This window comes from Mugil cephalus, chromosome 1 (assembly GCF_022458985.1).
Source record: "Mugil cephalus isolate CIBA_MC_2020 chromosome 1, CIBA_Mcephalus_1.1, whole genome shotgun sequence".
Classification (NCBI taxonomy): domain Eukaryota; kingdom Metazoa; phylum Chordata; class Actinopteri; order Mugiliformes; family Mugilidae; genus Mugil; species Mugil cephalus.
This window is the reverse complement of record NC_061770.1, coordinates 754,252-882,280: the sequence shown is the minus strand read 5'-3', so window position 1 is coordinate 882,280 and position 128,029 is coordinate 754,252. Positions and strand designations below refer to the sequence as shown.

General features: G+C 40.4%; 2 protein-coding genes across 4 annotated transcripts; both read left to right on the top strand.

Moving 5' to 3' along the window:
• The first annotated feature begins 24,723 nt into the window (after nucleotides 1-24,723).
• LOC124997232 (E3 ubiquitin/ISG15 ligase TRIM25-like) lies at nucleotides 24,724-29,384 on the top strand. Its single transcript, XM_047570799.1, has 4 exons — nucleotides 24,724-25,505; nucleotides 26,326-26,465; nucleotides 27,774-27,941; nucleotides 28,174-29,384. Exons 1-4 carry the CDS (start codon nucleotides 24,879-24,881, stop codon nucleotides 28,880-28,882), a joined length of 1,644 nt encoding a protein of 547 aa, XP_047426755.1. The 5' UTR covers nucleotides 24,724-24,878; the 3' UTR covers nucleotides 28,883-29,384.
• A 488-nt stretch (nucleotides 29,385-29,872) lies between these two features.
• On the top strand, nucleotides 29,873-119,773 carry chchd6a (coiled-coil-helix-coiled-coil-helix domain containing 6a). 3 transcript variants are annotated; one of them, XM_047593613.1, is made up of 9 exons: nucleotides 29,875-30,094; nucleotides 31,492-31,585; nucleotides 32,890-33,004; nucleotides 34,004-34,148; nucleotides 58,034-58,057; nucleotides 59,902-59,985; nucleotides 89,635-89,705; nucleotides 99,940-100,075; nucleotides 119,171-119,773. In XM_047593613.1, the coding sequence occupies exons 1-9, from the start codon at nucleotides 30,011-30,013 to the stop codon at nucleotides 119,192-119,194; spliced, it is 777 nt and encodes a 258-aa protein (XP_047449569.1). In that variant the 5' UTR covers nucleotides 29,875-30,010; the 3' UTR covers nucleotides 119,195-119,773. The 3 variants fall into 3 exon arrangements, with proteins under 3 accessions (XP_047449587.1, XP_047449569.1, XP_047449577.1); XM_047593631.1 differs by lacking the exon at nucleotides 99,940-100,075 and having other exon boundaries at nucleotides 29,873-30,094; XM_047593621.1 differs by lacking the exon at nucleotides 58,034-58,057 and having other exon boundaries at nucleotides 29,876-30,094.
• Nucleotides 119,774-128,029: the final 8,256 nt, after the last annotated feature.

Below are 128,029 nucleotides of genomic sequence, written 5' to 3'. Positions count from 1 at the left end.
AGAATCTTCAGATCTGTTTCTGGTTTGAAAAGATGAGGATCATCTAAATTTTTCTGTCATGTAAAAGCTGTTCCTGCTTAGAAAATGGCTAAATATGATGGCTGATGTTTAGAGACCCAGATAATAATACAACAACTGGTATGTATGTGTGTATGTATGTATGTATGTGTGTGTTTATATATATATATATATATATATATGTGGCTTGGCTTGGCTTGGCTTGGAAGAAGGAGCTGGAAGAAGGAGCTGGCATTCAGTCAGCACTGCAGAACTGAGGTCCAATCACAGCATTAAGGACAGAATGAGTACTGTGAATCACAGGGTGGCCTGTGGGACATTTTCTTACATTTATCCACCGAGCTACATCTAGAACACTCCTCGGCCCAGATCCAAAGTGGGCCTTGTTCTCCAAATTTCTGGATAATCCTCCAGCGTGACGCACAAGAAAAGAGGCTATTGTTAGCAATTTGTGAGCCAGAATGGCTTTTGACAGGTGCAGTCAGGACACAGAGCTGGGAAATCTCAAAATCTTTTGTTTGAGTCAGATAACAATGGCTCGTGTCCACAAAAAGAAACCACTATGGTTTGACCAAAGATGATATCAATTTCTTGATACAATACATGGAATGAATACAGTCATGTGTCTAAAGGTGTTGCAGTCTTTAAGAGACTCTTGAGCTCTTAGTAAAAATTATTGTTTTTGTCAATGGAGTTTGGGGCCTTTGAAAAGAATTATTAGAACTGCTTCTCCCATTGTCTGAAAAGACTGTCTGACAGCAATAATAAATCTGTAAATATATCATACACTTAAACTGACTGATTTTTTGCACAGTCACTTGCACTGGGGATTTGCTGACCACCATCTACTATACACACAATATGGATAAAAACCTCATATAACCCCATTTTAAAGAACCTTAACTATCTACTCCAATGAGCCCTGTGGAATCGCAATGAGTATGTCCACTCCCGCCCACACCCACAAAACTTTGAGTATTTATGTCCGCACAATAATAGAAATGCATTGATTTTGTGTCTTCTGTCGTCCCGCAGGAGAAAACACGTCATTTTATAGGCTATCAATAAAGAGATTCATGAGGTTGTTTGTTCCGTTTTCCTGGAGAACAGAGCAGGTGTGTCGCCTTAACCTAGAGGTGCCGGATTTGTGTCCGTTGTAAACTAGTATTTTTGGACATTCGTTACAACTAACAAAGTCCAGTTCGTTTCCATCTTTGTCACAGACAAATGATAAGTTTCTCCAAATGTCAGACTTGCCTTTCTTTGTCTTAGTGCTGTAAATACCTTCTTTGAGCTTCCTCTCGACATCATTTGTTGACATCCTGTCGCTAGGCTACGTCCCGATCCCGCAGTGTTTTTTTTAGCCGCCCACTCCCGCCCATTGCAAAGTTTATACCGCCCGCTCCCGCGAGATTTGAGTTGGGTCCTGTGGGACCCAGCAGGACCCAATCCCAATGCAGCCCTCTCAGCCACATCTCTGCGTTTCTGTGGAACTTTGCAGTCCCTGCTATTCCGCTCCTGAACACAAGATGTCCTCAAACTGTCTCACTTGCAACCACTTAACTCACCTCTTTTGCGTATCTAAGGAGGACCAATTCTGCCACAATAAAAAATACATAAATAAATAAATACCTACAGATATATGCATAAATAATTAAACAGCAGACAGTAGGCTTAACAGTAACAGAATATTTTCAGTTTGTGTCCAGGTACATGATGTTTGTAGTGTATCACATTACCCACACACATATACAGAAACAGTACTATTCAGCTCTTTTACTTGATTAAAAATAAAAGAAATCATATCTGATTCTCTATCACTATAATACACACACACACACACACACACACACACACACACACACACATATATACACCAAAAACACAGATATTTGAACTACGTAAATACATTTGTAACGTTAAGTTATTCACACCAATATACAACATATACACACATGTACAATAATATATAATACATATATAAACTGAAAAATTATACAGTGAGTAAAATAAGTATTGAAGCCATCACAATATTTCATAGTTTAAATATTTCTAAAGGTGCTATTGACATGAAATTTTCACCAGGTGTTGGTAACAACTCAAGTAGCCCATATGCTGGACGATATATCGGATATACGCGATGTATCTCGGCTAGTCCCCTGTGGGATATAGAAAATGACTATATCGTGAATATTCGAGTATACTGTACTCAATTGTCACGCAGCGCTTTTAGTCACCGGCAGGGTTTTCTCATTCTTGCTTGTCTCTGCACAGAGAGATAAAACAATAGCACCTAGTTACGTACATCACATTCTGTCACATTTACACATTCTGAGTAACATCTACTCTGTGTAGTTAAGTTGATCATAGTGTAGTGAGAGCATAAGCATTGAGGGAGAGGCGATTGTAAACAAACAAGGACATGTTAGCGTGTGGTAAACTTATAGGCTATAATCACCTCGGGTGTTGTTTATTGATAAACCAGGAGTCGCCCCACGGACTGAGATACGTTAGGAGATTAATTATTCCCACAAAGTTATGACAACCGTAAGGGTCTATATTATTATTGTGCTTCTGGCCACAGCTCTAAAGTGGTTGCGGCAAAAATAATGTAGCGGTGGGCCATCATGAAATAGCCTACACCGTGTTTCATCTTCAGAGCCAAACAGCAGGTTTTCCTCCCTTGTACTTGCTACACCCTACCTATGTCATTAGGTCTACTTTTTTCTTTTTTCTTTTTTTTTTTTTTAAATTAAGCAAGGAGCTTCATGTCATGTTCAATTGGCTACATCTTTATTTATTTATTTATTTATTCTGTTGTGCGTGATGCTATTTATCTTGCAAAGTTGTATGCTTGAAGTGATGAGACAAGTAGGTAGGTGAAATGTCGACTCTGGGCCTGCATGTTATAAGTGAAATTGATCATAAGGTTGCGGTATTTTTTAAAAACTTCATCCTAGAGGGTTTTGAAACCTCGACTGATGCTGCCTTACCTTCTCTGCTGACTCACCGGAGCAGTCGTCAGCTTCTCCTCCTTGTCTGTGTCACTCAGTGCGTTTACATGCACGTGAAAAAGGATCACAACGGTTCCCTTGGAAATAACATTTCTAACAAAGCCGGACTTCTACACTCCAAAAATGCAGGAGATATTCAGCAAAAAAAGGCGGAGTAGCTGGGACCAAAATGCAACCACTTCTGGGGTCACTCAGCCAGATCAAGCAGGGGTTCCCAAACTTTTTCGGTTTAAGAACGATAATAGAAATTTGATGTCTTGAGGGTACCCCAGCCTGATATTTCTTTTGTCACACACACAAACACACAAACACACACACACACACACACACACACACACACAGTACGTTTACATGCACATGAAAAAAACGAATTATTGCCTTAATCGGACTATAACAGGAGAACTTAAGTGCATGTAAACACGTTACTCCGATTAAAATCGGAGTTCTCATTATCTGATTGAGACACCCAGATAACGCGATTGGAGTTTTCATCAGACAATGCGTGTGCGCATGCTCCACCGCCGCTGCGCTGGTGTGACCCCGGAACAAAAACGTCCATGAAAGCCGATCGCAGAAGAAGAGGAAGAGAAACGAAACAGTCTGAGGGATAGCGCGGATCTTACTTGCATCAGAAGTGGCGTGAACATTACGTATAAGATTAAAAAATGTACTATTATCCATCTGGTTGTTGTTTGAAAAACCGGTCTGCCGCATGAAGGACTCTTGTTTATTATATCGCGTAATAGGTCACCCGGAAATCGGGCCACATTAACGTGGTATTATCCTGCTGAAAAGATACATATCGTCACCTAGTGTAGAAGAGGAGAACAGTTATTCGATTTTCTTGCGCTGCATGTAAACTGGGACAAGGACTGTAGTGAGAAAGTCGAATTTTGAGCATAGCTCGATTAAGTCCTGCATGTAAACACACTGACTGACTCGAGTCAGTTCGCAAACGGATCACTTACTGATTCGTTCGCCAGTACGTGAACGGATCACTTACCGATTCGTTCGTCAAGCGAACCAGTACACTGCAGGGTGCACCATTGGTGCCGACACAGAGGCTGAGATGCCGGAAGCCCCGCCAGTTGAAAGAGCTTTCTGGACCAAACGACTTTGGGGAATGGAACACACATTGTTTTACGTTTATAATTTATTTAATTTACACAATTAAAACGCACATTGGTTTACATTTATAATTTGCATTGCGTTTTACTTTTAATCACTGTTACGATTTTAATGGTGGGGGGTGTGGGTGGGGTACACATTATTTTTATTTTATTAATTATTTTTTTATTAAACTACTTACTGACTGACCCGATGAACGAATCAATTTATTGAACAGATTCGAATGATTCAGTACAGTAAAAAGAACGATGATTCCCATCACTAACTCACACCCTAACATACCGGTGGGCGGGGCTAAACTGTGTTTACAACTCTCTAATCGGCCGATCTGACCTGATGCATTCAGAGGACATAAAAACATGGGAAACATTGATACTAGACGAAACCGTACATACAATTTTCCTATTAAACTAAACAGTTAATAAAACATTAATTTCGTTTCCTTTTCTTTTTCTTATTTATTTATGTAGCCCAATATATTAAAGGAGTTACATCTACATTCATTGTTATTCATATATTATTAAAGTGTAACATACACTATTTTTTGCACTACTTTACAGTTGATGAAACATGAATTACTGTTGTGTGGGATCAATAAAGTTATTGTACTAAACTAAGAAGTTTTAATGCATTGTTTTTGGTACCTGTTTCCCATTAACTTTAGTGTGTGTGTGTGTGTGTGTGTGTGTGTGTGTGTGTGTGTGTGTGTGTGTGTGTGTGTGTGTGAACATAAGCTGAGGCATAAACATAAAATTCGCCGTGAAAATGTTCTTTAAAATCCTATTTGAATCACTTCACAGCGCAGCTTGGCCTCCTCCAATATGGCGGACATGCAGTTATGTCACATCAACGGGCCAGCCCAGTCAATGAGGCATCTACATATTAATGTCTATGCACCCATCCACCCACCCATCCCACTCTACAATATCCAGTGCATCCCAATCTAAGAAAATAAAATATATAAGAAGATATACAGAGCGAACTCAGGAAACACAAATCTCAATTAAGTGATATAATAAATAAGAAAACCAAATTCCTTATACACAGACCCCAACAAGAACTATTTTACTACAACAACAAATCTGGAAAATACTTGGCAAACCTTATCAAAGCAAACAAAGAAAAAACATCCATCCCCGTCATCAAGGACTCAGCAGGGAAGACAACACAAGCACCACTGGAAATCAATAAAATCTTTAAAGACTTTTATACAAAACTATATTCATCAGAAATAAACCCAACTCAAGACCGTATCAACTCCTTTTTTAATAATATCACTATACCACAACTTTGTCACGATCAAACTGCCACACTTGAAGAACCATTGAAGAAGAAGAATTATTCCATGCTCTCCAACTCATGCCCAGCAACAAATCACCTGGACCTGATGGCTTCCCTGCTGACTTCTCTTCTGGCCCATTCTAGCCCCATCCTTTATAAGACTTATTTTTCAAATAAAACAAACCGCAAAATTTCCACCAACAACGACAGGTAAAGCAGACATAATACAGCCATAATTTCACTAATTCTCAAACCCGACAAAGACCCGTCACTACCGTCAAGCTACCGTCCAATTTCTCTCATTAAAACGCCGACATCAAAATTATCACCAAAGCACTTGCCTACAGACTAAAAAAAGTAATGCCATCCATAATCCATCCAGACCAGACCAGTTTCATTAATGGCAGACACTCCTCCAATAACACACGCACTAGATGCAGAAAAAGGCATTTGACAGGGTTAATTGGTCATTTCTCATATCCACTGTATAAATGTGACTTTGGGGAATCATTTATTAACTGGATAAAAATTCTACACACAGCACCTTCCACCACTGTTACCACTAACTTCACAACCTTTCACACTTCACAGGGAGACTAGGCAAGGATGCCCACTCTCTCCCTTCTTGTTTACAATATTCATTGAACCCCTAGCAGCAGCCATACGCCAAAACACCAACATCAAGGGAATCCAATCACAGAACACACACCACAAAATCAGTCTTTACGTGGATAATATCCTACTTTTCCTACAAAACCCCCACACATCCCTTCATGAGACAATTAAAACCATTGAATCATTTTCCAACATGTCTGCTTACTTGGTGACACCTCTGCAACAAACCTGACAAACCGAAACTATAAACTTCCTCTACTGGCCCTAACCCATCTGTGTCCGCTCATCCTGTCTTGATGTTTGTGCAACTGAATAAGCCAGGGCACTCTTGTTTCTGATTCGTTGAGCCCAGGCTTAGTCACTTATCCCGAATATCTGAATCCTACTTTTGTGCAACGGGCCCCTGGAGTGCTCTCGTGTGGCACACTGCATATCAATGCTATTCTTCTTGTATTTAACATCAAAAGGGAAGAAAGAAAAAAATATGGAGCAGGAATGGACAATGCAAGGCAGATAGGCAACCCAATGAAATGCACATACAATCAGAATCTAATGCTCACATCATGTCACAAAACCAAACAAACAAACAAAAACAAAAAATAAATTAAAAAAATAAATGCCACACGTGCCCCGCAGTTGGGGGAGGGAAGTGGGTAGCGGGGGCTGGAGGCTGCGGGGAGCCTTAGGCTGGTCCCCAGTGGGCTGGCAGGGGCCTGAGACACCTCATAAAAATGAATAAAAATAAAATAAAATAAATAAATCAGTCTCATAAGACATTTGTCTTCCTCCTCCCCCTCCACTATCCTTCACTATCCTCCATTATACACTGAAAAACAGTTGGAGTGTTATTTACTTGGGAAAACCTAGGAAAGTTAGAGTTGTAAGTAAATTCTATGGACGATTATCTAGTAAACCTTACTTGCAGGACAACATTTACACAACATTTTACATAATTGAAGTTAAATTGCCTAAATGTGTTTTTAATGTTTTTGTGTATTGAAACAATGACTTTAAAAAATGATTCAACTGTTTAATTTTCCAGAAGGTTTGCAAACAACAAAAGAACACTCAAATCTGTGACCCTTTGAAAATGGCCTTACAACCCACCAGTTGAGAACCTCTTGACTTGAGAATACTGATCTAACTTCCCTTCCTTCCTTCTTTTCTCCTTCATTCCTTCCTTTCTCGACCCGAAGACAGCACGCGTTAATACAGTGCAACAAGTTGAAATAAAAATAACGTCATTAAAAGGAGAACATAGACAAATAGCCACATAAAAACATGTGCCGTTTTTTTTTTTTTTCTTTTAATACCCTCTTTGAAAGGACAACTCTTGGGTCAAACATGTGCACTCAAGCTAGAAGCTTGTTTCGCACAGACAGGATCTTTGGGGACAGCTTAAGGAAATCAAGCTCTAGAAGCTTTTGGAACACTTCAAAAGTGAACTTCATTTTTGGTGGGCAACTCAAGTTCATGGCATAAATGAGACAGGCCTTTACAACGCGTCGGATGCACCTTCATCTTTTTCACTTGTGTGGTAGACACAGACCCTCAGGACTTACTCAGCCTGGTCCTCTTGAGCTGCCTCTCTGCTGATACCCTGTAAAATATATGTGAGTCCATGTTCAGGTGCATAGTACAGCTAATTCTTTTTTATTCTAGTTAAAAACTAGTGTCAAATATATCAATATTTCGATAACAGCTGAAGTGTGCAATCACTTTTACACAAACAACCTGAGACAATCATTACCCCAAATTTCATGTCAGGAATATGATATTATTCATTGACATTTTCAGCCTTAGGTATCCAATATTCACTTAATTTTTCATTTTTTGCTTTTCATGCATTAAACAAAATTTCATCAAGCAATATACAATTTTTAACATTCAAGTAAACATATTTTGGTAAATTTAGATTAAAATTTTAGTTCTGTGATATCTTTTTTTTTTTTTTAATCATATTGATACATCACACAAGAACGCTCAGCATTTGTTTGTTTTTGCCTGAACAAGGACAGAAACTGTTTTCAGGCCAACCAGCATGCAAAATAAAAAGTTTTTAATCTCATTATCGTGACTTGCCAGGGGGATTTCTTTTCATCTTGGGCTTCCAGGCATATTACATTTTGTTTGTTAAAAACTAACAGAAATATGAAGCATTTTTGAAATTTAAATTTGGACAATATTTGAAAATAAATTGTTCAAAGGGACCAATAAAGGCTCAAAAATGGTAATTCTCTGACAATTATTTGATGGTTCAATAAGTTGTATTTAAAGGGGAAGTGAATAAGAATATAATATAATGTACTCAAGTGAACATTGTGTTTGAATTTACCTTGTAGTCCTTGATAAGTTCCACTGAAGACTCCCCCAGGAATTTCACCAGGGCTCGAATAATGGCCTCCCGTCTCACTTCAATGTGTCGGTGCTTTAACAGACAGAACACGCTTGTGTAGGAAGTACCATATGAATTCACTTATTTATACATGTTGTCAAACGAAGCAACATCAAAATTCATACAAAACTATGATATCCTGATTGCTATCCCCTCTCTCTCTCTCTCTCTCTTTCTCTCTGCGTTTACATGCAGAGCTTAATCAAGCTACACTCAAAATTTGACTTTCTTACTACAGTCCTTATCCCAATTTACATGCAGCGCAAGAAAATCAAATAACTGCTCTCCTCCTCAACACTAGGTGGTAATACGTGTCTTTTCAGCGGGATAATATCACGTTAATACAGCCCGATTTCCGGTTGACCTATTACGTGATATAATAAACAAGAGTTGTTCATGCGACAGACCAGCATTTAAAACAACAACCAGTCGGATAATACTACATTTTTTATCTTGTACACAATGTTCACGCTACTTCTGGTGCAGGTAAGATCTGCACTATCCCTCAGATGTCCCTTGGATGTTTCTGTTCCGGGGTCACACGCCAGCAGTGGTTGTGGAACATGCGCACACGCATTATTCGATGAAATCTCCGATCCACTGTATACATGCCAGAGAAAATCGAATTCCAATCGCATTATCTGTGTGTCTCATTCAGATAATGAGAACTCCAATTTTAATTGAAGTAACATGTTTACATGCACTTAAGTTCTCCTGTTATAGTCCGATTAAGGCAATAATTAGTTTTTTTTATGTGCATGTAAACAAACTGAGTGTGTGTGCGTGTGTGTGTGTGTGTGTGTGTGTGTGTGTGTGTGTGTGTGGGTGTGTGTGTGAGTGTGTATGACAAAGATATATCAAGCTGGGGTCCCATCAAGACATCAAATTTCTATTATCGTTCTCGAGATGAAAAAGTTTGGAAACCCCTGCTTTATCTGGCTGAGTGACCCCACAAGTGGTCGCATACCCTCTCCTTCTCTAAAGTGGCTTCTGTGTCCCCAATTGGCAGTGGAGGCAGGTAGTCTGCAGATCCATTAGCAATGGCTCACACTTTCTGGTATCCAAATGTCTTGGTGTCAATGGACGTTAATGCTTTGTTGGGCTTTTTGATGACTTTGCTAGAACCATTCTCATTTGACCTCTGTCTTTTGTGAGTTCACTTCTAGGTCTGGACAGGAAAGCTGACGGCCTCTCAGTTTTGCATGGCAAATCCCCATTTTCCATTTCATCCTCTGCTGCCACGCGTAAAGGCCATTAAAAGACCCCGGTTCCCTGAGACACAGGAACTTTTCAATTAAGGCTTCAACCACTGTCAAAATTTGAATCCCTGTGGAGTATGCTTTGTAACCAAAAACCACTTCTGCATGCTTCTCCAGTATGCTGCTTGTCACATTTGGGTGGTTGAGCAGGGCACCATTCAGTCAAGCCCTGACTGGCACAATGTTTAATGTTGCTTTATCCTCCTGTTACGACTCTAGTCGTAGTTTGTTTCAGGTGTGTGCTGCGCAGAGGAGATGATTGGTGTGGGAGGCTCCGGTCCTGGATTCTGATTGGCCGCGGCTGACGGAAGACGCCTATAAAACGATCCAAGATGGCGACCGGGGCTGGTGGCAGGTGTACTCTTATCTCCCTCTGCTCCCAACCAGCCACATTGTTTGATCCTTTGTTAAGCTGTAGGGGTGGACTGCCATTTTTGTTCCCAGCTTTTCTCCTGTTTATTTAGTTAGGGAGGTAAGTGTTGTCATTTGTTTGATTTTGTTAGGTCAGTGAATTAATTTCAAGATAGGGTTATTTGGTTTGTTATGTTGGCCTTGGTCCACCCTGAAGTCAGAATTTCATTTGTTTCTCTGTTGTAAATAAATAACTTCCTTTACATTATAAATCGTTTGTCTTGGTGGCTACTTGGGACAAGGGGAAGATGGGAGCCTAATCATGTTGTGTCCTAGACACCCCTAGATGGGGCATAACACCTACACATCAATGCTGCTCAGAGTGAAAAACTGACCAGTGAAATCCATGTCCTGGTAAAGCACAGGAAAATCAGGAAACTCCCCAGGAATATTAAAAGAGCCTCTGATAGCACAATTAAGGCCTGTGAGGCTGCTTTGTATGCCTTCAGGTAGAATCAGTTTGTGAGTATGCTAATGTTAGCCTAACTCATTAGAATATGATCATTATCTGCAGTTTGTCATTTAAGTCCAGAAAAAAAGTCTTCATTTGTGACCAGAAATAAATACTGGTTTTTACAAATACAAAGATGTGATTGTAGCATGTTTGTTGCCACCAGGTGTTCTCCAGTTCACAGACCACACAAAGACCGTTTAGTCGGTTATGGGCTCTTTATTCATGACACAAGAAACTGCCAACACTCAGCTGATCGCAGGCTACTGGTTCCGTTTGTTGCCGTCAGGGTGTCAGCTTTTTCGTCTCTCGTCTGACCGCTCCTGAGGTCCAGCACACTACTGTCTTAAAAAGGGGAGAGTGATTAGACAGCTAGATGCAGGTGTGCCAATCACCTCTCCTGGTGCTGCTCTCCTGAGCCCTCTCCACACCTCTCCCCTTCAGCTGATTCACCACGCCCCCTCCACAGTGATGAATAATCTGTGCAGCACCTAAGGCTGTCGACTTGCAAACCCCTGTAAATGCATCTGTGGATGGAGACAGGATAGGGGTGTTTAATGTCCAGACAAAAATAATGCTCAAACTCGAATTTCAACATACATCCCGCATTTGTAACCACTAATAAGGGAAGCAAATGTGGTGCTTTAAGGTTACCAGATGTCTTCCTGCCAGAGTGTATGCTGCCAATGGATAAAAATCTGGAAAATCCTTTTGCTCAATTACTTTCTCATTGGTTGTGTTCTCCAACTTATAACTTCTAAGGTGCTCATTGTATTCGCTCAGCAAGACAAAAATGGCAAGCATAAGAAGCAGAAAAGCTTTCAACAAAGCCTGCAACTGAGGGAGCTCCTAGGTTGTCTGCTACCACACACATAACAGTTCCTTTGACAACTTTTCCCAAACTTGGAACGAATAAAGCATTTCTCTCTAAAGTCCGCAGATCCATTAGCAATGGCTCACACTTTCTGGTATCCAAATGTCTTGGTGTAAATGGACGTTAATGCTGATTGAGACTGTGCTGGAATGTTTCCCAGAATCCAATATACAGCTGTGACTTTGTGTTTTTTCCTTGAAGTTCCCAAGAGATAGCACACCTCAAAGTCATCAATGTACAGGATAAGGTTAAGTCTGTCCTCTTCAGAAAAAAATAACATTTATCTGGAAATTGGATCCATCATGAAAAGATTGGTACTATAAGGCTGTTGCCGAATTTCTATCAGTATCCATTAGTTTTTCTTGATTGCTCTTGTTGTTCAGAACCTGTGATAGAGATTGCAATATTGGCACATACTGTGTTATATACTGTTAATATTTTGCACTCCTTTTCATCAAGTATGTAGTGTGAAAAGGGAACATCGCTTGCCAAAGCTGAACTTATTGGGTGTGCTTCGCTGAGAATTTTAACCATCTCAGCAATCACAGCTGTGTCAAACTCACAGGTATGGGTCCTTAGAGTAGACTTGATCAACTCTCTTATAACAGGAACTGATGCTGTGCATGTGGAGAATGTTTCCTATGTCTGTGCAAGGCGAAGGTTGGATATATATTTGAGGTGAAGGTGCAGTTTTTGAATACACATGCAGCTACTTCCAATCAATTTATTTCCATGCAAACAGGAAGCACACTTGTGTTTCTTTAAAGCACACCCTCTCTGGCAATATTGCTTAAATTAACGTACTAATAACTGACCTAATATTTATTTATTTCGTAAGTGACCATGTTAGAAGCGGGTTAATGCCCTTTGAGGTGTCCATTATCTGAAATTAATGGACTTTGCGGAATGATCTGCTTTCAACAGCATTAGTGATCTTACACGGTTTGTTTGGAAAAAATGTCTAATGTATTTTGCCTCTCCGCTAGTTTGCTGAACATGTTTACAGAAGCAGATCTGAATCAAACCAAAGATCCTCATATTTAAACCAAAGATTTAAATATTTTTTAAACCGGCTCTGATTACAGCGATGTTTGTTTGCCGCCTTCTGCCGTTTGAACGCGCGCTTAGCTCCGCCTGCTCATGATGCGTTTAGAGGCGATTCCGAAAAACGTGTTTCCACATTTTTAAAATGAATTGAGTGGTTGTAATGGCTGTAAAAAAAAAAGTGCGCGGGACAGAGGGCACAGATATGGGAAGAGCGGGGGACATGTCCCCCACATACCCCGCATCCGCTACGCCCATGGAGGAAACTTACAGTATTAGATGTTCCCATAATTGTTTGTGAAGCAGCTCAAGACACTGGTCTTTTAAATTTTATGATTTTACGTTGTAGATTCAGTGCAGATTTTTACCCTATAAGTACACTGGGAAACAAGCTTCATACTGTGGCATGGTTTTAGAGTCCTGTACAAAACGGGTACTTCAGCATTCCTTAGATCCAAGAAACCTCACCTCACCTCACCTCACCTCACCTCACACTGCAGTTTCTTAGTATTCAGCTGTACAAAAAAATCAGTGTCTAACACACTGTTAAATTAGCTTTCCCAACTAAAACAGCTCATTGAGGATATTTTGGTAAATATAACAAAAAATGTTCCCTTTCACTTTAACTTTCACTGTCCTAAATGTCTCCCGTGTGACTTGCAGCCTTGGCCATGGCAATCACTTGAACCCTAAGCCAGAAAAATTCCACAAAACATCTTATCTCATCTTTTACTATCGCTTATCCTCACTAGGTTCGCAAGGGTTGCTGGAGCCTATCCTAGTCATCTGGCCAAAGGCAGGGTACATCCTGGATAGGTTGCCGGCCAACGCAGAGACAAACAACCATTCGCACTCACACCTTGGGGCAATTTAGAATCACCAATTAACCTAACGAGCATGTCTTTTGGAGATGGGAGTACCCGGAGAGAACCCACACAGACACAGGGAGAACATGCAAACTCCACCCAGACTCAAACCTTCTCACTGCGAGGCATCAGTGCTAACCACTGAGCCACTGTACTGCCCCACAAAACATCTAAAAATACTTATGTGACATGCAGTGAATTCCCTTAGTTCAAGTATTACATGCAGTTAACATTGTGAAAGGGTCTGTTTTAAACCATTGTCCTTACCCGAAGAAGTTCCCAGCTACCATTGGATGAAAGTGTGTTACACCCTGAACAGGTCATCAATCATGTATTAGAAAACTTTATTTATCCCCAGGGGGCAATTTAAGGCACATGTGAGCACAAGACAGTACAAGACACCATTAAGGAACAAACAACAAAAAATAGATAAAAAGGTAAACAAAAAACTATGCTATAAATATTTTTAACTTTCAAAACTGTCCATGGAGGATGTAAACATGACTGTAAAGTGAATAAAGTGAAAATATAAATAGGAATTGCATTGTGAGTATCTAGTTGTTAACTGACACTAGTCGTGCGAGTACCTGGTCGTTAACAGACACTTGTCAAGCAGGTTTCTGATCGGCTCCACCCACAGATGTTCCTGACCTTTATTAGTCATTACTTTATTAGAGTCAACTGAAGGAAAGTCACACAACAGTACTTTTACTACTTGGAATTAATGGTAATTGAAATAAAGAGTCAGGACTGCATATGCATTGTCAAGAAAACCTCTTACCAAAATGATACAGATTAAAAATATTTTTGCACAGTTTTGTGTTCTGATAACTTCTTTTCATGAATGTTAATCAACTTTGTGGACCGGTGCAAACATGTTAGGAGCAGTAGTGTTTGGTCAGTTTTGTTTACTTAAAAGTTAAGTTTGTGTGTGGAGAAAGACTAAATGCTTTAAAAACATTTTTAAAAAGTATGTGAAGACGAAGCACAAAGAAGTGCATGTCTCTGTATCCACTTTGGGATGGAACTGGAGCTTTCGGGGAAAATACATTGACACATCGGGACAACAAGCAAAGAACACACGAGAATGTGCTCTCAGGTCCTGCTATAAAGAAACCTTCGCAGACTTGTTCACTCCTCTATAAGTGGCTCAAGATCCTTTTCATCCAGGAGAAGAAGCATTTAAAGCAGGTGTTGGCTGCTTAGGAGTGGGAACTAAACACACAAATTCACTGAGTTAGTGTCTCAGACCTGTTTTTGCTTCTCTTCTCTGACATGTCACAAACAAGTATGTTGGAGGGTTGTTCTCCTCTGATAAATGTCCCTAAAAGAAAACATTTAACCTCAGATCATGTTAACAATGTTAATCTCTGGCTCTACAACCAGGTCTCTAGAGCTGGGGGCATCAGCTATTTTTGTGGTACAAGGAATAATGCTGATAATCATGGAGTGGGATCAGTGGGATCTTTCCCAGCTGTGCCGATAAAAGACAAATTCAGTGTATAAAGCTGATAAACACAGATTGCAAACATCAGTCAACTGATATCTAATAACCAGTGTACAAATTAGGTTCGATCACATATACAGTCAGGCCTACATTGTTGACATTACTGCATCTTTAACATGTTCTGGTATACAGTTAATATAACAAAACTTGAGCCTGTGTCCAAATAGATGTGAACCTAACACTAGCTCCATTGGGGATGCTGCTGAGATAGCTCTTGGCAATAAGAAGGATTTACTTCTGTGTTACAGCAGCACTGGTTTTCAAACTGGACCCATCTGCCAGGCCGGCCAGATAGACACAGAAAAGAGAGACAAAAGAACAGCAGGAGACAAGTTCAACATTGTATGATACGGTCAGGCCGGGCTCAAGGCAGGACTCAGATGCAGAGGGGTGGCGGCAAAGGAGACTTTATTTCACAGAATAAACAGGCAGAGGAAACTCGAACAGAGTGAAAATAAAAGGGCTGTGAAACCAGCTCCTGATGTGGCTATGAAACCTTATCAAAATAAAATCACTCCAAAGGAGGAAAACAAAGATACTCACTGCTATGAAAGATACCAAACAAAAGGCGCTCCAAAAGGGAGGAAAAGCAAGAAGGACTAAAGACAAAACACTCCAAAGGAAGGAAACAAAAACAGCAAAATCTAAACAGAAACCTAATCTCTAGATCTAAGCTAGGAAGTTACAAAAAAAAAAAAAAAATCACTCTTTTGAGGAAGCTCAAGGCAGCAAGGAAAGGGAGACTGTGGCATGAATCGCAGGCACGGGTAGAAACGACAAACACACTGGCACAAGACAAGGGAGATGCAGACTATTTAAACACATGGAGGGAAGGGAGCACCAGGTGGACACAATCAGGAATCAGGGAAGACAATCAGACTGGTGACACATGAGGAAGGGCAAGTGACCTGAAACAATTGGAGAGTTACTTTCCAAAATAAAGCAGGAAATGACAAGACAAACACACCAAACTAAGACATGACCACACCGTGGTGTGACAGATACTTTGTCCATCAAAGAGTACCTAGTTCACTAAAAGCTTTGGGTTTGTTTTACAGGTGGATCTCTTCAGCTCTCTTTGACTCTCATTGTTTTTAGTTTCTTTAGTTGCCTCTCATCTTGATTCTTGCTTATTAGTGGTCCAGTGGAACTCAGTGAAATGAGCCAATCCCTCCTCTGGATCTCAGGAGTTGAGTGAATTCTAGAGTTCTACATATGTGATGTCACATGTTCATTATGCACATCAACAATACATTTTAACATAAAACAATGAAGCAATCATGGAACATATGTATCAGAGAAGCAATTTTATTGTTTATTGTTTTTTATTTGTTTGACCAAAACAAAGAGAGGTTGGGTTTTGGCTGCAGTGTCTCACTGCAGCACTGGTGTGTTCACTGTATACTTGCAAGACCTAGCAGAGTATTTCAAAACTGACATTAAGTAACACTTTAATGGATGCGCTGCATTAAGCTGCGTTAAGCTGACACCATGGTGCAGTGGTTAGCACTGTTGCTTAGCTGGCTGGGGACTTTGCATATGGAGTTTGCATGTTCTTCCTGTGCCTGTGTATTTATTGATTGGAGCCCCAACTTTGTCCCACAGTTCAGAAGATACATGGTGAATCTAAATTGTTGGGCATACAAGCACATGCATGGCATACAAACTACTGAATACGACTTTGAGTTGCTGCAATAAAATGTCATCAAAATGGACTAGACTGCTACATAATGCTATAACATTTTGCAGCATACAGTAAGTTGTTATGGTGATGTACACCTGTACCCTCTCTTGTTGTCGGAAGAGATGACTCAAAAATCTCTCTATATGGCAGATAAACAAATGTGGAAATGAAATTTTATATCATCTTCTTTACTGTGTTCTGGTGTATGTACGCTTATGTAACGGGCGTGCGTGTTTGGATGCACGTCCATTAACCCTTGTAAATTCTGCGTTGTGTTCTATGTTGTGTCGGATGAAGAAAGGACTCGGACCACGACCAGCTTCTGGTTGCACTTTTACTGAAGGCAGGGCGGTGGATTTGTCTGTACAAATCAACAGAAAAACACATAAGACACTGCAACATGCAATCTCCTCCACACAGCACACAGGTCTCAAGCTCCTCCTCTCAGCTAGCCTGGCTGTATATACATACATGACTGACACAACCTTTTAGTATCAACAACAAAAATACTTTTAAATAAAAATATGTAAATGAATGAAATAATTATAAAATGCTCAATGTATTTGATAACATGAATTTCTTTTACAAGCCTAATGCAACCAGTGTAAACTCATGTAAACACTATGCCCAATGAATTATAATAAACGTAACGCACTGTACAAATCAACAGAAAAACACATAAGACGCTGCAACATGCAGTCTGCTCCACACAGCACACAGGTCTCAAGCTCCTGTTAGTAGATAAGAAAACCCTATAGACTAGCATGTGGAAACATGTCTACTTGTAAAAAGTCTGTTTACAAAGTTCATATTCGACGGACACATTAACTGCATGTTTACAGCCTAAAACCTAACATTTATACATGCATTAAACAAGTTTACATTGTCCAAAAACTGAAATAAATGTTCTAAAATGAGGAGCAAAATAATACATTACCTCCTCTCAGCTAGTCTGGCGCGAACCGAGAGAAGCACCGTAATGACGGCCCAAGGCCTGCGACCTCTTAAAGTGACAGTACAGGTATTAACATTTTGGTCTGAATACAACATTCAGGCATAGATATGGGCAATAAAACACATCTAAAACATATAGAAAATAATACTGATCAGGATTTGGTGACATTTTAAATGTTAACGTAAATATATAATTTCAACCTGGCCACATTCTGACAGGTTGTAGGGATAGCCTCTCCCAAAGGAGATATACCTGGCGTCACAACCAGGTTTTGAAATACTTAGCAACTGCAATTAAGGAAAAACAGATTGAAGCAAATTCCTCATCTGCTAGAAAGGAGAAGAGGCACATATGTTTGTTCAGGAGGGAGATAAGGCCAGACTGGCGAGGATGGCCGGCTGAGTGTTCCACAACAGATAGCCGTGACCCTCAAAAGACCGGATTTGCTGTTGTGTTCTTGTGTGTTACTCCTGAAACCACCTCTCATTACCTCCAGCTGTGGACTAGGCTATGCAGCTGGTGTCTGGTTGTTTCTTATTTCTGTTATAGGCAGAACAAGAGATGTTTGGTTGGAGAGTGGTCATATTCCCATCATCTCTTACCTACTGCTAGTGGCTAGGCTATTTAGCTGGTGTTCTCTAGTGGTTTACATCCATGACTAGGCTTATTAGCTGGTGTCTGACAGTGTTTTATTTGTGATATAGGCAGAAGGGAGCGCCGTTGGTTGAAGGGTAGTCATATGTCCCACCACCTCTCATTACCTCATGCTGTGGACTAGGCTACGTAGCTGGTGTCTGGTTGTATAATATTTCTGATATAGGCAGAAGGAAGGATTGTTTGGTAGAAGTGTGGGCACATTTCCATCTTTTCTTACCTACTGCTGGTGGCTAGGCTAGTTAGTAGCTGACCACTGTTCTGCTGGTTGGTTCTCCAGTTGGACTGGGCTTCTAAAGGAGTTTTGTCTCAGATCATGGCACAAGGGATCATAACATCTCGTCCTGTGTATTAATGTATGTTAACTCTGAACAACCCTCTGACCTATGTGGTTGACATTTTTCATCTTCTCCTGAAGGTTATTGGCATCGTTGAGTTGTTGTTTTGAGAAATGTGATGTTGAATATCCAAAATTCTCTCTCATGTTCCTTAATTCAATCAGTTTTTCATAAAGTCATACTGCAAAATTCTTCACGAATCTCTTTGATAACTTTGAAAACTGGATGAATGGCTGAATAAGAGTGAGTTAGACAGTGTTCTAACTAAATCCTTTATTCCTGTAGAGCTGGAATGATGTTAGTGTGTTCAATCAATGGTTACCTGCTAGCCAGATCAATACCAGAGGCAGTTGTGATGAGAAAAATCAATCCAGCATTCTTGGAAACTGTTTGGAAAAGGCACTTTCAAAAAATAATTGGTTGATATCAAATAGTACGATCTTATTATCATTGTTTTTCACAGGCCAAACACAACAATCTGCATGCTGATGCTAGCAAGCAATCCGTCTAGCTTGGTGTAGTCAGCATGACAGGAGACAATCTTTGCAATTGTTGAAAGGATAATTTACAAACAAAAGGCACATCTGTCACAGCCAAAAACATGCACATAGCTGCCAGCCATTTCTCATAGGATGCTGATGTTGATCAGCCACCTACTTGACTTCTGCCATGACTTGTGCCTGATCTCACAAATCCAAGGTATACTCTGTATGTATGTAAAAACATGTAAACCTTAAAAGAACAATTTAACATTTTCCTGTAGGTTCACATACACACATGCACACACTACACATACACACACGTCCACACCATCATCATCTGAAAGTGAGATGAGAAGAAATATAATAAATACTGATCTTTCATGAGTCAGGTTGTTGGGTATGTGTGGATAATCTAAAGACATTACAGTCAACAATAGTGGTTGTGTAGCACCATTTTGCTAACGAACCACAGTTTTATCAACTAATGGACAAGAGACATTCAATAAGACAGACAGACAGACAGACAGACAGACACACGACAGACAGATGGCCATTTATTTACTTTTATAACCTATCTTTATTGGGTCAAGGGTGTTTCAACTTATTTATTTTTTTATTACCTATTTATTTTATTTTGTTCCCAAAGGTAGCGTCCTCCTTGCTTCAAGCCTCAGTGTCCTGCCACGTCTCATTGACATCTCTTAGTGTGCATATTGGTGTGGACGTGTGTATGTGTAGTGTGTGCATGTGTGTATGTATGCGTGCACATGTGTGTGTGAGTGTGTTTATATGTGTCTGTATGTGTATATATGGGATGACGGGTCCTGATTTTGTTTCTTGTTGTAATGTTTTATGTTTTTATTTGTGTGAAGCAAAGTGCTATATAAATAAAGTTTGAATTGATTTGATTTGATCTTCAGCGTGAAGAGCCCTGATCTCAACATCATGGGCAGACAGGAGGATTTGAGGAAGTCTACAGCCACAGAAGGTCTGTGGTTAGTTCTCCAAGATATTTGGAACAATCTCCAACCGAGTTCCTTCAAAAACTGTGTACAAGTGTACCTAGAAGAACTGATTATGTCTTGAAGGCAAAGGGTGGTCACACTAAATATTGATGTGATTTAGATTTCTCCTCTGTTCATTCACTGCATTTTGTTGATTGATGAAAATAAACTTTTAACACTTCCATTTTTGTGATTTGTTTATTTTATGGTTTTGTTAATGAAATTTATAGAAAATCAGGATGCCATTTGGATATTCCAGAGAGTATGGCTCTGCCAGGTAATTCCAAAAAGCAGAGACTTGAATTTCCTCAACTCCTAAACACAGAAGTATACCATAGGTTCATTGTTTGGATGTCAGTTCGATTGTCGGACAACAAGCAAACCTAGTGAAGCAGTGCTTTTATTAGCAAGAAATATCCGAATTAGGCTTGAAAGATTAATTCACAGATACATTCATAAAGCATACTATTAGTAGCTCCAGTTTTTGTTGTGCAGTTGTGTGTGAATAGTTCGTTGTTCCTGATGCTGCTCTATTTGTGCTTGGTGGGGCACAGAGATGGGCCTGGCCTGTAGTGTTGTAGACTAGCGAACTGCTGCATGCGCATGCTTATGCACACTTCAGTTTGGGTAGTGGGGCCTGAAGTTCAGGGCCCCAGAGCGCTTTTTATTGGCTCTTTTGAATCAAGGGGCGGGGATTGAATAGGTTTCACTAGCTTGGCTAGTGTAGTAATGTAGCATACCGGTAGCTAATTCACGTTTCATTCATTCATTGCATGGTGGATGGTGTTGACTACCTGCCTAGTTTGGAATTTAGGACTTTACCACCTGAGCAGATTTTGGAGATCAAAGGTTTGGGAACAGGATTTAATAATTTCTCAAGAGGAAAAAGACAAAACTTGGTCATTTAACCAGGAGTGGTTTAAGCAGAGCACTTGGATAAGCAGGAGGTCATAAGAAGGCGCTTGGTGAATCCAATTTATTTTTAAACTAAATGGAGCTGATTATGTAGTTTACATATTGTTTGAATTGTATTGGAATATGTGGAATATGTAACTGGCGATACGTGTGTGGGGAAACAACCGCACTTGTCTGTGGAGCTGAAATGGCTCTGACTGTGGTATATTGTGTGTGGTGGCTTTACATATTGATTGCTATGTACTAATGTTGCGCCGCTCATGCCACGAGTCATGCATTGTGTTTTTTTTGTTGTTGTTATATTATAGTTTCAATCTTAAGTATTTGACCTAGTGAGGTCTTGAACGCTCTGTGGTTAGTACTGATGCCTCTCAGTGAGAAAGTCTGACGGCAAGACTTTCTGGGCAGTTTTTGCATGTTGCCTTGGTTTTCTCCAGGTACTGTCTTCTATGTTTTTGTTGTGAGGGTATTGATTAAGATATTTCTGGATTTTCCAGGGCCCCACATTTTCAATCCAAAATCGCCACTGCATACTATACATACTGGGCTTACTATGATAGATTCACTGAAGCTGAGATAAACCACCCTGCTGTCAGCGACGAATACTCAAAGTTAAAAATCCTTGGCAGCGTCAGACAGACTGGTGGGTTGTTATCCCACAAGTAAAGTGGTGAATGAGACTGGGGAGAATCGTCCTGGCTCAAGTGAGACCCCTGGTGGCCCCTGTCTTGGACCCTCTTAAGTTTGCGTATCAGCCTCATGTTGGTGTGGATGATGCTGTAATCTACCTGCTGCAGCGAGCTCACTCTCACCTGGATGGTGGGAGGGGCACTGTGAGATCGTGTCTGCAGTGGTAGGGTGTATCAGAGATGGAGTATAGGACTCTGATCCACCTACTCCTGAAGGTGGACAAAACCATCACCATCCAGGGCCTGGAGGTTGAAGTAGTGGACCGCTGCAAGTACCTAAGAGTCCACATGAACAACAGACTGGACTGGAGGGACAAAAGTGATGCTGTGTACAAATAGGGCCTGAGTAGACTCTACTTTCTCAGGAAGCTCAGGTCCTTCAATGTGTGTGGTGAGTTACTACAGTCTTTCTACCAGTCTGTTGTAGCGAGTGCCCTGTACTTTGCTATGGTGACTGGCTGTGAAGACTGATTCAGCTCCACATTGTGAATGCCACAGAACTTCATTTATCCTTACTCTATCCAGCTGTACAACAGCTTGTCTTTTTGTAACAATTAGCTACTATGAACAAGTAATTTCCCTTGTGTATCTGAAGTCTGTTTAAGTCTAAGACTAATAAAGTAATTCTTGGTATTTTCCATCTCCAGTACCGCTTAATCTTGCACTAGGGTTGCAGGAATTGCAGGATAGGAGTTGCTGGAGCCTATCCCAGCTGGCATCGGGCAAGAGGTGGGGTACACCCTGGACAAGTCGCAAGCCTATCGCAGGGCTAACACTGAGACATACAACCATTCGCACTCACATGCAAGGGTCAATTTAGTCACCAATTAGCCTAAAGAGCATGTCTTTGGAGTTGGGAGGAAGCCGGAGTACCCAAAGAGAACCCACGCAAACACAGGGAGAACATGCAAACTCCACCCAGAAAGGCCGAAGCTGGACTCGGAATGGACTCGAACTTGGACCTTGTTGCTGGGAGGCATCAGCGCTAGCCACCGAGTCACTGTGCCGCCCCCTTGGTGTTTCTATAGAGAAAAATTAAAAAAGGATGTTAAAATGCCAATGACAAATCCACACAATGCTTATTTAGCTACTAAATTAAATGTATGTTGGTCATCTGTGGCAACATTCTCACACTGGTGCACCTGTAATGATATGTTTAATGTCAGTCAGCAATGATCTGTTTGCCAGAGCTGCAGAGGGGTGCACAAGAAGTATTGGTAGGGCCTATTGAGCATGAAGATTCTGACATTCCAGATAAAAAAAGAAAGCCATTGACAAACATCTGACATTTGCCCAGAAAGATGATGGTATGAGCTGTGTAGACTGTGTAGACTGAATACTGCACTAGAAGTATGACAGAGCCTATTATGGACAAAGATTCAGATGCTCTAAATAATAAAGAAAGCCAGTGACAAACACAGATTGTATTTGGGAACTTTTCCTCAGAGGAGAGCACTGAGAACAGTGAAGGGACAGGGGGGACTATAGGCTGTAGACATACTTCATAAGACTCAGTAATGCTTGTGTTATTATTCTCACAGCCAGAAGGGGGGGCCAAAGCAATATTCTTTTTATGATTTAATGTTCAGAATGACTGCAGCTGAGATAAAGTTGTACCATACAGCTTTACATATGAATTTCAAATTTGTTTTTAAGTCATCTTTTCTATTTAGTAATACTTAAATATGTGCAGTTCAAATACTTGTTTCATGTTCTTTCTTAGAATCAGTTTTTGATTTATTGAATTCTTACCTGATTATATTTTTCATTTGACGGTTCTAATCTTGATTACTTGCATTTTCTTGCAATTTCAGTACCGGTAGTACCAGCAAAGAGCTTTCCATAATTTAAGCATCGGGAGATTCAAAGTGCTCAAAGTCATGGAAACTTTGCACAAATTTGGTCTGGTGATGAGAGCTCTGAGAGAAAAACGTGAGAAGGAAGGGCCAGTGGGAGCACACTGAGTGTGGATTTCGAAAGTTTCAAAGTGAACTTGCAGGCTTGATGTTAAAATTCGATAATGGATCTGTTTTGTTACGTGCTGTTTCACGTACCGTCATGCTCTGTGTTTCTTATTTTGCCAGGGGTTTCTAATAGCTCACTCACCATCCTCCTGACAATTAAATATCACTGATGAGAAACAATATTTCATTCCTCTCTGTGTATGCAGGAACACAGAGAAAAATGACAATAAATAATCTTGAATCTTGGAATCGTGTTCATTGTCACTTCCACAATATTTCAATATAAGCATGAAGAAGTCACTACTTAACTACTCTAACACTACAATCTATCACGACAAAACATACACAAAGGAATATATAAAGAGAAGATATGCCAGTGGAATTTATAAGTGGAAAATTCACCTGTTTAGTGGTTGCTGTCAGAGGAAGCATCAGCAATGACTCATCGCAGCTGTGTTAACCTATGTATTACTTGACAAGCAGGATACACAACCATAACAAGCATTTGTATTCTAACACAGTAATACTGTATTTACATGTTCAACAATGGGCTTTTTTGTTTCTGTTTAATCAAACTGTAAATTATTTCTGTGCTGTTACCTGCAGTTCTCAGATATTTTGGAAACAGAGCTACCACTGGCTAATTTTGCTATTGGTATTGTTCGTTTGTTTTTCTTTTTCTTTTTACCACACTCAGTAGGTGACCTTGTGTGAAAAGTATTGAGAATGAACTAGTTCCCTTAATAAACCACAACACAACACGTAATGTGCTGGTAGATCTGAGTGTCTCTTCTTGCTGTGTTTACGGTCAACAACAGATTTCAGTAGATGTGAGTTTACTACCAGCTTCCCCCATTTACTCCTAAATGCTGCGCATGCTGCAATACACAGAGTGTATGTACACTTTCATAATATGTCCAGTATGGACAAAACAATGTTGTTGGCATATAGAGCATCGACTTTTAATCATCATTCATTGCTTTATAAAGTTTATGGGTTGTCAAACTAAAGACAGTTAAAAAAAACCAAAAATGTATTACTGGAATAACCTGTGCACTGTGGGTTCCAGTCAAGCATGGGGACAACACGGCCTCTTGGAAAGGAATGCTGTCCTGCACACATTTGTGGATCCACCTCCTGCCATTCTGATAAATATCGCCTGACTTCCGTGTGCGCTCTGTATTACCTGCTGGTTTACTGGGTGAGAAGAGGAGAAAAAAGACGGGAGATAAAGTAGGACGAGTGTAAGGCTTTGACAAGGAAAGTGACGAGACAAGAGAAACAACTTAAGAAATATCAAAGAACTATATTGATCCAGTTACCCTGAGTTATGTCTTCTTTAAAGCCAGAGGAGCAGCTTGTCCATGAGTTGAGCTGTCCTATTTGCCTCCAGCTCTACTGTGATCCAGTCGTCCTCCCTTGTGGGCACAACTACTGCCGAGGTTGTATCTGCAAGACTGTTGACACCATAGAAAAGAGTAGCAAAATACTTCCACGATGCCCAGAGTGCCGCGAGGAGTATCAAGGAGTGGAAACCTTGCAGAGAAACTTCAAACTCTCTGGCATCATAGAGGGTTACCGAGCCACAGCACCACAGCTTGAGCTGGAGACCGAGACTGAGTCAGAGAGGGAGAAGGTTTTCTGTGACCACTGCATAGACGAACAGTCACCGGCTGTGAAGACCTGCCTGAAGTGTGAGGTGTCACTGTGCTCTAGACACTTTGAAAAACACCAAGAGAAGGAGTCATTCAGGACACATACCATGGTGGAGCCCCAAACTAAGCTGTGGATGAAGGCCTGTGTTGTTCATCATCGTCCCCTTGAGTTCTTCTGCTCCAGCGACATGGCCACTTTGTGCACCACTTGCTTAATCGAAGGCCAGCACCAGAATCACGATGTCATTACCTTCAGTGTAGCTGAAGAGGAAATGAGAAGAGCGCTGCAGAGCCGCAGCAAGGTAGTTTTGATGGTGCCATTGATATCTCTCTAACTTTTTATATCTATTTACAGTCTAGCTTTTTATTTAACAAAACACATTTTACTTCTTTCGTTTCTGAGGTAAAAATCACAGGTAAGAACAGTTTCCAAGCCTTTTCTTGGAAATATGTTACTTGGTTGAAGTAAATTATTAAAATGTCTGTGCACAGCAGAATTTCCAAAAAAAAATACTGGTAAAGCAGGTAAAGCATAACATTTGACGTATAGAACATAGCAGCAATATCATTGATAAATAAATTAAATTGTAAAATCATAAATCTGACTTTTTCAACTCAGGAAATATTCTGAAAATTCAGGTCTGTAAAAACAAGCTTTTACCAAGCAGACTGTAGAACATGAATAGCATGGTCATATTTTATTCTAGTGTAAAATGACAATAGAAACATGACACATGTGGATTTGAATAAAATGACTTACTACTTGGCTTAGTGCCATTATTTATGAAATCTGACAGGAATGCAGAAAATAAAAACAATTACTGATAAGAACAGTGTAATGATACTAAGAAGGGTTCAAATCCAGGTGACACATTAAAATGCTAAAATTACCCCCATACAGAGTGAAGTTGTAAAGAATTTGACATTTAGCCCCGGCAAGTAACCATAGGTGCTTTAAATTTCTTCTCCTCAATGAAGTGGAAGGGCCTCTGAGAGTGTACGATGGAAAGAGTATGTTTTTTTTTTCTGAATGCATGTCACTAGAAAGGTACATCCAGTTGTACAGGTCTCCTTCCATTGAGTCAAACACAAATGATTGACTTCTTAAATACACGTTTGCAGGTGGTTTCTACCAGACTGCAGATGACTGAGAGTCTCCTGCAGAAGACAGCTGAGGAGCAGGGAGCCTCTGAAGCCATCGGAGACAAACTAGTCAACAAGGCGGTCACACTCATGGACGACATGGCTGCACTAGTGGACAGGTAGCATCCTGCACATGTACCTGAAGTAATGGTAGATATGGTGTTTTACAGTAGGTACCTCAGGTATTTCACTGCAGTTCCCGCTAGAGCTTGAAGAGAAGGATCAGCGAGTGAGTGATGCAGATAAAATTACAAGCAGTTTGGCTGCATTTTTAGTCTACTCGTGAACTTTATGTTTTACAGTGCCACACACTGTTCTCTTATTATTCATATATATACAGCATGCTGAATTTGATTTTATGTTAGAAATTTGACAAAGTTATGTTTGTAAATAAAAGAAGTAACAGCTGAAAAAGGCAATGTTAACCAGATTAAATGGGGAAGGAGATCACCAGTGGGGTTATAGTTTATCTTGAGGGCCCAGATGTGCCAGATTTGATGACAATTGTAATAGACTAATTGTATAGACATTTCACTTAAAACTCAAATGTGATCCTCATGACGGCTTTGATGAGGACAGAAAAGCGTGCACCAAGGAGAGATGGCCTGAGTTAAGCAGAAATGTCCGCAACCAAACTTATGCAATAGAAATCATATAATATTGAAAGAAAACCTGTTGAACTCAGATGCCTCACTCTTTTTAATGCTACAAGGTGTGGCTCTTACCATAAATAAGCAGACAGGACAGACAAGGGATAATCTCGTTATTTAGTAACCACACCTTGTATACAAGCAATGCTACTTGGGGACGAGGCAAAAAATGTATCTAGGTTAGCCTAGCAGCATTCAGAAAGCTATTTAGTAAAATTATTAATCGAAATTATTAAGATCTGATCTGGGCTATCCGATTGCAAGTGACTAGCTTTAAGTACATGTGTTTAGGTCTGACACTAAACATGCATCTCCAAATGCGTCTCAAGATCTGATCTCGGTTCTGTATGTAAATAGGCCCCGACATCATCTAGGCCACAGTTAAATCTTTTATAATGCCCACATCAATAATTAACGCAGAATCCCACTTGTGTCCTCATATTAGATACTTTCATCCATATATTCTTATGCAGATTTATTCATTTATAGTTAGTTAACAGAATGCGGACACGTGCAACCCAGGCCACCACCAAATGTGACTAGAGATCTCAGGGAGTCCTGGAGGTGTTCTCACATGTCTTTTATGTGACTGGATCAACAGGATCAGATCTTAATGCAAGGTCTGAAAAGGACCTTAGTTTGCCAAGTTAGTGTCAGCTGGGGGGCCCTTAGGGAGGTCTTCTACTGTGACAGTGAGTGCTCTTTACTTGAGCTGCCAATTGACAAGCTGTACCTCTGAACTTTGAGTTCACCCTCATATTGCTGAGCTGTGTTCAGGTACAGGGAACGTTTGCATGTGCTGCTGGAGGAGGAGCGAGGGCAACGCAGAAAAAGCTGGCAACTTGGAGTGAATACACTGGAAGAGCAACAGCAGCAACTACTGGAGGCCCAGAAGAGTGTCACACTGGCCCTCAGTGAGACAGACACATGCTTATTCATCCACAGGTACAACAGAAGAGTCTTTAACATTTAGTTAAATAAATAACACTAAAACACAGTGGCGATAATTCAGTGTCAGTGTGCAAACAGTGCAATTAACTTTTTTCATTATACAATAGCATATAGACAGGAGAAACTATTTGTAATCAACAGATTAATGTATGCTATATATAGAGATGTGTCTCTGGATTCATGCAGCTTTATAATTCAAGACAGAGAAAACTGGTCTGTTCTTCAGGTTCTTGGGGATTGAACAGAAATTGAGAGAAGCCCTCACAGCCACCATTCCCTCCATGATCCCCTCCAAGGATGCGCTCAATACCAAGTGTCTCCAGACTGGCCTCAAAACCCAAGACTTCCGCTTAGAAATGACCCGCCTTGTGGATTCTCTTCATGTCCTCCTCAATCCCCTGGAGCTCACCTTCAACCTCTCAACTGCCCACCCCAGCCTGCTGGTGTCCAATGATCTGCGCACAGTCAAGTACAGCTCCACCAAGCAGCCATATGTGGAGCACCCAGAGCGTTTTTCAAGTGCACCCCAGATCCTGTGCAGCCAGAGTTTCTCGGGTGGTGAGCACGTGTGGGTGGTAGAGGTAGGGTCCAACTGCATGTGGTCACTGGGAGTTTGCTATAAGAGCATCCCTCGCCGTGGTGACCACAGTCGTCTAGGGCACAACACTGTGTCCTGGAGACTGCAGTGGAAGAACAGCAAGTTGACAGTTTGCCAGTCCTCCTGTAATGTGGCTCTGGGGGAAATGACCTATCATCCATTCAGGATTGAGGTTGCACTGGACTATGAGGGGGGGACTTTAAAGTTCCACAGCATTAAAGGGCGCAGGGAGCACCTTCACACCTTCAGGACTGTGTTTAAGGAGCCGGTTTACCCGGCATTTAGTATTCATTCAAATACACCAGAGTCCTGGATCACACTGCATAATGGGATGTGAGCAATTTCTACAGTTTATATTTCCCATTATTAATCAAAATGTGTTTACAAATGCTTTATTTTTGGTTGATGATTACTGTGGGAGAGTTAATCTATGCCATCTCACCTAAAGAGAGGCAAATCTCTCCTTGTTAAAATATTATGTTTAAACCAGATACTTTCTACTATCGTGCTGATTTCTTTTTGTTATTGTATCACAGAGAAACCTTTAAAAAAAACAACCAAACAACCATTTTATGGGTACTCAAGCATGCCTGTGAATACAGGTAATCCGTAAATTAACTCTAAATTTTATAATTTGTTATTTGTCTGTTTTAGATGCCAGCATTAAGTGTTTTGAGAATCCTGTTTATGAAATGTACCTTAAATGTCTTGAATGCTGTGCCCATGCCTCTTATTTTCTTTATATACAATAAACATGGATGTGCGTGAACGCTGACATTTAGGCTGAACATGAAGCACGCTTCACGTTTGTGCTACAAATAAACTCTGATGGCAATGTTGTTGCGTGTCTTCTGATGAAATGTCTGTGTGCGTCTGTGGTTGTATGGCTGTATGACTGTATTGTACTCTCATTTGTCAAAACATTACGTGCACTAGTGAAAACTAATATATTAGAAAATAACAGTCTTGACTTAAAACTTAGCTTCATGACAGCACATGAAGGTGGCAATTCAGCTGTATGATCATTTTAGAGGATGCAGTTAAAAAATGGACTACATTAACGCTAAAAGGTTTCTGTTATTTAGCCTAGCCCTCAGACTGAGGCTGTCAAAATAATAGGAACATGTGTATTTACAACATAATACATTTCCGACCTATTCAGTGCTTCAGTGTATGACAGTGGAGTTGCCAGGTTTGAACGCACATTTAAATTATACGCAGTTAACTTTTAATAAATAGCCTCAATTACTGACAACATTATATAGATACATTTATTGGAAACCACAGGGTTTCACAATTCATGTACTTTATGTGTGAGAGGAGGATAGTTTTAGAAGAATCTGGCAACCCGTGCCCCATCTGTCAGACACATTCTGTCATTGGGCAGGACACAAAGATTATTTCATGTTAAGTAGATTATTCTGCGTCCCGCCATTAGTAAAGCTGCTATTTAACGCCAGAAGGTATGGGGTCTGGAGAGAGCACGACCAGAAAGGTGTCTTTCGGTGTTGACGATGAGGACAGAGTCAGGATTCTCCGTGGAGTCAAGGTAATGCTAATTTAGCTATGGTCTGATAAACCATGCTAACGTTTAGGTCACGATTTAAGGCTCACTACTAGCCGTTAGCGTGTCGCCACACAGCAAATTAATTCACAACTTTATTCTGAGCTAAATCTACGACCCTTGCAGTGACTGCTGAAGTGAGGAACGGATGCAGGAGATTCGTGCAAAGCTCTGGAAATGAGCTGAAACGTGACATCTTTTTCGCTACGCCAAACTTCAGTCGCTATATGGCGAATATAAAGTTTCGTTTTGCTTATCAGAAAATAAATACATGTAACGGAGCAACAAAGAAGTGCAGAGCCCGCTGAGGTATTCTGATAGTTACGGCCTATACATTATCCCTCTATAGTTCTTAATTTATTAGAAATGGCGTATTTTCACAATTCACCTGCTGCGGTTCTGGCGCTTGTTAGCTAGCAATATTCGCGTTAATCCTAGCAGTTAAGAGGCCAACAAGCGTTAAATTTCCCTGCTACTTTATTCTTATATGTCAGCGGCAATATGGGCGAATTGCTAAATCAAGGCGACATTTCTCTTAAAAGCGTAACGACCTGACACCTTGTTGCAGCTGAGGTCAGGTTGAGTTTCCAAGGTGGCTTTAATTGAACAGAATTTGAATGAGGTTTGGTGTGCTCTGTTTGTAGCTTTTTGACACTGCTGCCTTCCCGTACGTGTTGCAGTTTTGTATGCGGTTAATGAAACGTGTGCATATCTATGTAGCCTCCATGCGAAACTAATATGAAAGCATACTGAATTTGTATAATACTATGAATGAAAAGTAATTTAAAAATGTAAGAGGTTTCTAAAACTGAACAGCAATTTAAAAAGTGGACTCAATGCTTAACTATGCCGGTCCTGGTCACAACCACGCCTTCCAACAATCCCAAAACAAAAGGGTTTCTAAAAGGGGCTATTTTAATTAAGACGTTGTCTGTCATTTTCTTAGTAGGCTATGGCATACTTATACACACACTTGAACGTGAATCTGTTTTCACAAGGCAACACAAGACCTCCGAATGCAAGTTAGTCAAGTACAACAGCCTCTGAAATATGAAGGATAAGAAAAGAAGCAAATTAAGAATCCATAGCTGTGGGCTTTGTGGCAATGACTGTGACTAACTTTGTGAAAGTGTCTTTAAAAGCAAATAGGAAGAGTCTTGCAGATAATCATTGCTTACAGATAGACTCCGTTGTACATTCAAATGTTGTGAGTCATAGAAACAATGAGTCAGTGAATGGTAGTGGCTCCTGTGGTTTTTGGTGTAGCTATGTTTAACCATTTCCCTGGAGTCACACATGCACACAAATCAAATAGAATTGCAGTGAGTTTGTGTTGTCCTTAAGTCAAATGTCTTTAAATAAATCTCCATCCCTCTGTCCAGCTGTCAGAAGATGTTCTTCAGAGAATGAGAGGAGTAGCCAACATTGCTCCGGAACGCAAATCTTCATCAACCTCAAGCCCTCAGACAGACACAGGTATCATTATATTGTTTCCCTCACCTCAATAGATTTTCTTTAAGAGAAAACTTAAGCATAAAAGCTGCTGATGGTCACTGTACTTTTTAAATATTATTAAGAGCACACTGGGGTTACTAAAATTGTGCAAACAGGAATTTTTACATAATACAAATACAAGGTATTGTGGTGTCTAACCAGGGGCGTAGCGATCATTTTAGAAGCGAGGGGGACAAATTGTTCTGAGGTCTATTGAGTGATTTACTGTATCATCCTCTCGCATTCAATTGCACCTCTCCTTAGCAGCTAAAGACCCACATAACCACAAACAGCACAGCACCACAGAAACGGCTTTAGTTCTTTAAAATGATATACTATCCAAACCTAAAGCTGCCAAACTCTGGTTGTTTCTTTAGAACAATATTACTTACGTAGACGTAAAAAGTACTCATCCAAATAATCTCCGTGTATCTCAGAGAAATGGAGATCAGAACAGAAACGGCGAGCAAATAAATGTTAATTTTGAGAGGAAATTGGCCCAAAAGATGAAAATCTTTTGATTCTATGTTTTATTTAAGTTGGTTTATGGTGTATAATCGCAATATTAGACTTGAGGATGCGCATAAACATATTATTGGTGACACTTACCAGACCGAGGCGCTTGCCAGTAATGATGTTAAAGCACACCCTCTCATGTAGTATTGCTTAAGTAAAAAATATTTTGCAATAAAACAACTCTAAAGAGTACAATTTTCCAAAAAGTTACTCAAGTAAATTTTTTATTTATCTATTTTATTTAGAAATCCCACCTCTTTAAAAAAAAAAATGCAATACCAAACTGCACCAGTTTGCACACGTCCTAATTAGTAGTAAAAGTGCAGTTAAATGTAATATCTTTTGTCTCGATTCAACCGTAAAAGTTAGTTAGTCACAAGTCCACTCTACTGAGAAGATATTGTTTTTATTATGTTTCACTGAATGAATTTCCTCCTATTTCCTAATACATGTAACACAAACTGTATAACTGCAATAGATATGCAATGGTCAAACAGCTGTCTTCACAATTCATGAAACTAAATGATTAGTCAATGAACTGTATATTACTTAAATTTATTTTAGTAGTAATTCTCATCAAGCTCACATATTTTGTCTTATTATTTATCTTTTACACAATCCATTCTTTCTTCTTGTTACTTTTCTGCCCCTATGTATGCTGTTACAAACTACAATTTGCAACTGTGGGACAAATAAAGGTTTTTCTATTCTATTCTATTCTATTCTATTGTACTTACGTTATAATCCTGTGATTTTCATTCTTTATTAAGGTGTCTCTCACAGTTCCAGTTCAGGCTCTCAACCTGAACAGAGCCCACAGCCCCAGCCTCAATCCCACACGCAGTCCAGCAAACCAGCCTCCTACACGAAAGATGAACATAACAGGTGGGTCAAAGAAAAGTAATTTTGACTGAACATTCAACTGAATACGTAGATTTTTGTGCTTGGTAAACGTTTCAGCCATTGACTGTATGGTTTCAACACATCTGATATAGGGCCGTAGTCAGCCATCTTGGTCCTCTGAAACTGGACATACTTCCTAATCCAGGCGACTGGCTACAGGAAAATCTGCCTGTCATCTCTAGAATAACCTACCTGTTAATAGGTACAATTATTAAAAAGCTGCCTGCTGCATATTAAATCACTGTAATTATTTAGCATCGAAGTGACAACAACAGACCCCAATTAACGGAGCAAGTTAGTGGACGGATTTTGGATGATAAGCAGTGTTGGTTGTTTAGTGTGACATTTCCTTTGCTGTCTACAAAAATTATATTCAGCTCTTTGGTTAAATTCAATCTATTTTAACAGCAGCTCCTTTCATATGGTGCTAATCAATTGAGGGCCAGTAAACATTAAATTAGTTAAACTCAAGTTCAAGTTGTGATGATAAAAATAGCTCTTTATGTCCTGATAGACGCATCACACCCAGTATGTTGCTAAGCATTTACTTTCCATACAGACTAGCAGCGTGTCTTTTTCTGGACATCATTAGAAATCAGCATCTTTATTCTGTCTGTCTGATTTAAAAGAGACAAAAACTTAAATGTACAACTTCTCTTTAAAGGCTCAGTCAAGCAAACTAAAGTCAGCACAGTAGGGTAAGATGCCTCTACTGCTGACTCATGTTCTTTCAAACAACATTTATACCCAGACTTGGACAACACATTGCGTGAAACTAGCCATCGAAAAAATAAAAACAAGGACACGAGAGCAACAAAAAAAATGTCCCTTTGATACTGAGGCTGATTCTATTTTCAAAGGTCTAAAATGTGGTGTAGGTCTCCCCCTTGTGGACTTTTGTATTCAAAGCATTTGACCATAAGGTTGAAATTGATGACAGTATGCAATAAATGGTAGCATTATATTGTGTTGTGTTTTAAGGTCTGAACAACAGCAGACAATACTAAAGGACAAACTGGCCAAGGTGGCACAAAGAGAGAGGGAGGAAGCAAGGCAGGAGATAACTAAAGCCATGATCCGGGAAAGACAACGTGCACGGCAAGACGCTGAGAAAACCAAACAACTGGTACTTACACACACACACACGATCGAAAATGCACCAAACATTCTTTTCGGTTTTGTTGTGTTTATTGTCACTTTAGTGCTTACCTGCTGTTTTGCAAAATAATTGCACTGGCAATGTCATTAGCAACACCACCTGTTTAATCCACAAAAAAAGAACTAACTAAATAATAATAATAATAATAATAATGTTCATTAATATGAATACATTTTGTGTGATTCTGTCCTTTAGAAACAAATATATTGGCATGTTGTCAATTATTGTGACCATCATATTGGTATAAAAGGAGCTGCGTGGAGTTTTCCTCTATGATCACCAGTATCTTTACCTTTATCATTGATAAAGTGGGAAAGACGTCACAGCTTGTTTCGAAATATGTATACATTTCCCATGACATGATGCACACAAAACTAGCAGCAAATGGAAAGAAACTGCTTTTGTGACGTGAGGTTCTGGTACTGATAGAGTGTAGTGTCTCAAAAAGGTAGCATCTAGGGTGTGAGGGGTTGACTGCCATCCTTCGTGCCCTTGTCTGTGTCTGGGAGGTGTACAGGTCTTGAAGAGAGGGTTGCAGTTGCAGCCAATCACCCTCTCAGTAGACTGAATAAAATGCTGTAATCTGCCTTTGTCCTTAGCAGTGACAGCAACGTACCAGACTGTGATGGAGGAGGTGAGGGTGGACTCGATGATGGAGATGTACAAATGCACCGTCAACATCTTGGGCAGGTTGTACTGCCATAGGAACTGCATCTTCTGTTGTGCTCTTTTGATAAGAGAGCGACGTTCAGCTAATTCTTGAGGTTCTGTGTAATGATGGTTCTCAGGAACGAAAAGGACTCTATAACATCAACCTGGGAGTCACCCAGAGTGATGGGGTGGGTCTGTGTTCCTCTTAAAATTTCCGACCATCTCTACTGTCTTTGCAGTGTTCATCTGTAGGTTATTAGTGCCACACCAGAACACGAGACAGTCAATCTCCCACCAGTTGGTGGGCTCATCCCCATCAGATATTAATCCAATGAGGATTGTTTCATCAGTAAACTTCAGGAGTTTGACAGACTGGCAACTGGAGGTTCAGCTGTTGGTGTAAAACGAGAAGAGCAGAGGAGATGGAATGCAGCCTTGCGGGGAACCGGTGCTATATAAAGCATGTCCTCTAAAAAGAGGTGACCTATTGTCAAAATGTCAGACATGTATTTATTGTGCCCCGTGGAGGACATACAGTATTTTGTGTATGTTGGTGGCGGTGAATTGCAGTTGCGTCTTTACAAAATAGTTGCAAAGACAAATCTTTATTACTTCTTTCTTCATGTAGGATGTTTAAACTTCACTGTGCAATGATGTATGGCCAGGCTTTATGTTGCTAAAAGACTGTTTTTAAATGGTTCTGCTGAAAGTTTATCTTAGTTTGAGAAATTATAACTAGTTTGGTAGCTAAACTTGGTATGATAGCCGATACAATCACAATGCAGGTAAGACATACATCAGATGCAAAGTGTTATTTAGGAGTGTTTGTCACTTCACACTTGCATCTACATTGCCCTTGACTCCTCAGAGAACTATTGCTACTGCAATAGTGAAAAACCATCATCAATAAAGTATAATGTGTCACCAGCTTGTACTCCTAATCTACATCCTTTTTGAAATGGGGACATAAGGAGAATCTCTGCATTACTGCCAGGTCCCTGTTCATAGCTGATGTTATTATCTCTCCAAAGTAATTGGATCTCAAGTGATCAGTTTAAAGTACAGGTGTGAACACAACCATAGCGGATGCGAGAATGAATTTGAGATCTGGTCTGTTTTAGATGTCTGGTGAGCTTATGACCACAATCTTTAAGTAGTGTGAACACAGGACCACCTAGAACACCTACTCTTTTGCCGAGTTTTGCCTCAGTCATTCAGAAAACAGTGGATGACAGAGAAGCACCTTATGTTCCGTTAGACTGTTACATTATTATGTCATGGTACCTTTTCAGTATCGGTCAGCAGTCATCCAAACAATTTTAACTGAAGACTTTAGGTTTTACATGAGGTCTGTGATAAAGCTGTGGATTAATTTGTGTGGGAGGAGATAAGTTTGTGTGGGTTTAAGTCATGATTGAGTCCGGTGAGTTTTTTTTCCTAGTGAAATCGCATGTTGGAGCATTTTGCAATGCCACAAATTGGTTCCTGGGATTGAGTTTGTAATTTCCATGGTGATACTCCTCCTGCTTTTTATCTCCTCACCTACCCTTTTCTATCGCTTCCTCCATGTTTTCGCTCCTTCATTTCCTCACTGGTCTTTCTTTTTTTTCTCCTACCCCCAGTCACTATCTCCCTCTGTCTGTCTGTCTTTTCTGTCCTAACCAATCACTCTCTCCTCGGTGCCCTGGAGACAGTATTATCAGTGCAGTGCAAGTGGTGAATTGCACCCTGAGAGTTTCCTGGAGATGGAGATATGAATGGTGTGGCCTTGGTAGTGTAGTCATGGGAAGGGGAATGCTTGTATATACACCACCCGGTGCCTGTTTCACGTGACTCTTCCTTCTCTTTCACTCCTCTTTCCCCCGCTTTGAGACGTGCTGTAGCGCCTGTCTTATCTCCACTCCAACATATTCCTACCTTTTAATAGAAAGATCCTGGAGGGAGGTCGTGATCAGAATGAATGGTTGAGCACGAGCGGACCTCCTGATGCTGAGGGCTCCCTGTAATTACAGTTTTCTGTGCTATAGATACATATACTGTACATGTGTGTGTGGGTAAATTTGCTCACATTATTAATTTGGTTATAACTAGGTGCTATAAGCTGAATAAAATAGAGATTTTATTTTTGAAAGGTCCTATTCGATCCAGCACTGGTTAAAAGATGGCATCTCATATCAAGTATAAATTTAAATAATTGATGGGAATATGCAATGACTGTAATCATTGTTTTTTCATTGTGAGTGCCAACAGACACTACTGAAGGTGGACTGTGAACCATGTTTTTCATCAACTGCTTTTGGTGAAATTGCTTTGCGGCCCATTGAATATCCTTTATAACTCAACGGACAGTCAGTATTGCTTGTTTGTTTTGCTCACCATGGAAGCTGAGACTTTCTTGCAGGTAACGATAATTGAAATGTGTGTTTTGCTTTTGAGTGTTGGCACAGGTGTTTACACATACTCACCAGAACTCTGTTTAAGAGGCAGAAACCACTTTAAGATTGTCATTTTGTTTGTGATATTGCATTCATAGGAAACACAGAGTAATCCGTTTTTTCATGTAATTTCCAGGTTATTGATCATCTTGTGCTGTTTGTTATCCTTACGACACAAACGGACAATGAGTGAATGAAAAAAAAGGACTGGCATTCCTGTGCAGGGATGGGTATTGTTGAGGTTTTATCACATACCGATACCAAATCTGTACTTTAGAAACGGTTCTTAAAGAATGTAAAACATACAAAACATATAAAATGGTGCCTTTGAAGTTTTTGGGCATTTTGTGACATGCAAGTTGAACAGAATATTAATTTAAATAATATAAATACAACTAAGAATTGAATTAACCAATCTAAAATAAAATTCACAACAAATGGTCGTAATTATCATAATAAAAACAGTGATGTGGGGTCTCACAGGCTATCAAAGACAGCACATTTCTTGGCTTTTTAAAAAAAAAAATGCTATCTCATCTTTTGAGGTGAAGTACTGCCAAACTTTTGACTGTGTTGCCTTACCCTGGATTTGCACTGGATGCGTCTGTGGCACGTACTTCAGTGGTGTCCATGCAGTTGAAAAAGTGATGTAACGTCATGTGTAGCGACGGCACAGCAATAGAGCTCGGGGGCGGTAATTAAATATTCAGTGGCACCGAAATTCAGCACCAAAGTCTGTGTTGCTTTTTGGTCTGGTTACTACTGTTTGCATCAGCATTGGTGCCATTATGGTACCGCGTATCGGCACTTATCCCTATTCCTGTGCAAGTTTGGCATCCGTTTCATTTAGAAACCCAATGTCAGCACCTAGTGGCTCAGGCATTTTTTGGGGTTTGATGTTTGACCAGGACTTTCCTCCCTGTTCGTGTTGGGAAATGACAAATTTGTCTGCTACAGCTGTTTGTGTTCATGTCATGTCTATGTGCTGGAGCCACACCTGTGCAGGTAGTCAGAAACTGCTGGAATCTGGGACAATATGTGTGGTGGTTTTGCATTTTTTTTTTTAAAAGCCTGATTCATTGGTAATATATTGATAATCATAGTTAATGAAATTGTGAGTGTTTCCAGGTAATCAATATTAAGGCTTTTGTAAGAGGGACATTGTTTTATTTATCATTAATGTAGTTTTACTTTGAAGCTTGAAATGTCTTGCAGTGTTGAACACAACACTAATGTGTTGAACACATGCCTATGAGCAGACACACCGCAACATTAGCAGTCTTTCAGAATCATGTTGCTGTCCAGAGAATATTTGCTCTTGATTTGTCTCTAAATATGGAGAGAAATATCTTTAACTGCACTTTCACAAGATGGTTATTTACTCTGTAAACAAGCACACTGAGAGTCACAATGACTTCAAGCTAAATTTTTATATGCATGTAGAACTAATGATTCTTTGTAGTTTCATGATCCAGTGACTCCGTTTCAGTAAAAATTATGATTAGCAGCTGTAAAAGGAACCTGAACCCAAGGTCCTGACTAAACACATATAACTGTTCATGTCATTGAATACGAATATATCTAAAATATTGTTTGACGGTAACTTGCAGCATTGTAGTTCAGCCATGAGCTATGCTTTATCTAAAGATGTGTCGCAGAGAAGTTCAGTGGATTTGCATAGTGGATCCTCCAAATTGGGCTACCTGCTAGCATGGCGGTAAGCCAGCTGCCATGATCAGAACCAGCTGACATTTTGCAAATGGGCCATGTTAATTACACAGAAAAAAGCTTAGAGATGCAAGAGATGACAGTGATGGTATATTGCCAACAAAAGGACGAGGAAGACTGAACATATGAGAAGTAGAGAAATAGGAGCTGACACCTTTTTAAGCATTTACTAAGTGATTGGGAGCAAGAAGGATGTGAGGATGAAAAAAACGTGCGTAAACATTTTGTGAAGGGTTAGGATGAAGAATGAAGAGGAGTCGAGTATGAGTGGGAATGAAGGAGATGATGACATGTATTTCCTGTGGAACTGCACTGAGAAGACAGTGTTACAGATCCCCATGTCACAAAGGCAATCAACCATGGGGTGGAAAAAAAAGTCTTCACAGGTGATTAAACATTTCCTAAAAGAACAAGAGGATATGGAACAGCAGAGCAACAATGGGAGGATGGGAGGGAGTGACTGTTTTTAATGTTTTATTATTGCTTTAGATTTACATTTCAAAAGAAAGAGGGTAGAACAGTATGACCAAAAGAGCATTACAAAATGACTAACATTTTACATAGAGATGACAGAGGGATGAAATATAAGACGCATTATTGGTATTTCCTAAAGACTAGAGCAGGGCTGGGCAATTATTTTCTACAGGGGGCCACATGAAAAATCTGGGCCAAACCAAACAATGTTTTTAACTTAATTCTGCTCAATATTAATTTTCTCCCATTGTAAAAAGCAGTAAATTATATATGTTGATAAGCTGCTACTGGTTATCAGAAGTATAAGAATATTATGTAAATATTTAAATTTATGAGTTTTGGTGCAGGTCGAAGAGGAAAATAAAACACAAATCGATCTGTAGTTTTGGATATAATGCATTGGAATGTTAGACCATATAGCTGTGACATGAATTATTTTCTGTACCTTAATAAATCTCAAAAAAATGTTTAACCCTTTAAGACCTGAATGTCTGTCTGCCCACAAAGAGAAGCTTTCGATATTTGAATTACCGTAACTACCCGATGGACATCATTCAAGTTGCGCTTTCTGGATAAAATAATGCCATTACGGTAATGATGACACACCGCTGCTGGAGGTTGGGGAACAACGATCGCGAAGCCCCAGCAAGAGAGAAATGTTTGGAGAAATTTGTTGGTAAAAACAAAGTTAGTTATACCCTTGAGATGTCAAGAAGGTCTTCCAGGCAAAAGCACAACTAACCAGTGTTCACTCACAATGAATACTGTCAATAGCGCAAACCTCTGTGACTTACGGTAATTCAAAATTGGCTGCTTTGACAGATGCCAGCGATCCGTTCAGACTTTTAAGGGTTAATATATGGCAAGAAGCTGTTTCAATCATCCTTCTTGAAGAATTAACGAACGCAGATTCTAACAGTGCCATGACGTAAATAATACATCATGGCTCAAAATAAAAGCAACAGAGTCGTTTTGCATGCACAGCATTTGTACTTATGACTGACATACCCTGGGCCAGACAGGGATGCCCAAAGGGCAGTACGTGGCCCGCGGTCTGGACTAGAGGATGAAAAGGAGAGTAAAATGGAAAGAAGTTTTACGGTTGAGTTAACACCACTTGTGGGACTGGCAATCAGGGAAGAATTGCAGAATTGATTTGTCCGTAATAGCTGTAAAGCAAACTTAACAGACTGGAAGGCAGGAATGTCCCATTATATGTAGAGTTATACCATTGATAATTACTACAGGAAAACAGGTTAGGATTATATAGAAAGAGGATGAGGTAATCGGTATATTCAAGAGAAGAGGTAAAACTTATGACAAAAATATGTGGATATGAAAAGGGCCAAGAACTTCGTCAGGCATGACCCTCGTCTGGCGTAAACAATTAGAATATCAGTCTGCCATTTGGATTTGTTATAGGAACGATACAGAGGGAAAAAAAACAACTCTAATCGGATCATCCAACAACATATATATATGTTATATGCTTCTCAACCAATGCCTTAAGCTTTAGGTTTCTTTGCCTATTTTGGCCATTTTTTAATATTTTTCATTTTGTTTTTAGATACCACAGAAATAAACGTTTTCCATACCCCTGTTATGTACCTGTATCTTCACAACCACATCACCTATGTCATCTGGTAATATTTGTTTTACACTTTAACATATTGGGCACAAAAATACACCAAAATCATAAAATTGAAATTCACATTATATCACAGTAAAAAAAACAAACATGCTCAATGAATCGAACTTGCACTTTCAAGTAAAGTTGACAGCAGTGCTCCAAGTGACTATTTTTTTCTTTGTCAGCATGATCACACACAAGGAAAGGTTAATTGTTGTGAACGGTTTGTTATTTTGCTGTTAATATATTTTACAGCAGATACAATGGTGGTGCACACAGTGCTCTAATAACATTGACTACATCGTTCATTAGAGCGACTCCAGACAAAAAGGTTCCCTGAAAAATTAGGTGGGCAGGAGAACATGAGACTGACTTCCAGGCTAGCATAACCCTGATGAAGACCAAAAAGTGTCAGGGTGCATATAAATTTGCTCTGTATGCTACAAGTTTTGCTCTCTTGAACTCTTAATCAGGCTTTTCTTCATCCATACACCTTGTTAAGGGGGCAATTGTACTAGAAATACAGTTTCTTCTACAGCATAAATGTGCAGATACAGTGCCTGACCAAAAACACGCCACCTGGATTTAACTAAACAAATAGGTACGACTCGTGTTTCCCACAGGATTTTAGGATACTGTGGTGGGAGGGTCTCTGACTCTCAGGGGCCCAATGTATCGAACCCAATGTACCTCTTTAGTGCATTTTGAGACCACCGAATGTAATGTAAATTGCTGTATATGAAGATAAAAGGTTGGTAACATCCATAAGAACTTACAAAGGCATAACAGGAATATTTCCAATTTAATCTTGAAAAATAAAACAATGACACAAAGTCATTCATGCATACATTCAATTGTTTATTCATTCGTTCATTCATATAAAACATCAAATATAAAACTTAACATCGATCATGTGAAAAATCTTCAAACTGTCAAGCAAAATGATGAACAAAGAGTACTTGCATTTGCTGTCCATAACCTTGGCACATGCATGCTGCACCAATAGTCAGCTAAGGCTCGGGCAGCTTGACACTGGCACACTACTGACACGCTCTGCACCCTGCCTTTGGACACCTAATTTTTCTAGGCTGGTGAAAAACAGTTCCAGAGCTCTCCCAAAGTTGAACTCTTTAGGGCTTGGCCCATTTATTGAGACCTTCAGGCAGCAGTGTTGGACATGTAACTTTTAAAAAGTAATTAGTTATAGTTACTAGTTACTTCTCCCAAAAAGTAACTGAGTTAGTAAATGAATTACTCCACTATAAAAGTAACTAGTTACCATGGAAAGTAACTATTGTTACTCTTCTTCTTCTTCTTTTTTTGTTTTTTGCTTTTTGCTTCTTTTTAAGTTTAAATATGTCGAGGAATCTGGATTTTTTTCTTACTAGGTTTCACAGGTCAGTTGCATAGAGTAAAATTGCATAGACACGTACACCAATATTTATTGCATCTAAGGCCCCAACTGCTAGACATATACCGCTTTCACATCGAAAATCCCAAGTCGACTTGCCTTTGTTGCTTTCACATCGGCAAAAGTCCCGGGTGGGACCTCCTGCTGTGAGAGCTGCGTGACTGTTTTATCCTCCCTCATACGTCATCCCATTGTATGCAGTTTGTTAATAACCTGAAGAAAGGCATTTCAAACAACAACCAGGCGGATAATACTACATTTTTTAATCATTTACGTAATGTAAAGCATCGCGCTACTTCTGATGCAGGTAAGATCCGCGCTATCCCTCAGACGGCTCCGTTTCTCTTCTTCTTCTGTGATCGGCTTTCTTTGACGTTTTTGTCACACACCAGCGCAGCGGTGGTGGAGCATGCGCACATGCATTATCCGATTGAAAATTCCAATTCAATCGCATTATTTGGGTGTCTCAATCAGATAATGAGAACTCCGAGAGAAATGAGTAACGTGTTTACATGCACTTAAGTTCTCCTGTTATAGTCCGATTAAGGCAATAATTCATTTTTTTTTTTCACGTGCATGTAAACACACTGATTGTGTCCTGCACAGAGCCCGATATCTGCTACCCAATCCCCCCTTGGATGCAGAGTGCTGCCATGATCGTTAAAAAAGTATGGGAGATGTATATAAACACAGTCGCTGTTCACCTATGCGCTTCCATTAACGACCGTGTATCAACACATTCGATTTGTTTGATTGAAAAAAAAATGAACAAAAATCTCTGCCCCTCAGAGATCGGTCTTTATGGGAGTAACTTAGACCAAAACTACAATGTTTCTACAATGATACAGTCTGTCGAGCCGAGGATTCAGAATCTACCAGGCAGATATAGCAGGGTCAGAGCTCAGTGTGAAAGGGGCTATAGGCTACTGTACTTCAAGTATTTTCTTCATCACAAAAATGTACACTTCACACTGACCGATCATATGGCGAAATAGTCATATGAGACTGTGGCGGGCCTCCACAATCTTGTTAATTAATGGTAAACACTGGGTATGAGATTCCTATTGGATAATTATGCATGGACGATTATCTTTCAGCTGGCAACAAGTTATTTAACCTCAATTGATGCAGTGAGTACCTTCTCATTTCTTAAACAGCCACGTTGAAACACATCCCATGGTTGTAGAAAATATATATAATATAATAATAGAAAACATCTGAGGAGAGTGAAGCAGAAACTGAAATTTGGTTAAAAACTATCCAACACATTATTAAAAACTGGAAGGATAGTGTTGAACCATCTACTTTGAAGAATAAATGCCGTTGGAAAAAAATCCTGATTGATTGTGATTGGCGATCACTTAAACATTTGATGAAATCAAATTGGAAAAGAAACACCAGTAGAACTCAGTAGAACTGCTTAAATAAATAGTTAAATAGTGAAGGTAAGAGCATTTCCATGCGTACAATGCGAAGGGAACTTAAGGGATTGGGACTGAACAGCTGTGTAGAAAACCACTAATCAGTGAGGTTAACTGGAAAAATAAAGGCTTCAATCTGCTAGGGAGCATAGAGATTGGACTCTGGAGCAATGGAAGAAGGTCATGTGGTCTGATGAGTCCAGACTGACCCTGTTCCAGAGTGATGGGGCATCAGGGTAAGAAGAGAGGCAGATGAAGTGATTCACCCATCACGCCTAGTGTCTACTGTACCAGCCTGTGGGGGCAGTGCTATGATCTGAGATTGCTGTAGTTACTTAGGTTCAGCAACATTACTTATTTTGGCAAGGCAATGTAGTAACTTAAGAGAGTCACCGTAGTGTGAGGAGCAGACAGAAACAAAGAGCAGGGTTTAGCCTCTAGTGTCAAACAAAGGTGTGAGGAGAGGGGAGAGGAGGCGCTACAGGTGACTCAGTCCTGCACCCACACACAGGGAAAAGGGAACACTGAGTCACAAGTGAGAGAGAGCTAGAGAGATGTGTGGCATCTGCTATTTAGTCGCAGCTTTCTTTTTTCTGCCTTTCACGCTCTTACTCATTTTCTCCAATCTTTTGTCCTCTTCCCAGTGAACTGCCTGATCCTTCCATTCCTCTGGCCCTTTCTCCATCTCTCAGCCAAGGCCCTCACCCACTGGGTGGCACTCTGTGAATAGTCTTTGTTAATAGCACATCTTCTGCAGATTAATTTCAGAATGAGAGAGGAGAATGGGAGAATAGAAAGAAAGGAGGCAAGTCGGACTAACGGTCTAAAAGGGATTTTCTCTTTTTATAATGTATTAATGGCCTTTTGGCGCCTGGTGAAAGCAAAAAACGTTATAAGTTACATTAGCATATGGTAAATTTATCTGTCTCTCCGTTCTCACAGAACAATTAGAAGGCCTATTTTATTAGCTGCCCTTTAACTTCCTCTGACGGAGCTTCAGCTTATATAAAATGCTAGCTGTGATTTCCCAATTCTTTGAACACACCTCTGAGGCACAGTTGAATCAGTTGCACCTTACCAAGACGTAATGTGCATAGAAAAATATGTTGACTTTGTCATGTGGTTATAGCGATATAAATGTTATTGCAGTTTCTTTTTTAGAAAATTGGTCCTGCACTGACTCACCCAACTACTGCCCAATAAAAATTCTTGAGTGACTTGCAGAATGTAATTAAAGCAAAACATAGTAATGGAAATGCAGAGCTAAAGACAAAAGTGAAGCACTTTTTGCAGGGTTCACCATAGTCAAGCAACATAAGTTCACAATAAATCATAAGTAGCTACTGTATAGGATTAGCTACAAGTACTCGATTAGTTTACTTTGTCACAGTTCAAAATTCTGAATTAACTAGTTCCTTTGGTTGTCACTAGATGGCAACAGAACCATATCTCATATTTCACTGACTTTGCTTAAACTTTCTTTGCTACCCTCTTTCTCTCTTCTTTTCTGTCCCTTTCTATCTGCTCTGTTGTGCCCATCATGCACACTGATGGGCACCACGCATAGGTAAATCTAAAGATTGAAATTCTTTCTTTGAAAATCCAGTCCAGATTTACCATTACCGAGGTACCCCATATTAACCTATTCTACTTAATGTCTCTTTTTACAATACCCTTTCATCTTTCCTATTGTTTTTATTGCTTCAAAGATGGCAACATAGTGGCACAGTGCTATTAATGTTCAAGGAAACTGTCACAGTCACATACCAGGATATGTTGATGTTCTTTGTCTAACCAGCTTTTATATGGATGGAAGAATGTTGTTTTATTGCGACAGCGGACACATACCAAAACATTCTCGTACTAAAATGTGTTGGCTGAGTGAGGTTTTTCTTTGCTGGCTTAATGACACGTTTTATGTCGAGTCACAAGTCACCTCTTTTGTTTAGTATTTCAAACAGTAGTGGTTAATTTATATTTTATTTGGCTGTTGAGACTACGACAATCTCAGTGTTGTACCATTCAATTTACTACAAATGCAACTGGTGCTTGTGCGTGCGTGTGTGTGTGTGTGTATACAGCCGGCAAAATAAGTATTGAACACATCACAATTTTTCATAGTAAACATATTTCTAAAGGTGCTATGTGTCTATATATACACACACTCACACACATATATACAGCATATACTTAAAGCACTTTTACAGTCACAGACACATGCTCATATCGGTTTGTGGAAAATCCGCTCTACCTGCTGAGCCACATGTCTTCTTGTCATTGCTTTTTTGCTTATGTGTAATCACTTTAACGTGAAAGCATGTCCAGATAAATAGTTGGACCAGCTGCCTCACACCCAAAATATGTGGTGTAATGTTGTGCCACTGGTCATTTTAATGTAATAGGAGTGATATTATAATTCACTTGATATTTTGGTATTTAGGTTATTGTAAAATAGTGATTGAGTTTTACTTTCATCCAGGTTGACACTGAAAATTCTTTGCCATGACTCAAAGGTTGTTCTTTAAAATATTTGCTCGGTCTAGTCTGTAAATGTACTGTTTTGGTTCACTCTCACAGCTCACAGCATAATTTTCAGTTGAGAAAACTGTTTAGCACCAAGGATCAATTTGCTGGTGAAAATGGTGGTGCATTAAGCAACTTAATAGCTAGATATTTCCCTTAGGAGTTAGGGGTGACCAAAAACAGAATAAGGAGAGTGGATATTGGACTTGACTATGCTTGCCATAAGGGAGTGGTTACTAACAAGTTTTACAATTTAATTTTCGTATTGTAGATTATATAGATAGACTTTCTCAGTGTATGCTGTACAACACAAATCTGTTACTTAAAAACATAGACATGTACAGTGGAACTGCTCCTCAAAAGTGAAGTGAAAGCAAGTAGAGCTCCCCCTGATGACTGGCTGTAGTATCCACCTCCTCCATGTTAGTGGATGGGACTTGCGGGTAAAATACACATTACGTATTTTCCGGACTATAAGCCGCTACTTTTTTACAAAAAACTGGCCGCATGGGAAAAGCATAATTTTCAGCCAGCTTTACCCCGGGCTGATGACTTCAGTGGTTTCAGTGCGCAGGAGGAGGATGAATAAACCAATCAATAACTTTTCTGTTTTGTTTGATCAGCACTTTTACTTTTATGTTACAGGCACCATTCGGAAACTTATCAGTTCAGTTATGTTCAGTTAAACTAATCAGTTCAGTAGATATCAGCAGCTTATAGCCCAGTGTGGCTTATATATGTACATTTCCATTTTTTTAAAAAACCTTTGTGGGTGCGGCTTATATTGAGGTGCGCTCTATAGTCTGGAAAAATACAGTAAATTGTTTTTTCAAGGGTGTTTTCTGTCATAGTGTTGATGCATGTTCAAATGTCAATTTTTGACAAGTTTTGTTTTAGTTCATTATTTAACACTATAGAAACATAATGGCATAATGGCAACTACCGGTTGCCATGCCAACAGCTTTGTAAAGTGGTCAAACAAGTACAGTGTATAATCCAACATTTCCTTGTATTTCCTTTCACTTTGGGCCCCTTGGTGCAAATTGAAGATGGTTTAAATGCCATATCCTACCTCAGTATTGTTGTTGACCATGTCCATCCTTTTATGACCACAGTGTATCCATCTTCTGATGGCTACTTCCAGCAGGATAATGCACCATGTCACAATATCATCTCAAACTGGTTTCTGGAACATGACAGTGAGTTCACTGTACTCCAGTGACCTCCACAGTCACCAGATCTCAATCCAATAGAGCACCTTTGGCATGTGGTGGAATGGGAGATTAGCATCATAGATGTGCAGCCGATGCAACTGCGCGATGTTATCATGTCAATATGGACCAAAATCTATGAGGAATGTTTCCAACACCTTGTTGAAAGTATGCCACCAAGAATTAAAGCAGTTCTGAAAGCAAGGACCAACCTTTTACTAGCAAGGTGTACCTAATAAAGTGGCCGGTGAGTGCATACAGTGGGGGAAATAAGTATTTGATCCCCTGCTGAATTTGTAAGTTTGCCCACTTCCATAGAAATGATCAGACTCTGGTTTTTATGGTTGTTTACTGGTTATGGGTTTAGACAGAATATCAGTCGAAAATGCATAAAAAACACACAATCTAAAAGTTATAAATTGTTATGTATTTTATTAAGGGAAATAAGTATTTGATCCCCAACAATTCACTTAGAATTCAGGCTCCTACAGATTGGCTGGTGCGCATGTGGCACACAGCTGTGCTCAGTCAACTAATTACCAATACTCCTGATCTTAACTCGTCATGTATATAAAGCACACCTGCTCTAAGAATCAGTTTCTTACATTCCAACTTCTACAGCACCATGGGCAAGACCAAAGAGCTGTCAAAAGATGTCAGGGACAAGATTGTAGACCTGCACAAGGCTGGTATAGGTTACAAAACCATCAGCAAAAGGCTTGGTGAGAAGGTGACAACTATTGGTGCCATTATTCGCAAGTGGAAGACCCATAAAAGGACCATCAACTGTCCTTGGTCTGGAGCTCCCCGCAAAATCTCGCCTCATGGAGTGAGGATGATGATGAGAAAGGTGAGGGAGCAGCCTAAAACAACACGGCAGGAGCTTGTTAATGATCTGGAAGCAGTTGGGACCTCTGTCACCAAGAAAACAGTTGGCAACACACTGCGCTGTTATGGATTGAACTCTTGCAGTGCCCGCAAGGTCCCCCTGCTCAAGAAGGCACATGTACAGGCCTGCCTTAAGTTTGCTAGTGAACATCTAAATGACTCAGAGAAGGCTTGGGAGAAAGTGCTGTGGTCTGACGAAACCAAAGTTGAGCTATTTGGCATTAACTCGACCCGCCGTGTTTGGAGGATGAAAAAACGTGAGTATGACCCAAAGAACACCATACCCACGGTTAAGCATGGAGGTGGAAACATCATGTTTTGGGGCTGTTTTTCAGCAAAGGGTACAGGGCAACTTCACCGCATTATGGGGCCAATGAATGCAGCCATGTACTGTAACATCTTGGACAAAAAACCTTCTTTCCTCAGCAAGAACACTGAAGATGCCTCGTGGGTGGGTTTTCCAACATGACAATGACCCAAAACATACTGCCAGGACAACAAAGGAGTGGCTCAAGAAGAAGCATATTAAGGTCATGGAGTGGCCTAGTCAGTCTCCAGACCTTAACCCGATCGAAAACCTGTGGAGGGAGCTGAAGCTCCGAGTTTCCAAGAGGCAGCCAAGAAACTTGAAGGATTTAGAGACTGTCTGTAAAGATGAATGGGCCAAAATCCCTCCTGCGCTGTGTGCAAACCTGGTGACCAACTACAAGAAACGTCTCATCGCTGTGCTTGCCAACAAAGGTTTCTCTACAAAGTACTGACTTGTGTTGTGCTTGGGGATCAAATATTTATTTCCCTTAATAAAATACATAACAATTTATAACTTTTAGATTGTGTGTTTTTTATGCATTTTCGACTGATATTCTGTCTATACCCATAACCAGTAAACAACCATAAAAACCAGAGTCTGATCATTTCTATGGAAGTGGGCAAACTTACAAATTCAGCAGGGGATCAAATACTTATTTCCCCCACTGTATATCCATATATATCACACGCTCATCAGGCACTCACACACTACACAAAAATAGCAACATGTTATCAGATAAGATGCAGATCCACATGAATCCAGACAGTTAGATAATCCTAATTAATTAACTGAGATCAGGTTAAAGATGCTATTTAGTACTAATAGTGCTATGGCATTATAAACAGCCTCTGTGTATTTAGAGAGTGTGTGGGTGGGTACACACGTATGTGGGTTTATTAATTAATTAATTAATTAATTAATTGATTGATTGTCATATGGATCTTACAAGTAGTAGCCCATAATAACTGTCTCATGTCAGAAAACTCCACTCTAAAAGACCCAAAGGGTCGAATGTTATGTCAACTGCTAGTGTTTGATTCCATATGGTTGTCTGAGGTGCTGACACTGCTCCAGTGCTTTTGTCAGCCTTTTTATATGGTAGTTTTGCTGGAATAAACTGTCACTGGCTCCGATTGGACCAAGCGGCCTCACTTGTTCGTACCTAAAACCATGTAATCAGTTAAAGATTCTCTGCTGATGGAACACTGTTGTCTATCTTTTACATACTTAGGAAACTCATTCAGACTGTGGTTATGGGTGTGAGAGAAACAGCTGTGTTTATGCAGACACATGCGCAGGAGTGGAACAGACAGAGGCAGATGGGACACGCTTCATTATAGCAGTACATGTGAACTAGTGAATTGCTTGATGTTTTATCATGTAGTCCTTTGACTGCTTATTTAGTCAGACATATGGTAACACGCTGCTATTACACCTTTTAGATAAGAAAAAAAGGTCAGATCAGTTCCATTGTGCACAGGTTTTATCTCGAATTTCAATGGTTTTACATCCTTCAAGCGTCTTTTGGTTCTGATTAAATACAGAATACACAAATTTTGCATCAATACGTTCATCTATATTGTAAAAGGATACAGGTAGACACACTAGACTTACGGTGCAAACATTTGAGGTATTAAAAATGAAAATGCCTTGAATAATGATGCCATTTCTAGTTTTATTTGTAGATTATTTTCAAGTGCAGTAAACAGGCGTTCAGAATAACTCTCCTAGGTCATCTTGTATAGTTGTTCAAAATGTTTGTTCCAAGCGGTCTTGAGAACTTGCCATAATTATTTTGTGGATTCGTTTATCTCAATTGTTTCTGTCTCTTCTTGTAATCCCAGACTGACTTCATGGTTTTGTGACCAGAGCTCCGTGGGGGCCATACCATCTGTTGTTGCTACCTATTCTTGATGATGCCGAGAATTGATCAGGCATTGCATAATGTACGCTACCAGTCAAAAGTTTGGGCACACAGAGAAGATGTGCCCAAACTTTTGACTGGTAGTGTATAAGAATCTAAATATCTTACATGGCTAAAACATTTGCTCTACTGTGGAAACATATACACAGAGTCAGACATTACCCCAATGTTTTAGAAGTTTTAGAAGAAAGACAATGAGGAAAAAGAGTAAGAACAGCAAATGGGAAGGACTGATTGGGAAACAAGGATGTCTAACATAACAGGGGTGAAAAGGTAAGGAAGCGCAGAAAAGAGTGTGGTAAAAGAGATGGAACGCTTGGGAAATGAGGGTGCTGAGGAAATGTGGAGCTGGCAGGAGTAGCATTGAAGGGAAATAGCGTGAAAGAGTTGAGTGACGGACTGAATTGAGGAGGTGGAGGAGGAGGCAGATAAGGCTGTGGTGGTATCAGTAATTGTAATCTGCAGGAACTGACGCGGTTCTGCATGTAATACTATTTGGAGGACTGTGTGCTCCAAAGCTAGTGTTCCTGAACTGCAGTGTCAGATAGGGAGGTAAGATGAGCCAAATAAGAAGCCAGAGAAATGGGAAGGTGGGATTGGTTCTACAACAAATGTGAAAGTGGCAATCTAGAAGATCTCAATTTCATTCTTTTTGGCGGCACCTATGGCGATAAGAAGTAAGTGCAGCTGTATTTTTGAACCCCACTTCCAAGAGATCCAGACAAAGCTGCCCTTGTGAGTGGGTCAAATGTTCAATCACCATCCTATTATTTGGCAATGGACAATGACTTAACAAACAGTTATTTAATCCACAATCTTTGAGATTGTCAAATTGAAATTTTTACTGGGTCTAACTAGATCAGGGATGGGCAACTTAAATGATGGAGGGGGCCCACAATCTTTCATCAGCTCTATCAGGGGCCACATAGGGCCACAAACATTCTAACCACATATATGACAAAAATGCTATTTTAAATGAGACCCAAATATCTGCATATGTCTGTTTTTTATTTATCGAACATACATCATAGTATCTCAATATTTCATGCTCAAATGCATGTATAAACATTCCACTCTTCAACAACAAAGGATCTGAATAAGCAAACTAAAAATAACCACATACTTAGATTTTTTTTTCAAGTGCAAAAGGCTTTCATAAATAAAAATTACCATTCAAATATGGAACAAAACTGATGCACAGTAAACGAACATAAAATGCAAGAATGCATTTTGTTAGTTTTTGCAATTCAATGATCAATATTTTTTCCTACAGAGCTGTTCTACCTCGTCCCTAGCAAGTCAGTAGGACTGTTTCTCTTTTAATAAGAAACACCTATCGGCTATCGAATATCGAGTTTTTTGCCATGGCTTGACCTATCTTCCTCGATGATCGTCTTCTTCTCTTTGGTGTTTAATGGCGGCTGGCCACCAGCATTAAGGGCAATTATTGCCATACTAAGCTCTACCGCAACCTACTGGCCCGGGGTTCCTTCTTGCAGATGGAGAAGACCCGGTGGATGCCCTATAAAGCTGCACCTGCCATCTAGTGGTGAACTGTGTGATTACAGCTTTAAAGTGTTAGAGATCAGTAGAGGAAATATTTTTATAATTTTAAAAAGCTAATCCAGGGGCCACTCCGCGTGCGATCGCGGCCCGCCAGTTTCCCATCCCTGAACTAGATCATCTTTATTACACGTAATTATCATAAGGTTGTTAGCCACAGTATTTTTATTGTGTCTAAAACACTGGTATTTGTGATGCAGATATAAAAACTGATCATAACTGACTGTGAGGTGCATTGAGTCATTAACTAATGATAAAATGCTCTCTCCAAAAAGTTAAAATTATATAAAAAAGCATATTTGAATGCACATTGAAAATACTGTGTGATTTGTATGCCACCCCTTGATTATATAAACAGTACTGCGTGTAAACAAATACATATTGGAGATGAGCAGTCAGAGTATTAGCAGGAGTTCTGTGGAAGAGAGGAGGATTGGTAAGGAGGAGAACAAGGGCCATTGGCCCATTCCATCTCACTCCTTTGTAAATGCCTGGCTGTAATTATCAGTAAGATTATTATTGAGTGCTAATTTATTGCCTCCCTGGGAGATACTGTATGTGTTAAATAAACCCAGCCGAGTACATAAAGAGAGAGGGAGAAAGAGGGAATGGGAGAACAGACTGCTGCTGCTATCAGATGGTTACACAGCACACACTGCCCACGGGAGATGCGTGAGTGTATATTTATATACACTGTCTGTCCCAAATGCACTTACAAGCCTAAACACTGGTGCTCCATTCCCATGTGGTGTGCTAATGATCCACTGGATTGTTAACATTGGTGCACTGATGCTCTTCTTCATGTGTTCCTTCTGTACTGGATCAAGGAGTTGACCCACCAAAACTAATATGACTGTGCATCTACCCAGCAGACATTCGTACTAACAGCTTGACCAGCTACCATCTGTTTTCCATACAGTTTAACCTCAATGCTATTTTCTTTAACTGAATATGAAAAGTGGGGGTTTCTGATGTTGGATTTTTTTAAACCAGAATTTTTGTTTATGTTAGTTAGGGTTACAGTTAGTGGTCATGACTCATAGACTTATCAAAGAGCTGAAAATGATGCTTCCACTAAGCTTTACTGTCAATTTGTCCCGGTGATCACTCTGACATAGACATTTTCCCTCAAACATTTTGGCCTACAAATGTGATATGGAAAAAAAATAGTTATTCAAACTTTAGTAGAGACTTGGAGAATGGTTCTGATATTAGAACATTTCACACAAGTAAACCAATGTGTTGATTTAACAGGTAACCCGTTTTTGCCCTGATGACCTGTTATTCTCTGTCATCACTGCGTCATGGATAAATAGATGAAAATCAAAAATTTGACTTGACTCCATGCGACTTTGCATTGTGCTCAAATGCTTTGTTGGTCAAAAGCTCAAGCGACACAGGTAGGGCGCCACAGTGAAGAAGGTTCTGAGTTTGAACCCATTTGTTGGTCAGTGCTTTCTGTGTAAGTTTGCATGTCCTCCCTCTGCCTGTGTGAGATTATTTTCAGCTGCTTTGATTTCCTCCCACAGCTAATTATGATAAGGTTAATTGGTGATTCTGAATAGGTCATCGGTCATAGGTCTGGATGTGATTGTGGATGGTTGTACCTGTGAATGGTTGTACCTGTCTGTTAGCCCTGTGATGGACTGTCCAATCTGTCCAAGGTGAACCTAACACCCAGTGCCAGCTGGGATACCCCCAGGCTCTCCTGGGACCCACTACAGGATGATTAGGGTATAGCTAAAAGTGTACAGATGAAGCCGAGGAAGCAGTTGACATGCTCTATCTGAATGTGATGAGACAAGTCATAGCTTTTGAATTCATACTAATGTAACCCTGCTTTTTCACATCATCCTGTCTACTCACAACTAATGAATTGTACAAGCACATTCTGGGAACTGACACAAACATCTCCATCAGGTTTGTTGGGCCATGCCAAGGCACAACCAGCAGTGTGACATGTAGACAGCTGCGGCCTACTGCCAAAGAGGAAACAGGGAATGGCCATGCAGCACTGAATCTGACACTCACCCTAACCCTCACTGATTCCTTTCACATAATTTTAATAACATGACCCAGTGCAGAGTGAGTCATCAGTGTGTTTAAAAAACCTGGACTTATTTTAGGGTTGAAATCGGGATGTATTAATGTGATGGAAATAAAATAAATGTGTTATGCTGTTATGTTCAACAGCTCAAATATTTGAATTCATGGGTAGATGAGAATGAGGATCCTGATGCTTGCACAGAGAATACTTCTAACTGATATAGTCTGAAATTACAACTACCCGAAATAATCTTACATTATTTTAGAAACATATCCAGATGTTATACTATGCTAAATATGTAGTTATGTCAGGCACTATATTATATTATATTATATTATATTATATTATATTATATTATATTATATTATTTTGACTTACTTGTGTTGAATTGTTAAAATTTAGGCCTTTGTCGGCAGATGTTAAATAATAAGGAGAGATTCAAGGTTCAAGGTTTTCATTTTAGGAAGAGTGAAATAGCAGGCCTTTTAAGCCTATATAAACTTATATTAAATCTCAAAATAATCTTGTGAATTATAAGGTTGCATGTTGGTTGATTTGATTTTAGCAAAACAATTTCTCCTCTGTAGTCCAACCTCTTGACTGGAACTTTAGCTGGAACCCTGACTGTCATCATGCTTTTGACAGTGTCTTACTTTACAGGTCTTACTTTACCATGCTTCTATGCTTGCTGCATCCATTTTTCCAGTGCATCCTCTAACTCAGTGATTCACAATCACTGTGCCTCTGCCTCACACTTGGTAATTGTTCCATGCCCAAAAACGTTTTCCCCCTTAAGTCTGGATTCTATGGCTAGTGTGAGTGCAACCCTAGTGTCCTTGACTAATGGTTTGCTTACCTGGCTGGAAGAGGTGGGCTTTCGCACGTTACACTTGGTCACCTATGCACAAAAGCGCTGTTTAGTATGTGATGAGTGAACCGTAACCATGACACAACCACGTAAGCAGATTTCATACTGAGGAAGCAAATTGAGAGTAGATGACCATTATTTCATTATATAAACTCTTGGTGACATTTTTATTCGGTGGTGTGCCGTGGAATTGTTTTTAATGTAAAATACGTGCCATGGCTCAGGAAAGCTTGGAAACACTATTCTAACAGAACATTCCGGAGAGACTTTTTCTAGAAGTCTAGAAGCTGTAAGATGTCCAATTATCTTTTTGTTAGCTGTATCAAATGCCTTAGAGAGGTCAATAAAAACAGAGAGGGCACCAATTATTGTGAAGGGGGTTAACTGTATAATTTAGGACCTTCAAGGCGGAAGTATCTGTACTATGTTTTTAATATCGACCAACCGATAATATCGGCCGATATTAGCCTACTTTTGTAATATCTGTTCATATCGCGATCTGTTTTACCACCGATAATGAAAACAGATAACATAATGCTCGGGTTGTGCTGCTGCGTGCTCCTGCTGCTGCTGCTGCTGCTTGTGGGGTCCTGAGACATTTACCAGCGCGCGATTGATGACCTTATCAAACCGCACCCGGAGCCAAAACAACAACAGAGTGTAGCTAGTGTGGCTAACAGGTTGCTGCTTGCTCACTCACAGTTAGTCTGGGCGAAAAAGAAAAAAAAACGGCTGCCCAACACAAAGGTGGATTGAATCAGATAGGGAAATTGAAGTGGCAACAAGGCAAAATTAGATATTCAAAAATTGACATACAAATGATAGAATAAACAGTGTGTAAGCATCAGCCATATTCTGTGTGTGCGTCTTGGTTGGTGTGTGTGAATTCATGCCTTCTTATCTGCCATAGATTCTATGTCCCTGGAGTGATACTGAACAAGTCCTTTGATCCACTCTGACTGTAATTTAAAACAAGACCTAGACAGAGAGAAGCAGATAGGAAGATGTGCTGTTTTTCTTATTTTCATTAAATCAGTTCTGTTTCTGTTTAATCCATGCCTAACAGATACTGGTCTAACATATAAAATTAACGCATGAGCAATTCCAGTCCCTCGTTTCACCTGCATTAACATGTACCAGCCACAGGTTTTCACCCAACAGTGCAAGTATCTCTCAAATCAAAAGTCCTCTCACTCTTTGTTAAAGTCGGTTTTTGAAAAACAGATGATTGGCTCTGACTTCATTTGGTGTTCAGCAGTCCTGATAATTATGATAAATCTTCTTACTTCTTTCTGTGTGTACGTGTGTGCGTACACACAGTACACACTCCTCGTCTTGGTTACTTAGCACAGCTCTTGCTTTCCACTGGCTCTGCTCACTCTCAGTCAGACCTGCAACATTAGAGCTTTAAAAATATTGAATGGCATTAATTTGCTCGGAGCACCAGATGTGTCAGATTCAGTGCATTAGTGTACTTCAAATAGTGACAGCCTGTCAGTCTCTAAGACACATTGTCATATTGTTAACTCAGCATGTAGAAAAATATAATAACTGCCCTCATCTGCTGGGTTTATCAGCTTTGTGAACTGTGTGCTCTTCTAGTGTCTTTAGCATGTTACATGAAGCCTGCCATGGGTTTGTTTTGACTTTTATTTGTCTCAAACAAGCACAACCATCCAAACAAACAGTAATAGAGAAAAGGAGAGAAAAAAATGACACACTTGTGCCCAAGTTTTTAGTCTGAGGAAACTTCTCCTGATGTGACACTGATAAAATACAGCTTTTGATTGGATTTCACCTTATTACCAGAGAGTGGCATTTGTCATGGATCCTGAGCTATACACTCAACATTAACTAATCAACAGAACAAATAAAACAAACATGTAATACAGAAACCACATATTGCAGGTAGATGTTGTGTAATCAGCTGAATTGCTCACTTTCACAGTCAATAATATCACAATCAGTAATTCGGAGTCTGAATGCCACATCTACATGGAGATATATTTTGAAACCATACTCTAAATTATCTGACGGAACAGTTGTCTGTCCAGTTGAATCTGTGGAACTTTCAATCTGCTTTTTTTTTTTGACAACGTGGACATTTGTTTATAAAAATACTATAATTAACCAGTTTAAGTATTGAAAAAATATCTTTCTATATCCATAAATTCATTAAATGTTAATGGGTATAAAGTTTGAGATTTTTCATCTTGATACTTTATTCAAAGCAGTATTTTCTGTCTTAAACATGTCAGGGGATCTTTAGCACTTGCACCATTACATAAAAGAGAAATATTGTAGATGTATTATGCATCTTCTACACACATCATGAAATATGTATGTTTTTGGAAACTTGGGGATCTCCTTGAGAATTTAAATACCAATTCAGTAAGTTTGAACAACTTGAAAACTGGAAAACTACAATGTAAATGTGGTCTGCCACTGGGCACCTGTTGGAACGAGTAATTAAAAGCATTTGTTCAATGTAAATGACATCACATTTTTCAGTTTATCCATGAGGGGATTCACGTTTGGCTTTTCCCTGTTTAACATTTCTAGCTTACTATTTTTCTCGATTTGAAGATACCCTGTAAACATGTCTTTGCCAGAGGTGAAAACACTAGCTGCAGATGACTTACCCTGTTTCTCAGGGTATGTCTTCTGCATATATTGTGCAGTAATTGCTGTAAGTTTGTGTTTAATTCTGTTATTAACCTTGTCTAACCCAAACACTATGCTCTTTCTTTCTTTTCTAACATCTCTAGTCTACAGATGAGATAGAAGTGATGGTAAGCTTTTATTCCACAGCTTTCCTCGTTCTTGTCTTGCACAAGGTCATTTTATTTTATTTTTTTAAAAAAGGTTCAAACTACCATTAAAACTTCAGTATTTTTCATCAAACTGAAATTCTTCACAGTTTCATTTTGCTGCTTTTCTTGCAATCCTGTATGATGCCACTCATCTCTGCTGCATACCATCTTTTTCATTACTCTCTCTTCACTGGGGCTCTCTCACTCATTTCTCTTTGTCCAGTCACTCAGTCTGCAGTATGTTTTATATGTGCATGTCTACCAGTCTGTCAAGACTCTTTGCAAACTTGCACATGTATGTATTTTTGTGTTTGAGACTATGTAGTCTGCCATCTTCAGTGTTTTGCAGCTGTTTGAAAGTAAGATATGATTTGAAGTGAGATGCTGTGTGCCGTGATGTTCTGTGCTGGTGTGAACATAGGCATGATGGATGGACAGGTATAGATGGGTGAGTGAATAGAGTGGCAGGTGAGAAGAGAAGCTCTAATTTGAGGGTTGTGGATTTCTGTTTTTGGCATTTTGGCTGCACAGGAGACAGAGGACAGAGACGAGAGAAAGCAAGGCAGCATGTGTGCATGCATATGTGAGTACTTTTTTCACTCATGGTGTCTATTCACACAGTCAAACTGTGTTGATTGACTTCAGTTGGGTGCCAAAAGTCCTCACGACCATTTGATTTTTGGTTAGATACTTGGTTTAAGGTGTGAGTAGAATTAAGGTTATGCCAATATTTGACAGTTTGACACCACTTTATATTTTCGTGTAAACGTGAAAATGAAATATTAATATATGGGCTCAAATCATAGCTAGATGGAAGATATAGCACTCTAAAACAGTTTGTGGAATCTGGATCAGTTGTATGTAAAGCTTCATCAGGCTAACCAAAAGGATCACAACTTTAGATTATCAAAACATCAAGCTTTGTTCATTAAGTATTAGATAAACCACTTCATCGCTGAAATGGAATTTGCTAAGTAAGATGCCAATGAGCGTGTCAAAAGAAGGCTGTCTGGTAGAGGCTCAGAGTACAAGTAGAGGGGGCATTTTCTACGCTCAGTCCTGCACCAAATTGACTAATGAGATTGCCATTTTCAGTCAATAGGTGATATTAGCCTTGGTGGTGAAACAAATGAAAAAGAAGTATCTTTATTAGTGGTCTCTGTGCTTGAATTTTTCTCCTAATTCAAACCTTACATACACCCATGGAGCTTGACTACATCAATAGAGAGTACGTTTAGCAACACCTATTCAATCCAAAGCTTAAAGTCCTTTTCTGAAAGCAGATTTTTTTTTGTTTTGTTTTTTTTTTTTTTGTTTTTTGTTTTTTTATATATATATATTTTTTTTTAATTACAGTCTGGACTTTATATCAATTCAATTTCAGATTTTGGGAGTAATTTAAGAACCAAGGCAACATGTTTTAGTCTTATATTCAATGAAGGAAATGAAGCCACAGTCCTGGATGCTAGAGTATTAAAGCAAATAGAAATCTAACAGACAAAACATGATTTATAAAAACTGAAGTTTGACCAAAAAACAAATCCTTAACATATGTCACCATCAAAACATGAATGTGTGGAATTACAACATCTCTGAAAGTTTCTGTCTTTTATGTTACGTATTTTAAACATTCACAAAATGTTTAAAAAGTCTTTTCAGCTCCAGCAGCTTCTCCAACAATCTACTAAACCTTTAATCTTTGTGGAATTCCTATTGGAAAGCAAAAAAGCAAGCAAAAAGCTATGCTATAATGTAGTAAGAAAACACTGCATTGCAAATTTTTTAATGCACTGCTGTCTGTATTTATGTATTGTATTGTGCAGGTTCAGCGGCTCCAGAAGAAAGACTCGCAGCTGAAGGTGCTGGATGCGTTCTACAAGGAGCAGCTGGAACAACTGGAGAAGAGGGTACAGCATTTATATATTTATGCATTTCTGCCCAATTGCACTTTATTTTCAGGAACCTTTCGGCTAACCTTCTTTAAATTTAATAAAACAAAAAAAGAAGCAATCTGCCACATTTGTGTGTAGCATAACTGTTGCACACAAATGGGGATCACACAAACAGGGATCAATTCAGATTTCACGTTGAAAATTAGTTCTTTCTTTACTTATATTTTCAAAAGTATGACATTGATGTCCTGAACATGGCATAGGTCATGAATGTAATTATAATGTACATGTTTCATACATACTATTCATACACATCCACGGTCACATACATGTGTATAGCTCATGCCAAAAAAGCAAAAGTCAGTTCTGTCAGTTTTATAAATAGTTGTGGAGTAAAAAGACATAACTAAACAACATACGTCCAAAAAGAATGGGAACACTGTAGTAGTATTACTTTCAAACATTTGTGTACCTGATATGAGAAAGAAAAGCTGAACATTTATAGTCTAAGGACAAAACCAAGACATCCACAAGTCATAAAATAATAGTACAAGTACAGGTGTTCCATCAATTCAGTATCTTACTCAAATTAGGTCTCTGATCTGTGATATAATTCATCCATTTCTCACAGTGTAGAAAGGGTCCATCTGTAAGTTTACAGAGACGATAGTCTTTCCCATCCTATAGATCTGCATTGTTACATCTGTCCAATTATTTATGTTTGGGCTCATCTGTGCCATTTCCCTGCTCCCAGCATCATACCCATACATTAAATCCTTTTATTTCTGGTGGGAAATACCTAGGGATGTCCCGATCACATTTTTTTGCCCTGAATCCTAGTCATTTAATTTTGAGTATCTGCTGTTACCAAGTCTTGATCCGATACTTAAGCAATGCCAAGAAGAAGAAAAAAAGAGAACACATCTAAGTTGGGGGAATGCCGATTCCTTTTCTCATCAAGAATGTTTGACACTGCACTGAAGAGTATCTCAGAGAAATTTGGTTGCAACAACAGCCAGTGAGGGGAACTATGAAGCGTGTGTTTTCCAGTTATCTAGTGGATTGCTTTACCTAGGGATGGTTTGCTCTGAGAGGTCCAAGTCTGCACCTGGACATCTGCTAATCTGGTTCTCATGGATTGGGCTTTAGACTGACACTCTCCTAAGATCTTGTCTAAGACGCTGCCCAGGCTGCTTCTTGCTTCTTGACGAGGTGCCGTGCTCACAGGCTCTGCTGCCTCTGGCTCTTTACTGGCGGTCCTGCTCTCCTCTATCTTCAGCACCTCCTGAATGAGGGATTCCTTAGCAAGCCTCAGGTTGTCTGACTTTGTAAAGTATGTAACAAAAGGTAAATGTAACAGTTACCCACAATTAAAAAAAGGTAAGGTAAGACACCACATAGCACAGCAATTAAGTCAGGGAACTGCCTTTCAGTTACTTAATTGAATAAAAATCATCTATCCAAAGCTAAATCTAAATTTAAGAAAAAAAAGACATTGGCTTGAATAATTTATACTGCAGGTGACTTACATGATTTATTATAAAATAAAAATGATCATCATACCAATCCCCTCTACTTGCTTGTGTTTGTATCTTGGATCTACTAAAGTGGTGATGCTGTACAGTGGCTCCTGTTCTACCTCAGCAAAGTGGGTCTCCACTGCCTCTCAGAGAATACTTTTCATGGTTCTGACACCCTGGTCAGTGGTTTGCTCCTGGGAGAGGAGACATGTAAGGGCTGTTGATGGATGTGGCTTATCACATTCATAGTGTTAAATGCAGTCCTGTCCTTTCCACCACACGAATGCCCATTCTACACACATTACAAGTGGTTGTTGCACTGCCTTCGCTGTCCAGTTTAAAATACCTCCATACTGCAGATATTTTCGCTGTCCCGAGATGACACCATTGCCCTGCGTTAGCCTAACTACCAGCTCACTACTATAATGTTGCCTGAATTCCCCGCCTGCTCTAAATTGTGTGATTTTTACAGTGTTTTGACGGTAAACAGTGTTTACCGTCTCTGCAGCAATGAATATTGCTGTTGTGGAACTTAAATTCCAAAACTACTAACTAAAATAAATATAAGCCATTTTCATTCCGTTTGACAATTTCTTTGTACCTCAAGATGAATTTCAAACGTGAACATGGCCATGCTGGTTAAATCCGATAATTTCCACCAAATTGCGATCACTTGAAAATCACCTGCTCGACCCCGTTTTCCGTTCACGTGATCGGACTGGGATGCATTATTTGCATGTGACATGCAAATAATGATTGCCATTCTCAGAAAACATGGTAGTGATTTGCTACTACAATTCTTTCAACATTGAGGGTTGCTGTCATAATGTGAGGGGTAAAAAAATATTGTTTAAATAAAAGATTTAATGGTAGAAGTTCTCATTATTATTAAGTGATAAAATAACTCAACTACACAGAAAACTATGCTCCGGCACCATGTAAAATAACAGACACATTAGCATGGTGGTTGACTATCAAGCTTGATAGTCAACCACCATGCTAATGTCCATGCTGTAGAATTTTAAAATGGCACACATGTTGGCTACTGCCATTGGGACCTTTTCACAGTGTACTTTGCCAATACAGTAGGTATTGTGCATTATAACTGGAATCCATTGTGCTAAATAAGTCTATTACACAGGTTCTTCAATATACATGCTTTAAGTAAATATAACCTTTTTGGTGGAGAAGAGTAGATGGCAAGTACAGTGTGAACAGAATCCTGTAGAAGGAGCACTTCACGAGGTGTATTCATAAATGTGATTCAAAAAAGGAACCCCGATTTCTGCCAGGCTGCACATCTCCTGAGAGCCCCTACAAGCCCTTTTATTCCCTTTCATCTTTCTGTCTGACATTTGCCAGGCAGAAAAGGTGTGGTTTCAAGTTAAGTCTCAGCCTCACCAGGCACCACACAAGAAGGACATTTACATTGTCTCTCTGGAGGACGTGCTCTTTTTTTTCCTTTGTTGGAGAAGACCTTTACAGAAGACATTTTGTGTGAAACTGAAGTATTGTGTTCTGTTTACCATGGATAATTCAGACCTGTCCTGCACAGGGAGTTGTGGAAATAGATAGAGCTGCATGGGCAACCATAAGTTTGGAGTTACAGAGTTACTCTTGTAGGCTTCATAGTCATTCAGCTCCTTTTTTCTTTACTTTGCCTATGATTTCACACTCTAGTAACAATCATTTATTTATTTCTAATTACTGTTACAAAATGAAAGGACAAGTTTTGGAATAAATATTCAATGTTAGTTCAAAAGACTTGCCATTCTATGTGCTTGCTTATGAGTGAAGGTTATGTAATGTTTAGCGTGGGCCATAAGAGGATATAGTCACTGACCCACGCAATGGGCTTTTTTCTGTTTGGTTGAATCTAAGGTTTTGGACTTTTAAAACTGTCCAATCCTGTCCTGGTAGAGTAGTAGTAGGGAGACAAGGAGAAAGAGGTCTCTCTTCCTTCATTCTTTTTTATGATTCTGTGGCTGCCTAGTTTAAATAACAGACGGACAAACACAAGCAGGCTTAAACAACCATAGCACAATATCTGTATAGTAATTACCTCACAGTCAGCATAAATAAACACTTATTACCTCCATGAACAGTCTTCACACATATTTGAAACACACACACAGGTCTTGTTGTCAGATGCCGACTATTTGTGTTAGTCTCATTAGTAACAGGTTGGGTTTGCAGAGGGAGTAGAAGACTGGCAGGCTTGCGTATGGGTGGCACAAGCCTGTGTTTACTGTTGAGCTTGGGATGTTTGTAGACAGACCTCCATGTGTGGGTATGTGCATGTGCTCGTATGACAGACACAGAGAGTGAGGGAGACATATCTTATGCACATACTATATATTCAGGTGCACGTGTACAGTATATGAATATAATAATAATAGTAGATAATATTAATAAAATAAAATTTATGTGTCTATCTGCGAGCTCAGTGTGTTTGCAGACCGTACCAGTGGCCACATAATGACCAGGTTTGACTGCTCCAAATGATCTTGGAGTGCTTGAGGTATAATTTTGAGCCAAGATGAATGTGGCCAAAGTTACCCTGTCAATATTGTCTTGTTGCATTAACATATGTCCTGAGTCCTGACATTTGACAGTATAAATTGGGATTGATTATTATAGTATATTGAAGTTATTTAGTCAAATACAGATTGATGCAACTATAGGTTGTCTCAAAAGTTTAAAAAAAAAAAAAAAAGGAACGACTTGGTTTTACACAACTGGTGTTTAGGATTTAGTCTTAGTTCATCATTTAGTTTTTAGCTTAGAATGTGACCTATATGTCAAGGGAATGTCAAGGAAATCTTTAATCTGAAAATTGATAAAATGAATGGATAAAATGGCTCTCCATAATAGCATAATCCTATCTCGTGCATCTTATGGCTAGCTTGTGTGATTGTTGGTTGGTGTGTAGTGCTTAGGAGTTTAGTCATTTAGTCCTCAAGTGTTGCAGCGTGGAAGGCAACCTGGCTTCCCCTGTTCAAAAAATGTAGGTGGTAGAAAGCTGGTCTGGGGTTGCTCTGTTGAGAACTGATTATGTTCCTGCTTCTTTCACTGTTGGTCTCTCACACATACCCTTGTCATAGTAGAGTATAGTTTGAAGCTTGTGGAAATAGAGCGTACAGAAGGAGATAATAATCCTCCTCCAAGTTTGACAGGTTGCTTGACAGCCTGTCAGCAGGGGCCTCTATGTAGTGCACCAGAAATATCTTCACACTAAACACACGCACACACACTGCTTTACACCAAATAATGCCAATGGCCAAACAGAAACAGAAAAGACTTATTTAAAGCACACACATACGCATACGTGTTTGTATGGCTGTCTTCATAAGGATATTCATTGACATAATCTATTCCGGAGACTAAAACCTTTCCAAAATAGCCTTGCTGCCATGTCCTCACTCTGATGGCCTGAAACTCAATTACTTCCGTCAATTCCTGGGGACTTACACAAACCTTAACCAGTACCTATTCTCACAACATGTCCCAATGCCAAAATTCTGTGATTTACCTTCCAGGACAGTGTAAACAAATTTCTTTCAAAATGAGTAATACTAGTACACATACACATATGTATTTAAACATATAAACCCACACTGACGATGCACTGTATGTGTATATGTGTTCCTGACACGATGGAGCCATCCTGGTGTTCTGATCAAAACTTTTCTTTTTAAATGGACTATTAAAACCTCCACTTTTCTGCTGTGTTGCATTTTCCCATGGAAATACACACACTTCAGGCCTCATGTAAACCAAGTCAAAGTTTAACGCTTTCATCCTGTGAAAAGCTATTTGCTCAATATGCCGCAGCGAGAGCTGCAGCTCTGCTTATTAGTTTAGCTTGTTAGCAGTATTTCCACTGAGGCTGCACCCATCTGGAGATGAAGATATGAGCTACATAATAAGTTAACGTTACTAAACGCTGCAGAGTTGTGCCTAACATTCCAGTTGCCTCATTTTTCCTGGGTAATAAAAGTACTTCTTGAGAATAGTAAACACAGAGCATGAGTTCCAAGCAGCAGTGTTTAATTTAAGTGTGCAGTGTCCAGGTGAAGGCACTATGAGACTGATAAATATGAAAACTAATTTTCACCATGCCTGGGCCATTGACTGGCACAGGGCCACAAAGAATTTCTAGAATTCAGCAAAACCTAAATAAATATGTAAAAAAAACAAAAAAAAAAAACAAACAAAAAAACCCCTGAATTTTTAACTTATCTCATTATAGGCTATTTATGCAGTAATTACGTTTGGTTAAGAACTGATTTGCTGCCAAGATCATCTGCCATGAACTACTTGGAAAAACCACAGCTACCAATAGTCAGGTTCCTCTGTCAGCTACCACAGTTAAGAGAATTAATGAAATTGCAGATGACATCAAACCACAGTTGTTGGACACTCTTAATGTGTATTGGTATATTCAAGTTTGATGAGTGTATCAGTGTTAAAAAGAAGTCAGTATTGCTTGTTTATGTGCAATCTGGAGTATCTTTAAGAGGACATGTCGAAATGTCATAAATCAAGTCTTTGAGTACAAGTCAGAAGCAATGGACTGGTCATTCTGTTTTTGCACAGATATGCGTAGACAGGGCTGCACAAATGACTGGAAGGCTGTCTCTTTTCACTTTCTTTGCCGAAGAGATTCCTCGTGAATGTTTCATAAGCTGAACTGCTGGCTAGCCAGAGAAATGTTCTCAATTTTATCAACGTTTACACCCTTAACTCTTGTATGTTTGAGTTTTACAAAGTGACATGTGTACACTACAGTAAAAAATGTGCTGCTGGGCCACAGCTAATGTTAACTAGGCCTGGTTGTAAATATATATTTTCAGATTTAAATTACTCTTTATTCGAGAAGTCCAGTATGTGTTTATGATGATTTAGAAATCTTGCTGAAGTCTCACAAGACTGGTTTTATCTGACAAATCTTGTGAAACTGCACAGTGATACCAGGCCATGTGTCAGGGTCATCCAGAACATGAGAGAGGATCCCACTCTCAGACACGTCAGGCCAGGAAGCTGATTGGATTTAAAAAGCATAACGACAAAGAAGAGCTGCTCAGAAGCAAAGCAATATGAAAGATGTGCCAAATAGATGTCAAATACTGTGAAAAGACCGCAAATTTCTAGAAATAAACAAGTGTTTCGAAAATCAAATGTCTCTAAATGAATTGTTGTTGAATTGAATTGGATCAAATCAGCACCCTGTGCATCTTAATAGCTGTTCATTAGTATGATGAAAGCGGATTAGCAGGTTTTACATTAGTGACATCCATGACCTCTCAAGGGCTATAGTTCACCAAAAGAATATAAGGTATAGATGCAAAAGAACAATGCTTAATGAATGTATACATTTAAGCATTTAGCACATAGTAGCAATGTCATATCTGTTAAAGTTCACATACACAGAGAAGTATTGGTTTGGTTTTAATGAGCCTACAACAACAGAAAAAAATGAAATAAAACAAAAAAAAAAACTGACTTTATTTTGAAATTATTTGAAATTATGTTTTTTTTATTTTCTCCAATTCATAAAATATATTATCATACTAACAGGCTAGTTGTAAACACATGTAAAACATATGCACAATGGTTGCAACCATCATCAGTGGTGATCATAGACTTTATATAAATATGGACAATGTGTCCCCACTTCCTTTCATTGGCCAAACTCATGCTGTTTTCTATGGGATACAGGTGGAGCTAGAGTCTCACACGCATTTTCTTTTGCTTAATACTGCACTCTTTTCTACCTCCAACAGTTACAGTCTTACGGTGACATGGCAACTGGTAGTGACCATCAGATGTCCTGTCCTGCTTTTATAGCATCAAATAACTGACTAAAATGAAACTTATTAGAAAAAAAAAAGATGTTTACTTTAGTGTTTTAGTTGGCTCAAGTTCCATCCACGAACATGAAGGAGATGGAGCTTCTGACCTATACTGCAGCCAGTAGAGCACTACATGCTTTCAATTCACTATTGAGGAGCTGTGCCTCCATCCATCTTTATTAATTTGGTTTATTTATTTATATTTTTCTGTGGCATGCATGAGTTTTCTCCTCATGTTTATGTAGTCCATCTAATCCTCATCTAATCGACCACACAACGTATCGGAAGGTAAGGGAATATAACAGAAAGACTCAGTAATCCATAGTGCTCCCATAATGTTGGGGCCACCTGTTTGGGCTGAAGAGTAGACTGACAGAACAACTGAGCAGAAAAACTGACCAAGGTTGACATAAAAAGAGCTCAGGGAATGAGACAGGGAATGGTCTACAGGGCAGAGAATGAGCGAACATAATTAGCAGGCAGTAAAAAAGGTAAGCTGCAAATAAGAGGCTACAGGTGGGCTATTAAGTGTAATCGAAGCCCTTATGACTGAGCGACACAGGTTTAACTGCACTTAATGCTTTCAGAGAGTTGATTGTGCTGTCATGAATGCTGCTCATTTTTTTTTTCCTCAAGCAAGATATTCAGCACTTATCTGCTGCTCAAGTTGGCATGACACAAAAACGAAAGTACAGTGGTGGAAAAAAGTTTTCGGACACACTTGAAATTTTACAAATCTCAAATATTATCATGAAATGTTTGTGCAAAAATCAGTTTTGTGTTTGAAAAGGTGCGTATGCATTAGACAGACACAAACAAATATAAATTTCATTTCTTTGTTTATTATTTACAAGAAAATCTAACAAATCTAAATTCTTGACAGTTTCAATATGTCACTACTCAACATTGTCGGTATCAAAGTCAACAAATAACAGAGAATGTGTTCAAAACTGAAAAAAAAATAAAAAAGCCATCTCATGATCAAATTAATATTTAGTATTCCTGCCGTTAGCACGCAGTCTTGTCATGGCTGACATGTTCTCCGCAACCGTTCACACTGTTGAGGGGTGATCTCAGTCTTGTCCCATTCTTGAATTACTACTTTTAATTATTCTAAATTCTTTGGTTTGCTCTTTGAAACAAACCTTTTGATAATCCACCACAGATGTTCAATGGGGCTCATGTTGGGAGGTTGAGCTGACCTGGCCACTCTAAGACCTGCATTATCTTGTCGAAACATCCAGTTTTGACTTTGATGGAACAGTGCACATGCAGAAGGATGCATTTGGGTTTGGAGAATAGCATAATATTTGAGTTCAAAGTGCCATCACAGACAGTGAGATGACCAACACCAGAAGCACTCATGCATCCCCAAACCATTATACTACCTCCACCATTTTTGACAGTACATACTGTTCATGCTGGAGATAATGCTTCCCCTGGTCTTCTGTGTACCGTCACATTAGCAGTAGGAGGACTAAGCTGGAAACTGGACTCATCTGACCACAGAATCTTCTTCCAGTTCCTGACTTTCCAGTTCTTGTGTGCTTGAGCCCAACAACGCCAGGCTAACCTCTATCTCTCATTGATCAGGAGCTTCTTGACAGCCTTGTAGGAACTTAAGCCATGATCTAAAAGTCGAGCATGTACAGTGCAAGTGGAACACTGGTCACCAGTTTGGTTTGACCACTGCTGTTGGAGTTCATGCGGATCAGGATGTGGTCCTTTGTTGCTGAAGAAACCCTTGGATGCCCAGATCTTGGTGTGTCTTCCAAGCTGTTGGTTCATCTGTATTTCTGCAGAGTGTATCCAACTGCTGAAGGACTGCATCTGCACTTGGTGGTGATCTGGTGGCAGCTGTACCATTACTGGCTTAGAATCTGTATCTTCAGGTGTGTTTCCTGCATTAGGTTCCTTGTTTTAGCCATTTTTGACTCTTTCAAATGTACTGACTATAAAGAGACATGAAGCACGGCAACAGAAAAATGTGTCTTTTAATAAAAAGCACGACTTTCATTAGTGGATCACTTGTACCATAATAACCCAATACTCAAAATCTCTAATGTATTTTTATGGAATCAATCAATTTTAAGTTTTTAATGGCTGTTTCATTTGGCTGTTTTGTTCAGTATTTTGTCTGTGACTGTACTAAAAGAAATAGCTAGCAAATTATAATAGTGGCAATTAATTGAATTCAAAGCATTGTCACACATTGTTGTAACTGTACAAAACATATTTAGTGTAAATAATTGATTTTCTTTTTGTTAAGGATGTATAGATGTACAGCGGGTAAAATAAGTATTGAACACATCACAATTTTTCGTAGTAAGCATATTTCTAAAGGTGCTATTGACATAAAATGTATTGTTGGTAACCCAAGTAATCCATACATAGAAAGAAACAAAAACAGTTCAGAAACCAAAGTTCAGAAATTAAGTTATGTGTAATAATGTTAAATAACAGAGGGAAAAAGTATTGAACACACACAGAAAGGGAGGTGGAAAAGGGCAAGGGAAGCCAAAGCACCAGCTCAAATCTATCTATGATCAGAAAGCCATCCTGCCCCTTGTCGGTGCAAATGAATATCAGCTGGTTCAGTCCAAACTGATGACCTATAAAAACGTGTGTCATTACCAAAGTGTTGCACAAGGAGCATCTCATGATGGGTAAAAGCAAAAAAATCTCTCAAGACCTTCGCAACCTTATTGTTGCAAAATATTCTGATAGCATTGGTTACAGAAGGATTTCTAAACTTCTTAATGTTCCAGTTAGCACTGTTGGGACCATTATCCGGAAGTGGAAAGAACTTCATTCGACCATAAACCGGCCATGACCAGGTGCTCCTGGTTGTTCAAGAGCCAAGGACCACTTCTGGAGAGCTTCAGAAAGACCTGGAATTAGCAGGTACAATTGTTTCAAAGAAAACAATAAGCAATGCACTCAACAGCCATGGTCTATATACACGCTCAACAAGCAAGACTCACTTTCTGAAGAAAAAGCATGTTGAAGTGCCCTGCGATAGGCTGGCGACTTGTCCAGGGCGTACCCCGCCTCTCGCCCGATGCCAGCTGGGATAGGCTCCAGCAACCCCCGCAACCCTAGTGCAGGATTAAGCGGCATGGAAGATGAGATGAGAAGCATGTTGAAGCTCATTTAAAGTTTGCTGCACAACATTTGGACAAGCCTGTAAAATACTGTGAGAACAGTCTGGTCAGATGAGAGCAAAATTGAACTCTTTGGATGCCATAGCACACACCATGTTTAAGGACAAAATGCACTGCACATTACCCCAAACAACATACTGTCAGTGAAGTTTGGAGGTGGGAACATCATGCTGTGGGGCTGTTTTTCTGCATATGGTACTGGCAAACTTCATATAATTGAAGGGAGGATAAATGGAAAATGTATCAAGACATTCTTGAGAAAAATCTGTTTCTGTCTACCAGAATGATGAAGATGAAATGAGGGTGGACATTTCAGCAAGACAATGATCCCAAACACAGAGCCAAGGAAACTCTCAACTAGCTTCAGAGAAAGAAGATAAAACTGCTAGAATGGCCCAGCCAATCACCTGACTTGAATCCAATTGAAAATCTATGGAAAGAACTAAAAATCAGAGTTCATTGAAGAGGCCCATGGAACCTTCAAGATTTAAACTGTTTGTGTGGAAGAATGGACCAAAATCACACCTGAGCAATGCATTTGACTAGTTTCTCCATACAGGAGAGAAAGGCTTTTGTACAAAATATTAAATATCAGTAAGCGTGTTCACTACTTTTTCCCTCTGTTATTTTACATTATTACACATAACTTAATTTCTGAACTTATTTGTTTTGGTTTCTTTCTATGTATGGAATACTTGGGTTGTTACCAACACCTGGTGAAAATGTCATGTCAATAGCACCTTTAGAAATATGTTTACGTTCAATACCTATTTTACCCGCTGTGTGTGTGTGTATATATATGTATGGAATTTGTGCAAATGTTTACGGCAGGTATGAAAAATGCTTTAAACTAAGAATGCTTTCAAAAATGGAAGTGTTAATAGTTTATTTTCATCAATTAACAAATTGCAGTGAATGAACAGAAGAAAAATCCAAATCAAATCAATATTTGGTGTGACCTCCCTTTGCCTTCAAGACAGCATCAATTCTTCTAGGTACACAGCACACACAGTTCTTTTTCTAACTTCGCTCGGTGTTTCACTATGGGAATTGCCTTGGGCGTGACCAACTACGGAAGCTCCAATGGCACAACGTCTGTTGACCTGTGATACGGGCCCCGCCCCCTTGTACTATCACTGTCAACCGACCCCTCCTTACTCATTCTCGCTTTCTTCCCGTGAGAAACTACAACAAGCTCCCTCAGCGCGTCCAGGCTAGCTTGGATTTCTGTTTAACAGTTCTCAGGCGTTCCGTCAAGGAGAACGTCGCCGAACGCAGGTTTCTGCTTTGTTTGGACTGTGCTGAGTAAGTCTTTTTGGAAGTAGTTACGCAGCGGTTAAAGATCAGTGTCCGCGTAAAAGCGAGCTGTCACTCGGTTACTCGGTGTTACAACTTGGTAGCTGGTGTCTGTGTAACTTGGGCTAACGTGTCAAGACGAGCTCATTTGGTCTTGGTTGGGTTAGCATTAGCTTGTTAGCTTAACATAATCGCTATCATAATAAGCTATCGCGTTGTGGCGGTTTAACTCGGTCAAGTCCAGCTAGTGTGGTATTAGCCCCGTGCTAGCGACAGTGACAGGCAGGCTAACGTGTTGTCACGAGCCTTCTGTACAGCGTCTTCTCTCCACCTCAATATGTCGTCGAGCGCTACCCCCACCAAAGGGCCGGTGCCGAAGGCAAAAGAGGCTGCATCCTGCCCGTGCCCCGCGGCTTGCGGTGCATCAATTTCGGGCAGGGACCCTCACCCTATGTGCTTTGCCTGCATGTGCTGTAAACATGCCCAGGCTTCACTAGCTGACCCGCAAGGGTGTTCTCACTGTTCTTCGATGCCGGAGAAAATTTTGGAGAGGAGATTGAGAGTAGCGGTAGCCAACAGTCAGGATCCCTGTCTGGCGGCTGTCTCTACCAGAGACTCCGCTGAACATCAGCCGCGAGCCACTACGAGCTGGGCGGACATGATGGAGGCGGAGTCCCCGGTTATGCCCCCGTTGTTCGAAGCGATCAACGAGGGCGTAGCTGGAGACGAGGACGCAGAGTGCGACGCTAACTCTGACCTCCTCGATTTGGACGACATGGAGGAAGAGGAGGATGACTCCAGCTTCCCGGCTCAGACGTCCAGGCCACCAAGTGGAGCCGATATGGTTCCCCCCGGTGGATAGCGACTTGTATGAAGTCTGTAAACGGGCTGCGGCTAAGCTGGCTATCCCATGGCCGGCTGCCCAGGGCCCTGAAGGGACTGAGTGGGACCTGTATGATGAAAAGAGGCTTCCAGCAGCTCCTTCTGTAGCTAAACAGCTTTTACCAGCAGTTCCAGCATGCATGAAGGTATTGGTCTGGATTTTGACGGTATTGGTCTGCTCCGTTTAAGAGCAAGCTTCCTACCAAGGGCTGCTCTAAGCTAGAGATTGAGGGTATGGGTGAGCTGGGGTTGACCGAACCCCCAGCGGTGGAACCTTCAGTGGCTTATCACCTCCACCCTAACCGCCGATCCATTTCAGTTTCTTCTGCATTTCTCTGCCCAATAAAATAGGCCGCGTCACTGCGGCTATTTATCAGAGAATGTATAAATATGCTGCGCAGTCAGTGTGTTCGCTCAATGCAGTCAAACTGTTGTCTGCCTATCAGGGTGAGATCCTGGAGGAGATGGGGCGGCAGCTGGATTCGGGGACACCTAACCCAGCCCTCTGGGATGAAATATGCGTTGTGAACGATTTAATCTTGCGCTCATCCAGAGGAGCAGTCCAGGGCTGTGGTCGTGTGATGGGGCTTGCAGTCTCAGGTGAGAGAGCGTTATGGCTGAACCTGTCAGGCTTAGGTGACTCTCAGAAGGCCGAGGTCATAGATGCACCCTTTGGCCCCACCAAGGGTCTCTTTGGCCCGGCTTTGGAAAAGAGGAGAGAGACAAGCACCCGTAGGAAGCAGGAGGGAGAAGCCTTTGACCTCTGCTTACCTCGAAAACCCACTCCTCACCCACCACAGACATCCAGACCTGGCTTCGCAGCGAGAGCTGCAGCAGTAAGAGGAAAATCAGGTGGTGTCAGGTCACAGAGACACACAGTGGGACAACACCCCAACCAACAGGCCAAGGCTGAGAATCCAAGCCCGTGGGGTAAACATCCCTTTGCAGCAGTGGCTGGCAGAAAAGGTTCGTCTCACCCCGGAGAGGGGAAGAAGAAGCGGCCATCCTAACGTGGTCTTCTCCCTCACCTTCTCCTCCCTTAAAAAGAAGAAAAACAGTAAGGGAGGAGATCAGCCCCACTGTTCAGTGTTTAGAGGCTCCTATGGTTCACAGTTTTCCAGGAGTCCTCTGTCAGTCTCCCTCCCCACAGGTTCAGGGAAAGCAGGCTCAGGGGCAGGTTTCACAGTGTCACCAAGCACAAGTGTTCCACAGTTCACTGTCAGTGTCACCAAACACGTCAGAGTGCTGTTTTGGGGAAGACGGAAATAAAAATTGCATTTCTGCAGCCAGGCAGTTTGCCGAGGGCAGAATGCTGCCCCCCACACCAAAAAACTCAAATAAGGAGAAAACACAATCTCGAGCCGTCCCCAGACGCGACTAGCTCTCATCAAACCGAGGGGGTGACGTCACATTCGTGCGACACAATGAGTCCACTCGGTTCCCTCTCGGTTCGAAGCGAAAGTGGCGCGCATGTGCAGTTCATCCCTGGGTATTAAAGACAATTTCTCAGGGATACAGACTGCAGATTGCTGTAAAACCCTTGAAATTCAACGGTGTGTTAACTTCAGTGGCCAACGGAGACTCAGCACGGGTCCTGGAGGACGAGACTTTGTTAAACAAACAAGCAATCAGAAAGGTGCCGAAAGAGGAAGCGCAACAGGGTTTTTACTCCCGTTACTTCCTCGTTCCAAAGAAAGGGAGCGCATCACTTCGCCCCATATTAGACCTGCGTGTATTAAACAAGCACTTGCGAAAGTACACGTTCAGAATGTTAACACACAAAGTGCTCTGTCGCTCGATACGTCCAAACGACTGGTTTGTGACGATCGATCTTTCAGATGCATATTTTCACAATTCCATTTATCCCGCACACAGAAAGTTTCTCAGGTTTGCGTATCAAGACATAACCTACGAGTTTCAGAAAATCCCATTCGGTCTACCACTAGCTCCGAGGGTATTCAGCGAGTGTGTGGAGGCAGCGCTGTCCCCATTGAGAAACAGCGGCATCAGAATATTCTCATATACAGACGACTATCTAATATGCTCCCGTTCACGAGAGCAAGCTATCATAGATTCCAATACAGTGTTAAGTCATCTGAGGGATCTTGGATTCAATATAAATTGGACAAAGAGTCGTCTGGAGCCGGCTCAATGCACGGAGTATTTAGGACTCAGAATAAACTCCCTCTCTTGTCGAGTTACACTATCGGCAGAGAGAATAGTGTCCTTCACGCGGTGTCTCGCACTTTTTCGACGAGGAAAAGTCATGTCTTTCAGGCTGTGCCTTCGCCTTCTGGGCCTTATGGCATCAGTCATATCTGTGGGCAATTAGGGCTTCTCATGATGAGAGATTTTCAGCGTTGGGTCGCATCCCTCCGCTTATGTCCGCGGCGTCATCTTTCCCGCAAGGTGAAAGTGACGCCGTCGTGCATCACGGCTCTTTGCAGTGGAGAGATCATCCGCTCTCACCTCAGGGGTACCACTGGGGGCGGTGACATCAAGGGTAACCATGACAACGGACGCGTCCCTCAGGTGATGGGGCGCGACGTTGATGGGCAGAGTAGTGAACGGGGTTTGGTCCAAGGGGATGGCTCAGGCTCACATAAATGTGTTGGAGCTACAAGCAGTGTTCATTTCCTGTCCTTTCTCAGCGGTCGTCATGTCTTAGTGAAAACGGACAACTCTACTGTAGTGGCTTACATCAGCCACTACAGTAGCGGCACAGTGGTGGAGCAGATATGGCAAAAATTTGGCCAGGGTGCCGTAGATCTCTTCGCCTCGCAAGAAAACAGTCAGTGTCCTCTGTTCTTCTCCCTGTCAGATCTGAGTGCCCCACTGGGGATAGATGCTCTGGCCCATCCATGGCCCAACGTCCAGCTTTATGCTTTCCCACCCCTCAGCTTGATCTCCCCAACTCTAACCAGAGTGAGAGAGCAGAGTTTGTCGCTGATTTTGATAGCTCCTCGTTGGCCATCCAAACACTGGGTGGCAGAGATAATTCAACTTCTGGTGGACGACCCCTGGCCTCTACCCATTTGCAGGGATCTTCTATCCCAAGCATGAGGGGAAATCTACCACCCACACCCAGAACACATGGCTCTATGGGCCTGGCCTGTGAAAGGTGGAATTTGAATTCTGCAGGTCTGCCCCCAGAGGTCATTGAGACCATTCAGAACGCCAGAGCCTCTTCTACCCGCTCTCTTAAGTAGTAAGTGGCGGATTTTTGAAGAGTGGTGCAGTAATAGACACAATGTTCCTTTTCAATGTTCATTGGTGGATGTATTGTGTTTCCTGCAGGAGTTGGTGGATAAAGGGAAAGCCTGTTCCACAATTAAGGTCTACTTAGCAGCAATTTCAGCTTGCCATGTGGGCTTTGGTGACAAGCCGGTTGGCCAGCACCCTCTTGTTTTTGCCGTAAGCTCCCAGTTTCCAGTCCCAATGTGGGATTTATCATTGGTGTTGGATGCTTTTTCTCACCACCCATTTGAGCCTCTTGAAGCAGTTGGGATGAAATTTCTCTCAATTAAGACAGCATTACTTTTGGCATTAACCACAGCCAAGCGGGTGGGTGACCTACAGGCTCTGTCTATCCATCCTTCATGTTTGCAACTAGCCCCTGAACGCACTAAGGTGTGCCTGCAACCTGTGCCTAACCTAACCATATGTGCCCAAGGTGTTGGAATCATCATACAGATGTCCCACCGTGGAGTTCTTGGCTTTTCACCCTCCTCCATTCTCCTCAGAGGATGACAAGTGGCTTAACAGATTGTGCCCAGTGCGGGTGCTGGGGATGTACATGGAGAGGACGGCTGAATTCAGAAGGACTGATAAGTTGTTTTGTAGTTGGTCACGCCCAAGGCGATTCCCATAGTGAAACACCTCACTCTGTTATCAAAGAACCAGGGATTACGTAATGTAACCCAAAGTTTTTGAAGGAACCAGGGTGGCAGTCTAGAGCACCTGCTGCCATTTTCTGCACCCCAATTCTATGTCAGAGAGATGGATTTTTGGCTGCAACTCTTCCATGAAGACCACTTCTGGCCAGACTTCTGCTGACAGTAGTGCCTGGGGCCCACTGGGTCTTCTACCCTGGTCTGCCAGTTCTGAGCACTGCTGGACAATCTGGTGCAAGTTTCTTTGGCCAACCTCTGTGTCTACAATCCTCTGCATTGCGTTTCATTGAGCTTGAACAACACCAGCCTGCTTTGAAATATTTGTCTGTGAGAAATCTTGCTGATGCAGTACAACTACATTGTGTTTTGTTGCTGTGCTCAGTCCCTATGACATGAAACTCAGCCTCACCTTGGTAGCAGAGTTTGGCTGTTCCTCACCTATTTTCATGCCTATTACACAGCTGTTTCAGTTAATGACTGTGTTTTAACCTACATGTGACATTGATGGCCTTAGCTCCTGTTTGGTATAACTGGTTGAGCATACTCCTGACAGCATCCTAAAAAAATCCCTGACTTTTTGCAAGTGTACCAATATTGATGTGACTTGGATTTTTATTTTGTTCGGTTTTGCTCCCCTCCCCCTCCATCATCTTGTGAGGGTCTCTGGTCTGGAGTGCTGAATATCTGACCTGTGGAGTTCTAAGCTACATCTGCTGCCGTGGCCTCATCAACCAGCCCAGTCTTCATGGTCTGGAGTGCTGTGTATCAGACCTGTGGAGCTCCATAAACTACATCTGCCCAAGTCATCATGGCCTCCTCCAGTTGTCCACTCCTACCTAGATGAACAATTCGCCAACCTGCCAATGATTCCTGTTATACTCACAAACTGTCACAGATCATCAGCTATGTGTTATATTACTAGACCCTACATGTTTCCTTCCGCTTGATGTATGTATCTATGACAGAAGTTTGTTTATCTTGTTTCTCCTGCTCTTTTTTTCTCTCTATCTTCTCTGTTTCTACCCGGCTGGCCTTCGGCAGATGGGTCCCTCCATATGAGATGGGTTCTGCTCAAGGTTTCTTCCTGTTAAAAGGGAGTTTTTCTTTGCCACCGTCGCCCTCAGGCTTGCTCTGGAGGTTGCAGGCTGGTTTTTGTGAAGCGTCTTGAGACGATTTGTATTGTTATTGGCGCTATATAAATAAAACTGAATTGAATTGAATTGAACTTTGCATTTTAGTCCCCCACCCACAACATTTTTGTTCAGGAAATTGGTCTGGAGTTTCTCCATTGAGAACATATTATGCCTAGGGAAAAGGTTCTGATAAAGATCTGCTGGGACAAACCACTAGATTGGGCGGGGTTTATGTGGTGACTGATGTGGGATTAATCACTACATAGTCAGTCACGTCATCTGAGTAAAATTGAGTTCAAGTTGATTGCAACAAAATGGCTCTGATTGGTCTTAGTAATATTCATGTAGAGGCATGCCCTATATTGAAATCCAAATGTCGTGTTACCACACTCATAAATAAGATTTTCTGGTCAGGCTAAAGTTTAAAATGAGATGTTTGAATTATATTGGAACTGAACTTAATTTAAATGTTATAACTATTTTGTATTATTCTGTATCAGCTCTGCTGTTCTTCTACCTCAAATGGAACGTAGAGCTTATTAGAGTATAAGTTATGAGGAACTGATTTATGGAAGGATGCAGTTTGTAGTCTGTATTGAGGTGAAGATGTTTTTTTTTTTTTTTTTTTTTTTGTCTGCATTTGTCTGCATAGTTGAACACCACAGGGTGTCAACATTATATGAGGTTCATGCAGTTATATTCTTGCAGCTGAAAGCTTTATTACTTCAGTGCGTGAGTGTGACCATCACCAGCCCTCCCTGAGAACTGTCCTGTTGAACTTTATTGAGTGTAGTGACCTTGTGTGGCAGGGAGGGCAGTGCTACACCTCAGTGAATAGAGGGGGGGAACAAAGGAAAGAAAATATGTAGAAGGATGGACAGTGGAGGAGATTGATTGTGGTGCTAGTAGGAACTAGTGGAGTACAGGGTTCTGTGCTTCCCAAGTCACCTCACTCAAGTATGACTGGGTACAGTCATCTCTGGAGAGATGAGAGAGTCCAGGGGGGGTAAGGGTGTCCCAATGGAAGGAGAGAAATCTGCCATAGGGCACGTAGTGACAGAGTGAAAGCGAAAATCCAGCCCTTAATAGCCGGGACTCATCAATTCTTTTTGATGTGATCCAGCACGGGCTGGCAGGTGACAACACACATGCATGTGGGCATTCCCTAAATATGAGTGAGACCATTACCAGGGCCCAGAGTCAGGTCAGAAGCCCCAGCGCCCGAGAACCTCCACCCCAGTGTGGGGCGCATGGGTGACAGGACCAGAGAACCACCGTAGCCACGGGGCAAGCCACACCCCAGCGCAGAGGCGAGCGACGACCAACACCCCCAGACCCGCCAAGCAAGCACAAGTCGGTGCAGGCCAGAGCAGCTCCCCATACCCCCCACACCCCCAGCCACTGCAGCCCGTCCACCCACCGCCGCCAACACCCCCCCCAAAGACCCCACCCCCCGCCCGCAGGGCAGCCATGGACACCTCTCCAGCCAAGGACCCCCCAGGAGCCCAGCAAACCCCCGCAGAGGGCACCAGCCCGAGCGCCAAACCAGGGACGGGCCATCCGAGCAGGGGGGCCAAGGTGCCCGGCCCCGTGCCCCTGGCGCACCCAGGCCAGGGAGACCACGGGAAGAGGGAACCCCCATCCGCCAGGGAGAGACCCCAGCCCCCCATCGAAGGGAGAGGGAGAGCACCAAGCCACCACCCGAACCAGTCGATACCGGAACAACCGGGCACCCAAGGGAGCCGCCACGAACCCGTCGCCACGCAGCACCGGGAGACAAAGCCAGGCCAAGAGGACACCAGAGAACCTAGGTAGGTACCCCTACCAACCGCCGTGGGGCCACAGACCGCCAGCCCAAGATCCCCCTGCTAGCGGAGGACCAGGCCCCCCATCCATGCCAAGGGATAATGAAAAGTGACAGTGTCCCTATTACTGTGCTTCCTCAGTCCCTGATGAGGAAGCAAGCCCCTACACCGTGACCCTGGATGTGGTGTGGTGCATTAAGACAGGGGGCAAACAGGAGGCAAACAGGAGGGTCAGAGGACTGCAGCACACTACTGTCCTGCAGCCTGCCCTGACCCTGACCGATCCTGGGTGGACCCCTAAGGTGAGGTGCATTAAAAACTTGGGATGGGTGTGTGTGGTGTATCTAGCCTTGGTTGTAATGGGCGACATAGTGTATGGTGGAGTGTGAGGTGAGTGCAATTTAGGAGGCAGGCAAGTGAGGGCCAAGTCCCTGGCAGCAGGGCCAAGGCACAACAGCAGCCCATGGGACCCACAGACGGGGCGAGGGCCCCCAGGACTCAGGAAGTCCCCCGACCAGACCCCGCCCCAGCCCAGAACAGCAACCAGGATGCGACAGACCCCCAGGAAACCCCGAAGAACCATCACCGACCAGCCGAGGAATGGCATCAGCTAACCCCCCATCCACCCCCCGCGGTGGCAGGGGTGCCCCCCAGGCGGACGGAGACCCCACCCCCCGCAGCCCCCCCAGCCCCAGCGCGACGGAGCGACCGGACATGCCCAGGGTGGTATTCAGGCAGCCCCCCACACCCTCCGGCTCCGACCCCAAGGCGCCGGGCGTGGCCCCGACCGCCGGGGCCCCCCGGACCCCAGGAGGGCCCCCCACGACCAGCGAGGGCCCAGCCACCAGCGGAAGGAAGGAGGGGCCGGAGGAGGAGCCGGGCGAAGGGAGGAGGGCGCCGCAGAGGGGAGGGAGAGGAGGGGACAGGGAGCCCGCCAGCCCAGACCGCCAAGGCCCACCAGGAGATCCAGGGAGAGTCGGCCACCGATACACCACGACCCCAGGAAAGTGAGCAAGCGCCGAAGCCACAGGGAACCCCAGGCAAGTCACCAGCGCCACCCCAACTGGGGGAGAGGGAGGCCAGCCGGGTAAACCGCTCAGGGCCGGAAGTCAACCCAGGGGTGAGAAGGAGTAGGGCACCCCTAATGCATGCTCAAGGTGTTGTGGTCCGGGGATCCTCCTTAGTGAACCTGGATGAAGAGGGCAATAAAATCTTTTCCATAACGACATTCATCACTGTAAGAGAAATATTATTATAGCATTACAGTAGGTGGAACAGAAGTGGCAAAAGCTAGCAGGCAAAGTCAAGATGCAAATTAAGGTTGAGGGAGTCGCAGAATACAGACCATTTTTTGGCAAACAAAGTCAACTGATTTTTCCGGGTAGCAGATATTTTCTCCAGTGATATATAATCGGAAAGAAGGTTCAACCACTGGGAAATGTTTAGTGACTGTTTGTTCTTCCAGTTCATAAGGATTGTTTTCTTGGCGATGGTGAGAGCTACAAGGACAGATTGTGATAGATGGTGAGGAAGACTGATTGTTTCCAGGTCACCAATGAGGCACAAGTTAGGGGTTAATGGGATTCTGCAGTCCAAAATTGAGGAGAGTTTCTGTGTTACAAGTGACCAGAAGTGCTGTACCGGAGAACAGAGCCAGAGAGCGTGGAAATAAGAATCTGAATAGTTTTGGGTGCATTGCGTACATTTGTCGGATTGGGAGAAGCCCATTCTATACATCTTGTATTGAGTTGTGTGTGATCTGTGGAGTACTTTAAACTGGATCAGCTGTAAATTCGAGTTTTTGGTCATTTTAAATATATTTTGGCAGATCTGAGTCCAGAAATCAAAGTCTGTAGACAGGGAAAGATCGGCTTCCCATTTTGATATTGGTACATGTATTAAATGTGTGGTTGATAGCAGCTTATATATTAAAGAGAGGGTTTTCTTCTTTTTCGGTATGAGTTTTTTAATGTTGGTGACGAATTGTGGTGGCTGTATGCAGTTCTGGAGCACTGGGATTTTCTTTCTGATTGTCTTGGTCACCTGTAGGTATTGGAGGAAGTTTCCATTTCTTATTTCGAACGTATCAAATAAATCTCTGTGATTCATAAGTAAGTTCCCCTGGAAGAGGTGATGGAGGTGGGTTATTCCTTTATGCTTCCAAGTGCTGAGGTGAAGAGGGACTTTGTTATTCACAAAGTCAGGGTTGTGCCAAATTGGGGAGAACCCACAGGGTTCCAGCAGGGATCCTGTGGTCTCTAGACTCTTCCACCAAGCCGACAGGGTGGCGGCAATAATGGGGTTTTGGAAGCAGTTATGACGCTTAAGGGTGATTGTAATGAAGGGCAGGTCCGAAATGCATATGTTGTGGCAGTCGGCCTGTTCTATTTCTAGCCACAAATTGTAATCTGCCTCTGGGTTTATCCATTTGGTGATGTATTGCAGCTGATTTGCCAGGTAGTAGTTTGTAAAGTTCGGTGCATCTAGTCCTCCTTCTGATTTATTTTTTTGAAGGGTGGTGAGGCTAATTTTTGTCTGTTTGTTTTTTGAGTAAAATTTGGTGACTGCAGAATCTAGGTTCTGGAAGCATTTTGCTGTGGGTTTGAATGGGATCATGGAAAATAAGTAATTAATTCGTGGCAAAATTTTCATTTTGACTGTTGCTATGCGTCCCATCAGAGAGATAGGAAGATTGGTCCAGCGCTTCAGGTCATCACAGATTTTCTCCAGGAGTGGATCGAAGTTCAGTTGCACTAACTCTGACAATTTAGGTGAGATGTTTATGCCCAAGTATTTGATATTACCTATGGAAAAGGGTAGTTGGGGTTTATGGTCTGCAGGATCCCATGCTTTGTCCGTTATTGGTAATATTGTTGATTTGGACCAGTTGATTGAGTAGTCAGAGAGGGCTGAAAATTTTGAAATACAATTATAAGCTTCCTGTAATGATCTCTGAGGTTGTTGCAAGTAAAGTAAAACATCGTCAGCATATAGATTGATCTTATGTTCAGAGATGGGTGAGTGGATACCCTGGATACTGGAGTTCTGACGTATTGCTGATGCGAGCGGTTCAATAAATATAGCAAACAGTAGGGGAGACAGGGGGCATCCTTGTCTGGTTCCCCTCTGTAAGGTGAAGCTTTGTGATGTGAAACCATTGGTGGTGACTGTGGCCTTAGGTGAATTATACAGTGCAGCAACCCAGTGGATAAATGACTCTCCAAAGCCGAAATTTTGAAGGGTGGCAAAGAGGAAAGCCCAGTTAACTTTATCAAAGGCTTTCTCAGCGTCCAGTGATAAAACAATGGCTTCTGTATTTCTACGCTGGGACATGCTGATCAGGTTAAGGAGCCGTCTAACGTTATTTGTAGATTGTCGGCCTTTGATGAAACCTGTTTGGTCATTGAGAATTATTGATGAAATTACTTTCTCTAGTCTAGATGCTAGTGCTTTGGAAATAATTTTGATATCTGTATTAATCAATGACAGAGGGCGATAGCTGGAAGGGAGTGTTGGGTCTTTATCAGGTTTTAAAAGTAATTTAATTGCAGCAGTATTCATTTGGGATCTTATGCAACCTGTGTTTTTGATTTCTGTAACAGACCTTAGGAACAAGGGGGCCAGATCTGACCAGAACTGTTTCATAAATTCGGCAGGGAAACCATCCGGCCCAGGAGCTTTGCCCATAGGCATGTTTTCTAAAGCTGTTAATAGTTCTTCCATGGTCAGTGGCGAATCCAATATGTTTCTTTGTTCTGCCGTCAGTTGGGGTAGATTGAGTTTTTTGAGGAAGGCCTGAATGTCGTCAGGATTCGGGTTGGTAGTTGTTGAATATAGTTTTTCATAGAAGCTGTAAAAGATATGATTAATTTCCTGTGGTGATTGAGTGTGTTTGCCACTTGAGTCCTGAATTGCATTTATAAGAGATTTTTCTCTGTTGCGTTGGAGTTGATTCGCAAGAAATTTGCCTGATTTATTGCTATTCTCAAAATTTTGGTATCTAAGCTGTTGAAGTACGAATTCTGTTTTTTTGGTCAAGATATTTTCTAATTGTAGTTTCGCATTTTGTAGTTGGGTCCATAATTGTTCATTTGGGTTTGCGGTGTATTGTTCTGTTATTTCTTTAATCTTATCCTCGATGTTTTTTTCTGCTTGTTGGTCCCGTTTTTTCTTGTAAGAGGAGTAAGATATAATTTTGCCTCTGATTACGGCTTTCCCTGTTTCCCAAATCAGAGATGGGGATAAATTTGGGGAGTCATTTATTTCCAAAAACCCCTTCCATTCCTTCCTTATTAATGAGTCAAATTCAGGGTCTCTCAGTAATGAGGTGTTAAGGCGCCATGTGGGTGATGGTTTTAGGGAGGGTTCTATTTGAAGGTGGAGGGACACCGGTGCATGATCACTGATTATGATAGGGTGTATACTGGTGTTGATTCTTTGTACAATAGAATTGTTTGTCAGAAAAAAGTCAATTCTAGAAAAGGAGTGGTGTACGGGGGAAAAGAAAGTGTATTCCCTCTTTGTGGGGTTTTGATTCTCCAACCATCGCCAAGTCCAAATTCATCCATGTATTCTTTGACGACTTTGGCTGATTGTGATTTTTTTTATGTGTATCGAATTATGGGACCGATCTAGAGAGGGATTCAGGACTGTGTTAAAGTCCCCTCCAATAATTGTAAAGGGTGTGTGACGGCTATGTCAGATAATTGTGAAAAGACTTTGTGAAAGAAGGCCGGATCATCGTTATTCGGGGCATAAATGTTTGCAATTGTGTATAATTTATTAAAGATTGATGCCTGAATGATGATGTATCGACCTTCTGTGTCTGTTATCAATTTGTTTAAGGTAAACACGAGTCTCTTATGGACCAAAATCGAGACTCCTCTTTGTCTACTGTTGAAACAGGAAGAGAAAACTTGGTTAAAATTTGGATCTATAAGAGATTTTTTTTCTGAATCTTGCAGGTGAGTTTCTTGAATGAGTAAGATATCGGCTTGTAATTTGGAGATATAATCCATAATTTTATTTTTTTTTGCCTGCGAGCGAATGCCATGCACATTCCAAGAGACAACAGTTAACTGCGACATTGAGATTGAGAGCATTCAGTCCTTCTTTGTATGTTGTGTTGGTAGAGGATTTTGTACGTCTTTACGGGGTCGTCTGCTGCTGTCAGCATGAAAGGATGTACAGACAATGGAGAGAAATCAGGAGGTGAGTGTTGGAATACTTGATTATACCTGGTACAAGCAATGTCATACAGACATATCAACAATAGCATCAGTTCCTGGAAAACTGATTGTTAACTTAATAACATTAGCACCACGAGAAAGGAAATTATTGTGTCGGAGATATGTGGGGGGGTGAAGGGGTGAGTGGAGGTAAGTGTGGAGGGCAGGGAGACATGGACAGAAGGAGAAGAAAGAAAGAAGAATAGCAGGGGGGGATGTATGAGGTGAGTGAGAAGGTAAGAGGAGTGACATACATTAACGTTTTGTGAGGTTTTTTTTTTTTTTTTTTTTTTTTTTTTTTTTTTTTTTACCCTATTCTTAGTATTTATATTTATATATACAAATGTACATCTTTATAATATACATACAAATAACAAATATACATGGCTTATTTTTCTTAATACTTATCCATCAGTAGAGCCAGGGGGTGATGTTTGCATCCCGGAACAGCTGACCGTCGATGTAAAGTTTGTCCACTGTAAGTGCGGCCCTCTTTCCTCTCTGCCGATGATCCTTAAGGATCGGGTACAGCACTTTACGCCTCTCGTTGATTTCTTTCGGGAACTGGTCGTTAATTCCGAAAGTGGTACCTTTGAGTTCGCGTCCTTTGCTCTTCACAAGTACCTTCTGTTGAAAATGTTCAAATTTAGCAATGATTGGACGCGGACGGTTTCCTCCTCGGGCTCCGAGCCGGTGGACGCGGTGAAAGGAGATGTTATTCACCGTCTCCGTTGGCAGCTTGAGAGCGGTGGTCATGAATTTTTTTATCAGGGCCTCTGGATTGTCCGGGGAGCTCTCTGAGATCCCTGAGAAAATAAGGTTGTCCCGCATACTCCTTGATTGTATGTCCAGGACAGTCTCTTTCAGTTGTTTATTTTCTTTTTTGAGCTGGTTTACCTCCACTGAAATGGAGGTGACGTCCGCTCGCAGCTCGGCGTTATCTCTTTGAAGATTAGCGATCTGATCGTACGAAAATTCTAAGCTTGACTTGAGATCCTTGATCTCCTGGTGCATAAGGCTCAGCAGATCTAGTTTTTTATTAATAGACTCAAGTACTGATACCTCAGCTGTTATTAGATCGCTTGTGTCCGTGGAGGAGTCAGCTTTCTTTCTCTTGGCCGGATTGTCAGAAGGCTCCATGACGCACCGCAGGTAGTACTCGTCGATAAAGTTTTCTAGGGACTCCACTCTGGCGGTATTACAATGTTTTAATTTAGCCTCTTCGACTGCGAGTGGAGACCGCGGATCTCTGTTGATGTTATCCTCTAAAGTCTTGATTTAATCGGTTTAATCGTGCAGCGTTATGCCGCCATGTAACAATTCAAAACCTCACCCGTCTCGTGAGATCACAGCATCTCGCGATTCCCTGAAGATGTTTGAAACATGCTGAACTGAACAAAGAGGGAACTGGTGCCAGTGTAAAAGTGTCACCATGGCAACCAACCAAAAATGACATACTTATTTATCGTTTTTGTCTTTTGGGTGTGACAAAAAAGTAATTAATCCTAAAATTAAACTGACTTACTACATTTTGGTGGTTTTACATTTTTGAAAAGAGTGAAACACACGTGAACTGATCATGGAGTGTTTTGGCAATCTTTAACAAGACAAAATTATATAACCTCTCATTTCCAGAAAATTGAAAATCACAAGGTTCACAATCTTTTCAACATATCCTCTCCTTGTATACTCAGACATACATAAGGGTCACTTGTAAAGACAAGCTTGCAGGTGCAACACAAGCAGTGAAATAGCACCAGTTCTCACAGATGGTAGATCTATTGATTATTAAGGATGTGTCTGTGTTAACTGAGTGGAAGTGGTAAGGTTCATAATGAATGGGATTTATCAATCACAAACATACTGTATGTACCCACAGAAACAATACGTGTGTACACACTACATTATGGGTAAGCTTTTCTGACCAATACGCGCTAATGAGAGCACAGGTAGTCTTGGACTATGCTGGGGCAGTCTCAAAAGTATGATGCTTCATTGCCTCGTTATATCTTTTCACCTTCTTCCCATGGGCTTAGAGAGAGCAGGCTTGGTCGAGGCCTACGATTTGTGGTGTTGCAAGAAGTCTGCCAAGAGTTTCAACAAGTATTGAGAAAACCCTTTTCAGTGCCATTTTTGTTGGTGCAAGTGCACAGAAAGAACACAATGATACTTAAATTGTAAAGAAACAATGTTGATTATACCCTCAAGTAGATGCTTTTAAATAAACATCAAGCTTGTTAAAGGGGCATTGCCTTTTTTTGAAGTGACCTGTATTAATATATTTAATAAAAATGAGGGATTCCCATCATCCCTGCTAGTTTATACTTTATTGAATGTTTCTCTTAATGCATAAAATCACCACCCTGGAAGCCAGGCCAACTTCCCCACCCACAATTTTTTTTTTTTTTTTTTTTTTTTTTTGCACAAAGTTGGAACTGCTTCATTGGGAAACGACTATACTTTTACAAATCATCAGTCAAGTTTTGGTGGTTTGTGTGGTGATGGACAGAAGAGTCGTATACTTCATCTGAGTGCTGCGGATTTGAATTAGATTCAGGAATATACACTTACATGAAGAGCTCTTTTTTCTGTCTTGCTTTAAGCATGTGTCATAATGAAATCCCATTGCCATATCATCAGACTCACATGGCCCTTAAATCACTGTACTCATCTCAAACAGCAGGACTGATTTGTTTATAGATCTACAGCTGAGCACAGCTCCACTTTGCACAGCTGCCCCTTTGCTTATCTTGCTTAAACCACAATGCCACCAGACTGCTGCAAAATGACCACAAGCATCTTTACAGAAAGATAAATTCAGTTGTTTTCCTTTTTTAAAACATTATCATTAATAATTTTTTATATATCCATATATAGACATAAACACAAAAAAGGTCCACTCCACAGATGAGACTTGGGCAGAGGGTGTCATCTTCTCATCACACATAATTTTTGGTAGTTTGAGACAGCTTAAAAGTCTTGTATTCATGTTCAGTACAGAGTACTTAGTTCCTCAAAGAAAATCAGTCATCCTTAACATATCACATAGCCTGCTGACTGTCTGCCTGACCCTTTAACATAATAGGTGGCAGTCTTCCACCAGTATATTTCAGAAGAGAAACCAGGTCTTGTAAAAGGCCTCCATCTTGGATCTAGACCTCTAAGTCGTATATACCCATTTGCATAATGGGAAATATAACAATGTGTTGCATTTTAACTGAGGAATTGGAATTTCTGAGGTCCCAAATTTACACTGGAACACTACAGCAAGTAGGGCTGTAACGATAAATCGTGAAAAAAATCGTGATCTTGATTCACACATACACGTCATCTCATTTCGAAACACGACAAATTTTATTTCGCGAGCGGCATCACAAATGCTCCCATTCCTTCACAGATTTTTTTCCAGAATCGTGCAGCCCAAACCGCAAGTCAGATTTCCTAGAAGCTGTACAGACAAGACTCTAAAAGAATGCTCCGCACCTTAGCAGTAGTAAAAGCACTAGCAAGCTATTCTTTATTTACACATTGGTAAAAACCATAGTGACTCACAGGGACACACAAACAGGGATGAGTTGTTTTCATGTCGCAGGATGAACAATGGAGAGAAGTATAAATGCTGGATGCAAAACTGAAACTACCACAATTCACAAGCCATGCGGCACTGCTCAGCTCAATTGTGGTCGAGGCAAACTGTTTCCCCTTCTATATTACCTTGCCACTCACCTTCATGATTTCTGCTGCTTCTCCTTCTTTATTCTTATTTTACCTCCCTTCTACCCTGCCTTCTCCCATGCTTTTCTCCCAAGCTGGTACAGTTTGCTGATTAAATATTTGGGTGGGGGGTACTGGGTGCTGGAAGGCCTAAGCTAGGAGGATCAACAGAGGAGAGGCTGCAGTTGTTGTGGATTAGCTGCTTGTTTTATCATAATACCACTGCCTGCTTGCTTGGGTTTGGATGCTCAGGAGGCAAGTCAGGAATCTGGGTTTCCTAAAAAATTCATGAGTAATGCAACGCATCAGTGCTGAGCTCTAGCTTTACCAAAAGATGCTGAAATGACTAGAAGTTCATCAGGATGAATATACATACCCACAGCTTTTCCTTCATACTTCAACTTTGTTGTCTCTGAATTTAAACAGCATGTGAAAATCTAGAATCTGTATCTTTGAGCTCACAAAGGTATGCAAAGTCTGGAAGGCAGAACATGCAAGAGGGAAAGGGAGAAAAGTAATGTGTTACAGATGAGGGACAAACAGAGATGAAGAAATGGAGGTGCAATAACATGAATTCTCTAGAAATAGTCTTTATGTTTTAAGAAACTGGCAACAATCAAGTAGTTTAACTTAGCATCTGAACTTGCAACAAAAAAAAACAAAAAACGCTTTACCAGGCTCTGTCAAAATGTTGTTTCCCTACTCAGCCTCAACGTTCCAAATTAAAATCTTACATTACTTTTGATTGTTCCATACAGCAACCTAAGAGGAAACTGTATAATTACATAAGTTAGGTACATAATATTTCTGTTTGTCAGATGGTAACCTGTTACATGGGTTGGAGAAAAAGTACACTGTATGAGGCTGCTGCTCAAAAAATGAGATCTTCCAAAACACTTATCTCACTGTCCAACATGCTTACCTATGGCACATATGGTTGGACGCATGTGCACACACTAAAAGTAGCAATAAAAAAAAAAAAAATTACTAAGGCTTGTTGTTTGAGCTGTTTACTAAAAGAGGCTGGAATGACTAGAAGTTCCTCAGGATGAATATACATCTCCACAGCTTTTCCTTCATACTTTGTTGTCTCTGAATTTAAAGAGTAAAAGAGGTTTTTACTAATGCTTGTTGTTTGTGTTCCCTTGTGTTTTCCGTGTGTACATGTCTTTAGAATTTGGAACAATATGAGCAGAGCAAAGAAAAATTCCACCAAGCTGCCAACGTGATGGAAACAAATGTCGGGTAAGACGCACAAATACACTCACATTTACAATCTAATTTGAAGTCCAAAATTAAGGAAATATTATCACTTGGAGCCTTTGACACATGCCTACCATCCCACACATGCATGTGAGCATTCACACAGTGGACCAATAAATAGCAATAGATAGTAATCTTCTCTTTCTCTTGTTTTTAAATACATATTCATTCTCTGGAGCAAAGTGGCTAATGCGATAAATGTTTTAATTGGCTTCTTTAATTAAGCTGAATTTAGCAATAGCCTGTTTCCCCGTCCTCACTTCTCACTGTGGACTTGTAATGAGCCACAGGAGGGAAAAGGCAGCTTATAATTGCCACTGCTGTCTGTAGAACACACAGGTGTAATCTGCATGAAAAACCAGGCCGTGCTGTTAAACTGAAAAGAAAAAAGAAAAAAAGCCCCCAGCAAAGAACATCGCGGGTGAGGACATGTGTGTTTTTATCTACAACAGCAGGATTTTGCTTGTGGCTTGCTTTTGTTTTTTGAAGTTCATCTGTGTTTTTCACATGTGGACAAGAATTTTTTAACACTCGATTTCAGATGATGTGTAAGATTCAGTTGTTGTTCATCTTTCTTAATGGTACAAAGAGCATCATATTTAACAAGTGTAACGTAGCAAATGTATGTATGTTTACAAGCCCCCAAACATCAATGAAATCCATTCACTATTGATTCATTTAGAGACATTTCAGCTTCAATACTATTTCAATAAAATAACCATGTCTTCGATTGATTCTAGTTTTAGTCACTTCTATGCGATAGTGTAAGTCTAGTTTTAGTAACTTATGTCATCTCATGTCATGTTTTATATCTCTCTCACTCAGCACCTATTTCCCCATTTCATACAAATTTACACAACCTCCTAGGTTCTAGTTTATTTTTCAGTTAAAACTAAAGGAAATGTTGAAATGTGTTCTACAGATAAATCACAGTCTGCAGTCACAGTTATGCAGTCAGTGAAAGCATAAAAAGACTAATCTATAAAAAACATAATCTACCTATTTTAGGGTTACTCTCAGACTACCCTTACAAACCAAAGCTGTCCATTAAACTGATGATGGCAAAAATATCTGGGGTTGCCCTAGTAATCATACAGTCTTTCGTTGCCCTTGTAATCACTCATACATACACTGATTCCATACACGCTTTCTGTGATAATCCAGGAGTTAGTATATGTTGTTATCAGCAGTTTAGGAATATGAGACCAGTTAAAGGACGGCCAACATGTTTTTCATTTGTGCTGATGCTGAAGAACAGGTGATCTTACCTGTGGGACATACTATGTAGTAATACCTCTAATCCTCTCTTCATTGTGATGTTTTGTGTGTGGAGGAGAAAGGAGGGTACTCTAAATTCATCTGTGTTTTATCAGAGAAGATAAAAGATCCCAGCATCCTGTATGGAACTGCCTTTACCATCAATTATATGTTGCTTTCAAAATTGGATTAGATTCTCATTCATGCTATAAGCTTTTTTTCCACCCTAAAGTCCAAGGATTGGTTTGCATGATGGGGACATCTGTGCATGTGGTGTCAAAATATTCTGAATAAATGTGTAGAGATCTGATCTCTCACCACATTTGGAGGTGGTCTGGGTCGTATGTCTCTGCACATGTGTGCAACCCTTTGGTAGTGTGAACGCAATGCATCCTGATTGGCAGGACTGCCTACACTCAACATACTCCTGTGAGTTATTATACACGATCGCCTGAAAAGGAAATGTTGTTTGTTCATTAGTGATTCTGGACTTTTTAAATATCCTGTCCCTGCAGCTGTTAACTAACTAAAAAATAAATCGGTTTACGTAAGAATTTACAAATGAAAGTATTTAATATGAGAACACAAGTGTGATTCTGTGTTCATTATTGATGTGGTCATATTGGTGTATATGGAGGCACGTGTGACTAAATTATGTATTGCCTCATTTACCAATGTCTTTATTTATTTTTATTACTGGACATTAACAAAACTGAGATCAGATCTGGAGATGCATTTGGAGATGCATGCAATAATGCATAGTCTGAAGACCTGTACCAAAAGCAGGCCTTTTGCGATTGGATTGCCTATATCGGATATTCATGCAAGGTCTGAACAGTCCCAGGACGAGGAACAAGGAGCGATTTCTCAATATTTCATTCTGTAAAAGTTCACGGCACTGCAGATATGTAGAGAGATTTTTATTGCACATTTTTCTTATTATATTGCCAATGCTATCAGATATCACTTGTGCCATATATAAACAGTAATTACATATCCAAAGAAGAATGTATAATATTCAATTTATAGAAAATGCCAAATATCATATCTAAAAATTAAGATGTAATACTCTGTGCTAATGCTAGTAAAATGATGCTAATGCTAATAAAAGATGAATACTGAAGCTAACCTCAAATTCCGATGTATGTACTACGTGAAGAGATGGACCTACAATAGCAGCGCTAAGACGACAAACATTGAAAGTCATACTGGGATACGACCTTGACAGTCCGTCAATAGCACTCATACAAACTACAAGAGATTTTAGCATTAGTTCAGACCAGCGCTTTATGACTGTTGCTTTCTATTCTTCAGCTGCCACTAAAAAACGGAGATGCCTCTAAGTGGTCTGTGGCATACTGCGATGCAGAGATTGCTTTACCTGACTGATATCCACTTAGGAAAGGCATTTTGCATTCGCTAACTTGACATTCTGTGTTTAGCTGTGGAATTACAGATGGACTGAAAGAGACAAGAGGATAGTAACAGTTATCTTATCGGTATACATTTTGTGTGAAAGTGCCTGGTCTTCAGTTTAAAGTTTTAGAATGAGAGCTAGATGGAAACAGACAAGATATCAGGCCGCCCCGGTCAGTATCCAAGCCATTTTAACGAGACCAGCTGTCTGTTATTGTATAGTTATTGTTATTGTAGTAGTCGAACTAACTTTAATAGCTGCCCTTTGTCAGTTTTTCCCGAGCCTGTGTCAGCTTACAGAGATCACTCAGTGATTAGGCTCAAAAAATTGACAAGCCATGTCTGGAGACCAGAATTTAACAGCAAACTACTTGACAGACAGACGACGTGTTTCTGCACTATAAGAAAAAAGCCAATCACAGCATGTATGTATGTGGATGTATGGTTCTCCCTGCTTAGTATGTTATTTATACATTACACACCCCTGTACTTTCAACTGGGTGGGGCACAATGAAGTTATGGATCAACCTGATTTTGAAAAGAATGTAAAGCAGCATAAAAGCAAGTGTGTCTTGAAAGCCATTGGACAGTGCCTGGGAACTTCTTTTGTGTCTTTACCTGTTGTTCTTCAGATAAGAACCACACAAAGACTACCAAGCCCTAATGGCTGGCATGGGATGGCAGTGTTGCTTTCCAATGCTAGTGGAAACCGTATCAGCTGCCACATTTGCTAGTCACTGCTGCTATAAGCAGTTTGTTTATGTGCATACGGACCTATAAAACAACTAAAAAGTAGACTTTCATTAACATTCCAGTATAAATGGATGTTAGTACATTTTTGCAGAAAAATAATACAGGTGCTTTTGCCATTAAAATCAGTACAAGCAATTCGTGTGAGGTCACGCTATCAGTGGTAATTAGTCATAGAATTTCTGATAAAATCTGTATGTACTTTAATGTTTAAGGCTATTATCTTGTACACGGTCAACCAAGTGAATAATGGACTACTCAGAAAATAGATACTGTGTGTGTGTGAGTGTGTGTGTGTACACATATATTAATCAACTAATTGAAAAAAACATCAACAGATTAATCTACCAATTAAAAAAAAAAATGTTTGTTTGCAGTGAGCATGAAAAGTTATTTTTTCCCTGTGGATCTATGCCACTGTCCGGTACAACCACAGTGTAATCTGCCCAAATTTAACACTGTGTTCTAGATGGCATTAGATGAATGTTTAAACGGCAACTGTCTAGCCACAAGCTGTACCTTAAGATCTGAGGCAGCTGCCCCTTGCAGTTTTTTATTTACATGATCAGCAATTTATTGGCTTTAATTGAGTATTGACAACAAGGCACATATTGATGTTGCATTTTATATAAATGGTGTGGGCACACACAGGAAATGCATGCACAATGATAATGGCCAGCCAGTCAATAGAAAGCTATAAATCTCTGGCATAAATAATCCACTGTCCATCTGTCCCCTGCAGGTTTTATAACACATAAATGCAAACAATAAATATTTCTATGGCTGCTCTGAAATATGACCAGAAAGGAACTCAAGGGTTCACTAGAACCATAATACATAATCTTTAGGTTTAATGGCAGCGTCATTGAAGGAGTCAGAGTATTATTACCCGCTTCTTTAATGACAAATGGAAAGGTACCATTTTTAATTCTCTGACTGCACTGATTATTAAAGTCATCTTAGAGCTCATATTGGTTGATAGACTAAAAATATAATCAGTAAAAACACATTTTCATATTACTCAATAAGATCGCATAGGATAAGAGAATCCTTTAATTTATCCCACAGTTTGAGCAATGAAGAGCAAGCTTGAAATTAAGCCAATTAAATATGTTTGTTTTCTGAAAGCGGAAGACATTATCTGACAAGAAGACTTTAGAATATTTTTGTAATGCAATTTGGTGAAATGCAGGCAGCATGGCCAACAAACAACACTAAGTTAATCAAGTGGAAATGTTGTATTGCAGAAGTGCATATGCATCTGAGCCAATACAACACTGACAAAAGACTGGTAAAGGTAAGAGGCATTTAGCGAAACGAAGTAGTGCACTCCAATGTTTACGAGAAACAAAGTGAAGTCTGAGTAGTAGTACACAGTGCCCTCTCTTTTTTGTTGTAGGAGAACGGACAGATGGGGGAGGATGAGTGAAGGAGGGTACAGATACAAGATAGGAGAGAAGAGGATGTGTGCCCTCAGTCAATTGGATGGCTGTCAGGGTGCAGGTGTTTACAAGCTACAAGCCTGAGATAAGAGGCTATCCTTTCTCTCTGGCTGTTTTCCTCCTCACCTCTCATGCTTTCCCTCTCCCCTCTCTCTCTTGTTATCATCTCTCATTTTCTCTTCTTCACCACCAAACGGGTATTAATCAAACCAGTATTGGTAAAGCAGATTTTCAGGGATTGTGACTCTCTAACTTGTCAAATGCCATTCCAACCAAACCTCCAACCAAAAGCCTCTTGATGTCTTATTGATTTTCTCATCAGTGGAGCTGTCTAATACTTAGAAAACTGTTAATGTTGCAGTGTGCTAAACATGTAGATCCCTTTGAATAGGATTACGGTAAATCTAACTGGAAAGCTTTCTTTAAATGATAGAATAGAAATTTGAATTCAGTGTCACAATGGGCTGTGTATAAAAGCACTCCCTATTTACTAAAGAGTGTGCTACGTTGTCTTCCATTGGATTTCAACGTTGAATTCGGTGTTCTGAATGAAATGTATCCCCTAAATATGTGTAAAATACTGAATACTGGGGAATATAATATATTTAGTATATATTTTAGCCTGAACTGTGATGCTGCACTTTTTTGAGGGTGGTCTGCAAAGCACGAGTAAGTTTAGTGGGTGAGATGCAAAGGACATCACAGTGATAGCTGTTGGTCAGTCTGGTTCTCAATCTGTTCTAACGTCAGTGCTGAGATCAATAAATAATAACTGAATGTGTGTGCCAAATTCATGATGCACACACAAAAAATAGCATTGTTCTCGGTTCTAGAGCAGCAGTACAGGTCCATTAGAGGCAACCAGTTTTAAAATATTCTACCGCGCCCCAGATGACGTTAGAGTTTATTTGATTAGAGTGCACAAAGCTCAAATCGGATCTAGAGACGCATTTTAAGACGTATGTTAATGCCAGGTCTGACCACACGTACATAAAGCTTGTGATCGAATAGCCCGGATATTAATACAAGGTCTGAACAGGCCCCTATTATTGAAAGGGGCCAGTTGTTTTTCCCGTTGGACGTGTACGAGGCATGGCCAGCTCAGAGGAAACCCGGGGTCGTCCCAGAATTTGCTAGTTGGACTACATATCTCGACTGGCCTGGGAAGGGCTTAGGAGTCTCTCATGAGGAACCAGGACATGCTGCTTCTGAGGAGGATACCTGGAATAACATGTCTGTTGCCACCATGACCCAACTTCAGATAAGCGGATGAAATTGGATGGGTGGAAGTTCAAATTTAAGTCAGTAATCCTTCACTTTCCACAAAATTTGTCATTACCGGTCTATAGAATAGTAATATACTCATAATACAGGTAAATGGCTGTTCAGCTGTTGCATGAGGAGCCATTTGAATTGCAATTAAGGAATGTTGTCGCTTTTTTCTTTGCCTTTCTTTATTTTACTTGAAATTTTTGTAGTAACAATTTTACGCTGAAATATCCAGGCAGTGTTGTTACCCAGACAAGTCAAACACTATTGAAAAGGGAGGAGATAATTGGCCTAACAAGCTAAATCTTGTAATATAGTGTATTCCTTGTGTGTTGGCTTACTTGGGGGATGTTTCTAAAGACAATCGCGGTATTGGATTTCCTTCATTTTTCCTCCTTGGGCACTACATTCTGTGAGATGTTAACAAGATTTTCTAATTACTTGCCGGAAACAGAGAAGAGATACCAATACTTTGTAGTTGACAGGATAGAAATAAAATGGTGCATAGGACAAACAGTGCTTCATATGTATAGCCAAAGCCATTAAGGGAAACACAAAAACATGGTTTTTAGACGATAAAAGCATCTTCCTTATCAGTCCTGTAGCTTTGCCAGGGGCTTTTGTAGTTGCTGGTGTTTTGTGTCTTTCCCATTTTCCAATTTCTCCCCTTTCATTTCTCTGCGTCTCTTTGTCTTGGAAAGCTGTGTGGTCCAGAAGTGTAAGGCCTCTGTGTTCTGCACGCCTCCGCCTTCGCTGCCGGAGATTAAAAATAATGGGCAGCTCCATTAATTAAGCAGCTAATCTTTTACTGTTTATGTTTTGTCTTATTTACCGCTCACAGATGCGTGGAGAACTCCCCCAAAAATTACTGCTTCACACATTCAAATCCTTTCATAGGACACACACATTAGCAGCAACATACATGGCTGAACGGGCTGTCTGGGATGCAGCTTTACCTCATTCTAGCTATTAAAAAAAACCAAAGCACACATCCTTCTCTCTCTTTTTTTTAATTTATTTATTTATTTTCCTAAGCGCATCGGTTAATATTGTTGATTCAAGACCTCACCTTCAATTTGGTGTATGTGGACAGAGCTTTAGCTTTTGCTGCAGCTGAACCAATTTTCTGCTTCAAGCGCCTTTAATAAACCACGTAGCACTATCAGGAGGCTTTGGCTTCCCTGATGAAGGCCATTTATTTCAAATTAATGGAGAGTTCCTTATCTTCTGCGGCCTCAAACGGAGAGAGAGATAAAGATGGCATGCTTTGGTGTAGTACTCTCTATGTTGTTAATGTGGTGATGGAAAAGGAGGGGGTGGGGAGCAAAAAAGTAGAAAGGAAACGGAGTTGGAAAGAAGACAAAAAATGGAAGAAGACCGATAAACAGGCAAGATAAAGCATTGAAGGTTGTGTGGGGGAGCAGAGTAATCTGATACGCCGTCATCTTTTTAAAATGGGCTTCTGTTAGAATGCCAATAAATGCTTAATTCTGTCTCTTTCAATTTATCTCACTTACTTCCTTTATATGTTTTTTCTTTCCATCTTTGTTCATTTTCCTCTTTAACCTCTATCACCCATGCTCAGATAAACTCAGTCATTGCATCCATGATACTTTTGCTGATGATAAAGTGTGGATATGGATATACTATGATTGAAATGATGAGGTCAGCTCTCCTCCATGGTTCAAAGCCAAAAGGAGCCTTTAATTTAGCTTTCAATTAAATCTGGTGTTAAATGCTCCTCATAGAGAAAATATCTATGGTGGCACAAAGTGTAGAGATTGATGTGTTGGCACGTAGTAAAGGATGTGTGCGTGTGTGTGTGTGTGTGTACATGAATAAGACTGTTTTTTGGTGATTACTGTGTACCACAAAGTGTGTTGGGGTGTGTGTGTTTTTGCACACGCATGTCTATACCTGCGTGGGCGAACATAACTTGCTTGTCTCTGCTTCAATCAGTCAGAATCCATTACAGAGAGGCATCTAGGCAGCAAGCCTGTCATGGGTAACAGTTGCACAGATAGACAGGCAAAGACAAATTATAGTACAGCCCACATATCATATTAAGCTTGGCTAATTCAATCTCTTAAAGCACACTTTTTCTGCTGTATTTGATGAAATTGAATCAACCACTCAATTAAGTGTGATTTGGCACTAATTGTATGATTTGCAATGAAGCACGTAGCATACTCCTCATAGGTTGTTGAACATGTTGTAGTGAGTGTCGATGGTTTTCTATTTATATATATATATATGTGTGTATATTCTTATTCTTTTCTTTTGTCTTTGCAAAGTTTAATGGGAACAAGAAAACAACTCTGCAATCCAAACTTTGAATATTGTGATGTAGTTCTCAAAATTGGTATTAAGTACTACCACATATTCAGTCAGTAAAAACACATTTCTCGGATATTATTTAATATTTTGTCATTTCTGGGTAAAGAAAATGTGTAATTGAAATCTGATTATTAAAATTATTTACAAATTCAGAGGCCAGTAGAAAGAAATCTTTCTTGTGGCATGAGGTTTTGGTTCTAATGGACCCCAGCCTCCTGCCAGAGGAGTGGCTCAGAGTCTGATGGAAGAGGTGAGGATGGAGTCGATGGAGCAGGTGAGGCTGGACTCCAGTCTGGTACACTGCTGTGACTGCTAAGGACAAAGGCACACATCCTCTGAGAAGGTGATTGGCTGCAATCTCTCTTCTCTCTTGTTGTAGTTATTTTGCTGGAAATATCTGGGCCCTAAAACATTATGAGAGCGAGAGACAAAAGAAAACAGTAAAGTTTTAATTTAAACTTATGTAAAGCTTAGAAGGGCTGCATAGTTGAATGTTAATTCTCTTTTTCAAATGAGAATACTATACCCTAGGGGTGTAACGATTCATCCACTACATCGATGAATCCATTTATTTTCCTACGATCCAACTACATCGATCAATTTAAGAGGTAATCAATTGATTGTATTGATACTAGGAAATAACGCATTGGATTAAGCACGTCAGAGGATCTGCTTAGAGTATTTACTTGAGAAACACTGTAAAACTGGACAAACAAAATTTACAAATTAGTTTTATGTACCGAAAACACCATTATACAAATATGCGTTAGCTTCTGGCTAACATCAATGGCAAAAATAATGTATATGCTAAAGCTAATATTTGCCTTCATGTCTCCTTGCCTCTTTGCCTCGTCCCACCAGTGATACAGTGACCTGAGCGAAAAGAAAACATGCAGCGTCAGTCACCACCATAATGTCATATTGCCAACAGACCATCGTGTAGTGAGAATGTCAGCGCTCAAAAGAGGATATAATAAACAGAAACAAACATGTGGTGTTAATAGGGGTGTAATGATTCGTTTTAACAACGATTCGATTCGATACAAGGACGATACGATCTGAAATGATTCAGTGACTTGAAATCGATTCAGTAACTTTTTAGCCAAAAATTAAACCAGTGTGACTGAAATAAATACCTACTCAGTGTTTCCTCTACATTAATTTAAAGAACCCCTACTGCATACTGTGCATTCAGTGAAGACTGCTTTCTTCTGCATTCTTTTTGTCTCAAAATCAGCAATTAGGATACTTTTACATAAGGAAAAAAAATCTTGCAATTGTCTACTCCATGATGTAAAATTTACAGCTATTGTTTTGAAACTGACTTCTTCTGAATCTAAGCCAAATTGATTATGTGAAAGTGGATATGAAAGTAAGTTTGAACTTCATATTCCTACGCTTTTTTTTTTATCAAGATGGAGGGTATGCAAACAAAGAAAGCAGCCTGAAAGTTGTCAGCTTAACTGACATACATAGTATATTTGTTCATTTAATCTGCCTGAAAAAGTTTAAACCACCCCTATGCAGCCGATTGAAATCCCATGCAATCTGGATCTATTTATTCTGTCTAAGGTGTCTTTATCAAACATTTTTATTCTATTTGGATCTTTAAATCAATTAAAATCCGACTAAGCTCCATGTAAACATGCCTACTGTCGCTGAGAAAGTGATAAGTAAGTGCTGCTATTTTGTCACTCCATTTATAACTCCATATCTCTGTATCTCTATGTCTTGTCTTTTTGCAGGGCTCGCAACACTGAAGCAGTGTGTCCTGACCTGCAGGCTCAGATTTTATCCTGTTACAAGGAAAACAGAGACCAAACATTAAGGTGTTCAGACCTGGCCAAAGAATACATGAAGTGTATCAACGATGCAAAGAAGGTGAGAGCTTTTGTCAGTTATGGAAGGGGTACAATTTCAAAAATTACAGAAAATCTGAAGAGCTAATATGACTGGAACAAAGACATTGTCACAGATTGTACTTATAGTGTCAGCACACAGAGCAGGATAGAAAAATCCTATGTTTTACCTCTGAATCACAAGGATTGCCCTTGAAAGACATGAACAGTTTTAATGAAACGATACAGTTACGAATGTAACTACTAGGGGTGTAACGATTCATCCACTACATTGATGAATCGATTTATTTTCCTACGATCCAACTACATCGATCTGTGCTCGGCAAGTTGGCCTTCCATACATCGATCTAATATCGTTTTAAAAGGTAATCAATCAATTGTATCGATACTAGGAAATAACACATTGAATTAGGCACGTCAGAGGATCCGCTTAGAGTATTTACTTGAGAAACACTGTACAACTGGACAAACAAAACTTACAAATTAGTTTTATATATCGAAAACACTGTTATACAAATATGCGTTAGCTTCCAGCTAACGTCAATGGCAAAAGTAATGTATATGCTAATGCTAACATTCACCCTCATGTCTCCCTGTCTCTCCGCCTTACCCCACCAGTGACACACAGTAACCTGAGCGAAAAGAAAACAACGTCGGATAATTTAACGTGCAGCGTCGGTCACCACCATCATGTGATATTGTCAACAGACCAGCATGTAGTGAGAACGTCAGTGTCAAAAGAGGAGATAATAAACAGAAACGGACATGCGGTGTTGAACTTATTGATAAACCGAGGGCCGTCCAGCGGATCAAGACACTTGAGGCTGTTTAAAAAGTGACTGTAGCTGGTAGATTAAGGACCCCAAAGAGTAGATACTGAGCAAGATAGTTATCTGTTGGCGGCGCGCCACTCCTAAATGAATGTAGAGGAAACACTGAGTAGTTATTTATTTCAGTCACACTGGTTTAATTTTTGACTAAAAAGTTACTGAATCGATTTCAAGTCACTGAATCGTTTCGGATTATATCGTTCTAAATGAATCAGAATCGTCCTTGAATCGTATCGGCAACCACGAATCATGATTCGAATTGAATCGTTGTTAAAAGGAATCGTTACACCCCTAGTAACTACAGTTCTATGAGTCCCTCCTGACCGCCAGAGGCAGTGCTTCAAGCGCTGAATAGTCCCTACGCGCATGCACAGTCAAGTATGAATACCAAAAAGGTAAAGTCAAACACCTGGGTGACCTGGAAAGGCTATAAGTTCCGGGGTCAACCAACACGTTGTTTCCTGAGTATCTTCTCCTGTGACCATGAGAAGTGACTAAGCGCTCTGGCGGTCATTCGGGATTCATGGAACTGTAAGTACATTCATAATTGTATCGTTCTATATTGTCCCTCCTGACTGCCAGAGGCGGTACTTCAAGCACTGAATGACCTATACCAAAAAGTCACAAGGAATCTTGCCTACAGAATTCATCGAGCAGGACCAAGGACTCTAATACGAGGGCTATATCCAGTGGATGGGGAAATAGGCCCGCTTACATAGCAAACAAGGCATCACTCACCCTACGAGGGCCAAGAGAACATGCATGGTGGCAGGAAATAGCACCTATATACACCTTAAGAGTCGAAGGGGATTGGCCTCTCTCCCACAGAGACTGCAGGAACTCCAGTATGGTTGATATTGAACATTGAACCACCTCCCAACCTGCACACCTGTTACAGAATAGCTTCCATCGATTATCGTACTGCTGACGGGTTGATGATGCTCTAGCATCCAAGATTGTTTGTCAGACAGGCGCCAGGCAGCTGCTCAGCAGTGCATCGAACCCTCCACCGGCCACACCCACAGCTGAAGGTTCTGGGGGTTGGGGTGCAAAATCTGACCTCCCAGTTGAGACAATAGCCATGGGGTACCGCAGCATAGCCTGTGGAGGAGGGGAAACCACATCCTTGCTGGCCAGAAGGGGGCCACAAACAGTATCCTGTGACCATCCTGAATGACTCTTTGAATGGTTGGCCAAATCAGAGGGAGCGGAGGGAACTCATACAGGAGGGTTCCTGGCTAGGGCTGAGCCAGTGCATCCTGGCCTAGAGAGCTCGTTGTCTCCAGAGGGGGTAATGAGTCGTTGCATTGGAGGCCAAAAAGGCCCCAGATGGCATGATGAAGGCGCCACTCTCCAGGTTGGGGCATGTGGCGTGACAAAAAATCGGCCACCTGGTTCTGGTTCCCTGGCAAATACTTCACTTGCAGACTGGCTAGTTGGGGGGCCGCCCATGTCAGAAGCTCTCTTGACATCCGCAGCAGCTGTCCAGACCTGGTGCCACCCATGTGATTTATATAGTAAACCGCTGACCGTACCGTATTAGCATGTGCTGTATCAGCATGTGCCATCCCCTCAGGTAAGGCAGAAAGTGCTTCAAAGCCAGATGTACACCTCGTAGCTCCAGCACATTAATGTGCCTGACCCGATCCTGCCTGGACCACTGGCCTTGGGCCATTCTGCCCTTCCACATTGCGCCCCATCCCGAGGGGCAGGCGTCTGTGGCGACAGTCTCCCGTCGAGAGGGAACGGAGCCCATGGGAACACCCCTGGACAAATACGACCTCCCCTTCCATGGAGGTAGGGCGAGGAAACACCGCCCTGAGACCCTGATCTTCCGATACCTGTGTCGCCTGGCATCCAGGTGGAGGTCGTTCAGCCATCTCTGCAGTGGGCGTAGCGATAGCAAGACCAGGGGGACAACAGTCGACATGGACGTCAACTTGCCCAAGAGACACTGAAAATTTACAAGGAGCAAGGCCTTGTATCTGCAAAAAAGAGAGAGCAGGCAGAGGATGTCATCCACCCACTGAGGGGATGGACAAGCCTTCATGGTAACACAACAAACCAAAAGCCTGCAATTATGTGACACTGAAGTTGGTTGCGGCATCGGCGTCGTCCTGTAACAACGTGGACAGGGCAAGCATAAGATGCAACAGTGAATTACCGAAGCGACCAGCTCGAGCCCCAGTGGTCAGGAGGGACAATATAGTACTTTCTACCAAAAATAAGAAAAGTGGAAAAAGTTAAACAATAACCTTCTTCACATGGTCCCTCAAAATCCAAGGTTTCATATGTGAAACAGTTCAGAACTTCATCTTTCATCCCAGTCCCTCATCTCAAAGAGGAGGACATACTATATTTGACAAATGTAACAAAAGTCAGTCTAAATTGAACAGATCTCTGCTTTTGCAGCAGATTATTAATATAAAGGAAAGAAGACAATACTAAACACCTATGATAATAAGCGGGAATTCCCAGCCTACTTACACAAAACAGGAAGAAAGCAAGCCCCAAAGTTCACAATATTAATAAAAAATATACAGTTTAACTAATTTGCATAAAAATGTACATGATGATTCTGTATAATGCATACAACCGACCAAATCTGTTCTTTCAATATGGAAAAGTATGGATGACTTACAAAGTAGCCAACACCATATGTTGACAGTGAAAAATTCAGGGACTAGTTTGTTGAGGAGCTTGAGCACATTTTGCGATGTTGCACAAGATCAGTAGGGCCTAAGTTGGCGTTTACCATTATTATTGCGCCACCTTGTGGTCAACATTTGTCACACCATTGTTTTAGTATTGTCTTGTAATAAAATCTTGTAATGTACTGTTTATGGTTAGACCCACATGTTCGAAAGCAAAATAATAATAACAACAATATTAGTAGTAACAACAATAATAATAATAATCCAAACAAAAACAATAAGGTTCCAACTGCTTTCAGTGTTTGGACCCCTAAAAGAATGAGAAAAGCCTTTATTTATTTCTGTACCTTCAGTACAGAGGCCCCCATTAACAACATTCTGTTGCTAGATACCAACAGACCCATGTCCATTTTCTTCTCTTCTGTGTAATGCATATTAAATTACTGCATCTTAGCATCTGTTTTGAACTTGTTTTTGAAGAGATTACAGTACAGATGCTTGTTTAGTCCATCAGAGGCAGTATAGAAATTATTAAGGAGGTGAGAAACCAAGTAAATGATGATTTTTTTTCACTCTTTGAAACAAGTGAATGATGACTTAATTGGAGCAGAACTCTGTCCTATTCCTATTTTTCTTTCATAGAAGTTACACTGATGTGTTTTGATCAGTGTCACAGCGGGTAAGTGGACAGGCCTGCATATCGCAGACATCTTCCTGCTGGGTTAAGCTACCATCTTTATATATTTATGTGTATGTGCACGTGTGTGTGTTTGATGGCAAATGAAGGGAGTGTCCAACGGAGCCTGCACAGTGAAAGCAGACCGTCTCTAGTCATTATCCTTCAGGAGGCTGCCGCCAATGTGGCCTTTGCTACATGGAACGCATACACCGTCCAGACACTCAGTGGGATTCTCTAGTCATTTATCCCACCCTCACTGATTCAAATACTGCACAACACACACATCCACACACTGTCTTTACGCCTGGTGTGATTCCACCAGTCATTTAGCGCCAGTCTCAGGGACAGCCTGGATCTGATCTGGACTGCTCTATCTAAATAGTGAAAATACATGAATAGTCAAGGAAAAAATAAGATGAAGGATATTTAAGTAGTAGAAACATAAAAATAATTGGAAAAACATATAGAATGCGTCAATGCACTATGTTCAATCCTGATGACTGTGGAGCTAGAGCAGAACTGGAGTCAGCAGCAAGTTGAGATTTTCTCTTTAAGCAAGGAAAAGTACTAAGATGCACACACACACTTGCCCATAAATATCCGAAGCCCTGCTTGGTTTACTACCCAGGGAATTACTACTAAGTTAGGCTGACCATCATAGTGGAGAGAGAAACAGAAACTGATTGAGAGCAAGGAGGGGTATAATACAAGTTCACATTGTTGAACAAAACCAACTGTTCCTGAGAAGCAGCAGAGTGAAAAGGTTTGGAAACATTTCTTAGTCTGGCTGGTATTGTTCATCTTGTAAGTCTGTCGGTTTGTCTTTGAGTTTGTGTGTCATCATGAGAACTACCATAAAGGTGGTTTTAAGTACTGAGTTCTGAGGACATAGATATGCTGTGTGTATCTTTTATTTATGTGCAATTGATATTAACATAACAGCAGGGTCTGGAGCTGAGTGTGGCCTGTGTGCTCATAATCATATTTTGGAAGTATGAATACATAACATAAAAAAACAAATGTGTGTTTGCGTGGTTAGTGGTTGATAGAGTTGCTCAATATTCTAAAGCTAAAATGCAGTATCACCAGTTACCACAGTTGCCAAACAGAGGAATATATCTTTAGTCCTTTCATGTGACCTATTATTTGCTCTATATTTTGAATAATATTGACCCATTCAGAAAGTTAGTTTGAAAGCTCAAAACACCACTATTCAAATGGTCTAAACCAGTTTAAGACACCACAGCAACAGTATCTGCAGAAAAACAATAGTTTGTCATCTCTTCGTTATCTGTAGGGAAACATACTCATTTATCCCCTATGTGCTGTGCTCTATGTTCACCTTATGCCTCCCTCCAAACTGATGCTTTTAAGCTTTTAGTCTTTTTTGGAAGGGTTGCACAGAAAGCTTTAAATTTAACCAACTGTAGAAGTAAATGTAAAATAATAGAATAGAATAGAATAGAATAGAATAGAATAGAATAGAATAGAATAGAATAGAATAGAATAGAATAGAATAGAATAGAAAAGAAAAATACTTTATTCATTCCCCGGGGGAAATTCAAGTGTCCAGTTACTTGTACAAAAAACATACACAGACATCACTATAACACACTAACAAAATCAATAGTGCAAAAGGCAAAGGAAGACTGGAAATATGTATAAGACTGTATTAACATGTATTTACATGTATTAACATGGCAAGAGATGGCAAAAGGTGGAGGATATAGGCAAGAACAAGGGATACTGCTGTTCACTATGATTAAGACAGTGTCCATGCAGGAAATACACTTTGTTTTGTGCTAGGATTTTAGGATTTTAGAAATATGCTTTAGACTTTATTTATCTCATGATGTGGAAAACTGATATTGTAATATAAGATATTTTAAAATGTGACTGTTGCATGTTAAGTATATGAGAAAATGGGTTTTCATTTTTTTTTAAAGTTTTTTTTGTTTTACTTGATGTTTTCTTTCATTTTATATTAATTTTTTGTTTGTTTGTTTGTTTGTTAGTCACTACTTGGTTAGGGTTTAGGAACATTATGTTTTGGGTTTACGTACACCATTTAAAATTAAAAAATTAAAAAAATACATGGTTCAAGCCATGTTCTCGCTATTGCCAAAAAAAGTGCCCAAGCATTCACAAATCACTTTACTTAAGCTTTCTGACTATTTCAAAACCTCCCATGGCACATGACACATGACCACTGACCGATGGACGTCACTAACCACACACCACCACACCGCAACTGGCGCTGCAGTGAATGCTAGAACTCAGCTTTGATTTGTGGTAATGCACTATGAAAAACTGCTGTGAGCACAGCAGCCTGAATACCTTACCAGTTGATTAGAGGACCTAGATATAATCAGACTGAATGCTATTTTTCTTAGCTGTAGTTGCACAGTGTGAAGATGCATTGTTCATATGTTTGTCTCACGGATTATTATTGAGTCTTGCCTTTCCGTTGTGCTTTGTCACCTGTCCAAACTGTTGAAGCCACTGGTTCCTGACAGTCACGGTCAGCTAGTGAAGGGAGTGGGAGGGTTTGGTGATGAGATGTCAGAGTCCTCAGCTATCATGCTGTTACACATCCTCTGAAAATTGACCAGTTCTGTCTTTCTCTTATGGAAGGGCAAATAATTCTTAGGTTAAAGTCCCCTCTGCTGTAGTTATCTAATTATTAAATCCAATAACAGGTCGTTGAGTAGTTGCTGACAGTCATAACACCGACGGCTACAGGTGGCATTTCTCCATGAAATTTAAAATTACCCAACTTCATTTATTTTATCAGGAGCTTCTATGCTGTTTCTGTTTCTCTGGTGTGCTTAGTGTGATAGAATGATTCCCCATGGATGGCACAGTAAAAGATAAGGGGAAAGCGAAAATTGTTTAATCAGCTTCTGATAAGTCTGTTCTCAAGGAAAGACCCGATTGGCATTACTGATATACTGATAATAAATCTGTATCTGTCAGCGATCTGAATGCACACGACTTTCCCAAAGCCATTGAATCGTAGCAGTATGAAATCTAATATTGATTTCTTTTTTTTTTCTTTTACCTTCAGTTTTATTGTTGATTGACCAGGAGCTGTGTTAGTACAGAGATCACTCCCAATCACCCTGCTGATAGATAACAATACAGACGAACAAACTAAAGAAAGATACAAAAAAGAAGCTGAGGACAATACTTGTACCGAAGGACACAAAATACATGGTGCAGATACACAGAGCTCTAGAGAGCAGCAGTAGATGTGAAAGGCCAAAGAGAAGTGAGGCCTTGAGAGACTTAGGACACTGAAAAAGAGAAGTAGAAAAAAAGAAGACAAGGGTAGGATTAAAATTTGGTAAGAGTGCTTTGTGATAGAAGAGAGAAATTTGGTGTGAAATGAAAGCTGAATTTAACATATTTTCTACCTAAACCAAATTGTAGTAGATACCAGAATTTGATTTATACACAAGCTACAGGAGTGTGAAGGGAAAAGGGAAGAAATAGTGGGGGGAAATAAAAACGTGATAGCCAACACTAAGCAACTGAAACAGCTAAAGGAGAAAATCTGAGATCAGTAAAGGGGAGGAGAAGCTGACAAAACAGAGGTGGAATGAGAGACAAATGAAGGCATGAAGAGAAAGAAGGGGTGAAGGAAGCAGAAGATGATGGGTTGGAAAAGAACTGAAATAGCAAGGATGGGTGGATATCATGAAGGTATAAGTGGAGGAGGCGTTGGAGATGGACAGGATGAAGAGATGCACAGAGGGAGACATTTGCTCCCTCAGCAGTCATCTCTAATGAAGAAGAATGTGGAGGCTTCAACTGCTTTCTGGATCTGTAATATGTACATTTTACTGACGTATCCACTTCTTAACTTTTGACACACAATTCATGAAACAAACAAAAAAATGAATTTCACTTCAATGCTATGTGGAAGTTAACACATTAGAAATGTGTTTTGGAGCTTTCTTGGAACTTGGCCTAATTATCAAGTATACTTTCTCTCAGTTTTTATATATTTTCTAAAAGAAGTTTAAGAATAAAATTGCAGGCACGGGAGTTTGACACCAAGCTCTTAGGCTTGCTTTAATTGGGGCTAAAATCTCTGCTGCGATTTTCACATCCTGTTTCAAAATGCAGAACATTTCTGTGAAGTTGATGTAGCATGCAGCCAATAGTACTTTTTATTCTTTGCCTCTTTGTAACCCTGAACTTTTACTGTTGTGCCTTCCTTTCTACTAGGAAAAAGAAACAGAATAAAACTTACAAGCGAAAGATCTTAAATCTTTGTAAAACTGTTTTTGTCAGATTCTGGTTTCTCTTATGGTCTAAGTTGAACGTTAGTTTGTGCCCTCATTAGTTGTGACTGCTTACAGACAAGGGCGAAAAAGTCTTCAGAAATCCTTGAACTTTTCCTCCAACACTGCTCACAGTTTTAAATAGAAGTTGGCAAAGACATGCCAGAACATTTTCTAATTCCTGAAATTGAAGCTTACCAATGTGGGTGTTTATCCTTGTTTATCTTTTACCTATTAATACAAATGCTGGTAATTGTTCTCCTATTCAACCTTTGCTTGAATCTATTGAGTTACTGCAAACAGGGGACATGGCAATTTTGATTCTCATGAGCTACATTCCATCATTTAAACCCTTCAGCACACACTGGACAGATCATACAGGCAGAAGAACATATGGTAGAAACTGCAACTCCAGGAAAAAATGATTGCTTTTCTAGTGTTATGTTGTGAACAGAAAGTAATACAGCAGTACAGTCTGGCATATTGACATGCATCTAGATGTTGTGAATGTGTTGACCACAGGCAGAACAACAAATGTAAGGTGTCTTCTTAGCTTCATGAAGGTTATGATATTCATTTCTTTGAAATACCTCAGAGAGCTGTATTTTCATTTGTAGTACTATTGAATTATATTGTATGGTACCAACACATGTTTCTATGTGTTCTTCTGATAAGCCATTTTTAGACAGTGGATAAAGCTAAATAAGAGAAACACTTTTGTGTTTAATTCAGTCCGGTTTAACAGTGCCACAAACTTCCAAAATGCACAGTTATGTATTTGTGTACTTGATAACCTATGTCATGTCAGAAATCAGGAATGTTTATGGTCGTTCTGAATGGTCACACTTGGCAAAACTTTGGCATTTTATATTTGGATTGGTATTTGGCTTCAGCTAACCTTGATATTGTATAGTCATTTACTTTACCTTTGCCATAAACCAAAACTCATCCTGTCCTTGTCCCTGCATTAAAAAAAAAAAATTTGTTCCAAAATCAATGTATTTACGTACAGTGGTGTGAAAAAGTTTTGCCCCCATTTCTCATTTCTTATTTCTTTGCATGTTTGTCCCACTTAAATGTTTCAGATCATCAAACCAATGTAAATATTAGTCAAAGATTTTGTGTTTTTTGTGTTTGTGTTGTCATCCACCCAACTGATGATGGAAATATATTTAAAGTTAAAGGCAGCCAACAATTTTCCTATAGTTCCTTATTTTTCAGTCTATAATGTTGGCACTCCATGAATTACTTTTCTAATGGCTTGGTGTGATTATTTCAGAATTATCAGTATGGTTATTGACTTACATATGCAGGCTGGCCTGTTATTTAATCTGCTCTATTTTGAATTCAGCCATGTTCAAGTGTAAGCTCTGGATAGCTAGCAACATTTTGCGCATGACGCAAGTACATTTGTTATTAAACTCTACAGTACAAAAACTTGCTCTGACTTATTTTTCTTTTGACATTTTCACATTTCTTCCTGTTACTCTGCTTTTGTTTGCTTCTCTATATTTTTGAATTAACAACATTAATCTTTGGGACAAGCCTGGATGATCTTCCAGGATACGCAAATCAAATCCAAATAATAAGCCATAATATGTTGGGCCCATTCCACAGTCCACCTCAACATAGCCAGAAGGTGACTTTACACAGCTGATTCTGTGGCAGTTTAGACGTAGTGGTACATTTTCAACTCGGGAACATGCTGACTTGAAGTTTGACTGTGGATGGCCTGAAAACGATGCACTGTGAGGATGGTAATATTTCGCTTTTCAGTCGAGTCAGAGCCCTTGTGATTTATTTATTATATTAAAGTTTTTGTCAGTTGCTTTATCTGAATGTTTGCCAGTTTGCTTTTGCTTTACTCTCTACCCTAAAGAATTTTCCTTCATCTGTCAATTTTGTTTCGCCGCCTTTGCTTTCATAACCTTTCATCTAGCGTCTTTGTCTGTCTGCTCTTTTTTTTGTTGTTGTTGTTTTGCTTTTTCTATGCCTCTACTCCACTCTCTTTGTCTCTCTTGTTTTATTCTGTCTTGTCTTCTAGATGTTTGTCTGTTTTTCAAAACCCTTCTCTTCTTTTTTTTCTCGCCCCACTTCCTTCATTTCTGTCTCTCTGCTTCACAGTTAACGTATTGATTTAATTTTCATACTGCTGGCAGTTGTTCCCTCCGTCATAAACCATCAACGTTGCCGCCTTTCAAGCTGGTATTGATCATTGTACAGCCGATCACAACCAATCTCCACCATCATTATCTACTCTCTCTCTTTCTCTTTTGTTGTCGTCTGCCTTGTATTGTGTGCTCTGAGGGTTATATTTTTTAATCTAGCTGTTTAGTACTCTAGCGAAATAATAGCCCTGTGAATATTGGCATTTAGCTAGTGAATTGTTTCTTTTTTTCCCCTTCAAATTTTGAAGTGTTAAAAACCATTACTCAGGTGGGAAGCTGCCATCTTTCAAAGGAAAGTGCGTCACATAACTTTTACTGTTTGTGTAAAATATTCACAGATGGGAGACTGATGTCCCAGTCTAGACATGAAATCTTTAATAGTCTATTGTGCCCATTCTTCATGAGGAATGGGCAACACCTAGGTGGATCTATATTTTTTAACACTGACAGAGTAAAATGTTTAGTAAGTAATGCATTTGTTGGATACAGAATTTAATGTATGTCACAGAGATTACATATGGTCATGCTGTGAAGAAAGTGATAAATAGATCAGTGCAGTGGTTAAAACAAAAACAGTGGTTAATTAAGGCTTCTTAGTAAAACTGAAGGCACTTTTCACCCAATATGATTTTGAGAGGATAATTCACACCTTCATTACCTATCGTCTAGATTTCTGCAATTATCCCTATATTGAACTTGACCAATCAGCAATACGTGGCATGCAGCCTGTGCAGAATGCAACAGCTCACAACAGTGGTTGCCCCCAAACTGTGGAACAACCTACAGCTTTATGTCGAAGATGCCCAGACTTTTAAATCACCGTTGAAGACCCATCTCTGCGCGCCTGAAAGAATGTCCCTTCTTTGTTCTGCTATGTGCCATGTGCAGAACGTGGGCTCATGATGCAGGACAAAGGAATGTGTTCAGCAGGGGATTTAGCTCGACCCTGCTCATGTGTGGTTGCGTTACAAACGTGAGCTTTTGTCTGTGATCTCTAAGGCGCCTGGTCAGAAGACAGGATGTTGGCAACCAAGATTTTGTGACCATATCAAAAAATTGCGTGTATAAAGACAGTAGTTAAGCAGATTGTTTGCACAGTCACTATCTCCCAGTTAATTTGCCGGTGCATGAAAAGAGTTCATTAACGCATGTTTTTCCTTTAGCTGTGAGTCAGCTGTCAAAGTTGCAGTCCGATGAAGGTCGTTGCTCTTTGTGTTGATAAACTTCGTTGCTTCATAACTGCAGTTTGTTGCTGTTGGTGATGTGCTCACGGACAACTGGAAATCAGCAGGTCGAACAGTTCTGCCTGGACCATTTCTATGCTCAACAAAGGATTGGAGCGGATGGTGGGGTGGAGGAATAAGGAGTAAGAGAGAGAACAATTATTATTTCAGGTTACAGTGGCCAGAAGTGTGACTGTCAAAGTAAAAGAATATTACCCTAGCGGTTCACTTAACTACAACAACACTGAATTTGAAGATTTCCATGGCCCACCAACAGGAAGCACAGTACGAGGATGTAGTTTCACTTTTTGTGACTGTTTTGTAACACGCCGAACTTTCTCTTACTTTGAAGTTTTCTTCTAGAGATGTAATACTCATCCCTGTCTGCCACATCTTTCTGTTCCTATATTTCCCCTTGCTTGCTCATTCCCTTCCTCTCTTTCTCTTTCCGTCTTTTGTTGCGTTGTAGTGCGCGATCGAACACTACATCAAGCCAAATCTAGAGCTTCTGTTTCCTCTTTCATCTGCCTCGTAGCCCCTGGTGGCCCTCAGACGCCACAGAGCTTTCAAACAAGTAAAGAGTCAAAGGGTGTGGAGACACGGGGGGTGCAGTTGGGGGTGCTCACGATTGCCTCCAAAGAGAGGCATTTTCACCAGCTTTTGTACCCCTCGCTCACTGTACTGTGACCTTTCAAAGCACCACCACTCCTGTTTGCTCATGCCACCAGACTGCTTACTCTCTCCCTCTGCCTGCATTCTCCAAAGGGGGTCCCAATAATAATTCAACACAGCCCTGTATTGCGTTCCGTTGAAAGCCAACTCGGCTGCATAAGCAACTGACACAATCAGTTGTTTTTTTCCGGGCACACACCACACCAGTTGTCTGGTCACCATTTTATCGCTCCCTCTTGCGCGTGCTTAGGAAGAGGTGTTGCGGAACCAAGACCACCAGCTGGGACAAGAGAGGATAACAGCATGGCATTTAGGTGGGTTTTTCACTGGCTTTTGTTGCCTTGAAACAGCTACAACATTATCGGAACAGTCCACTTTCTACCAGCCTCTCTTTTGTGTCCTATTGTCACTCAATCCGTCTGTCTCTCCACTTCCTCTTTCTCTTTATGATGTGAAGCCTGCCTTTCCTTTGTGATTGCTTTCCAATTCACACCTTGTGCTCCTGAGAGATCAATTTTTGTTTCTTCTCTGGCCTTTTTTTAAATAAATAAATACCAATTTTTTTGTTATTTGATACCAGAGACGTGTTGACAAGTTCACTTTCATGTGAAACTTTGAAAATTGCTTTATATATATATATATATATATAGTTGTATTGCAGGCATTTAAAAAAAATCTTTGACTTGCAAATGTACCAAGGGCAACTTATTATTTTTTAAACAATAAGCTGTAAACATATTATTTAGTGTGGGTTTTTTGTCTTGTCTTACAGCTATCTCTATGCTTCCAACAGATGTAATTTAAAGTTGTCTTGAGTGTAGTGTCTGCTACAGAGGCAAGGACAATGATGTGAGCCCTTTCAAAAGACCAGGGGCCTCATGTACAAAGACTTGAGTGGATTCCCTACTAAAAATGGGCGTACGATCCAGAAAACGCTTCTTGACCAAAAATCTTGATGTATGAAGAATATGTGCATACTCATGAATCCAAGCACTTTTCTCTTGTGTCCCAATCAACGTGGAATTGAGCAGACATGTTGGAGTACCCCACCCCTCCTTCCCCACACCCCCATTTTTTCTTTTTCTTGTTTAAAGGCGGTTGGCAAACTACTGTTGGGTGCATTACCGCCACTATCTGGACTGGAGTGTGAAGCACTGGTTTACAAAGTTACATTAAATTCTGTCCATAATCAAGTGCTTTGCAAAAACCTAAAAAATAATAAAAATAAATATGGAAATCATTTTAAATGAGGCCTGCACCTGAGGTTCCCCTCTCTGCGGAATAGAGTAGGGTGGGAAAAAGAACTTCACAGAAAGCAAATTGGAGACACTACTCACTGAAGTGGAGGTTCTCAGTATTTAAATCAGCCCCACCTGCACAGATTTACTTATTAATGTTTGCTTTAATGATTTCATACATCTAAACAGGTGCTTAGTTCATTGACATCCCCACTTTGCTCCCAAACATCTGTCCAAACTTTGATGTATACCACATTCTTCATAATTTTTAAATGGCAAAAAATCACGGAGATAACAGTTTCCCAGCATCACTTTGAAGTGTCGCTAAAGGATCAACAGGATCATACAGATCAACAGTCTGTATGAGGCACCGCACATTTCTATGGTCATTTCACCCTTGATGTGTCTGAACTCTGCAGTCAGGAAGAACTTACACCACACATTTTGGCGCATGCACCGTTTGAACGCGCACATTCCACACATTCCACGCACATTTCCACGGTCATGAGACAATGACCAATGGTATTATACAGTTCTTTGACATAGGATGCAAACACTCTCCAGACTGCAGGGAAACATTGTCCCTAACTTTGGTACCTACTATAAAACTCACCATGCTGATAGTAGACTTTGAGCACCAGGTGAAACCATTGTGTCATTCAGCCATTCCAAATAATGACACTCCAGAGTTATGCCATAAAGGATTGTTTTTACCAGTTATTCAATGATTACACACCATTTTCCAGTGGTGTTATGGAGTACTATGGAGTGCACTCTTGGCAAACTTCAAGCATGCAGTGATGGTTGAGTTGAGTAGAGTAGAGTGGGTAGAGCTTCCTGCATAGTGTCCTGCCATGGACAATGTGCTCCATGCAACAATGTGCCACAGTGCTAACTTAGTCTATTTGTAGACAGTTTACCTAACTCTGGACTGACCCTTATCTGCATCTTCTGAGATTATTAGTACTCACTATTTATGACGGCAACATTGCGTAATGTGCAAATGTTGGGCTAAAGTCACAGTAAGCCTATCCTAATATCCTCATATCATGTTTCATACATGGGATACATCAATATAGATTGTGTGGTATTAGTTGTTAATAATTTTAACTTAAATTTAACATATATACATATAAGCATATTTTCACAAATGTTTATACTTTCATTCCATTTTCAATCATTTCACTTCATGCATTAATTCCACTGCTGTCGTGTATTTAGTGCCAAGTGGCTATGGTTGCACTCTTCTTCTGCTAGCAGTAATCTACCATTTTATTATGCAGTCAGCAGCAATCTCATCAGTATTCTCTGTTAATGTAATGGGATTAGAATATATAAATAAAGGGACCAATGCTTAGTATGCCTTATCCATTTGCAAAAACATGAAATGGTAATGGTTTCCTAACAATTGTTCATAAGAAAGGGAAAAATAAATAAAAATAACAGGAGATCTATCCCAGATCTGCCCCAGCCTCTCTTCTCTCTCCAGTCTTTTTTTGAATGCACTCTGTTTTGAATGCAGTTAGTATATGAGAGACAACCACTACCAAGACATTAACATCTCAGCCAAGTGAACGTCAAACAGTAAAAGAAGAGTGGCTTGCATCTTAGTAAGATGTGAAAGTTCAATGATAATTGATTAATCCCGTAAGTAAATTATCAAGCAGAATTTTTAATCATTTCCTGCTTCTCATTTGTGAGAGTGTGCTTCTTTACTCTCTGTATATCACGGTAAATTGTATTTGCTTAGGTTTTGGACTGATATAAAAAACAATCATCATTTGCCTTTCTAGTTCCTTTATTTTTGTTACATGTAGAGGACAGCTGATTATCTAGGTAGCTTGAAATTAATTTTGTTAGTGGAGCCAATTTTTGTGGTACGTGTTCTCCTCCACATTCTCCTTCATCTCCATCCCTCAGCAGTGGAGTGGTCAGGTCTATCAACCGCAAAGCCTCAGCCTATCACCTGGGTGCCCCAATTGCCTGCCAGTCATCAGATAAAATGGATTTCCAATTGAGTCAAGTCTCCAAGACTGGGTTCTGCAGAATGGGGAGCAGGCAGTCCTCTTCCGCTGTCCTACCTTTCCTGACTGTTTGTTATTTGTTTTTCTCCTTCCATCTCCTGCAGTGCTTTGCCCCAGCCTTTCTTCTCCTCTCTCCAGTCCCCTCATTCTGTCATTTTGATCTGCTGGCCAGAGCCATATGAAATGAAAATGTGTTCATTGTAGAAGCCAATACCATCTGGTGTGATGGAACCTCAACATGTCTTAGTTTGTTTGTTTTTTAAGTGAGGAGGGATCTTCACTTAGAGCAACAGGTGGCAATCTATTAGTTTCTTAGCCTTTGGGTTTTCAGTTGCTATTATTTTTAATACAGTGGAGGTGTACAGATGACATTAATGATTAATGTTTTTGTTGGTAAACATAACATAAACATTGTCTTTTAATAGGTTACCTAGTGTAGCAGTAGCAGTGTGTTTAGGGAAGTCAAAGCATTAAGAAGCTTATCCTCACAATCTAACGTAGCCATGGCGTCCATGTAATTTCATTTCTGGAGTTTTATAGTATTTTATAATTTTTTTTTCTAAGTAACAGACATTTTCTCCCTTGTCATGGAGAAATGTAGCTGTTTGAATTTCTCTTTTCCCTGTTTTACTTGCATTAAGTAAAATGTCTAGAGAAATAATTCAGTGTTCTCCTGATGGTTGATTCTTGAGCATTCACATTAGCCATGCATCCTGCTTTTGCCTTTGTTCATAGTCTCACTGTGGATTTGTGGATTCCAAATTCTTTAGAAATGCTTTTGTAAACACAACCACTCTTTTTCTGAGCTCCTCAGAAAGCTCCTTTGTCCACAACATCATACAATTTTACATGCATGTGTTGTGAATATCAGACTGAAAAATACCTGTTTTGTTTAGTTTTTTAAATAAAATGGGCCAATGAACGATACCCTTAATTAACTTAGCTTGTAATCCTTGAGGTACACTTAGTTTTGCCCCGCACAGATATTTTTCTCCACAAAAAAAACCCCAACACATTTGGTGAGAACACCTGTTGTTTTATTCCTCTATTAAATGAGTAGCCGTATTCATACTGAAGTGTTCAGTGAAGCCAATTTAAACAGTTTTAACTAGGTTAAACAAATACACATTCTCAATTTGCCATATAAGGCGCACTCATTATAAACACTCACTTGTGCTAACTGAAGTAAATAGAGCAGAACAGAACTAAGGTGTAGGGAAAGGAACAGATGGAGGGACAAAAGTATGTGGAATTGTAGTGCTCACAGGTGCTCTCAAGTGAATGACAGGAGAAGTGACAGATGTAAGAATGGAGAAACATCAAAAAGAGCACCAAAGAATAGGAAGGGAATGAGAGCAGAGGAAACCAGACGAGAAAGCTGAAGAGTGGAGTCATATTGATCACCCTGCACTAGAAGTCTCTCTGTGGTTTTAATGGTTTGAGTTTCACAGCTGGAGTGAACTCTGCAGCGCTTAGAACAGATACCATGCACACATGCATATACAGTAAACATATACACTCAACCTCTGCTTGCTGCAGGTCAATGCACCACGAACCTCCAGTCAGTTGAGCTCACTGCATCGTTGCACATGCACTAACCCTCCTCCCTGCTGCTGTCCAGTCTTTGAAACCAACTGAGGATGAGCTGCATCAATTCTTTTGAGTGCGATATCTAAGCGATTTTGGTGCTTCCAAGATTCTATGATGTAGAGATATAAAGTCTTTGATGAATAATAGATGCATCCATTATTGCATCAACTGTTGGCCGAAGTAATGGACAAATTTATGTAAGAAATATCAGAGGATGAGGGTCGGATAATACAATTTCTTAAAAAGGAACTTGAATGTTAAGCAGTGGATGTTGAGGCACTTTTTAAAATGGGATGATGCTGCAGAAAAGTTGTTGTGTCACAAATGTAGCTAAATGAAAATAAACCACATAAACCACTAAAGAAATATGCAGTAAGGTCTACCTTGCAAACACTCTCCGCAGTGGCACTCAGTGTGTCATCTCATCTGCATCTGAACAACAAGTCTTATTGTGTATGACCCTGCAATTCTGGCAGTCCCTGTAATGGAGTGGCCACTGTCAAGTCGCTCTGTGTTAATTTGCTTTCATAACAGCTAATGACCATCTCACTAACAATATATCGCCTGTCTTTTGTTAAGGGTTCTCATAAGAAGCTCTATTGAGTTGTTAGGAAAGGTTTGTATGATGCAAAGCTGTAATCAAATTGGCTAGTTTCCACTTTAGTTTGTCTGGTGTTGTTGTTGAAGAATCATCTTGCCCACATTCCAACATGCCCATTGATTGTAGCCGTTTCACAGAACAGCACACAAACTTAGTGAAGGTCGTAGAGCTTGAAATCCTGTCTCAGACTCCTGCGCTTCTCTCTGCTACAATGTGCTGCAAAGGTTTCAAGGACCTCATTGATTTTTGGTTGAACGATGGGGGTTGCTTTCCATAGATCAATTGCGTGTACTTTTTTTTAAACAGAAGCTAGGTAGGCCCGATGGACCATAACTACTGCATATTAGAAGTGAATATGTCTGTCTTAGAGGAACAGAATGGAGTGTTTTACTCTCAAGAAACCACCAGACAGCCACAGAGAACGATGCAGTAATTAAGCATTTCAGTTGCCATTGATCATTGTCACTTTTTTCTGTAAACAGTAACAGTGTGTACGTATATATGCCTTATTATACATGGAAAATCATTTCTGGGGTTTCTCAATCTTCGAAACATGAATTTATTTGAAGTATCATATCCTCTCCTTGAAACATGTTTGGTGTGAAGAGAATGGTTTATGTCTTACAGCTGTAGCCTGACTCTTCAGACCACCTATGTGCTTGGGTGGAAATTACATTGTCTTGCTGATTGTGATTACAAGATTTGTATGATTGAGTTCAAGTCTCCCTGTTTACTACTATGCTGGTCATACAAATACCCAGTATATATCTGGTAAAAAGGTTGGATATCATTATTCCTTAAATGCACAAAATAACTAATAATAAACTATTCTTCTTTACAATTGTAACACAGGCCATACACAGACTGTCACTAAAGAGTTCATCTTGCTGTCTGCATCCAGTAGTTTGTTTACTTGGTTGCCATTTAAAAAGCCTCAAGTAGTGATGCAGAGCTGGGTAACACTGGTCAACAGGTTTACTTTTCTCCATTAGTAAGATAATCAGTACTATTACCAGATATGACCTTTCTGTGTGGTCAGTTAAGATGGCAATGTCTTCAAAAAAGCAAAGACAATCCTTGGACCAAAGAGCATCTGAAAGGTCAGAAGGTGTGGCAGACTAATTCTCTCTATTTTTTCTTTTTTCTTAGAATTTGCTGGTCAACCATGGATGAAGAGTGGGAGGAAAAGGGTAAAACTTTTAGACAAAGGCTTTTACATAGGCACTAAGAGTGGCACTGCATTCTTGTTTTGATTTATGACAGAGCTAATTTTGCTGTTAGCATGCCTTGTTTTAAAAAACATACTTTTTATCACGCTATTTATTTGCCATTAAAATAATGCTGCACTGCTACATGCTAAAGGTGCTAGAGTGATTGTGTGCATTAGGTTCATGGTCTATGTTGTGCTCAGCATATAGTATTTCTAACATTTGCAAAGTAAAGATGAATTCAGGGTTACTCCCCCATCAGCTGAATGTGAAATTCAGTTTACGTCCAAGCTGCTGCTGCTGCTGCTGCTGCTTTCGAAGGGATGAAAAGGAAGAAAGACGTTTCAGAAGCGAGCTGAATCGGGTGCTTTGGGATTGTCCTTGTTTTGATCACTGACTGAAAAGAGAACTGACTCAGAGTTTCGTGGTTTTGTATTTTCTGTTGAACAACACAGGAGAATACTCAGTTTGTCCTGGCCATGACTTAAATTCATCAAACCTGTGATGTATTACATGGTTTTATTAAACTGTTCATATCCTGTGACCGTCGTGTGCTTAGTTTTGTCCTTTTTAAACTATGGAGCAGGTTGACATATTTGATTCTCTCTTTCTGTAAATACAGATTCAGATTTGGGATTAAGAAAATATCCATCAGGAATGTAACTTAATTTCCAAGATTAAACTAGATTAATCGATTTTAATCGACTAGTGTTGCAAATTTTAAAGTTGGTTCATTGCTGAAAATTGAAGGTTCCAGTCCATGCTAATAAATCACTGTGGAAGAAGAGGACACTACAAGATGTCAGAAAAAAACATGGTTTTCATCTGGGCTGTCAACAGATTAAAATATTTAAACGCGATTAATTGCATGATTTCTGTAGTTTCCTCTTTGTTTCATGGATATACCTTGAACTAGATGACTGAGGACTTTCACAGACATGTAGTGTGGTTCATTTTAAAATGATTAGTTCCATTGTTGAACAATTTTTAGAAACTCCACCTCCACCTGTGGGAAATATAATGGCTATGATTAGAATGACAAAGACATTTGTTTTTAAGCTTGACCTGAAATTTAATGGAAAAGTTAGACCGGCAGAAGAAAAACATATACAGTAAATCACCTTTAAAAATAAAACAAAACAAACATTCTATCAGGAGAAGAACTATGAGAAAGGAAAGCTGTACGGACTGATTTGTTGCAGCGGTGTGATGGAGATGTCCCCTTTGAACAACACTTAGGTATACCCAGGTGTGCAATAATCTACTTGATTGACTTAATGTAACAAGTTTGACTCAAGTGGCAACATTTTCTCTACTCGTGGTAATTCTCTAGTTGGAGCTTTAAAGTCTGTAGTGAGGCTGTGGTAATTGGCTTGGAGCACGGAGTTGGGTTGGCAACGCTCTGCTGCTATGCACCTTAGAGTTGAGCTATTGCACACAAATACACACACACATCTGCCCACTACCGGCCAATCTTAATAAAAGAAATGACACGGGGGTGGAGGAGGGAGGGTGGAAGATGCGGTCACGCAGATGTTGCTACAGTTACAGCAGTGAGTAAGGGCTTGGAGCTGCAAGGCAGCAGGTTAGAAGAGCGAAGTGAGGAAGACGACAGTCGACGCATTCAAATGCGTCCCTCGCTTTCTCCCTGTTGATCCCGTGTCATACCCAATTACCACTGCAGTGAGGGGAAAGAGGAAGCGCAGGGCAGGAGGAGGGGGTGGGTGGGGGGTACAGAGTGGGGGTTGTACACAGAATACAGAGAAAGGAATGGGAGTATTCTGGTTTCTGCTTGAACCTTTCAGAGAGATGCTGCACTTGCGTGTGCCAAGGTAAACACCCACGCCTGTCATTACACGTTCAGAAGGGAAAGGTTGTGGTAAAAATCTTTCTTTATCTGCAGCTTGAAGAGAGCATGTGTCACCAGCTGAAGATTTCTGTTGAACAACTCCTCTATGAAAGACACAAGTATATGGAAAGTATGTGGACTAGAGACACAGATCTGTACATGTACATGCATTTGTCTTTGTGTTATATAATGCTGAGAGTTTTGTGTGGTGTGTGAGAATTGGACAGTAACAACCAAGAAATAGAAACCTACCACTTCTGGTTTGTTGGGTCTTATCATCATTCTTCAATTAACGAGAGCTGGGAATATGAATGGATTATTACAGCAGGGTGAAAGGAAGGAAGGAAGATATTGCATGGATATTTGGACATAATATTGGTGCTACATAGCACATCTGTGTGGGTCAGCAATAGTAATATTTTTTCCGCTTTTCTCTTTTATTTGGCCGGTCTGGGTGTTTCATTAAAACCTGTAAGCTCATGGTGTTTTTTCTTTTCTCACTGATGTCACAATTTTCCCCATATCTTAGCTGGTGGTAATAATGCAGATGTTGTTTAATGTCCTAGTATTTCGACGTATGTCTTCAAATGTTACTAATTTGCAGTTTATTAAGGGGTAGATGGTGGTTTGATCCCCGACTCTTCCTGCACATGTATTGAAGTGTTGTTGAGCAAGACACTGAATCAGAATTGTTTCAATACAGCCTGCATATGTATGAAATATGAAATTCATGTTGGAATTTTGACAAAATGGTGATTATGTATCCATTTTTTATTTTTTTTTATATTTCTTTTCCAAGGCAATTTGTCTTCCCAGCCATTTGAAGTCCAGCCTCTTCCCCATAACCATGCACACACAGGCACATCATACACACCGGCCACAGGGGAAATCAATGAGTCTTTCTGTTATCTATCATCTCCATCAGATTATCAGAAACACTGACATCTATTAGCCCGACGCTCCATCTGCTCAGCACTTGTTGTACACGTATTTGTGTGTGTGTGCTCTGCAAAGGCCTTCCTCACGACACTGGCCCTCCAGATTAAAGACTTCCACCCTTCTAATGTCATTAAAAGGATAAGGAAAGGTGGCCGAGGGGATGAGGGAAAGCGACAAAACTGGGCAGGGAGAGCGCGGTCTGCTTAACCTCTGCCTTCTGAGGGAGCAGGCAAACATTCAGTGAAAGAATGATTTAATCCCTCAGTAGCAGCCTGGATTAATCCTCCGGTTTATCGCTCCCTAGCTCTTTTCTCCAGGCCTCGCTGTCATTTTCTCTCCAGTCATCCCCTGCTTCATCCCCTCTTTCTTTTTGTGTAATGCGTCTGGTACTAAGTGGCTTAATGCAGTTTAATGTGGTGACTTCCCTTTATCTGCCCATTGTTATTATTCTCTCTCTGGAACAAAGGGATGATTCTGACATCTGTCAGTGTGTGTGTGTGTGTGTGTGTGTTTGTGTGTGTGTGTGTGTGTGTGTGTGTGCATGTTGTGGGCAGTTGAGGCTTTGTGTGAATGTGTATGAATGTGTATGAATGTGGTGGTGGTCGGAGGGGCCGTTCGGCGCACATTGGCAGCCACGCTTCTGTCAGTCTGCCCCAGGGCAGCTGTGGCTACAAAAGTAGCTTACCACCACCAGTGAGAATGTGTATGAATGAATAATGGGTTCTGTAAAAAGTGCTTTGGGAACCACTCTGTGCGTTGAAAAGAGCTATATAAATCCAATCCATTATTATTATTATTATTGCACAGTGAAGCTGAAACTAGGCACAGTGGTACTTTAGCGAACATGATCATGTCAACAGGCGCATAGTTACGATGTTAACATGAGATGATTAGCAGGTAATGTTTTCAGGGTTCCCCAGAGAGACAGAGCATGGGCAGAACAGGTCATACTCTGAAAACCACTCCCTCTGGAGGTGAAAACAATCAATGCCACAATATGCAACACAGGACTAAAATGCTACCATAATTCACAAAGGCTCTTTCAAATCCTATGTCACTGCCTTGCTTTCTGATAGCAACATGCCACTTTAACATTTGTTGCATACTCTAGCTGAACTCGCTGTTTTTGGATGTTTACCTTACCCGTGACAAATAGCTCACTATGTACACAGCAAAAACTGGAGTATTGAATCAACTCCCACTGAGTTGATTCAACACCTTTTCAGGGTTTATATAGCTCCACACTCTACAGAGTTAAATTAGAGAGTTAATTATTTAACACTTTGTTAGTGTTCCTTCTTTAACTCACCAAACTTAAAGTTGCTCCACAACTGCTGCGCTGTTGTTTGACCACGGAACAAAAACATCCAAGAATGCCGGTCGCAGAGGAAGATAAACAGAGCGGAGTGATAGCACCCTGCACCAGAAGTAGCGCGCACGTTATGTACGAGATTAAAGAATGTACTATTATCCGTCTGGTTGTTGTTTGAAATGCCGGTCTGCCGCATGAACAACTCTTGTTTATTATATGACGTGATAGGTCAACCGGAAAGCGACCTGTATTAACGTGGTATCAACCCGCTGAAAACACACATATCGCCACCTAGTGTGGAAGAGGAGAACAGTTTTCTCCACTGCATGTAAACTGGGACAAGGACTGTAGTGAGAAAGTCGAATTTCGAGCATAGCTCGATTAGGCTCTGCATGTAAACACATACTGAGTGATTTATCATTAACTCCATCTCAGAATTCCTTTTTAACTCTCCAAACTGTATTAAATTAACTACACTTAACAGTATAAAAAATAACACTATTTTTACTTATTTCTTTATTTAGATAGCTTTAATCCCAAAATTTAGTATGTAATAATTTTATAACTTTATAATACAATAATAATTAAAATTATGAGAATTAATTCCAAGAACAACAATGCATTTTCAAAAACATTTACTTTTTCACAAGCAGTCAGTTAGAACAATGAATATATAATAATATATATAAATTCACAAGCACACCATCATATGACACATTGTACACAAAATGAGCTTTAAAAAGCTCATCAAATGCCCCAAGACGGCGGTTGATGGAGAAGCTGTCGATCTTCCTTTTCTGGCGCCCAACGGCTAAGAGGTGTGGCTACAGGCTCTTTCAAACTGCAGCAAGACACTGAGCATTACTCACAGGAGCAAGTCAGAGAAAACAGTGTTACAGAAGTGATTATTCAAACGACTGTTATTTGTTTCACTCACCTTTTACCCACTTTTGCATATGAGTCTAAGACAGTGACATGACAAATTATCATAAAAATTCTAAATATTAAATTGCATTATGAATTTATTATTTAGAATATGAATATGACTGATGAGATATTCAAATCCTCTTGTATAAAGGTGTGTATGTGTGTACATGTGCGCTGCTAATACCCTGGTCAGGGTCCAGGCCAAAGAAGGAGTTCTTGCGACCAAAACGGATGCTGAAAGTCCTGCCAGCAGTGGTAGTACTTTTGGGGTAGGAGACCTTCATCAGATTGACGTGGCAGTTGGTGGGAACAAAGTCTATGCAGCCCAAACTGCATCAGAGGCGCTGATTTTTGGATGCTTCGTCCTCCGAGTGGTGACGGAAGGAGATAGAACCGCAACAACAGAGAGGCCATCTCTTGGTTGAAGGCTATGGACAAAGAGTCACAAGAATGAAATTAACTGCAAATACTTCCAACTAGAAAGAAAAAGCTCATTTTCAGCGAGCAAACATGCCAATAGTGTGTCAACTTCATATTAGCTCATTAATGTTAACTCCAGTCAAAACTAGTTTTGACAGAGTTACAAAGATGAAGCTTTGTTTTTCACCACTTCAAGCATGCGTGAGACTTGGTAAATTGCAATGGATAATGTAGGAAACCGCTTTTCAGCTTGTTAATGTTTAATTGTTAGCTAGCCTTACAATCCCATACATTAGCTGTTCAGTACCAGCGACAACAAAGCATAGAAAATTAGTATATATATGCTCCGTAGATATTTCATTTTATACACCGTGTTTCATTTAATATTATTCCTTCCGTAAGTTTGACTTTCACGTACCTGTCTGTGCAAAACTCTTTATGCAACACAGCGTCGATCAGTGGTGAAACCAGCAGAAGCACATAGAAGAACGGCGCAGCAGAGCAAACTATGAGTTGATCCATGGGTTTACCTGGGCTGAAGCCCAGGGGCTTACCAAGCAAATTAACTCTGTTGAGATGTAATTAACCTCTTCTTTACATCTTTACAGAATTAATTTGCTTCGGCTGGACTAACTCTATCAAACAACTCCAACACTGAACATTTTTTGACTCAGAATGTGTTAAAATGACACTGTGTGAGTGGAAATCAACCTTAAAGTGTTTATCCCTGAAATTTTCACACTCTAATTTTTGCTGTGTGCTGTTGATACGTATTATTACGTATGATATGATTTTTGTGTTAAACATGGAAAATCAAGCCAAAATTAGACTAGCTTAGATTGGAAACAAGGAAAGTTCCCAAACTTTCAAAACCTCTGAAGCAGGCTCATTAACACAGTTTTCCCGATTAAACCAGATGTAAATGGAAATTAAGAAATGGGAAGGACTACTTGACAAACTTGAATTAGCCACTTACAGGTGCTGGCCAGTAAATTAGAATATCATCAAAAAGTTGAATTATTTCAGTAATTCCATTCAAAAGGTGAAACTTGTATACTGTATACTTTCCTTCCACACATAGTGATATATTTCAAGTGTTTATTCATTTTCATTTTATTATTACAACTGACAGCTAATGAAAACACCAAATTCAGTATCTCAGAAAATTAGAATATTCTGAAAAGGCTCAATATAGAAGACACCTGGTGCCACACTAATCAGCTGATTAACTCAAAACGCCTGCAAAGGCCTTTAAAAGGTTCCTCAGTCTTGTTCTGAAGGCTCCACAATCATGGGGAAGACTTCTGACTTAACAGTTGTCCAAAAGACGACCATTGACACCTTGTACAAGGAGGGCAAGACACAAAAGTTGATTGCTAAAGAAGCTGGCTGTTCGCAGAGCTCTGTGTCCAAGCACATTAACAGACAGGCGAAGGGACGGAAAAAATGTGGTAGAAAAAAGTGTACAAGCTCTAGGGATAACTGCACCCTGCAGAGAATTGTGACGACAAACCCATTCAAAAATGTGGGGGAGATCCACAAAGAGTGGACTGCAGCTGGAGTCAGCGCTTCAAGAACCACCACGAAGAGACGCATGAAAGACATGGGATTCAGCTGTCGCATTCCGTGTGTCAAGCCACTCTTGAACAAGAAACAGCGTAAGAAGCGTCTCGCCTGGGCCAAGGACTGGACTGCTGCTGAGTGGTCCAAAGTTATGTTTTCTGATGAAAGCAAATTTTGCATTTCCTTTGGAAATCAAGGACCCAGAGTCTGGAGGAAGAGCGGAGAAGCACAGAATCCACGTTGCATGAGGTCCAGTGTAAAGTTTCCACCGTCAGTGATGGTGTGGGGTGCCATGTCATCTGCCGGTGTTGGCCCACTCTGTTTCCTGAGGTCCAAGGTCAATGCAGCTGTCTACCAGGAAGTTTTAGAGCACTTCATGCTTCCTGCTGCTGACCAACTTTATGGAGATGCAGATTTCACTTTTCAACAGGACTTGGCACCTGCACACAGTGCCAAAACCACCAGTACCTGGTTCAAGGACCATGGTATCCCTGTCCTTGATTGGCCAGCAAACTCGCCTGACCTTAACCCCATAGAAAATCTATGGGGTATTGTGAAGCGGAAGATGCAATGCGCTAGACCCAACAATGCAGAGGAGCTGAAGACGACTATCAGAGCAACCTGGGCTCTCATAACACCTGAGCAGTGCCACAGACTGATCGAGTCCATGCCACGCCGCATTAATGCAGTGATTGAGGCAAAAGGAGCCCCGACTAAGTATTGAGTGCTATACATGCGCATGCTTTTCATGTTCATTCTTTTCAGTTGGCCAACATTTCTAAAAAAAACATTTTTTTCATTGGCCTTTTCAGAATATTCTAATTTTCTGAGATACTGAATTTGGTGTTTTCATTAGCTGTCAGTTGTAATAATAAAAATGAAAATGAATAAACACTTGAAATATATCACTATGTGTGGAAGGAAAGTATACAGTATACAAGTTTCACCTTTTGAATGGAATTACTGAAATAATTCAACTTTTTGATGATATTCTAATTTACTGGCCAGCACCTGTAAGTGCAGTCTCTTGCTGTGGAGCAGATACAGGTCTCTGCTGTAATGATGCAGTAATGGTTTTGATTTGGCCAGCCAGGTTGACAAACCCATCAATCATCAAATGACTGGTAATTCTTTAAACGCTGTTCAAAAAAGATGCCACAATGGCACAACCACTTTGCACAAGCATGCCAGCAGATCCTCGGGACTTTCAAACCTGAAAACAATGACATATGACATAAATATTCAGACAATGATACACCCTCAGGACGGGGTGAAGATGAAGGTGGTCTGGAATGCAATTATAATACCACATTATTTTAGCAGTGCATAAATCTATTCAACAGGTGTGCTTTTGTGTCAGCGGAGTTTTGCCTCATTCACTCAGAAAAAAAACACAATTATTAACAGCTATTATTAATGATTGCTTGAAAAAGAAAAGGCACTATGAGTGATGTCTGTTTAGAGTCTTTTAAAATATTCTGTCCAGAAACTAAGTAAATAATAAATCAAGCAGCGAAGCAAGAACTGACAAAATAAATTATCCAGTATGAGTATACTTAGTGTAAAATAGTGTCATCCTGTCATTAAAAAATGCAAAAATGATGTGATGTGATCATGTTGATGTATAAGGAGCTATGTGGATTCATGTTACATATTTATATATATGATATATTATGTTACAATCATCACAATCTTTATTTGCTGTAATTATCAGAGATTTTTCTGCCACTCCCTTCAGCAGCACATTGGTGAAATTCGGTGGAAGTGATTTTTAAACAAAACTTTGTACA

Bases quoted from the DNA above. Each gene is read 5' to 3' on its own strand.
- LOC124997232 (XM_047570799.1), top strand. From the start codon at position 24,879: ATGTCTTCTTTAAAGCCAGAGGAGCAGCTTGTCCATGAGTTGAGCTGT. The intron at 26,466-27,773 runs GTAGCATCCTGC...AGCTGTGTTCAG, and splicing joins ATGGCTGCACTAGTGGACAG to GTACAGGGAACGTTTGCATG. The intron at 27,942-28,173 runs GTACAACAGAAG...TCTGTTCTTCAG, and splicing joins ACATGCTTATTCATCCACAG to GTTCTTGGGGATTGAACAGA.
- chchd6a (XM_047593613.1), top strand. From the start codon at position 30,011: ATGGGGTCTGGAGAGAGCACGACCAGAAAGGTGTCTTTCGGTGTTGAC. The intron at 59,986-89,634 runs GTACAGCATTTA...ACATGTCTTTAG, and splicing joins TGGAACAACTGGAGAAGAGG to AATTTGGAACAATATGAGCA. The intron at 89,706-99,939 runs GTAAGACGCACA...GTCTTTTTGCAG, and splicing joins GTGATGGAAACAAATGTCGG to GGCTCGCAACACTGAAGCAG.